General features: G+C 43.7%; 3 protein-coding genes across 8 annotated transcripts in view; all 3 read right to left on the reverse strand.

Moving 5' to 3' along the window:
• Positions 1 to 15,249, reverse strand: part of LOC118093696 (phospholipid scramblase 1) — a 26,743-nt gene extending 11,494 nt beyond the window's left edge. For 3 of the 4 annotated variants that reach the window (XM_060274493.2, XM_088669102.1, XM_060274494.2), the window contains exons 1-3: positions 15,154 to 15,249; positions 5,952 to 5,984; positions 2,351 to 2,461 (exon numbers count right to left, since the gene is read on the reverse strand). In XM_060274493.2, the coding sequence (XP_060130476.2) occupies positions 2,351 to 2,461; positions 5,952 to 5,964 (124 nt within the window). In that variant the 5' untranslated portion in view covers positions 5,965 to 5,984; positions 15,154 to 15,249. The remainder of the gene's footprint in view (positions 1 to 2,350; positions 2,462 to 5,951; positions 5,985 to 15,153) is intronic. The other variant, XM_088669103.1, reaches the window with a different exon arrangement.
• Positions 15,250 to 24,636: 9,387 nt separating this feature from the next.
• LOC118093799 (phospholipid scramblase 2) lies at positions 24,637 to 48,943 on the reverse strand. Of its 2 annotated transcripts, none has more exons than XM_035133519.3 (9): positions 48,851 to 48,943; positions 40,245 to 40,277; positions 38,165 to 38,308; positions 32,560 to 32,717; positions 31,265 to 31,307; positions 29,533 to 29,753; positions 28,137 to 28,298; positions 27,568 to 27,729; positions 24,637 to 26,580 (listed from the first exon to the last, which is right to left on the reverse strand). In XM_035133519.3, exons 2-9 carry the CDS (start codon positions 40,255 to 40,257, stop codon positions 26,521 to 26,523), a joined length of 963 nt encoding a protein of 320 aa, XP_034989410.3. In that variant the 5' UTR covers positions 40,258 to 40,277; positions 48,851 to 48,943; the 3' UTR covers positions 24,637 to 26,520. The 2 variants fall into 2 exon arrangements, with proteins under 2 accessions (XP_034989410.3, XP_034989407.3); XM_035133516.3 differs by having other exon boundaries at positions 38,165 to 38,311.
• A 17,049-nt stretch (positions 48,944 to 65,992) lies between these two features.
• LOC118093923 (phospholipid scramblase family member 5) lies at positions 65,993 to 81,372 on the reverse strand. Of its 2 annotated transcripts, none has more exons than XM_088669898.1 (8): positions 81,167 to 81,372; positions 77,283 to 77,434; positions 72,979 to 73,021; positions 72,390 to 72,610; positions 71,126 to 71,287; positions 69,846 to 70,007; positions 66,209 to 66,291; positions 65,993 to 66,120 (listed from the first exon to the last, which is right to left on the reverse strand). In XM_088669898.1, exons 1-7 carry the CDS (start codon positions 81,177 to 81,179, stop codon positions 66,253 to 66,255), a joined length of 792 nt encoding a protein of 263 aa, XP_088526024.1. In that variant the 5' UTR covers positions 81,180 to 81,372; the 3' UTR covers positions 65,993 to 66,120; positions 66,209 to 66,252. The 2 variants fall into 2 exon arrangements, with proteins under 2 accessions (XP_088526024.1, XP_088526025.1); XM_088669899.1 differs by lacking the exon at positions 81,167 to 81,372 and adding an exon at positions 79,371 to 79,534.
• Positions 81,373 to 144,179: the final 62,807 nt, after the last annotated feature.

Below are 144,179 nucleotides of genomic sequence, written 5' to 3' on the forward strand. Positions count from 1 at the left end.
TGATGGTGTTTCCTGCTTGGCAGGGGGTTGGACTGGATGGCCCTTGTGGTCTCTTCCAACTCTAGGATTCTATTATTCTAATAAGGTGGAAGGGTCACTTTCAGTTTCCATACTCTCTATGCCTTCAGACTACAGCCTTGCTGTATTTAATCATGGATTCATTTCATGGTGGCAAATCATTTTGGATAATTTCACAAATGTGATTTATACCTATTCAGTGTTAATTCTCCATTACGGTATGTTCCAATTAAATTCTGCAATAATCTCAATTAAGATTGCAAGCCTCTCCCCCTTTTTTCCTGAAGCCAGCTATGTTACAGGAAATAAAATACATTTCAAATGCAAGGTTTCACAAATGCAAGGTTTCATGAACTTTTCATCAATGGCTGAAAAATCCACTAGAGGGCGCACAGAGTATTCACCATACACACAGCAGTGTAAAATGAAAAATCAAAACACTGTACAGTGGTACCTCTACTTACGAATTTAATGCATTCCGAACGCACATTCGTAAGTCGAAAAAATGTGTAAGTCGAATCCCATAGGAATGCATTGGTAGAAAAAATTCGTAAGTAGAAGCAACCCTATCTAAAAATTCGTAAGTAGAAATAATCCTATCTAAACCACATCCAAGATGGCGGACGGAGCTCCATTCATAAGTAGAAACATTCGTAAGTAGAGTTATTTGTAAGTAGAGGTACCACTGTACTACTTTATACAAACACTTTCCACCACCTCATTGTTGATAGATGTGATGGAGGCCTGTAAGGCATATGGGGATGATGCGCTCTCCAGTTTCAATTCACCTGAATTCCAGTTCAAAACATAATTTAATTTCAAGCAAAAATCACACCTGTTTCTTTGCCGCCCACTTCTCCCTGCTCACGTTGGGAGGAAGCAAGCTATGATGTGTGCAAGCCAAGAACAAACTTTGGCTACAAATTGTTCTTTGTTAACGGCAAAACAAACCACAATCCCCTCCATGGACACAGCACTAAACCAAGGTTCATGGTCTGCTTCTCCCAGCGGTGACACTTCCATCATCCACAGTGGGTGTGATTTCACTCTCACACAGTAAACCAAGGTTTTGTGTTGTTGTTTTTTTGGCTTACTGTGTGATGTGTTGCTGCAACAACTCCAGTATGTTAACATTGTACTACAAAATTCTGAACAGATAACAGCAACTGAGTCGTGATTAAGGATAGCAAACAGACTTTCAAATCCCCAGGGAGCCAATCAGGGACATCTTTACCATTGGGCGTAGTGGCGCGGTGAGCCAGGGTGCCAAGCAGTGGAGGGCACCAGGCGGAGAGTCCGGCTAGGGGAGAGTGGGGAGGTAAGCAAAGTGGAGCGGGGGCTTGGTGCCAAGCTCTGTGCATAATAAACGTGACTCCACCACCGCTCCCCCTGTCCATTCTACCTCGAAGGATCCCCGCGCTCGAGGCTACACGCTGCAACTGCTGCCTCCAGCGCCCCTCCCTCCTTCCCCTGCTTCTCAACCACCTTGCACGGAGCCTGCCTCCTCCCACTGCCCCCACCACCTCTGCACTCTTTCACACAAACCGTGTTTCCTTCCCCTGCCCGATTCCCTCCCAGTCACGCTCTCTCCTCCCCCCCCTTTTCTCCCCAAGCAAGGACGGTGAGACTGCAGCTGAGTGAGCGCACTTCTCTGCTGTGGTGACGTGGACAGCCCAGCTTGCTTTGCCTGTTCCTGCCTGGACGAGACCCCTGCCTGCCTCCCGTGCCGCCCCCATTGTGCCCGGCTGCCCAGCCTCACACCATGATCCCGCCGTGGGAGCCGATGCCCGGCCACACATGAGCAGCACGGGGCAGCAGCGCAAGGGCGGGAGTAGCCTTTCCTAAAAAAGATCAACAACTTTGGAGCCCCCCCCTTAAATAAAGGTCAACTCTGGGAAATGCGGGGGGGGGATCTTTGCACCATGGCACCAGATATGCTGAAGACGGCACTGAAGCCAGTAAGCTCAAGTGATCACATCAGGCCAGTCACTTTTTCTTAGCCTAACTTATTGTTGTTTTTGGGGGGAGGAATATGGGAAGGAGGTGGATCTTGGATGAAAGGCAGGATATAAATGTAATAAATGAAGATTTAAATGAGTAGTCATACAGCCACATTCTGAATATTTTACCTATCTAAACCAGCGTTTCCCAACCTTGGGTCTCTAGCTGTTTTTGGACTACAACTCCCATCATCCCTAGCTAGCAACACCAGTGGTCAAGGATGGTGGGAAATGTAGTCCGAAAACAGCTAGAGACCAAAGGTTGGGAAACATTGATCTAAACATCATTTTGTAAGCAAAGTAAGAAAGCCTGCATAGACCCAGCTGCTTACCTGGGACAGCAGGTCCAGGTGCATTCTGAGGATATCCATATTGGGCTTGGCCAGGTGGATATCCTGGTCCTGAATATTGTGGAGGTGGTGGGGAAGGCTCAGGTTCCTTTGCTGGAAGAAGAGAAAGATAGTCAGGTATATGCTGCATTACACTTGTGCCCTGCATCTTCATTATCCATACCCACACCCTGTGCATGTGAAACATCTTGAAGCCTGTTAATGTTTTTTGGAGGTGGGTTATTGGTTTGTTTTTGTTTTAATTATGCATTTTGTGTTCTCTATTGTGTATTTTTTGTTATTGTTGTTGTGAAGTGCCCTGAGATCTGTGGAGGAAGGGCGGCACAAAAATTTCATGAAAATAAACACCCCTTCTCTACATAAGTGCCTGGAAACTTCCATTTCACTGTATCTGAAGAAGTGTGCATGCACACGAAAGCTCATACCAAAATAAAAACTTAGTTGGTCTTTAAGGTGCTACTGAAGGAATTTTTTTATTTAAATAAATACATGAGAGAGATGAGGACAAAAGATTATGGGTCAAAATTCATTTGCCAATCACTGGGGATTCTTAAACCCCTATTTTAGCCTTTTTAGAAATGCTAATTTGTTGCAATATTTATATTAAAATGTGTTAGGCTTACCATTTCTCAAAACATTTATAAATGTTTAAAAACATTTTATAAAATTATTTCTTAAAAATATTAATAAACACAGCTGGTTGGAGAGAGAGAGAGAGAGAGAGAGAGAGAAACATAGGCTGTGAGGTCAAGAGGGATGCAAAATGTCAAAAGTTGTCAATATGCAAATTCTGAGTTTCATTTCCTTTGAATGTTTTCATAATCTAGAGTGGTTGGCTGCTCAGGCCCCCTTGGATAGCCAGCCTGCATTTTATCAAGAAGCAATTCTTTTTGAGGGTTGTCATATCAATAAATCTAATTTTCAAAGTCTCTCTGGCTAAAGGCTTGCAATCAATCAGCCCTTTGGGTTGCACAGAGGGTCAGCTGCTAAGCCTGTGCATGCCAAACAGGCTATACTGTAAAGGGTAAAGGGACCCCTGACCATTCGGTCCAGTCGTGGGGTTGCAGTGCTCATCTCGCTTTACTGGCCGAGGGAGCCGCTGTTTGTCTGCAGACAGGTCATGTGGCCAGCATGACTAAGCCGCTTCTGGCGAACCAGAGCAGCGCATAGAAATGCCGTTTACCTTCCCACCGGAGTGGTACCTATTTATCTACTTGCACTGCAAGCTTTCGAACTGCTAGGTGGGCAGAAGCAGTGACCAAGCAATGGGAGCTCACCCCATCAAGGGGATTCGAACCGTCGACCACCTGACTGGCAAGACCTAGGCTCAGTAGTTTAACCCACAGCGCCACCCGCGTCCCTGCCATAGTAAAACTGTAGGGATGAGCAAATATATCATTTTTAGTTTCTCTCATTTGTTCGTGTTTTTTTTTAATCTCAGTTTGCACTTTTTTTTAAGTGCTGAGAAAAGAAAATCTCTACGAATTCCTCCTACTATACTATACACATTTCAGGTGCAATTTCCCCCAATGTTCCAAGACAATTTTAACTATTTGTTTATTTAAGCAAAATGCACACCACTTAAATATACTTGTGTCTTAAGTGGTTTACAAAGAAAACTGCTTTGAGGCTGGTTTTATTTGACCATCAAGTGGTGGATTAATTCTGTTAATAATTAAATAAATAATTAAATAAATAAATTTATATGTTACTGTTAAAACTGTAAAAAAACAACAACAACTTTCTGATGGAATAAAAGTCTTCAGTATGTGCTGGAAATTCAGTTAAGAGGGGAGCCTGCCTGAACTCAACTAGTTTATAAAATTAGGCCCACAATATTGAATGAACAGCTCCTGGTGGGTTAAGAGCTGGACAACGGAGCCATGAGAGACCAACCCCTAACAATGACTCCCCAAAGACCTCAGTGATCAGGCAGGATTAGAAGAGTTTAGGCAGCCCTTGAAGTATTCTGAGCCCAAATTGTCAAGTACTTTGCAAATTTATAAAACAACCATGAACCATGAGAGCTCTACCTCTGTTTCAAATCAGAACCAGTGAAGGTGGTGAAGGTTCTGTGTGAGTGTCTAGAAGTACTTAGAGGATGGATGGCGGCTAAGGGATTGAGGATGAATCCTGACAAGTCAGAAGTACTGTTTTGGGGGGACAGGGGGGGTGGGGGTGGGGGACTCCCTGGTCCTGAATGGGGTAACTATGCCCCTGAAGGACAAGGTGTGCAGTCTGGGAGTCTGCAAGGTGTGCAGTCTGGGAGTCATTTTTGACTCACCATGGAGGTGCAGGTCAATTCTGTGTCCAGGGCAGCTGTCCAACAGCTCCATCTGGTAAGCAGGCTGAGACCCTACCTGCCTGCAGACTGTCTTGCCAGTGTGGTGCATGCTCTGGTTATCTCCCACTTGGACTACTGCAACGCGCTCTACGTGGGGCTACCTTTGAAGATGACCCGGAAACTACAACTAATCCAGAATGCGGCAGCTAGACTAGTGACTGGGAGCGGCCGCCGAGACCACAAAACACCGGTCTTGAAAGACCTACATTGGCTCCCAGTACATCTCTGAGCACAAGTCAAAGTGTTGGTGCTCACCTTTAAAGCCCTAAACAGCCTCAGCCCAGTACACCTGAAGGAGCGTCTCCACCTCCATCGTTCAGCCCAGACTCGGAGGTCCAGCTCTGAGGGCCTTCTGGAGGTTCCCTCACTGTGAGAAGCAAAGTTACAGGGAACCAGGCAGAGGGCCTTCTTGCTAGTGGCGCTTGCCCTGTGGAACACCCTCCCATCAGATGTCAAAGAAATAAACAACTATCTGACTTTTAGAAGACATCTGAAGGCAGCCCTGTTTAGGGAAGTTTTTAACGACTGATGTTTTAATGTATTTTTAATCTTTTGTTGGAAGCTGCCCAGAGTGGCTAGGGAAGCCCAGCCAGATGGGTGGCATATAAATAATAATACATTACTATTATTATTATTATTATTATTATTATTATTATTATTATTATTATTACCACCAGGTTCATTAGTCAGTGCAGACTTTTCAGTACTGGATTTATGTGCTGGCAATACATAGACTGTCCCACCAACAGCCTAGCTGCAGCTTTTGCATCAGCTGCAGCCTCCTGTTTTCTTAATATAATGCATTTTTGTATGGTTTCCCCCCCCTTACTAATATACATATTTTAACCCACACTTTACTCTAGTTAATATACATATTTTACACATTACTCAGCTGGATAATTGTATTGCAAAATTCAGATAAGTGTGAATTTCAAACGTTTGCTGTATTTTGGTTTTAATGTTATTTCAGGAAGTGAGAATTCTGTAACTTTGCCTTCAAATGTAAACTGAATCAAATGTCTCTCCCAACTCTATCTAGCAGAAGAGATTCCTGCTTCTGTAGCATTTCCGTCTTGCTCTTAAATCGGAAACTTGAGCAACCTCCTACATCAGACTGGAAATAAGAGCAGAAGCAGAAGCAGAGAGGCATTCATGCAAGCAAAACCAAGGAATGTGCATATTCCAAGCTCGAAAGCAAATAAGTCACACACATGAACTGCTTTTTGTTGTTTTACTCACTTGGCATTTCCATGATTTTGCATACAATCCTGTCTGAAAAAAATAATATATTGATTTTACAGTATGATCATTTCTCTCCACTTCAGTTTGCTCTTTGGGGTGATTGACAAAAACAAATGTTACATCTGACCAGCTGTTATGAAAAGATAACCTAGTCCATGTTTGTTTTCAAGGCACCCTTGCGGAGACATGAAATATACAGCTATGGATGCTACAATCCTAAACACACTCACTATGAAGCAAGTCCCATTGAACTTGCTTCTCTGAATATATATGTACTGGATTGCACTGTACAAAACTGCAGGCAGAATTCCATTTTGGTTCCAGGTTTCTTGGTTCCAAATCATAGATTTCCACAGAAAAAAAACCTGCCTGTTCCTAGGTTTGTTTAGTTGTATTCGGAATCCTACAGCAGAACAGAAACTTCTTCTGTGCAACCACTGTTTGCAGTGTTAAAGTTCTTTTACACAATAGGCCACTCGGAAGGGTTATTCTTACACATACATAAGGTGTCCTATGTCTGGAGCAGGAATGAAGAATCTGTGGCCTCTGGATATTGTTGGACTCCAACTCTAATTGTCTATTGGCAATGTTGGCTGCAGGGTTTGGAACTACAAACAAGTAATTGAGATCCAATATTTCTGTGTGAGCCAGGCATAGGCAAACTCGGCCCTCCAGATGTTTTGGGACTACAACTCCCATCATCCCTAGCTAACAGGACCAGTGGTCAGGGATGGTGGGAATTGTAGTCCCCAAACATCTGGAGGGCCGAGTTTGCCTATGCCTGGCTGTGAGAAATAGGCACAAATATCTACACACTCCTTGTTTTCCAACCATATTCATCTGCTATTGTGACCAGACCCAGAAATAAAGAGGTGATGGGTTGAAATAGAGCCACATTTTATTAACCAAAACTTTGAGCAAGCTCAACCTTGCTCATTTCAAGTGGCATGACAAAGCCTGGGCCTTATGGCAAGTAGGGAGGCCTTTGTGCCCCACACCCTCCCAGGGCCCCACAATTCCAGGCAGGTGTGCAGGTGAGGCTCAAGAATGTTCCAGATCCAAGCTAAGGGCTCCACAACCTATATTAGCTGGCCTCCAGAAACACCCTTCACCTCTAAAGGTGCCTAAGGGTGTTCCCACTGTTCAACCTGCAACCTTGGTTTATGGAGGCATTTGGTGCCTAGCTTAAATGTTTGAGTTTCTAACACTGCCTGTTCCCTTATCTAACCTCAACCTTTCCCACAGCTTCCTGCTGATAATGTGACCCACATAAAGCATGCAACCAAATCAACCTGTTAGCTGCACCCGTAAATCACAACATCCCCTGAATACAGTATGGAATCGGGGGGGGGGGGGGAATCCCACCCAGCCGGCAAAAAAATCCCACCCAGCCGGCAAAAAAATCCCACCCAGCTTGGACAATTTGCAGCCAGACAAAAAAACCACAAAAACGCTAATTAAACAAGGCGCAGCTGGAAATCCCATACCGGAGCAGATCAGCTGGGACGGTGTGGGGAAAAGGCCAAAGGTACCAAAAAGAGGCACACAGCCAAGGACGGTAAAGTCTATGGCATGGGTGTGGTGCAGAAGTACACCGGGCAACCTTGTTTTGCAACTTTCTACGCTGCAATCTTTTATATGCCTGTTGTCTTTGTCCATGGAGTTTTCTTGGCAGGGATACTGAAGTGGCTTGCCAGTTCCTTGGAACCAGAGACCAAATAGCAAACATGCGCTGGATTATGGAGAAAGCTAGAGAGTTCCAGAAAAACGTCTACTTCTGCTTCATTGACTATGCAAAAGCCTTTGACTGTGTCGACCACAGCAAACTATGGCAAGAGATGGTTGGACAGTGTTCTCGAAGCTACGAACGTGAGTTTGACCAAACTGCGGGAGGCAGTGCAAGACAGGAGTGCCTGGCGTGCTATGGTCCATGGGGTCACGAAGAGTCAGACACGACTAAACGACTAAACAACAACAGCAAGATGCAATCTTACAAGGCTGGGTAATATAGACCACCTACCATTCACCCCCAGTGGGAAGTGCTTTTCAGGCAGTATATATTTCCTCCTGTTCCATCCACCCCACTTGTTTCATTCTGAGCATGGTCACAGTTATTTCTGCAGCTGCCCACACATGCCTTATATAACCAAGATGGCGACAGGAGTAGCAGCATGGGCGTACCCAGGATCAAAACTAGGGGAGGCAGGCAAGCCACAGGGCCCGACCACGCCCCTCAGCCACCCGATTGGCTGGCTGGCGATGACGTAGCCGGGATCCCCCAGGAGGCGTGGCCTACGTCCACGCCCCCCGGAGGGTGAGCATCCCGGCTGGGGCGGCGGAAGGCGGAGCCTCGACGGGGCGGCAGGGCCCACCGGAGCAAGCACAAGGAAGGCAGGACTAACCGCGGGACGCAGCTGGGGCCAGAGCCATCCACCTCCCAGGCCACAAACAGGTTCATGGGCAGCAGGCCTCCCGGCGGCGCCACACTGCCCGGGGGGCTGCCCGGATGCCCGCGCGCTTCGGCCACCATCGCTGGGTCCTGGTGGAGGGGACGGGGCGAGCTGCTCGCCTTCTCCGGCCGTGATGGCCCTTCAGCTCTTGCAGCCTCTCGGCACCGGCACAGCCGGCGCGGACCTTCACCCAGGACGCGCGTGACCGGCCGCGGGGGGAGGGGCGCTGGGAGGGTGACGCCACAAGAGAGGCCCCCCCGTGTCCTGCCCCTCCGAGACGGGAGGGAGGCGGATGGTGGCGCTTGTTCCGCCACAGTGCCAGAGGAGCAGCGGGACTGCTGCTGCTGTGTAAAAAAAACAGCAGCTGGGGTTTTTTTGTGCCAAGCTGTTTTACACCTCCCCCCCCTTTTTGGCTTCTAGGGGGGCAGCTGCCCCCTCCTGCCCCCCTGGCTACGCCCATGAGTAGCAGCCTCATTAGAGCTTCCCCGCACTAATCTATGTTTTTAACTAGCCTATAGGCATTCCCTGGATTTTAAGTCCGGTTTTTAGCCTATTAGTTTATTGTTTTATTACTCTTTTTATTACTCTCCTATTGTTTTAAGTTTGTTTTATGGCTTTTCATGGCTCAATTCAACCAGTGCAACGAGGAACACTAAGGGGGATAGATAACAGCCCTACTGATGAAGTACAGTTCTCATCTGTTGACAAAATAAACAGACTTCCCTCGACCGATAGTACTCTGCTAATTGCCAGAATGCCTGCCAGAAGGCGAAAACGAGGTACCAAGAACCAGAATACAGTGGTACCTCGGTTTACAACCACAACTGTAATTGTGTTCTGGAAGTCTGTTCATAAACTGAAGCGTACTTAAACTGAAGTGAACTTTCCCATTGAAAGCAATGGAAAGTGGATTAATCTGTTCCAGACGATGAAAAACACCCCTTAAAGCAGCAAGGCATTGGAGCGCTTCCATGGCTGCGTCCCAGTCGCGGATGCTCCGATGCCTCCGTGGACGCCTCCATAGGCCTCGGAAACCTCGGGTTACTTACTTCTGGGTTTCGATTGTTCGTAAACCGAAAGTTCGTAACCCGAGGTGTTCATAAACCGAGGTTCCATTGTAGTATAATTGGGACTCACAATTCCTCTAAAACAAGGAATCGGTGGAAAGCCAAGACCGTCTTCCTCAGCTCAGAAACAGAGCAAACTGAGCAAACCAAGGAAACTGAGAAAGCAGAACAAACAGTGAGTAACAATTCCCATCACCCCCCCCCACCCTCTGAATATACATAAGGGTCTGGTTACTTCTGTTTCAGTGTATCTGAAGAAGTGTGCATGCACACGAAAGTTCATACCAAAATAAAAACTTAGTTGGTCTTTAAGGTGCTACTGAAGGAATATTTTATTTTGTTTCGACTCAGACCAACACGACTACCTACCTGTAACTAAAATGCCCCTTAAGGAGGATGGAAACCATTTGACCCCTCTCCTCCCAGAAAAAGCTAATTCGCCCAGGAGAGCAAGAGCAGGAGCGGGAGGGGCCTCTCCCAGTCCTAACGCTAACCCACCCATGTCTTTAGAACAAGACATTAGAGGAGCCTGCTTTCATCTGATCCCTGATAGGCATCCCTATCAAGAGATTTGCATGATGTCTGCAGAAACTACCGTATGGTTCTGGTTCTCCTAAGACTGAATGAAATCCTCACCAAAACAGTTAACATCGATAAACAATTGGACACCAATTCTTCCCCTTTAAATGCCCAAAGGCTTAAAAGGAGGATAAGAAATGACTATGTTAACAACTCACCTACTCGAACTACAGTTGAAGTGAGGTCCTGTCTAGTCTTGCAAATGAACCAGTTAATGCTTGAGATTCACCAATACGACCATAGGTCGATGAACCACAAATTACTACATCCTTGTCTCAGCTCCTGAATTGCCATTATCGAAATGTAGATCTAGAAAATTTCCACTTCCTGCCTACCATGGGAAATATCACATGCCTATTTATGACCTTCAGATCATCAGCCCTCCCATCTCGACTCATGGAGATAAAGGATACTCTATGGTGGTCCTACTCTCTCTGCCCAGTGAGGGTATTTAAGGATGATACAAGGAGGCAACTGATCCCTTGCATAGAGTCAAAGCTAATGTGGACAAGGGAAGTTAAGTTTAATACTAAAAATATTAACTGCCCAAAGGAAGAAAAGAATTCTGTAAGTCCAGAACTACAAGACCTGAAGAAGAGACTATTGAGCATAAAGACTGAGATTTCTGCCCAAAATATAAGGACAGCAGAACCCTAAGGGGACAACCAAATCTAAACACAAATCTGATACATAGCTGTGAGGCATTTGAGAGCTTTTTTGCGGAGAAAGTCCTGCTGCTCCGCCGTGACCTTCCCAATTTGGATACAGTAATGGGACTGGAGGCCCCTCGACTGTCTTTAGGTCCAGTGATGGACCATTTTGACTGGATACTACCCGCTGATGTGGACAGATTCCTCCGAGCCAGTAGACCCACCACTTGCCTCCTCGACCCATGCCCGTCTTGGCTGATTAGAGTGTGTCCAGATGTTGAAATCATCAATTTGTCCCTTGGCACGGGGACATTCCCAGAGGAGCTGAAGGAAGCAGTGGTGTGTCTGCTTTTAAAGAAAACTTTATTAGATCCTTAAAGGTAAAAGGTAAAGGGACCCCTGACCATTAGGTCCAGTCGTGACCGACTCTGGGGTTGCGCGCTCATCTCGCATTATTGGCCGAGGGAGCCGGCGTATAGCTTCCAGGTCATGTGGCCAGCATGACAAAGCCGCTTCTGGCAAACCAGAGCAGCACATGGAAACGCCGTTTACCTTCCTGCTGTAGCGGTTCCTATTTATCTACTTGCATTTTGACATGCTTTCGAACTGCTAGGTTGGCAGGAGCTGGGACCAAGCAACAGGAGCTCACCCCGTCTCAGGGATTCGAACCGCCGACCTTCTGATCAGCAAGCCCTAGGCTCAGTGGTTTAACCACAGCGCCACCTGGGTCCCTTAGATCTATCTAATATCCTTAGATCTATCTAATTACCACCCAGTTTTGAATCTTCCTTTTCTGGGTAAGGTAATTGAGAGAGCAGTTGCTAATAGCTTGGTAGGTTTCTGGAGGAAACATCGGCTCTAGATCCATTTCAGTCCGATTTCCGTCCTGGTTTCGGGACCGAGACTGCTCTGGTTGCCCTACAGATGATTTCCAAAGACAACTGGACTGAGGCGGGTCGGGACTGCTGATTCTTTTAGATCTGTCAGCAGCCTTTGACATGGTTGATTATGATCTGTTGGCCTTGCCGACGTGGGGAGTCAGGGCACAGCCCGACAATGGCTGCACTCCTTCATCTCTGGCCGGGGACAGAGGGTGGCGCTAGGGAGGGAGATGTCATTGTGTCTCTCCTTGGTGTGTGGAGTGCCGCAGGGCACAATTCTTTCCCCGATGCTTTTCAACAACTTTATGTGCCCCCTCGCCCAGATTGTTTGGAGATTTGGGCTGGGTTGTCACCAATATACTGATGACACTCTATCTGTTGATGCACAGCCACCCCGACTCGGCCCCAGACACGCTGACCAGATGCTTGGAGGCTGTGGCTAGATGGCTTCGAGGGAGCCGACTGAAATTACATCCTTTGAAGACAGAGGTCCTCTGGCTGGGTCGGGATGGTATAGGATTGGGGGACCAACTCCCTTCTCTTGCGGGGGCTCAATTAGTGCCAGTGCCTTCTGTTAAGAGTTTGGGTGTAATCCTTGACGCCTCCCTTTCCATGGAGGCGAAGGTTGCAGCAACAGTCAAGGTGACATTTTTCCATCTTCGCCGTATCAAGAAGTTGGTCCCCTATCTTTCCTGCCCCAACCTGGCCACAGTGATCCATGTGACGGTCACCTCCAGGCTTGACTACTGTAACTCGCTCTATGCGGGGCTGCCTTTGAAATGTCCCAGAAACTCCAGCGGGTGCAGAATGCTGCAGCGAGACTCCTCACGGGGACCTTGCCATGAGAGCATATTCATCCAGTGCTTTACCAGCTGCACAGGCTCCTGGTGGAGTATCGGGTCAGGTTTAAGGTGCTGGTTTTGACCTTTAAAGCCCTATGTGGCCTAGAACACTCGTACTTACGGGACCGCCTCTCCTGGTATGTCCCGCAGAGGACCCTAAGGTCCAAGAATTATAACAGCTTAAGGGTCCCGGGCCCTAAAGAAGCCAGATTATCCTCCACCAGGGCCAGGGCCGTTTCAGTGATGGCACCGACCTGGTGGAATGCTCTGTCCCATGAAACTAGGGCCCTGTAGGACTTGATCTCCTTCCGCAGGGCCTGTAAGACAGAGTTATTCCGCCTGGCCTTCAATTTAGCCCGATCCTTCATTCCTTTTTCCCTTCCCTTTTTCTATGAAGAAACCCTTCTGGGTCTCCACATTTAAATTCTTCCCTGGTCTCCTTGCTGGCCTTAGCAGGACTAACTTTCCCAGTTAGCCCTGGCGATGCTATACTTATGTTGTATTTTATGCTGTTTTTAAGTCGTTTTTAATCAATGTTTTATATTTGTTGTTAGCCGCCCTGAGCCCAGTTTCTAAACCAGGAAGGGCAGGGTATAAAACTTTATTTATTTATTTATTTATTTATTTATTTATTTATTTATTATTATTATTATTAATTATCAAAATGGCTGGGAACATTTGGGTTTTTTGCAAGTTTTTTTTAAAAAAGTTGATATACAGGTTTTCCAATATACCAACTTCCATAAAACTGCATATAAAACAAAACAAAAACCATGTGTGTGCTGCACCTAGGCCCACCAGCAGTTGACTAAGGAGCACCTCACCAATGGAAGCAGAGGGTGTGGCAACAGATGGCACCCTGAGAAATGTCATCCCACACAGGAGGGTTGGGGTAGTGGCACACAAGCACTCCAGTATGTCCACAGTTGGGAAAATACATCCCCCCCCCTTAATGCATTAACCACGGATTGGGAAAATCTTGATTAAATGTGGGGGGAAAGTGCAGGACATTTGGATGAGGACAATGTCACATTGCCGGCACACACGCAAAACCCCCACATAGATATGGGATGTATCAAATCCGCTTTAAATTGTCATGTGTACACCACCTGGGAGAAAAGCAATAGCTGGGGCTTTTTGAGCAAAGGGCTGGGAATGGAAAAGTTAAATAGCCCTCTCCTCCCTACAATTTGCAGTGGCTTCACCTGATCACAGCACAGGGAGAATCAAAGGGGCAGAACATCAGGTATAGTTTCAGGAAATCTCTGCCTTCCCTGAAGTTGATGTGTTGCTTCCAGGCAACTTGTTCATGGAGTTTTCTTTTTGATCTTGTTTTCACAGAGAGACCAGTTAATTATAGTGTATTTTAATATGGGGGGGGGGAGAGGATGGGAGATGATGTTGCATCAAGCAAATGTCATCCCACCACTTTCAGAGCATTTCCCCATCACTTACCACAAACAAAATGAAACATTATTTTAAGAGTTTGTGCTTTTTTTTTTTTTTTTTTTGCAAAAGAGCTCCAAATCAGCACCAGTTGTGTAGCTTAATTTGCTAGCACGGCTACAGGAACATAGAAGTTGCCTTGCAATGAGTCAGTGCGTTGGTCTATATACGGTAGCACAGTACTGTCTACATCAGTGGTGGCCAAACTTGGGCACCCAGCTGTTTTGGGACGGGACTACATTTCCCATCATCCCTGACCACTAGTCCTGTTAGCTAGGGATGATGGGAGTTGTAGTCCCAAAACAGCTGGAGGCTCTCCAAGGTTCCAGGCAGGGTTCTCTCCCAGCTGTACCTGGAGATGCTGGAGATTGAACCTGAGAACTTCTGCATGCAGTGCAGGTGCTCTGCAACTGAGCATCAGTTCCTCCCACATGGAATCCCTAACTGGACCGAATCCCATTCAGAAATAATAATTATCTGGATGCATTCTTGGATTCCCCACTAGGGAGCTGCTTTTGTCAGCATGCCATGGAAAAACAGGAACTGGATTCCAGGGTCGGGAAACTTTGGCTCTGCAAGGGGTTGTTGACATCCAACTCCTATCATGATTAGCCAAGCTGAGTGAGGCTGATGGGAGTTGTAGTTCAACAACATCTGGAGAGTCAAGGGTTATGAGTATGTAATCCACCAATTCACATTAGTTAGTAAACGTTTAACGTTCTAATTAACTGTATGATTTTTTAAAAAACAAAAACACCACCACAGCGTTATAATTCAGAATTCACACCTTGTTGGAGACAGCCAGGATTGATATCTAGGAAGGCTGGATAAGCACAGAATCGTGGAGCTGGAACCCAACGGGTCATCTAGTCCAACCCCCTGCAATGCTGGAGTCAACATCTAATATTCAACAGCTTCGTTTTTCCTGGCATGGATATACAATACTAATGGGGAAGTTTCACCGATGGTGTTGGTCCTGTCTCTGGCAATTGCCATCTATTGGAAACCTATTTCGCGTTTTCTGTTTACATCCCCTCAGCCTGCCCTTACTTAACGGGGCGTCGAAGGAAAGAGGTTGATGCCCCGCACTCCGCGCCGCCTAACCGGGGCCCCGGGCGGAGACCTCTTAACGCGCCTAGTGTGCAAGTTTGAAAACTCCAAACAAACTCACGAGGAGCTACTAATTCGAAGTAAACACCCTTAGGGGTTGCTTTGCAAAAGTCTTCACTCGCCCTCTCCTCCGGTGCCCATATTTGCTTTCTACCCCGAAGTGAAAGTGAATACCTTGGCGGTGGGTCTCTATTCGTTGCTTCTCCACGCGCAGCAGGCTCAGAATACCCACCGCCGAGGGACGTCTCTTTAGAGACCCGCCCTTGCAATGCAGTGCAGGGGGACGAAGGAGGGGCTGGGAAGGAGAGAGAATAGAGCCTGCAGAGGGAGGGGTGTGCAAGAGTCAAAACAAAAGTGGGCTGGAGGCGGAGCTGGACGCAGCAAGCGGAAGCCAAGGCTGACGTTTGTTGGCTGAGACTGCCCTCTTTATAACGCTCCCTCGACAAAGCGCATTTACATCCAGTTGTAGGAGCGGTGCAGTCCGCCTCCATATTAGAGGGTCAGGAGATTAGCGTTGCCAGGACGTCCAAAAGCTGGCTGTCGCGGCTCGGGGGGAAAGAACTCTGCGCGCGCACAGGAGTCTGTCCATTTTTATTACTCCTCACCATGTTCAAGGGCTGATCCTTAGGATCGAAAGCGGGTGCTTCGGAGCTGTGCGCCTGCAACCTTTGCCCTACTAAGCGAAGAGCGTCACGCTGCCAAAGTGGCAGAGGAAAACAGATGGGCTTCTTCCAAAGTAGCAAATGTGTTTATACGGATAAGCGAAGCAAAACGTCGGAATACCTTTTTTCTACAACCCTGACTGCAGAACTTTGAAATTAGTACTATTACTACTTTTTGTGCGTGCGTCAACAGTTGTCACCTCCAGTGCATTTTGGCGCTTACGTTTACTGGGTTTCCCAGTGTATTCTGGTGCTGGAATGCGGAGTTTGAAATAATGGCAACTAGACAGAATCCCCAGCTCCAGAGGCACCTGAATATTTTTTGCTAGAAAGCCAAGTGGAAGAGACATATTGGGTTCATGCCCTTAGGCTTGCCTAAAGAAACAGGATGTTGGATTCTGTCTGGTCCAGCAGAACTCTTCTTGATGTTGCAACAAAACAGTGTGTGATAATGTCTAAAGTGATCACTAGCCTACTTGCCTGCTCTTTAATTTTTCTTCTTATCCTGAACTGCTTGTTCTGCAACCCACAGGAGTCTGTACAATATGGCATCTGGGACCGCTCAGTCAGTAGAGCAGGAGACACTTAATCTCATAGCCACAGGTTCGAGTCCCACGGTGGGCAAAAAAGCCCCACCATTGCAGGAGGTGGGTCACTTCCAATTCTACAAGTCTGTCATCTATGATCTGTTGCAGTTGTGACCATCATTCTCTCTCTTTTATATATAAATTATTTTTGATCCACTACGTACCATCGTACCATCTTGTTTTATCTCTTTGGCTTAACTGAGCCTAACGACTTCCCTCCCTCCCGTCCAGGGCCGTCCAGGGCCGTCTTAAGCATATCTGGTGCCTTGGCGCCATGGTGCAACGATCCCTCCGACGCCCCCCCCCTGTTTCTGTCTGGCGGGCGCTGCGTGCAGCGCGGCACCCCCTAGAAGCCCAGCGCCCTGCGCCACCCAGCCTGGCCATAGGGCCGGCCCTGCTCCCGTCTGATGGTTTACAAAATTAAACTTTACATCTTTACATTTCACTTTGTTTCCTATCCTTGTTATATCATTACCTAAAATATTCTATTACTCAACCTGAATAGGTAGCAATTTCATCTTACAAATCTTCAAATAACCCTGCTAATGATGTTAATTGCTTACAGTTGTCTTTCAAATATAATATAAATTTGTTCCAGTCCTTTTGGAATGCTTGGTCTTGCTGGTTTCTGATTCTTCCCATCAGTTTCGCCAGTTCTGCAAAGTCTATCAGCTTCATCTGCCACTCTTCTTTTGTTGGTAGCTCCTGTTGTTTCCATCTTTGGGCTAACAAAATTCTTACTGGTTACAGGTAGGTAGCCGTGTTGGTCTGGGTCGAAGTAAAATAAAAAAATTCCTTTAGTAGCACCTTAAAGACCAACTAAGTTTTTATTTTGGTATAAGCTTTCGTGTGCATGCACACTTCTTCAGATACGCTGAAATAGGAGTAGGAGAACACTTCAATCTCCCAGGACATTCTATACAAGATCTCAAAGTAGCTGTCTTACTACAAAAGAATTTCAGAAATAGACTGGAAAGAGAAGTTGCTGAATTACAACTTATCACCAAGCTCAAAACCATGGAGGGACCTGGTTTGAACAGAGACACTGGATTCTTATCTCATTATACATGATAAAGCGATCTTCAGCCATCTCATTGTCTCAACCCTTGCTTTTTCATGCAAAACCATTTGCAGTCGTTTTCGGTCATCAACAGTTATCAGTCAGTCAATCACCCACTTCAACCACCCTTCTGAGTGATACCCCCTCCCCTCCCCACCCCCTCCCCACCCCTTCTCAACATAAGCGCCTGGGGACTCCTATTTCAGTGTATCTGAAGAAGTGTGCATGCACACGAAAGCTCATACCAAAATAAAAACTTAGTTGGTCTTTAAGGTGCTACTGAAGGAATTTTTTTAAAATTCTTACTGCATTTGTTGCATATTAAAACATATATATATATAAGATCTTATCAAGCCCCCATGAGAGGCATGTACATATCAATGCCTGGAACTGTCAATGACAGTAGGATTAAAGGAATATATCCATGGATTTCCACATTAAGCTGCAAACATAACAGCAAAATTTACAAATTATTTTACTAGGATTAAAATGTTATTGTTATTCAGTACTGAGAATTTTTACATCTGAATTCTGAAATTAATTGTTAACTTTTTTGTATTTCAATTAAATTAGGTTTGTATTCATATGTTCACAAAGTGTTCAACTGACTGAGCAAACTACCAGTTTGATTTTGAAACATTCAAAGCAGTAAGATTTTTTGATATACATTCCTTTATCATGGAATTTTAAGAGGCAGGATTTTTAAAATTACAGCTTTAAGAACTTGTATCAAATAGGTTTTTTTGTTTGATTCATTGATTACCATTTTAATTGTAATACTGTTACAGGTTTTGTTTAGAGTGAGCTGCCCAGGATCATAGATAGACAGCCTAGTTTATCAAGAAGGTAGTTATTTTACATAACATTAAATTGGTACAGAACAGATAAATACTTGCAGCTTGCTAGGAAGAAAGCAAATTGGTTCAATTTCACAATATCCCAAATAATAGATGGTGCACAGATTTTCAAAAGCTCCATAAGAGAAATAATAAGCCAATCTAAAAAACCTCTAATAAAACGTTTATTGTTCCATTTAGCAACAGATGAAAAGATGGTTAACAAAATAAAGAATTTCAATAATCTGCTTTATGGAAGGAAGCAAGAAGCAACAGAGAATAAGAGCAGTTTAGAAATAGCTACTGCAAAGTAGACCAGAACTCCTTTAGGCAAACTTGAGTATACAGCTAGCAACTGAGGTCAAAGCACAGTGACCCACAAACCCTAGACATTACATATTTCCTTCTGCTAGGAAAGAGTTACTTACAGCTCCAGGACATAAGAGTTATTAGGCAGCTAATTTGCTTGCTTGTTATGATGCATCTAAGTCAGGCATCCCCAAACTTCGGCCCTCCAGATGTTTTGGGACTACAACTCCCATCATCCCTAGCTAAGAGGACCAGTGGTAAGGGATGATGGGAATTGTAGTCTCAAAACATCTGGAGGGCCGAGTTTGCCTATGCCCATTCTACCATGACCAAACCACAATGAGAGTGTATGTACTTAAAGCTCAATTAATTGATGGCAATTACCGAACTGGATGTGGGCCCATCAACTGAAGCTACATCCAGACAAGACAGAAATGTTGGTGGGTGACTCATCTGGCTGCATTAGTGGTGTTTACTCTGTATTGAACTGGGTTGCAGTCCCCTTGATGGAACATACATACCACCTCAGGGGTGCTCCTTAATCCATCTTTGTTTCCTACTAGTTTAGTAGCTGTGACCCTGGCCTGGATGTAGCCTGAGTTGTCCTGCCAAATAAGCTATGCTAATATGTTATATGCTGGACTTCTTCTGAAGATTGTTCATAAACCAACAATACAGCTGCTAGAATACCAACTGATCACATTGCATCAGTGTTTTGTAAATTGCATGGGATCCTGGTCTGTTTCTGGGCTAAATTAAATTTGCTGGTCCACATGCCAAGATTTCAACAGAGGCTCTTCCTTGTCCTGCCATTGGAGGCCCAGCAGACAAGCTACCAGATATCAAGGGGATGGAGCAACTCCCCTATGAAAAAAGCTTGCAGTGTTTAAGAATATTTAGTTTAGAGAAAAGGCAAGTAAGAGGCAAGTTAATAAAGGTTTTTAAAAAACTATGTATAGCATGGAGAAAGTGGATAGAGAAAAGTTTTTCTTTCTCTCTCTCATAGCACTACATCCGCTGCCTGCCTCCTCCAGCCCTGCCAGCCCTGCCGGCAGCGCCATCCAAAAAGGTGGACAACTCTGGGAAATTGGGGGGGGGGCGCCGCCGGAGGGAGCTTTGCACCATGGCGCTGGATATGCTTAAGACTGGTGGAAGCTTTTCTAAAGGAGGAATGAGGTGTGGCAGCTGCTCAAGGATGCCAAAGGTGAACAAGTTCCCCACCCCACAGCACTAATGCACCCAAGTGTTTGTAAGATTCAGACAGTGCAGCAGTTCTTATTAGTGCATGGCAAGCTGCTCCATCTAAAATACACGGTTTAATATAAAGGTAGCAACACTTGTACCACCTTGCTCCATGTTAAGAGGTTTTATTGACCAATGGTTTAAATATCTTTGCTAGCTAAGAGGTCTACTCTGAGACATCAGTACTGTACTGAAGTCCTCATCCAGAGCCACGGGAAAAAACATAAGGGCCCCAGTCCTCTTCAAAAAGTCTGCAACCCTAAACTAAGGATTTATCATCATCAATTCAATTGTTTGCATACTCACCTGTCACCTTAGTGTCCCAGAGTGGGTTAAAGCAATTTAAAACTCAGTATTAAAATCAGTTTAAAACATGTTAAAGCCACAGGGATAGGGTGGGTTGGGGGGGGGGTCAGATGACAAAGGCCAGGGTAAAGGTGGAAAAACCTGTAGTTTTCCATGTGCTGTTGCTCCCAACTCTGGTCAGCTGCAGCCAGCATGACCAATGGGCAGGGATGATGGAGTTTGTAGTGCAGAAACGTTTGGTGGATGTGGATCCCCAATGCAGATCTTACTGAGCTGGAAGGACCAAGGCAGCTTTTGTGTTCAGTTCAATCCCAACTCTCATAGAGAGAAATGTTCCCATTCCAAAATTGTCCCCTACCCACAAATGATGCTATCAGCCCTCTGAGAAAAAAATATTAAGTACAGTCGTAGCTTGGTTGACGAACGGCTTAGTTGCCGAACGTTTTGGCTCCCGGACGATCAAAAACCAGAAGTGAGTATTCCAGTTTTCGAAGGATTTTTGTTTTGTTTTGTTTTGTTTTTTTAAAAAATAAAGTTTATTATTGATTTGTACATGTACAACAATTAAGTAAAAAACCCAACTAAACAGAACAGGCACCGAAACAAAATCGAAGGATTTTTGGAAGCCAAACATCCAGCAAGGCTTCCACAGCTTCCGATTGGCTGCAGGAAGGTCCTGCAGCCAATCGGAAGCCACGCCTTGGTTTTCGAACGGTTCCGGGAGTCGTTTCCGGAACGCATTCTCTTCATCAACCAAGGTACAACTGTACTATATTGTTCCTGTATTTCTCTACAACCAGCTATACATTTTTCCAATTTGTATCAGGAAAAACCCTAGGAATTAGAGTCCAGCAGCATATAGAGAAGGTGGATCTTTTACACACACACACACACACTCACACACACTGTACTTAGGTTTGAACCACCCAAATGAGCCCTACATCTGAGCTAACATTAAATATATATATAATTTTAATATTTTTATTACATCTGGGCTGCTTCCAGCACTCTCTCTCTCTCTCTCTCTCTCCCCACACAAACACAAAATTTCCATTCTACCTACCCTTCCTCTAAAAGAAGGATCAGTCTGCACACATCCCATGGAAAGGTTTTATTGGGACTCTGCCATAGATTCCAGGGATTTGTGTGTGTTTAATCCTTTCCTTCTCAGCTTTTCTGTTCAAAGCCAACGCCCTTGGAGGAAACAAAGTAGACTGCCTTGTTTTGTTCTGCTATACAGCAGGCATGTCCACCTTTCAAGAGACTGAGATCTACTCCCACTATAAAATAACTGCCGGTGATCTACCAAAGTTGTGGAGCTTTCCCCCCCTTCTTCTTCAAAATTTTGGGGTGGGGGGATTCTGCGATCTACCACAATCTACCACGTACCCCCCACAATCTACCAGTAGATCACAATCTACCTGTTAGACGTTCCTGCTGTACAGTATCTCTCGAAGAAAAACAACTGGCTTGGATCCTGATATAACTCACCTCAAGGAAGTTCATGGATGGGAAGCTTCCCCTCCGCTCCCTGAAGCACCTCTCTTGGACCTCCCAGAAGTCTCTGGGGCGGGTTGGGGGCCCTCCTAAGCAACTGGGATAGGACACCGGGGTGGGATGGGGGTCACTGTTATTTTATTACTATTAATATCTATTTATTTGTGGCGCTATATATCAAAGTGTCTCAAAGCGTAATAAGGGGGGGGGGGAGACCTACCAAAAAGCATGTAAAACTAAATACAAAAACCAGCAAGGGCAGGAGGAGGAGGAAAGGAGAACTTTCCTTCTGCGAGCTTCCTGACTGAGGTGAGTTTACCTCAGGAGCCAAGCCAATGTTGTCGTCGTTTTTTTTTACCATTATGAAAGAAACCAGAACTATGGTGGTCCTTCTGAGCTGCCATTTCCACCCCGTCCTCGAGACAGGAGAGCTGAGCTTTTACAGCGAACGTCTCGATAGCATCCAGTAAAGTTTTGTCAAAAATGTATAAGTTATTATTAGAATGGCATACAAAGGATGGAGAAGTTAAGTAGGTTATGATTGAATGGGCTCAAGATCTTGGTGATAATACTGTATTGAATCTGATAAGTGGGAAAGATTATGGACAAAAACAACCAAGTTAACTGCACGTACGGCACTTAAGGAAAATTGAATTAAGATGATGTATAGATGGTATTTGACGTCGACTAAACTTGCTAAAATGTATAGAACTCAAGATAAGGCATGTTGGAAATGCAAGGAGAAGGAAGGGAATTTCTTCCATATGTGGTGGCCATGCAGTAAACTTAAAGCCTACTGGGTTATGATATACAATGAAATGAAAAAGATTTTCAAAAATACATTTATTAAAAAACTGGAGGCTTTCTTATTGGGTATTATAGGAGAAGCAATTCCAAAAGCAGATATAAACATATTTATGTGTGCCACTATGGCTGCAAGGACACTTTTAGCCCAGAAATGGAAGCAGCATGTAGAATGGCAGACAAAAATTATTGAAAATGCAGAACTGGCAAAGCTGATAGGGAAAATCGGAAACCAGTGCAATCAACTGTTTGAGAAGGACTGGAGTAAATTTATACAATACATGGAATAACATTGTAAACATTTGAAAATGTTTGCAGGTTTGACTTAATATTTTGCAATGTTAATTTTTGAAACTGGTTTACAAATACTAAAGTAAAATTTAAAAAATATAAAAAGAAGGTAAATAGGGTGATATAGAAATGCTAAGATGGTTGTGATTACTTAAGAAAGCCAGGGAGGGGGGGGGGGAGTCGAGGCTTGGTACAGTATGAGCAAAGTTGTATGTGAGGATATGATTCGATATGAATGTGACAAAGGATAAAAATGAAAATTATATATATACACACACAGAGAGAGCGGATCGGCCCCCTCCCCCCCCCTGCATGACTGGCAAGCAAAACGAGAGAGCCAACTGACGAAGCTCTCCTGTTTCCTTGCATGGTGGGAAAAACTTTACTGGATGCTATGATATATACAGGTGAAACTCGGAAAATTAGAATATCGCCGAAAAGTGCATTCATTTCAGTAATGCAACTTAAAAGGTGAAACCAATATATGAGATAGATGCATGACATGCAAAGCAAGCTACGTCAAGCCTTTATTTGTTGTAATTGTAATTATTTGTCGTTAGGCGGGTCAATTATAAATGGAATGTAATTAATGAAATGTAATAGCGATGTTTCTTTTTGTATTATTGTAACTATTTGTTTTATTACTGTGGAATTTCCAAAAGAAAGCATTTGTAAAAATTAAAAGAAAAATAAAAAAATAAGAAGTGTGCATGCACAAGAAAGCTCATACCAAAATAAAAACTTAAGTTAGTCTTTAAGGTGCTGCTGAAGGAATTTCTTTAAAAAATAAAAAGTTGCATTACTAAAATAAATGCACTTTTCGATGATATTCTAATTTTTCGAGTTTCACCTGTATGGCCCGAGTGAGGCGCCCTCCTCGTTTTGCTTGCCAGTCATGCAAGGGGGGTGGGGGGAAGGGGGCCGATCCGCTCTCTGTGTAATACTAAGAGGTTCCTGCTTTCCACCCAGTGCCTCCTCCCAACTTTCTGGGAGGAGCGAACTTGCAGCTGGCAGCCAGAAAAGATGCCCGCCAGCGAGTTAAAATCCACGAAGAGCCCCGTCGCACCGCCTTGCCCGCTTCTGCGTGTTTCCCCTTCTTGGGCGCGGAATCCACTGGAGTTTCGCAGGCTGGAAAGACAATCGGGGGAAGTTGTGTAGAGAGCCGCCCTTGCTCTGCACGGCATGGGAAGGGGAGGAAAGGAGCGGATCGTGAAGGACGGCAGCCAGAAGTACAATAGCCGGATGAAAAAACAACAGCGAGAGATAAAACACAGCCAAGCCCGGGGCAGCACGGCCGAAGCAAGGAATGGCCGCCCCTGCGCCCTCTGCTGGCTCGATTTGTCCCCTTGCCTCTCCTCCAGTTTACACCATTTCCAGATGCATCTTAAAAATCGGTCGTCAGGCGTCTAAATTTAGGACACCGGGGATTTGGGGCCCGCTGATGAGGGAAGCGATGAGGGAAGTGATGAGGGAAGTGATGAGGGAAGCGACCTCTCTCGCTTGCTCAAGGGCACGTCGCTGTTGTCAGGGCCGATGGCCAAGAGGCGCTTGCCTGAGCAATTGCAGAAATTAATCCCTTCTGCACACAGGCTGCGACAGGAACAACTCACATGCACGCACACACCCAAGTATTTGCTTACACTTCAACTGCAGACCATGACAAACTATTCAGGGAGAGTTATGGGAAGTTGTTGCACATTTTTCCAGTGGCTTCCTGGAAGCATCTCAATGGTTAACCCCTGAGAATTTGAGAAAGACCTGCTGCATCCAGCCAAAAGCTCATCTAGACCAGCATCTTGTTCTCGCGGTGGCCAGCCTATGGGAAGCCCACAAACAGGACATGACTCCCGGGAAACAGGGTACTAGACTTGTTGGAATGTTGGCATGATGGTGCCAATTGGGGCTTCCTTAGAAGTCTGCACTTAACGTGTAAAGATGCCCAAAGTGATCAGCAGTAAAGTACTGGTCCATCTGCAAAAGCCTAGCAAAGACCTGCAGAAATGCTTGATGTGTGCAGTGATTACTTTTAAAAAAATAAATATAACAAAGTACAAACAGCCAGATTCTTTTTTATGTGCCTTTATAGTTTACTTTTTCACACATACATATAAAGGCATACACATATATTTTTTATCTTCGAAATTCAGTCAAAAATACAACAGCATCATCTACTTCTGTGTGAGGTACAATTTACAACCAATTGTTGCAGTGCGGAGTGTTTTGCCTCTTACCCCAATACAGGCACTTGGCATTTTCGGACTATGGAGCATAGTGCTTTTTTAAACAAACAAACAAACAAACAGACGGGGCGGGGTTTGTTCTCTTAAGGTATTCCGCCCCCCTCGTGATTTTTCCCCCCTCCTAGATCTGCAAACCTTTAATATCTCCCTCTCTTCTTTCGTAGCCCCCTTTGGCTATATAGGCACCATAACATAGCAAGAGTTTGCTTCTGGAAGGAGCTATTTGCTACCCCCAAAACATTGGACCACTTAATAGTTTCTTACATACATTCTGAGTGATATTCAACCAGTGTCATAACATAAGGTCAATGATTTTGTTGGGTCTGTTCCAAGTGTGACTTGGTTAAATAGCACTCTCTAATTGGTGAATGCATCTTTCTTTCATGTCCCCATTTCCCTCAGCAACTCATGTTGGCAGCACTATGTGTTAGGATTGCTGAGTGAATGCTCTGGTGTTTTCTACAGCAAATACACAAGTTGTGGAAGCAAGGCATGTGTTTAAGTTCCAGGCACTGGTTTGTGGGTTGTTGTTGTTGTTTAGTCGTTTAGTTGTGTCCGACTCTTCGTGACCCCATGGACCATAGCACGCCAGGCACTCCTGTCTTCCACTGCCTCCCGCAGTTTGGTTAAACTCATGTTCGTAGCTTCGAGAACACTGTCCAACCGTCTCGTCCTCTGTCGTCCCCTTCTCCTAGTGCCCTCCATCTTTCCGAACATCAAGGTCTTTTCCAAGGATTCTTCTCTTCTCATGAGGTGGCCGAAGTATTGGAGCCTCAGCTTCACGATCTGTCCTTCCAGTGAGCAATCAGGGCTGATTTCCTTAAGAATGGATAGGTTTGATCTTCTTGCAGTCTGTGGGACTCTCAAGAGTCTCCTCCAGCACCATAATTCAAAAGCACTATTTTTAAATACCATTTTTAAAAATGTGCATCAGCAGCCTTTACAATAAACATTCTGATTAAAGGACAAATATGGATAATTCAAAAGGATCAATTCTTCGGCGATCAGCCTTTGTGGGTACTGCATCTAAATTTCCAGATGCAGGTTCGTGAGTCCCGATGTTGGACTGGGGATTGTAGAAGCAATACATAATTTATTTACATTTGCACTGGGAACACAGAACAGCAGCAGGGAAAACCCCAGGCACTTGGGAAGTATGGCATCAGCTCTTTAGTTACTAGGGAAGGGATTGAGACTCTTCAGATGTTGTGGATTCTCAACTCCCAACAGCACCAGTCAGCATGACCAATGGTCAGGGATGATGGGAGTTGCAGTCCAATATTATTGGCTCAAAACAAAACAAACGTTTAGCGGTATATTAGCTCTGCATACAAAGAACAGATAGGAATCCCTGCCTTAAAAGCCACAAGTTACAGAAACTGCCCCTTTTCTCACACAAAATGCAGTTTACTCTCTGCGCACTGGCACATGCACAAGGAAGCATCTCGTGCCAAAAGTATACTATACTATATATATATATATCAAAAACTAAAAAAATAAAATCAGTACATATTTCAAGAATTGAGCAGCTTCTAATAAATGGGACTATTCCAACACAGATGTGAAAGCTGAAATCACAATACAAAAATAAGTAGTTTTAATGTGTGGGGGAATCCTTCAAAGCAGGCTTGACACTGATAGCGAGGCAAGACTAGAAGTGACACGAGGGCTTTCTCAGGTGTATTTATAATCCAGAAGTCAGCTCTGCTACCAGACCCCAGCTCGCTGCTGCCGATTTTGTCCGGTGTGTTCAAAAAACATGTAATCCTACAAAGGAGGTGGAACGGGGTGGGGAGAAAGACCAAACAAAACAGACAGAAGTTAGACAACTACAAAACAATATGCAGATACTTTCCTACTTACTCCATTTTACAGAAGTTATTTGAAAATCAATGCCATTTTAGTGGGGAAAGCCATTAGAAGGAATGGTTACTAATCAAGATAGATCTTTATTACTTCCAGAATCAAAGAGATCCCAAATAATAGCCACTGGGGAATATAAATGGGAGATAATGCTATTGCACTCATGTGCTGCTTGTGGGTTTCACATAGGTGAGAACATAAACCTGGACAAGTTAGACCTTTGGTCTGATCCAGTTGGGCTCTTTTTATGTTCATCATGTTCTTGCTTCCATGTTTGTAAAAATTGGCACTGTGTCATTAAGCTGCAATTTAGGTTGCTTCCAGACCACATGTCTGTTTGGCATTCATCCTGATTTGTTCACAGGGAGACAAAATAATAATAATAATAATAATAATAATAATAATAATAATTTGGGGGGGGCAGGTTTGTTGTGCAATAATTCCAAATCTACTTTAATTGCACAACCCAAATCTGCCAATATGTGACTGAATCCCACCTGAAAAAAGCAACAACCTGGAAGTGACCTGAGTAGATTGAACCATCTGGTAGATTCCATCACCTTAAATATTAAATTTGATTCAGCATGGCTTTCCTTCCTCCATCTACCTCCTGGATGCATGCCACTCAATGGTGCAGCATTGAAAGCAACGGCTTGCGCCAAAGCTAAAATTGGCGACCATCAGTCCAAGAAGTGCCAGCAAATCTCTGCAGCTCTTTAATTAACATAAGGCACTTGGGAAGTTTACATGACCATCCTTATCAGCCAAAAGGAAGCAGAAAGTCCTACAGGGCTCAAAGTGCCCTGTAAGGAGCATACCTATGTATATAAAGGCCATTACACTAGACTCCAAAATTCCCAATGGCACAACATTTGAGACTATCAGACTCACTATGAGGAAGCAAGCCCCAATCATGACGGCTTTCATTTTAACATCGAGGTCTTGTGGGAACTGGACTCCAAAGTTGTCTGCATCTGTAAAGGCCTCCCTCACAAAGCCAGTCCACTGCTTGGAAATTCTTCCGACAATGTTTTTCTCATCTCTTGACTTGACCTAGTTGTTGTTTTTAAAAAAGAGATTATTATAATTGGAAATTTAAGACATTTTAAATCTTCACATTTGCAAAGCATTTAAAAGGCATGAGGCTAATGTCAGCATTTTATATAACTTGTTGAAGGGAGGCAGAGTGTGCGTAGCCTCCCAGTCTTGTTGTTTTTTGGTCTCCTGGCCAATGGTGGAGGCCAGACCTCACCTCTCTACAGCCTCAGGGTAAAGAATACAGAAAACAAGTTAACACAATAGGCGGCTGCTTCTCCCTGAACTGGAAACACCAGATTACAGATTACTAGAAGATTTCTCCCAATGCTAAACAACAAGTAGACAGGATGGCTTGTGGCATGATAAAGGGCCCTGGCCAACGTGATAAAATTTCACAGGACACGGTCCTACTGTTAACTTGCCTCAAAGTTAATATCTTCACAGCAGCTGCATACTATGCAGGGCCCGACGACTCTCAGTATTTCTTCTTGGGCTTCATTTTGGATAGCAAATTTAGGTAGACAGGGATCCCAGAGCTGTTTAATATAACCAATCAGTGTGCCTGGTGGGGCATGAACCTCCAGCTAAAAAAAAACAATGAACAAACAGAGCTGAGTTAGAAGGAGGGGCTTCAGGTTTTTTAAGCCAAGTTGCAAAAGCTGTGAAAAAGACATGTTCAAGGAAAGCAAGTGCACTGGCTACCAATTAATGTCTCAGCTCTGTTCAAAGAGCCAGTTTTTAACATACAAAGGCTTATGTTGCTCAGGAAGCCCAGTACCTCAAGGAACCCCTCTCCCCTTAAAAACCACCCCAAACCCTGCAGCCTTCATTACAGTCCCTTCTCTCTGTGTGTCACCCAAGGGTGACTATAGGAGCCTGGCCTTTTTCAGTAGCGACTCCTCCCACCCCCACCCCCACCCCCCAAACCCTGCCATATGTGGAATCCTCTCCCCAGGACAATATATCTGGCCCCATAGTTTTATGGTGCCAGGCAAAGACATTTTTTATTAACCCAAGTTTTTAGTGGTTAAGTTAGCCTCAAAGGTACACTACTTTTAAATTTTCTGGGAACAAATTTCATCTGTTCATTTTATATTTGTTGAGTTACTTCCATGCATTGGTGGGGGTTTTTTTGTACAAAGCAACTAACAAATGCAACTACAGTGGTGCCTCGCTAGACGAATTTAATTCGTTCCACAGGTCTTTTCTTATAACGGAAAATTCGTCTAGCGAATCCCATAGGAATGCATTGAATTTTTTTGAATTTTTTTTTGCCCATAGGAACGCATTAATTGAATTTCAATGCATTCCTATGGGAAACCGCGATTCGCTAGACGAATTTTTCGTAAAACGCATTCGTCTAGCGAGGCAACCTCCACTAGAAAAAACCTTTCGTTAAGCGGAAATTTCGTTAAGCAGGGCTTTCGTTAAGCGAGGCACCACTGTAATAGTAAGGGTGAGAACTTAGAAGTACTTCCTTCTCACAGTGTGTTTCTAACTGCCAACTTTGAAGACATTAAAAGAGGACTAGACAAATTCATGGAGGATAAGGGCTATCAGCGGCTACTAGCGACCATGGGCACCTGGCTGGCCACTGTAAGAGCAGGATGCTGGACTGGATGGGCCACTGGCCTGATCCAGCAGGGATCTTCTTCTTATCTGAGGAAGCTAGAGCTGGACGGGAAGCCAGTGTAAGAATTTAAGGAGGAGCATCTCACACGGTCAGAGAAATGAGAAAGCACCCCAAGTAAATAGCCACATCTTGGTGGTTTTAGAATTAGACGAGCCAAAGGACTCAAGGAGCAACAAGACATTTACCTCTTGCAAACAGCAAGGATAGCAACAACTGGAGCACCTGAGAGGTCGCCTGAGCTCGATGACTTCCTGACCCACGTTGTCAAGGATTTTCATTGTAAATGGCCGGGAGGGTCCGCAGCAGTTCAGCGTACAGCAGTCATTTTCTTCGGCTGCAAAGTACACCCTTTGCCCCATTGCGTTTTTTATTTCATATTTGTTGGCTGTTTCAAAGCCCGTGAGTACTGAAAGAGAAGGAACAGGAGTCCAGTTCTTTTGGTCCAAATGCATTCCCCCACCGAGCTACGCAATCCAGTGATGTTGTGGGGCAGGAAAAACCTGAAGAACTTCATGACGTCACAACATTAGGCAAGTTCTACCAGAAATGACAAAGGAAGATACCAGTTCCACCGGATACAAAGCAGCCATGTGTGATGACAGCTGCATGTCACCACTTTGGCCCTCAAGAAGATCCTGTGATTTTCCCACCCCTGAAGACACAAAAGCTCAGTTTACAAGACTTATTCTGATTCAGTGAATGCGGTACCGGGAAGAGGGAAAAGAGGTGCACCCACTGGCCCTGGCTAAACAGTATAGTCAGCCAGACCTGTGTAAACAGCTTCTCTAAGTGTAGCAGGATGCCACCCAGAGCCACAGAGGTTCCCTGGGCGCTCCCCACTGCTCAATCTCCTATGTGGTAACTTCCTCATTCTTGTAATGCCTGAGGAGAGCTTAAAACAATGAAAATTGTGTCCATTTGAACAAATCAAGTGTGAAACGTGTATTGGTGTGGACTTGGCCTTTAACAGAAAGGGACTGACATTAAAGCAACAGTTATTCCCACCCCCACCCCACTCCAAAAAACACCACACTGTTGGCTATTTCTGTGTAGCATAAGCCAGGGATGGGGAACCTAGGGCTCTGTAGATGTTGCTGGACTGCAAGTCCCATAACTTACTGACTCCTGGTCATGCTGGGTCTGATGGGAATTGGAATCCAACAACATCTTGCAGGAAGGGCACAGATTAGCCACCCCTGCAGTAAAACTGTTCCCCATCAGAACTATACCTTGATACATATAACCACCAAAGCAACCAGGGATTCATTAGCTGTGATTCCTGCATTAGACTAGATGAACCTTGGGATCCCTTTTAACTCTACAATTCTATGAATCCTAATTGGCTATAAATCACATCCTCTTTTATATACATGTATGTGTGGTTAAACCACTGAGCCTAGGGCTTGCTGATCAGAAGGTCAGCGATTCGAATCCCTGTGACGGGGTGAGCTCCCGTTGCTTGGTCCCAGCTCCTGCCAACCTAGCAGTTCGAAAGCACGTCAAAATGCAAGTAGATAAATAGGAACCGCTACAGCGGGAAGGTAAACGGCGTTTCCGTGTGCTGCTCTGGTTCGCTAGAAGTGGCTTTGTCATGCTGGCCACATGACCTGGAAGCTGTACGCCGGCTCCCTCGGCCAATAATGCGAGATGAGTGCGCAACCCCAGAGTCGGTCACGACTGGACCTAATGGTCAGGGGTCCCTTTACCTTTACCTTTATGTTTGGTTAATGACAAATTGAATTTCAGAAGTCACATGCTTTTAAAAACAGGCGTTTCTCCAGCAACACCGTAAAATAAAGTCCAACCATCCAATGCTCACTCTGTAATAAACACACTGAACATCAACTTCAGTTGAGGCATAATTATCTGAAATATCTTTCAATGCACGAACAATATTAAGCAGCGTAAGATACGTACTTTCCAGGAGCTCAATCTGCTGATGAATTAATATCTGATCAATCTATTACAGGGATTAAAAAAGCACATGTTAAAACTGGCATATAATAATAAAATTACTTACTTATATAATAATTATCTTACAACCTGTTTACATTATTCACAAAACCCGAGGGACTGCTCTTTTAGGCATTCCTCGCATTTTGAAACACATAAATTTAGAAGCCTCTTTAATGAAGAAAAGCAAAAACCAATCAATATAATTTGCTTCCTGGTAAATGTGTCAAAATTTGTATGTGGAGAGTAACTATAGTTGCTTAAAGTTAGAGAGCAAATATAATGCTGCTAAGAAATTTCAGAAATCAGCAAATGGAATTCTGAGCCAATTCACACATAAGCCCCTTCATGTGGCCAGGTAACCCTCTATATGGTGAAAAGACTCTAAATCAGGGCTGGTGGCCCTTGTATTTTGGGGGACTTAATTTCTGAATGACTCATTTTTGTGGGTTTTTGTTGTTGTTTGTTTTGAAAGGGGTTCCTTCACCCATGGAGGGGCTTTTCTGAATCTGTGGGAGTTGGTCAACCATGCTCCATGTGTGTGCAATGTAGAAAAATGCATATGGGCAGAGAGGAAGGGGCAGAGGGAGAGATACACATGGGAAGAGAAGAACGGAGTACGTGTGTGAGAGAGGGGAGTTTTGCATGTGTGTGTGGTCTGTGAGAGAGAGAAATGTGGTGTGTACATGAAAGGGAGAGGTGCCTTTTGACTCTTAAGTTTCGTTTCTGCAAACTGCTGATTCGGGTGACGAGCGATGGCAGTGGCAATTACCACCACCACCAGTTAGAAAAAATGCCCCTTTGTACTGCTTTGAATATATATTTCAACATCAAGGAGCCATTTCAATGGTTATTAAATGGATCCCGAATGCTTTCGCATCTCCCCTACGTGCGATTGGATATATGGGGGAGAAAAAACCCTGTAGCGTGACAGAAGTATTACATACTTGTATGCTTTCCTTTCGTGAAGCTGAGGCTCCAATACTTTGGCCACCTCATGAGAAGAGAAGAATCCTTGGAAAAGACCCTGGTGTTGGGAAAGATTGAGGGCACTAGGAGAAGGGGACGACAGAGGACGAGATGGTTGGACAGTGTTCTCGAAGCTACCAACATGAGTTTGACCAAACTGCGGGAGGCAGTGGAAGACAGGAGTGCCTGGCGTGCTATGGTCCATGGGGTCACAAAGAGTCGGACACGACTAAACAACTAAACAACAACAACAATGCTTTCCTGAAGAAGCGGAACATAAAGAGAAGTACCTGGCTTAAATATTCCAATCCAGGAGGGCAATTGGGAACGGAAGGTGGTGCTGGCATCCACATAGCACCAGGAGGTCCATTAGGTTGGCCTACAGCTTGGGGGACACCATAAGCTTGCTGAACAGGCTGGAATGCGTAGGGTTGCTGTCCTGGAGCACCTTGGGGGGGGGAATGCAAAATGACAAATTTTACCTTTTGTATTATAAAAGACTTTTTAAAAAACCCAACTCCCTACACCAGGCATAGGCCAACTCGGCCCTCCAGCTGTTTGGGGACTACAACTCCCATCATCCCTGACCGCTGGTCCTGTTAGCTAAGGATGATGGGAGTTGTAGTCCCCAAACAGCTGGAGGACCAAGTTGGGCCATGCCTGCCCTACACTAACAGATTTGGTGCAATAACTTTCAATGAAATTTACATTAAATTCCAACTATGGCATTTTTTAAACGAAAACGTAGGGTGTGAATATAACAAACAAGTAAAAGAAAATACTCTCCCTCTGCAGCACTACACAGAAATTAGAAAATGTGTGCATGCGATTGCACCATTGGAAATGCAATGCATTTTTCCCCCCCTGGCAAGAGCCACATGTTGGGGCATACTGAACTCTCACAGTTCTGTGAGTACCAGTAGGTGTCTACTCAGAAGCAAGACCCGTAAGCAGTCTGGGAGCAGGCAGTCTTGCAATGCTCTGGTCCCGCCATTTGTTGTTGAAGGCACATTTGCGGTATCTTATATTCTTGTAACAGCTCTTTTGCACAGAACTGCATTCACACGAACCAGCTGTGTTTTATTATTTAAAAATTTAAATACAATTGGCCCTTGCTGGTACTGGAGATGGGATGGAAAATAAAAGAGAGGGAAGGAAGCAGCAGCCTTTCATGCAAGTTACTCCAAAATTTCAGGGGTCAGCAAACTTTTTCAGCAGGAGGCCGGTCCACTGTCCCTCAGACCTCGCGGGGGGCCGGACTATATGTATTTTGAAAAAGAAAAAGAACAAATTCCTATGCCCCACAAATAACCCAGAGATGCATCGTAAATAAAAGGACACATTCTACTCATGTAAAAACACGCAGATTCCCAGACCGTCTGTGGACCGGATTGAGAAGGCAATTGGGCTGGATCTGGCCCCTGGGCCTTAGTTTGCCTACCCATGCCTCAAAATCCTTGCTGGACTTGGAGTGATACAGCTTTTTAAGAAACAACCAAGCCCTGCACTTTTCTGCAAGTCTGGTCTATAAAAAGAAAGTTGTATTTCATACACACACAGAGGGAGAGAGGGAGGGAGAGTAAACAGATACCTTCCTGCATGCCCCCAATGGATCTCAGGTTTCGGGAACATATGCTGGGCAGGAAGGTGTTAATGGAAGGGAAGGAACAGCAACACAGGCAGCAAATACATCCCATGAAGCCCCCCCCCCCCCTACTAGTGTGGATGGGAAACACAGAGGCATATGTATTGCAATATTAATGTACCACTAAATAATAAAAGTATATCAACATGGTTTACAACATTTAAAAGATAAGAACCACATAATAAAAGCACAAAACAGGGTGGATAAAAATAAATGACTTTAAAAAAAAATTTTTATTTAAATTATTATTAATTTTATTTAAATCGGATTGTTTTGATTTAAATTGGATTTTTAAAATAACATGCTTTGGGAGGAAAAATCTTCCTAAAGATAGTTTTCTATTTAGGCTACATTATAATCCAAAAGTTATTAATCAGGAAATAAGGATTTAAGTTTGTCATGTGTGCTAAAACTCTGTCTAAGTTATTTTAAAAAAAAAAGTTTAACCGCATCATTTAACTATAATGTTATTGCTTTAGTTAAATAAATTGTTTAAATTGTTATTAAGAAAATGATTATTTTTCTCCTTCCAATAAAGTACAGTGCTACCTTGGGTTATCAACACCTTGGGTTACCAACACTTTGGGTTACAGGCTCCGCTAACCCAGAAGTAGTACCTCGGGTTAAGAACTTTGCCTCAGGATGAGAACAGAAATCATGCAGCGGCGGCGATGTGGCGGCAGTGGGAGGCCCCATTAGCTAAAGTGGTACCTCAGGTTAAGAATGGTTTCAGATTAAGAACGGACCTCTGGACGAATTAAGTTCGTAACCAGAGGTACCACTGTACAGCAGAAAAGTTGTCCAAATATAAACAGTTAACTTATTAAACCTTACAGTAATTTAATAATTATCTGTCTATGTATTTCTAATAGTACAGTGGTACCTCAACTTACGAAGGCGAGCTGTTCTGTGGCGCTCTTCGTAAGTCAAAACCTTCAGATGCCGAAGCATCCATTTTGCGCATGCGTGGAGAGCGATTTTGCGCATGCGCTGACCGCGCACGCCGCTTCTGCGCAGGTGCAGAACGCACGCGCAGCGGAAATACTTCCGGGTTTGCCAACTTCATAAGTCGAAACCTTCGGAAGTCGAGGCATTCGGAAGTCAAGGTACCACTGTATAACCAAAACTCTAATTGTTGATATACCGTAACTGTAAAAACTACTTTCAAAATTTATTATTCCAAAAATGAAACCTTCATCTGGTTGTAAATACCAGCAAGAATGAGTTTTTCTGTAAAAAATTTTAAGTTAAATTAAGTCTTACTGACTAGTGATTCAAATCAAGTCTTACTGACTAGTGATTTAAATCGATTTGATTTAAATCAAATCCACCCTGGCACAAAACCTTAAAATGAAAAACAATCTAAAAGCAAAAAGTGCCTTGACTATGGACGACTTTGTACAAGCAAAACATGCAACTGATGGCTGAACTATGGCCCTTACAACCCTGCCTGATCAGCAGTCTTTGCCTCATCCCACGCCCAAGATACCCCGCCCCACCAAGCATCACCCTTCGGTTTGCACAAGGTGACCTTTCTGCAACTGCAATCAGGGAAGCAATTGTGTCTTGCCTTCCCAGCATGGCTTTTAAAGTTCAAATGATAAAACGGATGCGTAAGCTGGATGCATGCATGTTCCAAGGGATAAACACATCCCTTTCGTTGTTTTAATTTAAAGGGCTGCATCAGAAGGGAACATCATTCACATTAACGTCATCTTGCATTACGCACTGTGCCAGCGGAATTAATGGGATTCGGAAGAGCTATGTAAGAGGCAAAAGAGTACCTCTCCCATTGCTATCATTGCTGTTCTTATTTAAACAGCACTGCTGCACAGGGCCTGAACTCTGCAACTTAGCCATGTGAACGCACCTGAAATATTCTGATGGAGGGCAGTATATAAATCAAATCATGCAAGCAAAAAAACAAATAAGAAATATGTTCAGACAGCACTGAATGGATTAAAGCAGCTTTAGATTTATTAAATTAGGTTAGCAAACATAAAGTCCATGCAGTTGAGGGGAATAGTCATAATCAATTAGTCAGAAGATGAATAAAAAATAGCCAGCCATGGTGTATGGACAGATTGAAAGACTTCAGGTGATAACATTGCAACTCTATATGCCCAAGAACTGATTTTCTTATATGCTCCTGATTTTCCACTCCCTCTGTATTGGCAGATTATCTGAGAAACCATGAAGTTCTACCATTCATTTGTCTTCTCCTTTGTGGGTATTTTCGTAAGCAAGAAATGGACACAGGCTACAGCATTGAAAGAGATGTCCTTAAATTCAACTGTAGTTTCAAATTTAAAGACAAAAGTCTCTTCTCTGACAATATAGAACATCTAGAACAATCAGCAACACCCCATCCCATTTGCTTTGATGAGACTTATGTAAAAGAACTACAGAACCATACAGATTGTGTCCTATATTAATAAGTGCAATTTGTATTTTCAGCTTCAACCACTAAAATGTTGAATGGGTAAATTCAATGGGAATAGTTATCAAGTGTGTCCACAGATTTTAGGATTAGCTTGAACACAAGGAAGCTAATGATCTACTACTAGAGCCTGTACAGAGCATTTGCAGGGCACATGCAAACTGGGAAAATAGATGAACAATCTCTTTCCTTCTTTACAAAAAGCACCTGCTGTTGCTTTGTATAAATGGCAAACACAAACCAACATAGCCATCACCAGTTTCCATTCAAAAGCGTAATGATCCCATAATTTAGATTCATTTCATTACAGGAACATTTTGCTTCTGAGAGGAGGCTTCTTACAAATACAGGACTTTGGGCAGAATATATTTTCTGCTGGTGGAGAAATGCTTTCTGTTTCATTTTATGCAAAAGCAGTAACACTGGATGGAGACCCATCCTGAACTGTGATCAAAACATGAAGCTGAACAGAATATGGACATTCCCACAAATGGTCTACATTTCTATGGTCAAGCTTAGCTTCTCCATTACATCTGCAAACGAGGCAGTGGATGTGCTGGATCATTGTTTTGCCTCAGTAATGACTTGCTGAGAGGTAAAGGTAAAAAGGTAAAGGACCCCTGGATAGTTAAGTCCAGTCAAAGGCGACTGTGGGGTTGTGGCGCTCATCTCGCTTTCAGGCCAAGGGAGCCGGTGTTTGTCCACAGACAGCTTTCCACATCATGTGCCTAGCATGACTAAACTGCTTCTGGCGCAACGGGACACCGTGACGGAAGCCCGAGTGCATGGAAATGTCGTTTACCTTCCCGTCGCAGGGGTACCTATTTATCTACTTGCACTTTGATGTGCTTCCGAACTGCTAGGTTGGCAGGAGCTGGGACAGAGCAACAGGAGCTCACCCCGTTGCAGAGATTCGAACCGCTGACCTTCTGATCGGCGAGGCTCATGAGGCACTGTTGGTGGGTGGTTCCCTTAACCAAATGGATGGAAGGTGGCCTGCTCCTGATAGGGTTATACTCCCTCTGAAAGAGCAGGTACATAGCTTGCAGGTACTTCTGGATCCACTGCTGTCGCCTAACGCTCAGGTGGCCTCGGTGTTGCGGAGTGCTTCCCATCAGCTTTGGCTGGTGGTCCAGCTGTGCCCTTATCTGGACAGGGATAGCCTAACACCTGCTGTCTATATTGTGGTCACCTCTAGATTAGATTTCTGCAATACATTATACAAGGGGCTGCCTCTGAAGATGGTTCAGAAACCTCAGCTAGTGCAGAATTCAGTTGCTCTCTGGGGCAAGACGGTTTGAGCACATAACACCTAAACGGCCTCGGTCCAGTATACCTGAAGGAGCGTCTCCACCCCCATCGTTCTGCCCGGACACTGAGGTCCAGTCCCGAGGGCCGTCTGGCAGTTCCCTCGCTGCGAGAAGCCAAGTTACAGGGAACCAGGCAGAGGGCCTTCTCGGTAGTGGCACCCGCCCTGTGGAATGCCCTCCCACCAGATGTCAAAGAGAATAACAGCTACCAGACTTTTAGAGGACATCTGAAGGCAGCCCTGTTTAAGGAAGCTTTTAATGTTTAATAAATTATTGTATTTTAATATTTCTGTTGTAAGCCGCCCAGAGTGGCTGGGGAAACCCAGCCAGATGGGCGGGGTATAAATAATAAATTATTGATGATGATGATGATGATGATGATGATGATGATGATGATGATGATGATGTATAGAATTTACATGCAGCGCATCACTGCAAGTGATGTTGAGATGTGTCACAACAATGTAAAATACAAGTTTATGTGCATAACAACTGCTTACCTGGAAAACCAGGGGGATATTGGCCAGGCCCTGGGGCATACTGACCAGGCCCAGGGGGGTACTGAGGGTATCCATAAGGCGGCTGTGCTGCAGGGTATGCGGAACCAGGGTACCCAGGAGGTGGTGGGAGAGGTGCAGATTTATCTGCTGGAAGAATGGAAAGACATTTCATAGCTTCACTTCTTGAACACTCACAGATATATATATTACATTTACATTTACATTTATGCAGAGAGCAGAAAACATAAAGGCAAAACACAGCATTATACTGCTTGAGTTTTACTCCTTCTTTAGGGATCAATCCTGTTTGCACGATCTTCCAGGATTTAGTGGGGTTAGGATTCAGAGGAACTCTGGCTGAGATGGGAGGTTCCTGGCACTGTCGGGCTAAGATGGCTTAGCTACTTATATGCAGCTCAGCCAGATCCCAAGTCAATTCAGCTTGACCACATGACCTGGAAACCTGGCAAAAGCTTTTTCAAAGGTTTGTTTCCACCTTGCCAGGCTTAGACCGACTCAACCGGCAGTTGCCCTGCTTCAGAATGAAGTTTGGATCTGGGGAAATTTATGCCAGCTTAATTTATGCCAGGCTTGCTCTACGCCACTTGCTAGTATATATAGGATTTGCCCCTTAATTCAGCTTTACTTTTAGGTAAAGACAAAACAAAACTGGCAACCACCAGATAATTTTACAAAAGGGTGGTACCACAATTCTAATAGCAGCCAATGTATCGGGGTGCAGCCACCCTCCAGATGTTGCAGCATTGTGCAGGGTGGTAAAAGGGCCATCAATGCATCAAGCCAATGTACCTGCCAGGTGAGCTGCAGTATTCTTACACCAACATTTCCATAAACCCAATGAATCCAATCTTACTCTTTTGATAAAAATTCTCAAGTGGAGAGTTTATCAAATTCCTGATTGCGATATGTATCTCTTGAAAAGTATAGCATTTGCAGAAAGAGACTAGAATATCTACTTGTATAAAATATGTGCGAACAGATTGGGCTAGGGAAGGCCCCTGTCTGAAATCAAGGAGATCTGCCAGCAGTCAATGCTTAGGTAGACCAAATAGCACCCTTTGGAGTGCTATCTTCACTTGCTAGGGATGGTGTTTTTTTTCTCCTGCCAGAGGCTGTGTGCTTTTGACACATGGGCGGGGAACCTGTAACTCCCATAATCCCTGAGCATTGGCCTCCAGAGTCCAAAAGCAGCTGGAGAGTCATAGGTTCCACACCCTTCAACAGCTGAAATGCATGGAGGGGAAAACCTCTATCACCACAGCGATACAGTGAGGGCAAAAGTCCACCTGTTGAATTTCTGCCTGTCTTTCAGTTTCTACAGCCATGGAACTCTGGCAGGAAATATCTTTAAAAGCTTGGAATCCTGCATACACCTTATTGTTCAACAAGAACTAACATAATTTCAACACAATCCTTAAATGTATTTGGAATTTACATATTCTTTTGTGGCTCTATAGGGCTATCCTATGGAGAAAGAGAGGCGCAGAACAAAATATGGCTGGAAGTACTAAATCACTTATGGTGGGTTGTGGGAAAGGTGGAGGGATGTTGAAAATATGATAAGAAAGGGGGGGAAGTGATTGTTCTGTGTTGTCTTGTTTTGTTTAGTGTTATTTCTTTTGTTAGTATTCATATGTTTTGTGTAATTTATATAATTTATTTTATATATGTATTTTGCATATATGATTTCTCCTTATATTAATTTTGAATTTTGAATCTTGTGTGATTTGTATCATTTGCATTTATTGATCAATGTTTAAAAAATTATTTATTTATTAACTTTTTTGATCTTTTTCTTTTTTTCTTTTTGCGTTTGTATGATTTGTAATGCTGAAATAGAAAATAAAGTTTTTATATTATTAAAAAAGAAAAGAAAAGAAAATAACATACCAGCCACAAGATTCCTGTTTCTGCAAGTACCCTATTTTACCACCTCCGGTGTCCAACAAGAGCAGCCAAAACAGGCACACAGTAGGCAAATAGGCAAACAACGCTTTATTGACGGCCCGTGTCAAAAGTGAACATTCGCAGAATTAAAGCAGAAAAAGATATTACTCACCCTGGGGTTCCATGGATCTTTGTATATTGGTTTCTGAAAAAAACAAAATAGGATGTTCGTTTGTTTTTCAAATAAAAAGCAACATTGCCACATCCTCCTCCCTCCCTCCCTCCTAATTTTGTATTATTCACTATGGCATTTCCAAAGTTATAAAACCCAGCTCCTCCCCATTCATGACTGGAGCCTGGCTCCTTAGCAAATATATTATAAATGTACTGACTTTGCCTCAATGTGTCCACTTGTAAGAACGGTCACAGTAACCATTTCATTTTTTGCCTGAACTAAAAGGCTCAAAAGGATTTCACCAGTCCTGGTAGGAAGATGGTCTGACCTCACGCTGGATCAGACCAGTGGCCCATCGAGTCCAGTATCCTGTTCTCACAGTGGCCCATCAGATGTCTGAGGAAGCTCAAATGCAGGGTCTGTTTGCTCTTTTCTGCATTACAAAATGCTTTTTGAGCAGCGAAGGCAAGACTACATATCATGATCAAAATGCAGCTGTGCCATAGATTTAGATGAAGGCAATACCATATTTATATCAAGGCATTACACTTTTAGAAAATGAAATGGATTTTTCCTAACAATTCCTAGCATGGAATTTGCCTTTTACATCATCACCACACATGTCCATTGAGCTATTTTTCATGGTCTCTTTTCTGGCGACTCACAACCTAGCAAACATAGTGTCACGGACGCCGGAGAAGGCTACTTCAGAGTAACGACTCTACACAGCTCTGCCTTTCATCTTTTATTGGTGCAGAGTATTTACAGTGCTAATTGCAGTGCTATTTACAAAGACACATCTGTTCAGCTTGAATCAGAACCTCCAAGTGGCTTTTGGCGCGTTTTGCGCCAGCATAATAACTTGGGGAGACCCATCCTCTTCCCCCGACGCCTTTTGCGAAGTTCCGGAGTTGGGGGGACTGGCCTGCCCCCCTTCCTTTCCCCTTCCTGTCCCACCTGGGACGATGGCTCTCTTTCCCTGCCAGAGCCTCGGAACCCACTTCCTGTTTCCCCACTTGAGCTGGAGCTTTCCTTCTTTTCAGCCTCGCTCGGGTCTGGGCTGGAACTCAGGAGGGGAGGGGCTTTGCGATATCCCTTGCCCCTCACATCCATCTCCCTCCCAGGCCCCCCTTCTCCCCTCCCTAGAGGCTGCTCGGGTGTCAGTGGTGACTGAAAACCTAGAAACTCCGTGCTGTCCGATCCGGTTGGTGTGAACACCTCCCCCCAGTCCCTCTGTCCCCCTCCTTCCTCCTGTGAAGAGGGAAATCCCAAAAAGTCCGTGGCCTCAGAACTGGTGGGGGTGAAAATCTGCTGCCAGTCCACCTCGTCCTCTGACTGAGTGGACCTCGGAAATGCCCATATCTCCTCCTCAGTGTCCTCAAACTCTGCTTCCCATCTCCATGGTGAACTGCTTTCCCCCTCCTGTGCTTCCTCCTCCTCCCACTCCCGTTCCATGTGCCAGGGCTTGGGCCTGTGCGGGAAGAGGGCGTGGAATTCTTCCACTAAGAATTCCTCCTGTATCTGAGTGGCTGGGACCCACTCATTTTGGGATGGCGGGGCGTCCTCCCATGCCATGAGGTACTCCAGGCCCCCCACCCCCCTTCGTGAATCAAGGATGGCCGTTGCTTCATTGAGTGGCTCCCTGCCTCCACCCTCCCCCCCTCCCTCGGGGGTCTGTGCGCTGTCTCGGAACCTGCTACTTTCCCTGTACGGAGACAGCAGCGATCTATGAAACACAGGGTGCACTCTCATGTCCTCTGGCAGTGCCAGCCTGAATGCCACCGGGTTTACCTGCTGCGTGACCGTGAAGGGGCCCAACCTTCTGGGTGCCAGCTTTTTGCACCTCCCTCTGGTGGGCAGTCCCTCCGAGGACAACCAAACCTTGTCCCCCACCCTGATGACCTCCCCCGGTCGCCTGTGGCGATCTGACCCCTTCTTGTACGCTTCTTTGGCCCTCTCCAAGTGTTCTCTGAGCTGCTGGTGCACCGTCTCCAGGTCCTCTGCCCAATCCTCTGCCTGTGGGCCCTCCTCCTCCTCCTCCCCCTCCCTCTCCGGGAAAGATCTGAGGTCGCGCCCGTAGTTGGCCTTAAAGGGCGACACCCCTGTGGAGACGTGCACCGCATTGTTGTAGGCAAATTCTGCCAGTGGCAGGCGATCCACCCAGTCCGTTTGCCTCTGGCTGACGTAACATCTCAGGTACTGCTGCAGAATGGCGTTGACCCGCTCCGCCTGTCCATTGGTCTGCGGGTGCCGAGCCGTCGACAAGCTGACCTCCACCTGCAGGAGGTTCATGAGCCGCCGCCAGAACCTGGAAACAAATTGGCGGCCACAATCCGAAATAACTCTTAATGGTAATCCATGTAGTCTGAATACGTGGTCAACAAACAGTTTGGCTGTCTCTTCTGCAGAGACCGCCCTGGCACACGGTATAAAATGGCACATTTTGGACATGAGGTCCACCACCACCAACACTGCTGTCTTGCCCCTGGACGACGGCAGGTCTGTAATTTCCGCAATTCCTGTGCTGTGGTTTCGGCTTCCAGCCTCCACTGCTCAGCTTCTTGCGCACTCATCGCTGCCGCTCCAAAGTAGCCAGAAAGACTTGGAGGTTGCTGTCACGGATGCCGGAGAAGGCTACTTCAGAGTAACGACTCTACACAGCTCTGCCTTTCATCTTTTATTGGTGCAGAGTATTTACAGTGCTAATTGCAGTGCTATTTACAAAGACACATCTGTTCAGCTTGAATCAGAACCTCCAAGTGGCTTTTGGCGCGTTTTGCGCCAGCATAATAACTTGTGGAGAGCCATCCTCTTCCCCCGACGCCTTTTGCGAAGTTCCGGGGTTGGGGGGACTGGCCTGCCCCCCTTCCTTTCCCCTTCCTGTCCCACCTGGGACGATGGCTCTCTTTCCCTGCCAGAGCCTCGGAACCCACTTCCTGTTTCCCCACTTGAGCTGGAGCTTTCCTTCTTTTCAGCCTCGCTCGGGTCTGGGCTGGAACTCAGGAGGGGAGGGGCTTCGCGATATCCCTTGCCCCTCACACATAGGCTCCCCCTTAGGACTTTTGTCTTTGAGGTGGGGAGGATGGAGACACCAGGGACTGCCCCCCTTGGAACTGGAGGCAGACTCTACACACTCTTTGAATATATGAAGGGGGTCCTGTCAAAAACCTTTCCAGAAACAGTTAAAACTTTGGATCCAAAGTTTCTGTGGGTAGAGCTCTATTCACCGGGAACTGCTACTGGAGAACAGGGAAGGGATTTCAGCCCTTTTCCTGAATGGCAGGAGTTCTTCTGCAAATGGAAGGGCAAGTCTGGATCCAATCAAATATTTACTAAGCCTTCAGACCGCAATACCACTCCTCTCCTCATAGGAACCGACCCAGACCCTGAAATCATAAGCCCTTCTTCTGGTGCCTACCTCACAAGAGATTTAGGGGGCGTCAACACACGAACAGACCTTTTCTGTGGACGCTTCTGGTTTGAGGAGTACTCTCCCCCAAAGAGGCTCGCCTGTTCCTTCATTACATATGTATAGGTGCCAGGCGAAAATGTTTCTCTTCAACCAGGTGTTTGGCTGATTAACATTCTATGGCCTTTTAAATGTTTCTGTTGGATGAGAGTTATTGGGTTGTTTTGCTTTATTATGTATTTTGTGTTTTCATTTTGTGTTTTTATGTTGTGAACTGCCCTGTGATTTTTAGATGAAGGGTTGCATACAAACTGATTAAAAGAAGAAGAAATAAACCAAGCACATGAATAGGATTGATTACATTCTCAAGACCTCCAGAAGGTTGGCAAAGAAGGACTTCCCTTTGCAGAAACCACATGGATACTTCCTTGTTATTTTTTGTAAGTCTGTCTTTAACAATGCTTTACACCAGTCTATCCAAAACAGATACTGGGCTATCTGGGCTCTAGTATCGTACAAGCCCCTATTAAAAAAACAACCTGTATCATGTTGGCTTTAAGTCTCCATTAAGGAAGCTGATTTTAGTGATAGGTTATATATTTTTGTTAGATCAGCATTTGATATTGGAGGTACAGTATTTAAAGATCTACAGATGTGTGGACTTCAGTAGCTTATGAAACTTAAATTTGTTGATCAGCCCTAGAACTTCATATACTGCCCACTATGTGACTTCAACCTTTTCAAAAAAACACAAATCCACTTTAACCCTCCAAGAAATCACCACAGGAATCTTTATATTTTCTTTATTTTAAAGCACAGGTGCTTTAAAATAAACTCAGCCACTTCATCATTCTGGACCCCACCAGTTTCAAAGTCCTAACTACCCCAGGTCTTTCCAGTACGGTATCAAAAATGTTGCAAAAAGGCTGAAGGTGCAAATGCATGAATTCAAATGAAAACCAAATACAAGAAAGAGCAAATTCAGATGTCAAAGGGGAAAATCAATGACAACAAAATTGCTCCTCCCTCTGGAGGAGAGAAACAGAGAGAACTTGGACCCCAGGAAGTGATATATGATATTAGTTCTATTGAATATTTGCACTGATTCTTTTACAGTGCAACCCTATGCGTGCCTACACAGAAGCGAGTCCCATCTTGTTCAATGGGTTTTACTCATTGTATCGGGTGATATAGGTTTACAACCAAACACAAACCTACCAGGTCATTTTTCTCTTAATCTAAAGCTGCAGTGCAACAGCTGCCCACAGAAACTTTTATTTACTTTGGGAGGCGCTTTTTGTAGTCCAGAGATTACCATCAATCTTCCTGCTTTTGTGTTTGTTCAAGGCGAAGTTCTATATTGGCAAACTTTCCATCAAGATTTACTGTGGTTCCGTGAAAACTGACTTCCAAGTGAATTCCATGCTATGGCAGTTTTTCCTCTTAGCCCACAAAGAAATGTCCTTTTTCAAAACCTGCATGGAACTCCCAAATCCACAATTGGGTCATACCTTTAATTTCACAAAACAGTTATGGAGAACACAAATTTTGTTACATTTCGATCGGCCCTAATAAACGTTTGGACCAACTTTGAAGTGTTTTCTTATGGACAAACAAGGCTACCTTTGCTTTTTATGTATGAGATTATGTTCCGCAGCAATTCTGAAAGAAGTAGAATTGCAGTCTTCATACTCCTTAACATGTAGTTTCACCAAATGGTCTGCCATGAAATTATTGTGTTTCGTAAATTCAAGTACAGTACAGTTTATTCAGACAATAATTGCAAACTGAATTTACTTGATACAATTTTTAAATCTTTTGTTACAAATGGAGGTACAAGCTGCTGAACTGGGAGGAAGGATAGATGTCGTTTGGCGGGTGTATGACCGAGGTACCTAGAGAGCCTTTGCAATACAGGGATAAACTGCACACACACACACCCCAGAAAAAGCCCACGCAACGCAAAAAATGGTGGCTGGTAGCATTAGGACTGTAGGGCAGAAGGCAAGGAGACAAGCAATAGATTGAGGCAGGGTCAGTGACGGGCAAACCTTACTGGTTGCAAGCAAGATGGTAGGCAGGTGAAGGCTTGCTTGAAGGCAGACTGAGGTGGGTGTGGCAGTGCCCCTATTTGCCCTAATGGACCAGCCTCCACTGCCCAATACACCTGCCAGCTTTTCCTGCCCCATAGGCAGAATGGCAGGCAGGAAAGCTTGTATGCTGTGGCTGGAAGATGCACATCCAAGCACCAATGCTCCATCCCGTCACTCAACCTGATGCTGCTGCAGGGCTGTGTTGATGGTCACTGATGGAAGGTGCTAGCAGCACCCAAGACAAAACGTGGTCCCCAGGGCAGAGAGCCTGGCCAGGGGAGGAGGGATTTGAGAATGCTGATGACTAACAAGTTTCGGCAAAGTATTCCGCAAAGAGGTGTCACCTACTCACAGAAACAGGCTGAAAAGCAAAAGCAGGCATAGGCAAACTCGGCCCTCCAGATGTTTTGGGATTACAATTCCCATCATCCCTGACCACTGAACCCGTCAGCTAGGGATCATGGGAGTTGTAGTGCCAAAACATCTGGAGGGCCGAGTTGGCCTATGCCTGAGCAAAAGTCACAAATTTGTAGACCCTAAACTGCTACAGCTTCCTCATTCAACAAAATGCCAAAACAAATCCTAACAGGATCCACCTTAAAAAAAAATACCGTAAGCTCCATGGATTCCAGTGGGGAAGGGTTAAGAATGTGCTTGGCATTCCTACTGCTTTCCCTAGCACTTGAAATGTGCTTGCATTTACTTGAGTCCTGCCCCCTCTGGGGAATTGCTGGCAGGATTGCAGTTACCCAATGTCCATGGGGAGATCTAAATGATGCAATATTAATTAGCACTGAATCGATTTGTAAACCCAGGACTGGATCAGTTCTTGTTTGTTACCATATTCTACATTTCTTTGTTACTATGATGAACTCATTTGTTGTTGTTGTTGTTTATTTGTTGGCTGCCTTGTGTGCTCTGATTTTTAGCATAATCCCAAGTAAGTTTATTACAGTGATCTTTTAAAATGTTGGAAAACACACAAGTCTGCTATCCTGAGCCTGCTCTTACTGATTAAGCACCATTGGAGTTAATGGGACTTTGCAATCTGATATCCAAAACCATACATTTGTGGGGGGTTTTTCCTGGCAGGGCTGGGCAGAGGCACCAAAGGGGGTTTGGAGTGCAGTCTTTGTTTTGAGCTTTCTTGAAAACAGAAGTTCCCACTTGCACATGGATGCCTAGAACTGACTTCCAACTTTTCTCGAGGCTACATTTATTGATCATGCAATCTAAGATTATATATCAGTGAAGGGGGGGGGAATCTGCCTAATTTGTTCCGTTTTACTCTAGAAAACCAAAACAGAGCAAAAGTGTGTTTCACACTAACATGACCCAGATTATAGGAAGTTTAGAAATTGCATCACCTTTTTCTTTGTACAATGTAGGAAATACTTTCTGGTAGTTTTCCTTCCTTTTACTTAAAGTGACAGAAAGTATTTCCTACATTGTACAATGAACCAAGGAATACTGATGCAAGATATAGGTCAAAAGGTGAAAGGGAGTATTTTTCCAGTTCTTTTTTGAACTCTTCAGCCTTCCCCACGCTTTCCAGACATCAGTTCCTGGCACTAATTACGTCAGTGCTACTAAGGCAACTCTCATCTAGACCACATTTAGGGAGGGAGGAGACTTCAAACACAGCAACAAGGCTGACCACATCAGCCTGATTCTACAAACACAAGCTATCATGATGCTGATTTTGCTGTAGAGCTGTTGCAATTACAAAATCTGCAATATTCACCAACTAGAAAAACCCTACAACTGTGGTAAGAAAATCAGCAAGTAGGTGACTTAGATCCTAAGATTAGTTAACTTTGGGAAGTTCATAGCAGAAAAGTTTCCTACTTTCCCAATTCCCTGTGCCCTGAAAGATACTTGTTCCTATCTGCACACAGGTGTATGTGTCAAAGCTTCTCCAAAGAGCCCCCATGCAGGTTAGGAGTGGGGTTGGTGTGTATTACATGCGTCGTCATCGCCCACAGTTTGGGTGAACAGGTCAAGGGCAGAGCAGGATCGTACCCACTGCCCCGCCTCCTGATCTCGGCAATTTCAGCAGAAGTTCTGGAAGCAGTTTCAATGCATTTGAAGGTATAGAGCAGGGATGAGGAACCTGTAGCACTCCAGTTGTTGATGGACTGCAACTCCCATTGGCCCCAACCAGCATGACCAATGGTGAGGGATAACACAAAAGTGGTGGCTAGACTCCAGACTTGGGTTCAAATCCACACAGCCATGAAGCTCCCTGGGTTACCTTGGGCCAATCACCTTGCAAGGTTGTTGCTAGGGCTCTATTATTATTAGCCAGAACTAAGTTCCAACACCTCTCAGGTGGGCGCCATTGTCATTTTAAGAGAGCAAGGGAGGTGTTCATACTGAGTACTGACACCTCTTTTTCTAGAAAAATAGCACTGGTTGGTGTGATGATAAAATGGAGGGTGGAAGAACCATTGGCAGGGCCAAGAGATCTTTGGAGGAAAGGTGAAGGAATATGTACATAAATACAGCTGCAGTTCAGAGGGCCACGGGTCACAGGTGGAGACTTGCAAAGGAAGCCAAAATGAAAGATGGTGGGGGAGTGTTACGTGGAATCATAGCATTGTAGTGTTGGACGGGACCCCGGGAGTCATCTACCCCAACCCCTTGTCCAATATGAGGCTCGAACCCTCGACGCTGAAATTAAGATCCTCATAGCGGTGCTATCAGGGCAGAACGCACCCTCACCCCGATCAAAAACAGCACTCCCTAGCCGCACAGGAACAAACATATTTACCAAGGGAAGGGAAGAAGTGCACATCCCCGTCGAACGAGAGGAGCATTTGAAGCGGGAAGAAACAAGGACGACAGAAAGAGGACCATTAAGACCAGAGCTCCAGTCCGAAACGATCTGCCCCCCCCCCAACCCGCCACCCTCCGCGAAGAACACGGAGAGCAACCCCGTCGGAAACGAAAGCGAAACCACAGTTTTCCCCTCGAACAATTCCCCGGGTTTAGCCGCAGCCGCACATCTTGTAATTAAGCAGCCGTAATTCTCTCTCCCTACCCCGCACTTATGTCTTTATTCAGCCCCGCGTCTCTAGCGCAGGAAGAGCCTAACTTACCTTGATTAGCAGCCCCGCGTGCCGGACGCGTCCCTTCGCAGGTGATCGCCTCGCGCTGTTCCCTAACAAATCGTCTCCCAGCCGCTTTGGACTAGCAGGGCGGACCTGGGGGTGGGGATAAAAGCGAGAGCGGGGCTCCGGGAAGGGGCGGGGGTCGGCTGGGAGCGGTGACGTCAGCAACGGCGAGAGCAAAGTGAGGAGCCCCTGGCGAGGAGGAAGTGGAACCGCAACTCCGGCCGACGCCCACAAGTGGAGGAAATTGTACCTGGGAGCGCTTCAGCTCAGAACATCTTCACTTGCCCGCCCGCCTCCGGGGGCTAAGCGGGGTACTCCAAACTAGATTGTGCCTTGGAAAGACTATGACTGCAGCCCTGGAGAAGGAGCCAAGTGCCATGAGGTCTGGTGGCTTGGCTTTTTATTTTCCATGCTAGATACACGCCTTCGGCATGGAGATTTCCTCCAGCCACTATGTCTGCAAATAAAGTGATTTGTGCACGTAGTTCGCTCCTACTTTTTTGGGGGTGGGGTGGGGTGGGGTATTTTTAAGTGATCTTCAGATGAAGAGCAGCAGTATGTAAGTGAAAAGTGAAGTAAACAAGAGAGGACCGTAGGGAGAGAGAAACCAAAAACAAAACCGTTCTTTTTCAACAGAAAAGCTGCTGTAAAATCATTTCCAGAATAATACTTGTACAGTTGCAACACCAATACAAAGACATAATGAAACACAGACGTCAACAAACAAATAATGTGGCATCCGACCATAATATATACTTGTACAGATGTTAATTTAAACGGTTGGATCATCCATAACAATAAACTGTTTTCAAAAATGTATATCTATGTCTGTCTATTGTGGGCTCAGTTTTTATCCAGAGTGCTCAATATGTGGCTTGCTGCCTTCAGCTCTAACTGTTAAGTTCCATCAGTACATAGCTTATTTCCTTATTACCTGTGTAGTCCGTTGAAACCTGAATATTCATTCATGCCCACACAGGTGTGGGTTATAGGATACATTTATTAAATAGTTAGTTAGATTCCTGGAAGGGTTTTTCACACAGACCTGCAGAAGGCTTTCTTCTCATTTATGGGAAGAAAGGAAGGCGGGGAACCTAAAGACAAGGTGTCCAGTTCTGTACTGACAAAGACAGGCATAGGCAAATGTTGGGTTTCTTGAATAATCAAAGTGCTTTTGAGCCGGTCTAATGTCAATACTATCTAAGAAAAACAGGTGCCGGTAATTTTAATTGCTCACAGGCGTGGGCTCTACTCCCATGTATATAAGGCTCTGTTGGTAAGCATTTTGTGTGGTAGTTGTGTGGGAGTATGGTGGGAGGTTTGAAGGGTTGGAATGTGGGTATGTAAAGTTGCTGGGAGAGAGAGTGTTTATCTTTAGTTTAAAGACTCTTCCGAATCAGTTTGTTTTTCTGTTAAAGAAAGCCAACCTCTTGTTTTTCTTCTGTATACTTTAAACGGTATACTGCTAGTCAGGGGTTTCATGCTAGGTTGGGAAAAATCTTTAAACTCTTGGTGGTATATTTTAGCCAAGTCAACTTCTGTTTGCATATTTTATTTTTCTATAATCTCTGCGTGAAGCGTACTTTGAAGGGCCACTGGGAAACGGGGGTATATGATTTATGTTAGCACTCTTAATACCCAGTTTCCCCCAATATTATTTTGCGATAGCAAACTCTGCCCTCCAGGTGTTTTGAGACTACAATTCCCATCATCCCTGACCACTGGTCCTGTTAGCTAGGGATGATGGGAGTTGTAGTCCCAAAACATCTGGAGGACCGAGTTTTCCTATGTCTGGACAAAGAGAAGAAATACATCACAAAAAATAGGGCAAAGATGACACCATTTTGCATAAAAATAATATGTGCTACTTTATATGTATAGCTAATGTACTGTATATTGGATAGATAGTGTTGCCAGCAATCATAAATTGACAAAAATGGCATGGGTGCCATCACAAAGTGGCGGCCATGGGTGGCAAAAGAAGAGGTGTCAGTACTCCATACCAGCAAGTACTGCAATAACCCCCTCTCTCCCCTCTCATTCTCTTTCTCTCTCTCTTTCTCCCCACAGCAAGGAAGGACCGTAACCAAGTGACCTTTGGGAGCTGCTCAGAGCAATATTCAACTAAAGGAGTTGTGCTAGCTCAGCAAATCTGTTTGACTTCCCCACCTTCTCCTCTCCCCAATCTGCTCTGGAGGGTTAGGGGAACAGACAGAGCAGATTTCAGGGACAGGTGGTGAGAGGAGACATCAGGAAAGTTACATTGTCCAGCTAAAGCGTTGCACTAGTGTAACTTTAGTTGAATACTGCCCTCAGTTTGCTGCCCCGATGCAAATGGCTGATGGGCATTTTCAGGTCCCCTGAATTCCCTTCTTAGGGTGCTTCATCTTTAATGTGGACTGGAACCAAGGCAGTCCTTCAAAAAGAGGACTCTCCTCTGTAAAGTAGGACATGTGGTCATCCTGTCTCAAGACTCAGCTTCTCTCGAGAGGGACAAGCCACACCTCATTCACTCTTCCAGAACACAACAAAGTCTTGTGAAGAAGAGCCTTAATGATAAGACTTCTGAGCTGCCAAGCTTAGTGGTAACAAGGATGATGAATGGAATGGAATGAAAATGAAAAGGCACAGATACGTAGGCAGTCTTTTGAACCTTCATTCAGCAAGGCATTCAGTGAATGGATACATGAATGCAGATGCCTGTTTTCAGATTTTGGAGCTGCATCAGTGGGGCACAGGAACATCAAGGACAAGGCAGTCCTGTTTCTGTCTCTACACCTTTGCTCTGAATGGAGGGGGATATTGGAATAAGGTTTTGTCTTTGTTCTGCTATCTGCTCAAGGAAGATGCATACATCATTTTTATTCCTCAGTGAGAGTATGTAAAAAGGAATTGGAAATCTGAAGATCTACCTATGGTGGACGACTGGCAGATGAAGCTGATAGAATTTATGGAACTGTCTGAACTGACTGCAAGAGTCCGAGTTTGGGGAGAAGAGACGGTGGAAGAAGATTGGAAGAAATTTAAGATTTATTTAGAGAAATATAAGGTTAAAAATGGACAATAAGGGAAGTGGATATTCAAAGATACTGAAGAAGCATTAAGATTTTGTGAGAGGGAAATAAGTTTTAAATGTAAATTATTGAAAATATCTATTATAGGTATATTAGAAGAAGAAATAGATTAAGAAGTAGAGAGTGTTGCAATAGACATGAATAGAAACGTGGAAGGGGGGGAGGAGGAAGTCGGCAGGGTAAGATGTATATTGGATTAAATGTTAAAGAATTGTTTTTCTGTTTTTTCTTGGTTTTTGTTTTTTTAATTTTGTCTTTTTTTCTTTTAAGTTTTTTGTATTTTTGTATTTTTTGTATCTTGTTCTTTTTCTATTTGTTACAAAATTAATAAAACACACACACACACACACACACACACATATGTGTGTGTGTGTGTGTGTGTGTGTGTATGTGTGTGTGTAAAAAGGTCAGAGGCTATCCTGGTTGTTTCCAGTAACTAATGTCGGGAAAATCTGGCTGATGTGAGGTAACCTTGAAGTAAAATGTTTTCATTTCCCCTTGCATGCACTGCACACTGATGTTGTCAACTGACCAGAAATGCAACAAAACCAGCCTGCTCTCCTCCCCCTCTGGCTTTAACAGTTTGCTATGCAAAACAAATAAACCAAACCAGTAGGAGAGGCTTTGCATACATGGAAATAGGAAGCATAGTTTTCTACAAAGAAAGTATTATGATTTGCTGTTTAAAAGCACAGGCGGAGCATTAAAAGAGTGATCTGCAATAGAGATCTACCTACCAATACAGATTAGAGGCCACATCCATGTTTACATAGAGAAAACCACACCACCTATACACGAGAGAGGGAGATCAGCTGACTCGGGTACACAAAATCTGAAGGGGGGAAATAAATGCTAAGGGGTCCCATAAGTACAGGAAGTGCCCCACTTCAGGAATTTTCCCCATAATTTTGGATAGCGGACAGAATAGAGATGACGGGCACAGCTGGCTCACCCCTGAACACACCCATGCAATGTTCACACAAATATTGAATGCCTGAATAGTACTGGAGAGGACAGCTCGGTAGGATAGAGGAATTGAGCATATTTGTTGTAGCAGAACAACAGCTAAATACTTATAAAGGTGGAGAAATAGGCATCTCATTGCCTCCGTAGGTGACTTCCTGGTTTCACAACATGGGTGTTCACACATAGCATTTAACAGTCCATATACATATAGCTGTATATTCATAGTTATTCACATGTAAAGTTCAACAAGTGTACATCTGTGCACAATAGTTGTATAAATGAAGATGTGCCACATTCTTTTGCGCCAACACTTGTAGTTGTGTACCCTGTTTTCCCGAAAATAAGACATACCCATAAAATAAGCCGTAGCAGGATTTCTAAGCATTTGCACAATATAAGTATCTGAAAATAAGACATAGTGATAGGCGCAGTCCTGGAGGGGACCAAGGAAGAGGCAAGGCTGGACACATAATAAAAAATAAGACACCCCCTGAAAATAAGCCATAGTGCGTCTTCTTGAGGAAAAATAAATACCAGTATAAGACAGTGTCTTATTTTCGGGGAAACACAGTAGAGATAGTTTGTACCTGTATCCATGTCTGAAGAGCTACAGAGTATGTATTTTTCAGTATACTCGGAGATGGAAGAAACAGCTGCCCATATACATCACTGGAGAAATTAAAGCATTTAATGTAGCTGTGGCTGAGCCCAGGTTTATCTCCCTTCCCATTCCCAAAAACTCAAAAGTGAAAACAAAACAAAACAAAAATAGGTGAATGGGGACAGAATGCTGTTGTTTGGTGCATGAGGTGGTGGGTGGAGAGGGTGAATGGAATGGAATCCTGAACAAATAGTAGTTTCATATTCAAATAGCAATCTCAGTTCTTCTGGCTGGTTGTTGTCACTAGAGCCAGTCATGGACAAGAGGGAGCTATCAACAGGGCTTGGGGGGGGGAGTCCACCATTAAAAGACCACGAGTAACCCCCCCCCCAAATAGACTAATGAAGACTGAGTGTGCTCTGCGGTGCAGGAATACTATCTGCTGGGTGGGGGTGGGGGGTTGGGCATAGAAAATTGCAAACTGGGAAGAGAGAATGAAAGATGTGGCTGGATTCCTGAACTTCACATGGTAACATTTTGTTGCAAGTTCCACCTGCCTGTATTTCTGATTTCAGTTGCCATTTCCCTCTCCCGCCTTCCCCATTTTTTCTCGTGTTGGTTGCTGGATCAAACTCTTGGGCTGAAAAACACAAGGCTATTGCCAACTTCTGTTTGCATCAGTGTTGCTGTAACGCAGGACCACAACCACAATATTCTCAGAAAGTGGATCCTCCCCCCTTCTTTTCATGAAGTTTTCACCTGCTTGCATCGCACCTGCTGACACTCAGCTCTATTTCACCTTGATGTCTGAACCAGGTGTGGCAGTGGAAGCGCTGAACAGGTGCCAGGAAGCTGCAACGGGCTGGGTAAAGGTGAACCAACTAAAGTTCAAACAGGAATGCTGTTGAAAGCTGTTTCAAGAGAACAGCGACAGTAAACAACACCCTGCTCTGGACTGGGTTGTATTCTCCCTTAAAGAGTGGTTAGATTGGGGTCTTACATTAGATACTCAGGTCAGGGTAGTAACTGCAGCACAAGGTACTGGTGTACCAGTTGAAGCCTCCCCCGCCCCCCCATACAGAAATAGGGCAGGATTTTAGGGCAGAGATCCAGAGCCCCACTCAGCAGGATATGTAAGAGGGCCTGAAAATGCTTTGCCACATTTTGAAGTAAGTGAAGTAATGCACATTAAACATCATAAGCAGTAGTGAAGCAGCATGCTCTGGCTCCAGGGGCAGAGAGCATGTGGGTGTGTGGCTGGCACGCATCCCGGGGGCATGGCACACGTCCTGGGGGCATTGCATGTTGCCCTACGGGACCGTCTCTCCTGGTATGCCCCGCGGAGAACCTTAAGGTCTACAAACAACAATATTCTGGAGATCCCGAGCCATAAGGTGGCTAGATTGGCCTCAACTAGGGCCAGGGCCTTTTCAGTGTTGGCCCCAACTTGGTGGAATGCTCTTTCACAGGAGACCAGGGCCCTGCGGGATTTGTCATCTGTTCCGCCTGGCCTTCGGGTTGGATGCCGCCCATGAGGGCGTGGTGTGTATCCTGGGGGGCATGGCGCCCGGCGCGGTGGAGGGTGCACGGTGCGTGTCCGGGGGGCGATCGCAATGGTACCCCCCTCCCTGATGGTGCCGGGGGGCAGTGCACTCCCCCTGCCCCCTTGTTCCTCCGCCAGTGATCATAAGACCACAAGCATAGCCCTGCCGGATCAGGCCATCCTGTTCCTATAGGGGACAACCAGGTGCCCATGGGAAGCCTGCAAGGACCTTAGTGCAGCAGGATTCTCCCTTCCTGCCATTTCTAGCCACTTGTCTATCCAGCAGCATCTAAAGATGATGTTCTCATTCAAATAAGACTCAGGATACAGCAGCGGCCAGAGTTTTGATAGGTCTATGCCATTTTGTCTCACAAGTTCAAAGAGATCTGCATTCTGCACTGGTTAACAGTTTGCTTCATGCAAACGACACCTGATGCAGCTCCCACTTTGACTACACAACCATTACAAGTTCAGGAGCCCTGCCCTCTCTTTCACCTAGCCACCCTAGCTCCAGATCTAGTCAAGCATTCATTCTTAAATCCAAGTTAGTCCATTAAAGCTGCATCCCTATTCACAACTACTAGAGGGTAAGTCCCAGTGGGGCTTACTTCTGAGGACAAATGCTTAGTTATGCCATGAAGCTGACTCACAGGATGTAATGGCAGTGTGTTCATTTATGATTAGTTAAATACCCAAGCCTGTAGAAGGAGGAAGATAAAATAAGAAACTTAATTTGCATCATTGTGACTGGAAGTCAAGAACCTCTTAAAAAAACAGGATATTGCTAAAATTGAGCAATTGAAAACTTACGAAAGTCACTCTAGGTATTCTGTGTCTTATTTTTTTTAAAAAGGCTGACATTGAACCAGTGTAGCTATTATGTGTATAGGTGTTTTTCATGCAGGCTTTGGGTAGGAGAAAACACCACCTGATATATTAATCACTACTAAAAGCAGGTAGACTCTGGAAAGGAAAAGAATAGGCAGCAACTTTATTAAAAAGATAGGGGGGAGAACACATTGCAGGAAGCTAGAGAGTGTTTTGCCACAGAAGTGGGTCATGATGAACTAGAATGGAAGAAGCCACAGGGAGAAGTTTGTGATTTTCCATGGTTTCAGATGCCTGGACAGAACCTAAGTGCTTCATCGAATGAAATTTAAATCATTGTGCTGCTGTTTTCCAGCAGACTTGTATCCTCTAAAGCTGCCCCCCCCTTCAGCTATAGAATTCATTATCCCAAGAAGTAAGGTAAAGGTAAAGGGACCCCTGACCATTAGGTCCAGTCGTGACCGACTCTGGGGTTGCACGCTCATCTCGCATTATTGGCCGAGGGAGCCGGCGTATAGCTTCCAGGTCATGTGGCCAGCATGACAAAGCCGCTTCTGGCAAACCAGAGCAGCACATGGAAACGCCGTTTACCTTCCCGCTATAGCGGTTCCTATTTATCTACTTGCATTTTGATGTGCTTTCGAACTGCTAGGTTGGCAGGAATTCCAAGAAGTACTAATGGCTTAAACAATGGATTTTAGGAAAATTCATGGACAAGAAATATATATTTGGCCATGCTACCCAAATATGGAGGGCACCAGGTTGGGTTTTTGCTTGGTTTCTGCTCTTTTTTTACCTGCATCATTCCTGTGAATAGTACACAGTGTTCCCTTTCTAAGCCTTCTATGTGGTTTTGTTCTGATTTCACATTGGTTCTTCTTTTTGACCAGCCAAAATGACAACATTCCATTGCCTCACAGAAGGTAAATTGCAAACTGTTAAGTTCCCAGGGAAAAGGATCATTCTAGGTACAAGCACAGTAGACTGCAGAAAGAAAACTGGGCTTTTAGTGAGGGGAAGATACAGAGTAAGCCCAAACATTGAACAGGCATAATTATTCATATGCTTTGGTATTTTCCATTTTTGTCACAGCTTCCTCTTTCATGCACTTTTATAATCTACTTGCCTCTCCAGAATGAAGCAACAAATTATGTGACAGCAGTGATAAAGCTGTGTGTCCTTGACATTGTGAGGCAATGCCGTGTTTGCATTCTTACCAGGAAATGTGCTCTTCAACTTGGTGAGACACACATTCAAGTAACAGCACTTAGGGCTGAGCTATAGATTTGTACCTGCTTTGTTATAGAAGGATCGTGTTCAGTCTGTTTCACTTTGCTTCTGCAGTGCAGTGTACACAGTATCTTATTAGTCCAGCTCCTGCCACCATCCCTGATCATCTCCTCCAGCATCCTGTTCTCACAGAGGCCAACCTGTTGCCTTTGAGAAACTCCAAGCACAAAGGCACTTACCCCTCCTGAGGTTTCCAGACACTGCTCTTCAGATACATTATTGCCTCTGACCTTGCTTTCATAGGTCTCACTTCCTTTCTGCAGTCAGTGTAAACAGAACCTTATTTGTTCAGCTCCCACCACTGCCCCATTCAAGCAAGTTTCTCAAGCTTTGTAAGCAATAGAAATGAGACTGTAAGACCTTATTGCAAGAGGCCAAAGAGAGGTGAACATGCAACCCACAAGTAACAACGCCTCTTTCAAAGGGCCTTTAGCTCTCTGTACGATTTACTGTGGCTCTAGTCTGCTCCCACTGCTGGTGTTTGAAGCTGTGTACACATGATGTTAGCCACAATCCATATTGTTCCTGTAGGTCAGGCGTCCCCAAACTTCGGTCCTCCAGATGTTTTGGACTACAATCCCCATCATCCCTGACCACTGGTCCTGTTGCTAGGGATCATGGGAGTTGTAGGCCAAAACATCTGGAGGGCCACAGTTTGGGGATGCCTGCTGTAGGTTCTTGAGAAATACCACTGTTTGATGCACGTTCCCTCAAATCAGCTTCTATCTGAAATTGAAATTGTAAGCTATATTCACTTTGCAGTTAAGCTGAGGTGTGTACGTTTAAGAAAGCCATTGCACGTGTGCAGATAGTGAATGTGCAGACAACAGCTTCATGAATAGGAGTTTGGGGAGTTGCAGGCTTGGGGAAACCAAGCAGGTAATGTATATTGGGTGAAGGCATCCATGCCCCCTTTCTGGAGTGGACAGGGACAGCATGGGCCTCTTCCATTTAGAATCATAGAGTTGGAAGAGACCACAAGGGCCATCCAGTCCAACCCCCTGCCTAGCAGGAAACACCATCAAAGCATTCTTGACATATGGCTGTCAAGCCTCCACTTAAAGACCTCCAAAGAAGGAGACGCCACCACACTCCTTGGCAGCAAATTCCACTGTTGAACAGCTCTTACTGTCAGGAAGTTCTTCCTAATGTTTAGGTGGAATCTTCTTTCTTGTAGTTTGAATCCATTGCTCTGTGTCCGCTTCTCTGGAGCAGCAGAAAACAACCTTTCACCCTCCTCTATATGACATCCTTTTATATATTTGAACATGGCTATCATATCACCCCTTAACCTTCTCTTCTCCAGGCTAAACATACCCAGCTCCCTAAGCCGTTCCTCATAAGTCATCGTTTCCAGGCCTTTGACCATTTTGCCCTCTTCTGGACACGTTCCAGCTTGTCAGGATCCTTCTTGAACTGTGGTGCCCAGAACTGGACACAGTACTCCAGGTGAGGTCTGACCAGAGCAGAGTACAGTGGTACTATCACTTCCCTTGATCAAGATGCTATGCTCCTATACTCCCATTTCAACCTACCTGCAGAAAAGCAGCTTGTCAGCTGTGCTCAAGGGCTCTAGCGTGGAACCACGCCCTCAGCTGTCCCTGGAACATACAGCTCTCTTATCTTACAAGGTACAACAAAAACATGCAAAGAAATGAGAGGAAAATGTGAAGTCAGCACCATCACGTTGAGCTTTTATAGTGGCTATCAACCTATATTAACCTATGTCAATATTATAGTGGCTATTAACGTGGGTGGTGCTGGGGGTTAATCACAATTAAAGTTGACTTGCCGCTCTTGTGCAAGAAACCTACTTCCCCTGCAAAAATCAGACATTTCAGGGGTTCTCGCCCAGATAGTTTTTGTTGAATTTTAAATTATAAAGAGAGAACAGAACTTACGGGGTGGGGGAAAGAGGGGGGGAATCATATACAGCCCTGATTGTTGGGAGAGAGACAGGATGTGTGACCCTGCAGATTATCCTCAGTCTCTCCGAGGCTTTTGACCCCCTTGATCATGTCTGGAATAACTCAAGAGCAGGCATCCCCAAACTTCGGCCCTCCAGATGTTTTGGACTACACTCCCCATCATCCCTGACCACTGGTCCTGTTGCTAGGGATCATGGGAGTTGTAGGCCAAAACATCTGGAGGGCCACAGTTTGGGGATGCCTGCTCAAGAGGGATGGGAGCTGGAGGCATGTCATTACAGTGGTTCCACTCCTAATGGGAGGGTTGTCATCAGAAAGTAGTAGATTGTTGCTGGGCCCGGTGGGTTTTAAGTTGTCGGGGCTATTCTATCTCCTATCCCATTCAACATGACATGTTTATCTGAGCATTTATCCAGATTTGCTTGCCCAAAGCTTATGTGAAAGCTGTATGGTCTCCATTCTTTAGTGAGCCTTCATTCTGATCTGTTTGTGGGGATGTGATACAACCAAGAGCCTTCATCCGGATTTGCCTGTGCAGAGGTTGTACATATTTCTGCCGTTCAATTTTTTATCCCATACTTTTTTCGGCCTGGGAAGTTCATGCCCTGCTGGGCAGGTTATGGGTGAGACAGGAGCACAACACCATACATGGAAGCCTGACTGCGAAGAGATTGCCAACTCGGCTTTGCCAGAGACCCTTCCATTAAAGTGCCAGGATCCAAAACCAGCAAAGATACACAGATTATAAATTTCCCCACCTTCCCTATTTCTGTTCTTTATGCTGCAAATCAGGTTAGAAAAACAGCATATATTGTACAGGACAACTAGTGGAAGTTCCAAGAAAATTACCACCAGATTCCAAAAGGATCTACCATCAATTACCATCAGTACTGTATCAGTATTATACTAAAAGCAACCATTACAGAAAAACATAGTGCCCTGTAGACCAGGCATAGGCAAGCTCCAGCCCTCCAGATGTTTCAGACTACAATTCCCATCATCCCTGACCACTTGTCCTGTTAGCTAGGGATGATGGGAATTGTAGTCCAAAACATTTGGGGGCCCGGAGTTTGCCTATGCCTGCTCTAGACTAAACTTTGCCTGCTCCCCCACCGCCACTTCTGGCAAAGAGCAAGGAAACAGAAGGCAAAAGTTGTGTCTTCTCAATAGTCTTTTGCAAAAGGCTCCATGACTGCCCCAAACACTTTTGGGGTGGGGGTGGGGTTTGAGCAGCAGAGGAGCCCCACTTGCAAGGAAAGACTCCAACACAACCCAGGTTGAGTGGTACACTCCAGGGAGAGTATTGAGGAATGAGAAGGAGGGAGGGAGAGAGATGGGGAAGTAGGAAGGGAAAAGATGAAGAAAGGAATGAGGGTAAAGCGCGCGCACACAGGAAGGAGGAATGGAGAGTGGCTATAGCTGGAAGCAAACAAAACTTGCAAAATGCAGTCATATAGCATTTCAACTGCTTCTCTGGTGGAAATTTTTGGAGCCATGTCTCTGCCATTCCCAGTGGAGAGAGGTTCTTCCATATCCTGGCTATTAAACCTGGTGATGGGGTTTCCCCCTTCTTTTCTCTGCCCCCCCCATCATGGGACTTTGCTCCCATGATTAGTCATCTGTTTGCTCTACAAACCACTTTCCCTTAAAGCATGGAAGAGGAACCTGTGGTCTCCCATAGGTTTCTGGATTACAACTCCTGTCATCTATGACCATTGCCTGGGGTGAGAGGAAGTAGTGTCCAATAAGATCTATGCTGGGCTCCCTCCTTCAAATAATACCACCCACTACTGGGTATATAATAAGTCTCCTTTCCAAGTTTTAATCTGGCAATCCAAGAGGACACTGCAATAATGGGAATTGGTTTCATGAGACACAACCTCAGTAAACAAATATGCAGAAAGAATTGTTTGCAGTCTGGGTAAATGAAGTCCCCAGGATTCCTTGCAAGCAAAGCAAGCAGCATTGCTATCATGTAGCTGAGTGAAAATACACAAACAACGCAAACCAATATAATATAAGGAGGCTCAAAAGTAGCACAGTGAAGACCCTTTTAAATAGAAGGCAAAGGTATGGAAAGTTGGGGGGGGGAGTTTCCTTAACTTTAACATTATACAGGTAGGTAGCCGTGTTGGTCTGACATAGTCAAAACAAAACAAAATAAAATAAAATAAAAATTCCTTCCAGTAGCACCTTAGTTTGTCATAGGTATGAGCTTTCGTGTGCATGCACACTTCTTCAGAAGTGCATTATTATTTTGTTTTAACATTATATTTAAAGCTCGGTGTGACGCAGGAGAATGAGCTAAAACACGGTGTCTTTTTCACAGCCTATTCAAACTTCAAGAACATACACAACAAATTATGCAAATCTTACAGCCCAATGACAGCCCACCCCATCCTCTTCTCAACTGCTGGGTGAATCTGGTATCCACAATTTGTTGGAAATGTGTGGAAGTATTCCTATTTAATACTCTCACACTGCCACCTCGTGGTGCCTTTAAGCTATTTCTCATGGTTTACATTCCTTTGGCACTTTAAAGCTTTTCTTCAAGGCCACTTACAGTGCAGTCCTACACACATAACTCAAAAGGTAAAGCCCCAGTGAGTTAAATGATGCATACTCCCAGGTAAGTGGAATGCATAGGATTGCAGCCTCGCTTGTTTTGTAACACAGCCTTGGGCAGTTCCAGACTGTCTGTCATTTTTCGAGTGGGATTCATTCAGATACCAGCAAATTCAGGTCCCACATTGATAGTGAATTGGGAGGGCTTGTGCAGCAGACCCACTTCCTTCCAAAAGACTGAGCTTTGCATGGTAATGGAAGTAAGGGGGGGGAAATGAATGACTGGAAATTGTGGGGTGACACTTGCTTCGATACGACATCATCTAACTCCCCTCCAAACAATTCAAAGTGGATGTGCATGAAACAGCCCAAACCATCTACCTGAAAACAAATTAGGATGAATGCTCAGTGAGCAGGTCACCTAGACATTTCCCTTTGACAACCAGCCCCAGCTGGTCAGATCAAACACTTTATTCTGTACTATAGGGATACTATAGAAACTGCAGGGCCTCCAGTTACCCACCCAGTCCATATTTCCATAGTGTCCATGGAGGGGTGAAAAAGAAATGAATTGTTTAGCCATCTTCAGAGGAGAAGCAGCTACAGTACATACCATGTCTGTCCACACACTTAGTGCACTTAGTGGCTGAGCTGGGAGGCTACGCTGGCATTACTATTAGGAATAACTGGGTACTGAAACAAGGTGCAAAAGAACAACTCACACCCCAGTTTCCAGTGGCCCATGAAAGTATGCTTCCTGCAGAGGCAAAAGAAAAATGCGCAACAAAAACTGACTTGCCTGAAGCAGGTCACCAGGAGACAAAGGGCTTTTCTAACCTAGACACGGGTGGCGCTGTGGGTTAAACCACAGAGCCTAGGGCTTGCCGATCAGAAGGTCGGCAGTTCAAATCCCCGCGATGGGGTGAGCTCCTGTTGCTCGGTCCCAGCTCCTGCCAATCTAGCAGTTTGAAAGCACGTCAAAGTACAAGTAGATAAATAGGTACCACTACAGCGGGAAGGTAAACGGTGTTTCCGTGTGCTGCTCTGGTTTGCCAGAAGCGGCTTTGTCATGCTGGCCACATGACCTGGAAGCTGTACGCTGGCTCCCTCAGCCAGTAACGCGAGATGAGCGCCACAACCCCAGAGTCAGTCACGACTGGACCGAATGGTCAGGGGTCCCTTTACCTTTTAACCTAGACTTTAATTTTAAGCAAACAAGCTCAGAACTCTCTGTTATCAACTAACCTTCCCCCTGAGACTTTAAAAACTAATTCCAAACATGCTTTATCAGTAGACTCACGCTCCCACGCTCCCACACTCCCAACACTCCCAAAATCCCAACAAGAAACTGCTTCCCAACAGAGCCTTATATACACAGAGTAACACCCACACTTAGGAGCAATTAAGAACAATACACCGGCACCTGTTTCTTAAACTGACAGTACTGACATCAGACTGGCTCAGGTGCAAATTGATTACTCAAAAAACCCAACAATAACTCCCCTCATTCTGCATCTCCAGCTCCTCTCGCCCCAACCCTTGGCCATGCTGCCTGAGGCTGGTGGGAATTGCAGTCCAACAACATCTAGAGGGCCACAGGTTTCCCCATCCCTGAGCTAGAGCAGCCATAAACTATCACAGCTCTATTTCTTCGTTTATTGCTTTCGCTACCTTTCTGTCCTGCTCTTTCTCTTCTTTGTGACTGTTGCTGCGTTGCAGAAGTACATGCAACTAGTTGGCTCTGGAGAAGGACTTGCATCACCTATCGTAGCAAATGTGTATCTGTGTCTAAGCACTGCCTTAGAAAAAGACTAGGGTCACTTGGCTAACTGTTGGCTGGATCTCCTCTTCCTCAGCAAACAGAGGAATTGCGCAAAGTCAGGTATACACAATGATAACTGATGAACAAGGAAGAGCTTTTCAGACACTCCAAAACCTGTGCCAAAATTTTGACATAAAGCAGCGACAAAACAGTTTCACATTTTCCCGCCAGCTTTGTATGAATTTGGGACCCCATATTAATAAGAACCTAATTTAGGTTGACAGTGGGTTTTTGCTGCTGTTTCTTAACGCTGCTAGCAGAGATCCAAGAGTACAGACATAGACAATATTGAAGGTTAGCTGCCACCTGGTGGTCATGCTCAGAAATGCACACCACACTGTTAGATAAACATATGGTTATACTGTAGCTTTGAACCTTTGGGTTGTTTCTGTGTGTTTATTTTCAAGGACAATTCTCCATCATGTTTTCAGAAGTCATTGTTAAATAAATAAATGCCTTGACTATTTTAAGGCTTTCCCCCTAAATTTTGTTGAAAATGCCAGTCATACTGTTTCTAGCTGCATTTTAATTTTTGAGGTGATGGGACAGGAATTACTTGGCATGCAAACCATGTCCGATATTTTTATACATAGTTAAAATCTTCTGAGGCCTATATCTGGGTAGTCTCTTTATCAGCAGTCTGCTAATTAGTCTAGGGCTGGGGGAGAAATTTGGTGTGGTTCACATTTCTGAAACAAAATGGGAAGTGAATTTCAGCCTTTGAAATTCGTACAGATGTGAATTTTGTAGTGCAGTTCTTCAGTCAAGTAATGTGTCCCAAATAGCATATATATACAAAAGTATACATAAAAATGCATATACCATTGAAAATACCATACAAAATACATTACATCAGAGATGTGCAAAAATGTGTGTATTAGGGAAGTTCCCTGCCAATATATATGTATCTGTGGATATATGTCATACGAGGATAAATTTTCACTGAAATGATTTTCAGGAGCACTTTTTTAAAAAAAACTGATGCAGAAATGTGCAGAACTGAACAAGATTGGAAAAATGAGAGACTGAGGGGAACCATAATTGACCAATTTGCCCATCCCTAATTCAATCACAAGGGAGAGGGGTTTTTTTTATTTAAAAAAAGTACTCAAGCCTTATATATAGAATACCTCTCATAAAGCAGAACACCTACAGTTCAGTCTTCCTGGAGCCAGGCATTTTTTTTTCTTACCCAGGCATTTTTGTTTCCATTTTAAACTCTGCTTGTATTTTCAGAAAGGAAATAATACCCGCAGGGAGCCCACAATAAGGATGTGAAAGCAAAATCCCTCTCCCACCACCACTGTCCATTGACTGGTAATTCAGAGGTCTGCTGTCTACATAATACGGTTTAGAATTTGGTCACTTGTTATCACTATGTATCTCTGTTCTTCAAACTACCTTTGTGGGGAGATTCAGGCCTGGGGATCTAGCCTGCATCTTCCACAATGGAAGGAATTTACCCAGTCAGATGGGCGGGGTATAAATAGATGATAATAAATTATTATCATCACCAGTGCTTTTTTCTAGGGGGATGCAGGGGTACGCATACACCTAAACATTTTGTAACTTTAACAGGAGAAGAAACGAAAAAAAAAATCTTCTCTAGCACAGTGAATTGTCAGTTCCATTGCTACCCCTCATTTCCTGTCACTGTGTTTCCTGAGTTTCAGATGGAAGCGAGCGTTTAATGAGAGTACCCTAAACATTTTTTAAAAAGAAAAAAAACACTGATTGTTATTGTTATATTATTATTTCTCAGCTTTTCTGCAATCTCTTTATTCTCCTTGAGCAAAACTCTAATGCCTTTGCCATAGTCACTGGAAGAAAATCTGTATGGTGAAGCCCAGCTAGCCATAAACCATAGCTAATCTCTTTCATAATGAGGGAAGAGATGCTTCCCCTAACTTCAGAGGGCCTAATCCAGCTCTAAATATCACATGCAGGTAGCCCGTGAATGCAAGTGGAAGCTTATTTCAGACTCCCAGCTTTAAAATCAATCATGGCCGTATGCATTTCAAAGGATTTGGTTTGGTATGTTCTGATACATCACCTGTCGCAGGAAACAGACAATTGCCATCAGTGAGCCCATAAATTTTAACTATGTTGTTTAAGTACCTCTTAAATCTGAACAATTAACACCATCACCCACAAGCCTCCCTTCAGACACCTCTCTTTAGCTTTCCCGGTGGATGGTGTCTCTGTTAGTTACTGTTAATAACTCTAAATCTGAAGGCTTCTTGGGATATAATAATAAACCTCGTTCTTTTGCTTTTTGCTTTCCAGCTAATAGCCGGGGCCAGCATTTCCCAAACTTCAAAGGGCTCTGTAAGTAAAGACTTTTCATCAGTGGCACTTCAAGTCTTAGTTCTAATCTTTCATGCTTTCTGACGCAAAGACATCAAACGAGTCCAAAGAGAACTGCAATACTCCAAAGCAATACTCTTTTTCCTCTCTGTAAACTGTATATTTAGCAATCATCTACACAATAAAAATGAGAAAATACTTATTTACGCAACTTATAGTTTAATAAACATTGGTCATGGTCTCTCCCACTTTTTTCTTCTTACAAAAAACTCCCAAAAACAAAACATAGGATTGTACAGTTCAAAAGTAATATCCAGAGCTCAAGGGACTGCTGGAAGAAAATGAAAAAGAATTAGAAAGTGTCTTATGTATAAGTCTTCAAAGCAAAGGCGACCAATTTATGTTTCATTCTTACTTACTGAACTGTAGTTTGCATATTTTATTGTTCCTATCATCTTCCTTGTTACAATCCATCCAAGGAGTTCTCAAAGAACATTAAGTCCTACAAATAAATAAACTGTGAATGATGAGGAAGATACAAAAAGGCAACAATTAATATCAAAAGGATGACTTGTAGGGTTTCATTAAAGCCTTTTTAAAATAGTTCTTCTGAGGAAAGACAGTTTTGAATCAGAAGAAATCAGACGGCTTTAAAGTATGAAGATAATTTTATTCCTTGCCTTGTTGGACTAAAGGGTTTGGCTAACAACAGAATCATTAGGCACCTTTACAATTTTTATAACATGCTAGTTAGCTTTTACCTTTAAACCACTGAATGGTTTGGTACCATCCGCACTCATATGGTCCTCCCTGTAGCTTAAGATCTAGTTCAGGGGGCTTGTTTCAGGAGCGGTCAGTGAAAGCAATTGGACAAACCACTGAGCCTCTTGGGCTTCCCGATCAGAAGGTTGGCAGTTCGAATCCCCACGATGGGGTGAGCGCCTGTTGCTCTGTTCTAGCTCGTGCCAACCTAGCAGTTTAAAAGCAAGCCAGTGCAGGTAGATAAATAGATACCACTGTGGTGGGAAGGTAAACAGCATTTCCATGCCCTCTGGCTTCCTTCACGGTGTTCTGTTGCACCAGAAGCAGTTTGGTCATGCTGGCCACATGACCCAGAAAGATGTCTGTGGACAAACGCCTGCTCCCTTGGCCTGAAAAGCGAGATGAGCACCACAACCCCATAGTCGCCTTTGACTGGACTTAACCGTCCAGGGGTCCTTTACCATTTTTTAAAAAAGCAATATTTTAAAAAACATGTATTTTATCTAAAGCTTTTAATGTTTCATGGAGTATACATGAGGGTAGTTAGCTGGCCTATATCTACATTTTATATAACTTGCTTAGAGATTTATTTATTATACTTGAATATGAGCCTACTTTTTCAGCACCAAAATGTGCTGAAAAAGCAGCCCTTGGCTTATATTCGAGTGAGGTGGGCGGCAGCAGAGAAAGGCACAGGACCTGGGTTCGGAGAAGTGTTGTGCTGCGACTCTCCGAACCCCAGTCCTATGCCTGCTCTGTGCGAGGCGGCGGGGAGGGAGAAGCGGTGAGGAAGGGATCTCTCCTGGCCACTTCTCCCCCTTCCCCACCGCCGACAGCTAGGAAAGACATAGGACGGTATTTATTTTTATTTTTGAAATTTACCAGTAGCTGCTGCAATTCCCACCCTCGGCTTATACTCGAGTCAATAAGTTTTCCCAGTTTTTTTGAGGTAAAATTAGGTGCCTCGGCTTATATTCAGGTTGGCTTATACTCGAGTATATACGGTATTTATTAAGCAGTCTACAAATTTTGTCAAATAAATTGGGTGAACTTCAACTACATTTCAGTTGAATTTTCAGACACATGCCCCCAAATTGTCTCCATATCTGTTCTAGAAGGTTGGGGGAATCACCCCAAAACAGAATCAAAGGGTGTGCAAGGGAAGAAGAGGAGGAGATTGTTTCCGTTGCGCAAGGAGGAATTTTCGTGCTGATGCAACTATCCGGTTATCACTGTGTTGAATCCAACATCCATGGTTTCATGCTGGTTTTGAGATTAATGCGTGGTTTATATTGCTAGTGCTTTTGATAACATTGGATGTGTTTATACCCTTCCCTTCCTGCCAAACTGGAGCACATTGATGGTATTGAGGTGGATGTCCACAAAGGGGAAGAGCCTTCCTGTAGATACAGGAAGATTCCCCCTTTGCAGATGTTCGTGTCAATACATGGAAATGGAAGTTGGGGCAGCATGGTGTGGAACATGGAGGCATGGCTAACTGGTGTGGTCCCACTGCCAGCTCAAGCACTGATTGGGCACTTGTGAGTTCATGTATGAAGGTGTGGCGAACCTATTTAGGAAGAAGGTTGAGCAAGTAAGGGGTTAAGTTTGGAACCTTAGAACCCTGAGGGGCAGGTGCTGGCAGGGTATAAAAAACCCTTCCCAGTGGCAGTTAGGGCAGTTGAGTGGAGTTGCAGTTGGGGTTGGAGTTGGAGGTGGGGGAATTGTGGAAGAGAGGTGGAGGTGTCAGTGAGAGTCAGAGAACTAGGTGGGTTATTGGGGGAAAGGAACACACAGGATAGGAGGTTGAGGTGAAACTGGTGGCGTGGTTTAATTAGAGGTATAGGCCGGTAATTAATTTAGCAGGTATAGGCAGGTATAGGGTAATAGTTATAAGTTTATGTATGACTTTATGCTTTCAGTAACCACACGCTTCTGTACCAACAAATAAAACACACTTGTTATTTAAAACCTATCCTGGTCTGTGTTATCTGAATAAAGTGCAAGCATCCAGCTGGCAGCCTGAGGGAAACTGCAGCTGCGGATACAAAGTGTCATTGGTGCAGCATCAATCGATCGTAAGACATCCAGTGGTGCTGTACAGGTCCATGCAGGACCGTGACAGAAGGGTTCGCATTTAGGGCAAAACTGTCCATATACATTCATGTCAGAACCAACTCCAATTGACTGCAAGTTCTCATCAGAAGTGGCCTAATATATGGGCTTGGAGCCACTATGTTAGCTTCTAAGCAGGTGGGCTGCGGTTGCTTATCGGAAGGAAGAGCAAAGGCAATGGGGAGGTTGGTGCAGTGCAAATACTGCTCTGCCTCCCTCAACAAGCTGCTTCTGCCTCATACGATTCTTTAGATCAAAGGATACTATGCTATCCAGAATGAGGTAAAGTCTGCATTTAAGAAAATGAAAATCCTTGGCAAATTATATGACATACTAAGATCAGGTGAGTGTCGCCTTAGGCTTTCAGTAGGTTCCGGGTGTGTGTTGGTGCCACCAGTGGGAACTACCCAGAGAGCATTGACTCATGACAAGGCCTTTTTGGTGGTGGCTCCCCATTTATGAAATGCCCTCCTTGGTGAGGTGTCTCTGTCTCCATTATTAGCATTCAGGGGGAATTTAAGAGCATTCCTGTTCAACCAGGCTTTGATAGCAAACAGATACTGTTCCCAGCAACCTTGAAATGATTAGCTATGAGGATATTTGACTGGTTTTCAATGTTTTCAATGTATTTAGTATCTAAATAAATGTGTTGCATTTTGCTGCTCTGGGCTCTGAGAGCCGGTGTGGTGTAGTGGTTAAGAGCAGTAGACTTGTAATCTGGGGAACCGGGTCCGCGTCTCCGCTCCTCCACATGCAGCTGCTGGGTGACCTTGGGCTAGTCATACTTCTTTGAAGTCTCTCAGCCCCACCCACCTCACAGAGTGTTTGTTGTGGGGGAGGAAGGGAAAGGAGATTGTTAGCCACTTTGAGACTCCTTAGGGTACTGATAAAGTGGGATATCAAATCCAAACTGTAGCCGGTGGGCTACAGGATTAAAATAATTGTTTTTCAATGAGTTGCGTGCCATACACAGAATTGCCTGTGTGGTTAGAGAATATGATGGATCATAAAGAAATGTGGCATGGTGCAGAGAGTGTTGGGTTTAGGTGCAGGAGTCCCAGTTTCAAGTATCCATTCAGCCCAGTCTCACAGGACTGCTTCTAAAATGTAGGCATGAGCATAAGGAAAGAAGGATTGGACTGAGGAAAGAGATGACTTTGCCTTTGCTGGTATACTTACTAGGAGGAAACAAGCACCAATCATTACAGCCTTGATTTTTACGTCAAGGTCTACAGGAACCTGAATACCAAAGTTGGCTGTATTGGTAAAGATGTTATTGACAAATCCAGACCAATACTTGGAAATCTTGCCAATAGTTGACATTCCGTTTAGAGATTTTACCTGCAGGAAAGGAAAAGAACATATGAGAACTGAAAGGAATGCATGGAGAACAATCCTCAAATATTTGGAAGCGTGGGTGAATGGGATTAAGTGGTGGTTAACTATGACATTTGGGCTATTTAAGAGAGCAAATGAATTTCAGAAATGAGAAGCTGCGTATAACTGAACATCAGTTAAATGTTTAGTGCATAATTGCCAGCTGGCTTAAATTCAATATAGGTATTTTATCTCCAACGAAACCTTATCAAGTAATACAAACCACATTTTAATCTGGGCTGAAACTGTCAGAGCCATTTAATACAATAAATACATTGATTCGAGAGAGAGAGAGAGAGAGAGAGAGAGAGAGAGAGAGAGAGAGAGAGAGAGAGAGAAAGAACTTTCTTCTATCTGCTTTCTTCAAATCGATGCACAAAATTCTTTTTTATTGACAGAGCTGATGGCACTGATCATGTAATGCATTTGTGGTGTGAATACCATGGAACCTTGATGCAGTTGCCACCACTAACCCCCTGCCCCCATACATCCCCTCCTGCAAGAGCCACTTATGCAAGCAGTAGAAAACAAGGGAGTGAAGCACAAGCCAATAATTTAAGTGACATTCAAAGGCTGCAAACCGCAGTCAGCTTTTTAAAAATATTTTGAAAATGTGAACTTTTTAAAATTAAAATAACTCATAGATAGCTTTAAAGCAGAATTTAAACACGTTTTTGTTCTGCTTGGCACTTGATTTATAGCTTTCATGATTTTAATTGCTGCTACTTTAGTTCTTAATTTACTGGTCTTGTTTTCAATGCTTTTTTGAAATATGTGTCATACAGCACGTTCAGAGTTCAGTGGGGCTTCCTCCCAGGCATAGGACCGAAGTTTTACTGACTTTTGTTAGCTGCTTTTATATTCCTAAAAGGTGGACTAGAAAATCATTAAATAAATAAATTGCATTATTTATCCCTCTGAAATTTCCCCCTCCCTCTGAAAATGCAGCACATAAGATGAATAAATTGGTTTAGTGAGGGCTGTCATTATGATTCATTCCACCTCTCCCCATATTTTGCAAACTGAAAACACACACACACACACACACACACACACACACATCACAATGCTATCAAAAGTACCTCAAAGTCAACATCTCCAAAACAACCACATGTTGCACAAGGGCCAATTATCTTCAACACATCTTCATTGCTTTCATTCCTGATAGTGAACTTGGGCAGGAGAGGGTCCCATTTCTGCACCACATAGCCAACTGTAGTCCCAGGAGGAGACTGAACTTCTAACTATTGGACAATGAAAATAAGAAGTTAATCTAACCAGTGGCTTTTGAAGATAATTGCTGAAGGATTTAATAAAATGACATCTGATGGGTTAGCGCAGGGGCAACCAATATGCCCTATAGATGTTGTTGGACTACAACTCCCATAAGCTTCTGCCAGCATGGCCAATACTCAGGGATTTGGGGAGCTTAGTCCAACAATATCTGGCTATCCCAGGGATGGCTACCCCTGGGTTAGCTCTCCCAGCCCCCTGCTCTGGTCCCATTGCAAATCACCCCTCTCCATGCCCATAATTAAAGGAAGGAATAAATGTTGGTGTGCTTCGTAGCTATGCAATTGAAGTGGTTCCTAGTTTGGACCTGAATCCAGTCACCAACACTAAAGCATACCTTTAGTGGGATCAGCAGCAGCGCGGCACCGGAAGTTGCGTAGTAGCAACTTCTGGGGCCGCTCTTCCCATGTGTGGGCACCGGAAATTGGGCACAGCGGCACTGGAAGTCGCTTCTACGCATGCCCGGTGGCCATCTTGGTGGTGGCCGCATGGCGGCGGCCATCTTGGCCACTGGGCATGGCCACCGGGCATGCGTAGAAGCGACTTCTAGTGCCGCTCTGCCTGATTTCCGGTGCCCACCCATGGGAAGAGCGGCACCCAAAATGGAGGCTCCCTTGCAGGTAGGAAATCTGGGGGATTTCTGGGATTTTTCTCCATTCGGGAGAACAGCGGGAAACGGATTAAAATCCGGGGGTTTTCAGTGAAAAATGGGATACTTGGCAGCTAAGCGCTAAAGGAACCCGGAAACTGCAAGTGAGGCTGCCCCTTCTCAGTCTGAAAGACCATGGGAGGAAGAAAAAAGCACACTCAGTAAAAGTACAATCTCATGCACCCATTCCCTGTGCAATATCCCCCTTCTGCAAGATTCCTTTAAAGAAGGGCAAATGCAATATAAAGGGAATAAATGGGATGCTTATTCTGAAGCACATTCTATCTTTCAGATGAATGCACACTCAGGGGCAGTTCTAAATCGTCGACATCAGAATGCGCGTACTACAGATGTACAGGAAATGTGCAAACTGATAAAATGGGTTGCTACTAGGATTAACTAACCTCTTGCAGGTAACATGGGAAACAGCAGCTATTACACCTTAAAGGTCTGTTCACTGTGATCACCTCTTGACCTGTGTTGTCTGTAATCCTTATGGTAAAAGACCTCAGTGGCGAGCAGAAGTTACGATCAAAGCAACCATTTTCTTCCACTGCAAAGTAAACTCTTTGTCCCAGGTGGTTTTTAATCTCATACTTGCTGCAGGTCTCAGTCCCAAGAATAACTAAATAAAGCCAAACAGGTAGAAATGCATTTAGCCTAAAGAGAGAGAGATATTTTTGATGACTGTTTTGATTCAACAGCGTTACATTTGAATTTGATCCAAGGCTAATTCCTTCCGGATTAGATTTTTATTTTTATTTTTTTAAAATAAAACAACAGAAAATATGTTTTATAAGGTGTGCTATTTTGAGAGAGAATGTCTTCAAAAATATTGTTACATGCGATTTTTTATAGAGGTAGAAATAGACATTGCATCTTAGTGCAAAAATGAGGGACCACCTGAATGGGTCAACACAAGCAAAAGTGATGTGGGTTAGAAGGAATTGGATCTGGCATCTCTAACAATGGCTGAGCTGGAATGTGCATTACCTTGGAGAAGCTCCACTTGCTGGTGAATAATGATCTGGTCCAACTGTTTAGAAATGAAAATAAATAAGAAAATGTGAGATAAATAAGAAAATCTGGAGATTTTCATACTGAACAGCATCAAACACTAATAAATAATAGTGCATTGCATAAAATACTAGATGCAGTATAGTATAGTATTTATTTGTATCTGGCATTTATATAGCACCCAATTAAACTACAGTACGGAATGTACGTCCTCTGGGCTGTTAATACCTTTATGTATTTAATTTTTAAAAAAACCCAACAAAATTCAAAGACAAGCAAAACTTAAAACAGTTACTACAAAAACAAACAAGTATAACCAGTACATACATCAGCAGTGTAAAACCATAGTAAAATCTACATATGGCAGCAGTGTCGCTTAACTCAGTCTCCCTCATGCTGGAGTTCTGCTTTTAATTTTGGGGTGAAAGTGCTTGTAGGGTAATATTACAGTTTGCTCAAGCGGGGTGGAGAATAGCAGGGTGTGTGTGTATGTGTAAACAAGATAAAAAAATTCCTTCCAGTAGCACCTTAGACACCAACTAAGTTTGTTATTGGTATGAGCTTTCGTGTGCATGCACATTTCTTCAGAAAGCTCATACCAATGACAAACTTAGTTGGTCTCTAAGGTGCTACTGTGTGTGTAAAAACTGGCCCACTGTACATAAGTTTTTTTTTAAAATAATAATAATACCAAAATGATCAAGGAAATGGAATAACTCCCCTACCAGGATTTTCTTAGTTTAGACAAAAGGAGAGTAAGAGGGGGCATGATAGAAGTTTATAATATTATATATGGGATGGAGAATACACCAGAGCTATGGAGCACAGAGGCGCTGCAACTGGAGCGAACTGGCCTGTTCACGTGGAAGCAGGGCATCCTATGCATCTCATGGAGATAGTGGGTAGAGTTTTTCTCCTTCCCTCATAACACTAGAACTTGTGGGCATCCCATGAAGCTGAATGTTGGAAGATTCCGGACAGATAACAAAGCACTTAGAATCATAGAATCATAGAGTTGGAAGAGACCACAAGGGCCATCCAGTCCAACCCCCTGCCAAGCAGGAAACACCATCAAAGCATTCCTGACAGATGCCTGTCAAGCCTCCGCTTAAAGACCTCCAAAGAAGGAGACTCCACCACACTCCTTGGCAGCAAATTCCACTGTCGAACAGCTCTTACTGTCAGGAAGTTCTTCCTAATGTTTAGGTGGAATCTTCTTTCTTGTAGCTTGAATCCATTGCTCTGTGTCCACTTCTCTGGAGCAGCAGAAAACAACCTTTCTCCCTCCTCTACATGGCATTCTTTTATATATTTGAACATGGCTATCATATCACCCCTTAACCTTCTCTTCTCCAGGCTAAACATACCCAGCTCCCTAAGCTGTTCCTCATAAGGCATCATTTCCAGGCCTTTGACCATTTTGGTTGCCCTCTTCTGGACACATTCCAGCTTGTCAGTATCCTTCTTGAACTGTGGTGCCCAGAACTGGACACAGTACTCCAGGTGAGGTCTGACCAGAGCAGAATAGAGTGGTACTATTACTTCCCTTGATCTAGATGCTATACTCCTATTGATGCAGCCCAGAATTGCATTGGCTTTTTTAGCTGCTGCATCGCACTGTTGACTCATGTCAAGTTTGTGGTCTACCAAGACTCCCAGATCCTTTTCACATGTACTGCTCTCAAGCCAGGTGTCTCCCATCCTGTATTTGTGCCTTTCATTTTTTTTGCCCAAGTGTAGTACTTTACATTTCTCCTTGTTAAAATCCATCCTGTTTGCTTTGGCCCAGTTGTCTAATCTGTTAAGGTCATTTTGAAGTGTGATCCTGTCCTCTGGGGTATTAGCCACCCCTCCCAATTTGGTGTCATCTGCAAACTTGCTCAGGATGCCCTTAAGCCCATCATCACTTCTTCATGCACAATGGAATTTGCTCCCCAAAAGAGGCAGTGATGGCCACCAACTTGAATGGCTTTTTAAAAAGGATTATATAAATTCAGGAAGGAGAAGGCTATTGTCCATGATGCCTAGGTTCTGCCTCCTCTGCCAGAGGCAGTTTACCTCTGGATGCCGGCTGCTGGGAATTGCAGGTGGGCAGAGTGCTCTTCCACTTATGCATATTTTCCAAGTCTCCTGGGGAAAAATGAGGCATCCCAGGATCTCAGCGGCTGTCTTGGGTGCCACAATTTCATGCGCTCTTACGAGACACTCTCACCGTTTAAAAAGTGCTTTGTCGGAACCACGATCTTGTGTGGTGCCCAAAACACAAATGTGCATTTGTGGCTGCTGTGCAAGATCTTGCCCCCCTCCAAAAAAAGCAGGGTTTTTTGGGGCAGGAGTGAGGCGCAGGTCTACATGATTCGCCCTGGAGATCGTCCCAGAAGACGCAATTCCTGGTTTCGCATTGGAAAAAGTTGGAACGTATGCTTTTGTCCTGCTTGCGGGCTTTCCACAGGAATCTGGCTGGTCATTGCAAGAGTAGGGTGTTGGATTAGATGGGCCACTGGTCTGATCCAGCAAGCTGTTCTTTTAAAAGGTGCTTTGAAAATTTACATTCCTTGTCTAATTAAAATATACTTTTGCCTCTCTCCCCGCCCACCATTGGCACTTGACTCCAGTAATGTTGCCCAGAAGGGAATGTGGCCTTCAGGCTGCAGCATGTTCCCCACTCCTGCCTTAAGACCTGACGTTATTCCTCAATACAGTCTGAGAAGCAGGGAACTGAATTCTATCCCATTCTAACCACATATGGGACATATGAGCATTGGGAAAAAAAACACCACAGAAATAAGGAATTTGATGTATGTCCACATCAGAACCACATCAGAACCAAATCACATGGTCACAAAGAACAGCAATTCCTTTTCCAGTAATGCCCTTGGCACAAGCGCTTTTGACAAGATGCAAGTTTGTGCCTTTTGTTGTCTCCAGGTTCACCCCCTGTTTCATGATACAGAAAAGGCAGGAGAAAAATTGGGGCAACCTCCAATTGCAATTCTAAAAAATTGCTCTCTGAAGCAGCTCTCGCCCTTGTTGTCGAACAGGCTTTCTATTAACAATTTTCATGGAGTATTTGGAAGTGTTTGATCACATATGATATTTCCAGGCAAGAAGCCTCAGATCTAAGTACAGTGGTGGTGTGACAGGAGTTCTAAGGCTCCGTAATTTAGATTTGATTTCACCAGAGTTAGGGTCCAGCTAGAAATCAAAAGTTTTGCTTTTCAGAAAACCTCAAAGCTGACTTCTTTCATTCTACAAATCTGAGCCTGCAGCAGAATATCAGATGGAATAAGTGGGTCCTTTGCAAGACTAGCTAGACAATAGCAAAATACCTAAGAAAGATGGTTCCCTAAACGTTTGCTCAACTCAAAACATCAAGCAAAAAGACTCAAATATAGGTAGCAATGTAGGTAGAGTTCTTCATCAGACTAGCTGTTCAGCAAAATTGGGGAGAGAGAAAAACCAGGGCACAATCTATACCTCAAAAGTCTGCAGGTGGATTGCAGAAGGCTTGCAGACAAGTTTCAAGAGCAATCCAGATCTTGGGGTGTTTGTGAGGCAGGGAGAGGGAGAGGGAATCTGTGCCCCTCCAGACATTGATGGACATTTCCCATCAGTTCTTATTTCCCATCATATCTGACCATTGGCTGTGCTGGCTTCAGCAGAGGGGAATCTGGAGAGCCACAGTTCCTCTTTCCCTGGTTTGGCAACTCGTATGTTTCTAGAAAAAGTCGTATTTCAGAAAAGAAATAAAACAAAAAATTTGCATGCATCTGCTCAACCTACCTATGACACTTCATCATACCAAGAAATGAGAGCGAGTGTTTAGTTACCTACTGTAGATGAAAGGTCAAGCAGAGGGTGGAATTGTCCAATAGCAAAACCACCACTCCATCCCCAGTGGAGGAAGCAACACCGGCCAACACAGTGTTCATGCTGTGTTGATGTGTGGCATCCCTGAGGCACTTGCAAAGGTAATTCATAACTACCCCAAAGGGGGTGGGGTGGGGATGAACCATCTGGAATTGCTATGCTTCTGAGGAGAGAGAGGGAAAATATTTTGAGCAGATCTGGAATGAAATGTGGAGTAAATTCAAGGGAAGATAGATCATCTCAGGGAATCCCAAAGTGAAAATTATTATAATCTGTTGCTGCATTTTACGGAAGCACAAAAAGATAAAGGCACCACACATCATTTTGGCAAGGTGGAAGTAAATCTAAAAGGGGGCCCTTCAAACACATCTAATATATAATCTTAAAGTTAGTTGGAAGTGGAACAGGACCTGGCTGAGGTATTCCAGACCAGGAGGCAAACCGGCAGGAGGCTGGGCTTGTTTCCAGACAACGGTACTTTCTGAAGTCTTTGTTTGAGCTGGAGGCTCCGGAGAACTGGGAAGAGGATCTTGCATTGGTTTCTGAATTTGGCCTGAAATAGCTGCATGAAAACATTACAAAAGTTTTTTTAAAATGAAAATAGGTCCTAGTTTGGTCAATAACAACAGCCTGATTCAGACATTCCACCTCCATTATGTGAGACTCACATCCACTGGTCACACACCCTCTGTGACATCTTCAATGCCCTTCTGTTCAGTTCACCTCACGCCACATTGTAGCTTTGTTGCTGAAAAGTCTAAAGCAGGGAGCATGGTCAATAGTGCAGGCTGGTCCTTTAGGGCGAAAGGGGCACTGCTCCGCAAACCTCAGCCAAACCCCAACTGCCTGCCTTCTTACTTACACCCACTCCAGGATGTACTAGTCCAGCAGTCAACTTCCTTCTCCTTAGTTTCACTGTTGCCCTTGTTGAATTTAGCAAGTTGGATGGGGACAAAACCAAAAATTATTTGACTCTGCCTGTCGTTTGCTCTTGCTCCATCTGCCTTTGGCCTCTCTGCCTTCTCTGTCAAAGACAGGCAAAGAATCCTGGGAATCCCAGTGTTCCCTGGGAAAAGGCATTGCATACCCTTCAACATTTCTCCGATGAAAATAAAGGTAAAGGTAAAGGGACCCCTGACCATTAGGTCCAGTCGCGGACGACTCGGGGGTTGTGGCGCTCATCTCACTTTACTGGCCGAGGGAGCCGGCGTACAGCTTCCGAGTCATGTGGGCAGCATGACTAAGCCGCTTCTGGCAAAACCAGAGCAGCGCACGGAAATGTCGTTTACCTTCCCGCTTACCTATTTATCGACTTGCACTTTAACGTGCTTTCGAACTGCTAGGTTGGCAGGAGCAGGGACCGAGCAACGGGAGATCACCCTGTTGCGGGGATTCGAACTGCCGACCTTTTGATCGGCAAGCCCTAGGCTCTGTGGTTTAACCCACAGCGCCACCTGCGTCCTGATGAAAATAGGGATGTCCTATTCCACCACCACCATCACCATTCTATTTATACTCCACCCATCTGACTGGGTTGCCCCACCCACTCTGGGCAGCTTCCAACATATATAAAAAACATAACAAAGCATTGAACATTTTAAAATTTCCCTATACAGGGCTGCCTTCAATAGTGGCGTGGGAAGGGGTGTGCGGTGGGTGCGGACCACCCTGGGTGTAATCACTGAGGGGGGGGGGGTGACAAAATGCCAAAAATATGTGTTTTTGAAGAAAAATACGCATTGCTGCCTCCAACTTTTTTTCAAAAAATTTGCAGGCAGAGCACAGCCTTTATGGCTAGTAGCCTTCGACAGCCCTCCCCTCCATGAATCTGCCTAATCCAGAGGCATAGCTAGGTGAGGTGGGGGGGGGCACTGGGCAACACACCATTGGGCATGCAGCATGCCTGAGCCATGCGTCTCTCCTGAGGGGGAGGCGGTCGGCGGACTGCCTGCTTGCAAGCTCTGTGCTGCTTTTTCAAGCAGTGCATGGCTTGTGTCTGCCCACCGCCTCAGCCACCCTACAGCTGAGGGGGAGGCTGCAGAAAGGCTCCAGGCAGCACACCCTGCCTTGGCTTGCCCCACCCCCATGGGCAACTCGCTCCACCCCCGGCTTCAGGGCGTGCGCACTGCCCTGGGCACCCAAGCATCTAGCCACGCCACTGCCTTCAATGGCTCTAGGGCCAGATAACTCCATAGCCTCCAACAGTTCTCCCATGAAAGTAGGGATGTCTTAAGGAAAAGCGGGACATTCTGGGGTCAAATCAGAAACACGGATAGCTTCTTTAAACCCATGTAAAATAGGGACACTTGGTGGGTCTGGCGTTGACTGTTAAACCACTATCAGGATTGTAGCTCTTTGAGGGAAATGGGGGTTTCCTAACAACTCACAGCACCCTGAACAAGCTACAGTTCCCAGAATTCTTTGGGGGGGGACCATCAAAGTGGTATGATACTGCTTTAATTGTATAGTGCAGATGGGGCCTAATACAACCTGCATACCCTGTAAAGGATCTTTTTCTTTGCCAGTCCTGCTTCATTCTGTTTTCATGGCTTGACCAACTGTCTTCTATCTGCTTTCATGTCAGAGGAAGCTTCATCTCTGCCTTCTCTGATCATGCTCAGCTCGCTTTTTAGAGACGGAAGGTAGCCCCATCTGAAGAAACCTTGTGTGACAATGATGTGTCTTTTACAATTTGGACATAAACCACCAAGTTACAGTTTTCGGCTGTTGTGGGTTTAGAAGAGGCCCGTTTGCGTTATTTTCCATTGTGAACATGCCTGTTTCGTCGTGTAATTGTGTTTTGATCTTAATTTATCATTGCAGCCACAGCTTTCCTTCAAAAGCTCGAGACCCCAGGAAGGAGGAGGAGGAATCCCTTTGAATTTCTATCTGGCTTTTAAAAAATGCATAACCGGGCCATAAATATTTCATATGCTCTCCTGCATCATTTTACCTCACAGAATCCTGTCGTTGGCCAAACTTGTGTTTCCTGAAATGCCGTGAAGTTTTATTGGCCAAGTACAGGTGTCATTTTTTAAAGAAGGGGCTGGTGGGGGGAAAGTGAAGTCTGCCCTGTCACTCAGACTTAAGCTAGAGAAAATGAAGCAGCAGGTGCACTAAATATTCATGAAAATCTACGACAATTTGAGGAGTGGTATACATTATTTTATGCATCTGCAAAGGTGGTACATGAAGGGATCCCTATTCCAGTAGTTTTCCACACACTTAAAAATATACTGTGCTGTAGATAAAGCATATAAATTGCAATATTTTAAACCACAGGCTGCTGATTAGATGTAGATTTATGCTTTATGTTCCTTTTCTTTTGGGATACTTTGCTCCAAATGATTTTGCTAACTCCACTAAACCCCATTCTACTCCTTATTTAAACAGAACATTGCATTTTGCGCAGTGTTTTCCACTTGTCTTCACAATAACAATGCACCCCCCCCATTTTACAGATGGGACAACTGACTTTTTCTACTGCATCAGAAAGTACCTACATTCACACACCCCAGGTTTACAACCTACTTAATTGCACATGGCAAGAAGTGCCATGAAAATTACCCAGAAATTTAAACTAACCATATTAAAATAGCATTTCATGTATAATTTTTTGGCGAGTGATCTTGTTAGTACTTCCAGAGACCCTCGTGCCAGATTTTTAACACCTGTGCTATTTGAAGTGAGATGTGAGAGAAGAATTTGACTTCATTTTTAAGTATAACATTTCATTTTTACTCTTTTTAAAGGGAAACGGTTTGAAAGGATTTCCAGTTGCTGGCAATTTTCACCTTTAATGAGGAGTTAGCTGTCTCAAACTAAAGAGAAGACATGGCACGAACTACCCCCTTCAGTCTGATTGCACTCAATTGTCCTTCAGACGCTTGTTAGTGGGGATTTTGTCAACCATGTTCCAAATGATCAGCACTTGCTGAAGCAATAATTCTCCGGTGAAGTGTGCTTGAAGGATGTGAAACTTTCAACGGAAGCATGACCTTTCCATGTTTCCTATTGTTTAATAAATAGCATGTATGCAAAAGCAGACAGGTGCACCAACATCGCACATCCGTGAAGAAATGTACGCTGAAGTTTATATATTATATCTGACATTCTATTTTCTTCTGCCTCTGTTGCAGCATAGTCAGAGCAGAAATTACCACTCCTTGGAGTTGTCACTTTCCCATTTAATCAGATGGCTGATTGCTATATACCATTAGGGGTGGGTTTCTTTTTTATTTCCCCCCCCCTTTTTTAGTAAACATCCCTTTATGGGTTATATATAATCACTTACCTTGAGAGGCCATGAAGCTGCCTGATTCACTTCTTCAAAGGAAGCCAGGTTAAAAGAAAAGGCTTTTCTTGTTGCAGCAAGGGAGGGGGAAAAGCACAGCATGCACAAACTTCAGAAGGTGTCTGTCTACTTCATGTCAGGTTACAAAAGAACGGCAAAGAAACACATCGCCTTTCTCGTATTTCTGATCACTGCATTTTATGGGTATGGACAACAGGGGGAGACGATGCTTGCAATCAAGATACACAACACACACACACACACACACACACACAGGAGCAAGAAAAAAAAAACAGAGCACATAAAGAAATTAAATTGGCCGATTCTGTGCCTGCATTCGCCTGGAATTCAAACCAACCTTTTGATTCTATGTGTTGTTTGTTTTTAGATCTCAGTAGTCTACCTCCAGAAGGAGCATCAGCAAAAGAAGCATGGTTGGTGACTTGATGTCTACCCAAAGCTAAACACAATGTTTTCAATAGTACAGAAGCATGTGGCACATATGTGCAAGACGGGAGGTTTCATCCTCCTGTCATCCTTTATGGAATGAAATTGTTTTCCAAGCTAAAATGCCCTGCGCAGTGGAATTCAAGAAACTGCTATGGAAATGGGATTTAAGTATGGAGATCTGGCTTCACAATAGAGACCAAATCAAAAAAAGCTAATGGTAGCTCTAAAAGCATTGGGAGAGAGTAACCTTGAGTTGTGCCAGCTCGTAATTCTAACTCAAGTGACCAAGTTGCCATGGAGATTGTATCGTATCTATGTGTGAATCACACAGGCATGATTCACAACTGTTAAGTGACCACAAAAAGGGCAATGCAGGAAAAGGCTGTCATGCAATACCTGGCAGACTGAAAGCCACAGTAATTATCATTCATAGTTATCTACCCTCATATCTTTTTTGTACCTTTAGCTCCCTCTCAAGGTCATTGTATCTAAACGGAAGTCCCATTGCAGATGATACGGCAAGCTCATGTTGCTCTCCCCTCTTCCCACTTATTCATAAAATAGTATGGAATTCATATTTCTCCCATTTGCACTCAAAAGTCCAATGCATAATTTATTTAACCTACTGAACACATTGGCACAAGATGCCCGCTAGCTTAGGATAACAGGATGGCATATTCCTTTTTATTTATTTATTCACCATTCTAAGAAACCAACAAATAAACGAAATCAGTCCAGTTTTGAAAAGTTCATGCTACCATCGTGATTCAAAATGGCACCCAGTTGTGCCCCAGTATTGCTCCTTGATCTCAGGGAATACTGTGCAAAACATGGTTACGATATCTTTAGAGGTTTGCACAGCAAACAGACAAAAAGCTTTCCAAAATATCCAGCATTTCTGAATGGCCTCCATGTGATAAAAATAATGTGTAGACCAGGCATACCCAAACTGCGGCCCTCCAGATGTTTTGGCCTACAACTCCCATGATCCCTAGCTAACAGGACCAGTGATCAGGGAAGATGGGAATTGTAGTCCAAAACATCTGGAGGGCCGAAGTTTGGGTATGCCTGGTGTAGACCAACCTGCAGTTGCCCTCCAGACAGTAGCAGCTGGTGGGGTGGTATGGGCGGGGGGGGGGAGAGGTAAAGGTCCTCTGGATGGTTAAGACCAATCAAAGGCAACTATGGGGTTGTAGCACTCATCTTGCTCTCAGGTCAAGGGAGCCAGCGTTTATCCACAGACAGCTTTCTGGGTCATGTGGCCAGCATGACTAAATTGCTTCTGGCGGAACGGAACACTGTGACGGAAACCAGAGCGCACAGAAATGCCATTTACCTTTCCACCACAGTGGTACCTATTTATCTACTTCCACTAGCGTGCTTTCGAACTGCTAGGTTGGCAGGAGCTGGGACAGAGCAACTGGAACATACCCTGTCATGGGGATTCGAGGACTCTGTTGCTGACCCACACCAACCCATTCCAAGATGTTTCAATAGCATTTAATTGAAGCCTTAGTATAATAATAATAATAATAATAATAATAATAATAAATTTTTATTTTTACCCCGCCCTCCCCAGTCAAAACCGGGCTCAGGGCGGCTCACACCAATAAAATTGCAATATAACATAAAAAGCAATTAGGGACCCAGGTGGCACTGTGGTTAAACCACTGAGCCTAGGGCTTGCTGATCAGAAGGTCAGCGGTTTGAATCCCTGTGACGGGGTGAGCTCCCGTTGCTTGGTCCCAGCTCCTGCCAACCTAGCAGTTCGAAAGCACGTCAAAAATGCAAGTAGATAAATAGGAACCGCTACAGCGGGAAGGTAAACGGCGTTTCCATGTGCTGCTCTGGTTTGCCAGAAGCGGCTTTGTCATGCTGGCCACATGACCTGGAAGATATACGCCGGCTCCCTCGGCCAATAATGCGAGATGAGCGCGCAACCCCAGAGTCGGTCACGACTGGCCCTAATGGTCAGGGGTCCCTTTACCTTTACCTTTATAAAAAGCAATTAATTAAAATACAGATTAAAATACAGTATTAAAATTTAAATGCAGCCTCATTTTAAGTAGTCCATAAATCCAAGCCATGAGGGAGGAAAACACAGGGGTCAGACTAAGTCCAATCCTAAATCCAACCCTAGTAACAGAAAATTAGCTAGAAACAGCCTTTCATTTGCTGATGGATTGCAACCTCCATCACCCTTGGCCATGCTGGCTGAGACAGAGCCGTTCAACCATGGAGCAGTCTCCCTCGGTAAGTGGTGAACTCTCATTTGAGGCTTTTATCAGATGGCCATCTGTCGGGGATTCTTTAGTTACGATTCCTACATTGCAAGGGGCTGGACTAGATGACCCTTGGGGTCCCTTCCAGCTCTACAATTCTATGATTTACTGGAGTCAGAGAGCTAGAATGTATACTGCAGATTAGGAAGGATATTGGCATATCTAAGACGGTGTCATTGTAGTTACGCAGCTGAGTTAAGGAAGTTGTATAAAACAAGAGTTCTTTTTTTTTTATAAAAAAAATGGAATTTCTTTATGAAGAAAATTCTCAAATGAGGAAAATGCCCCAGAACTTCACTTCCTGCACAACACAATGACACCCATGGAATACACTCACAGTGACTTTGATAAAGTGGCCTCATCAAACAAGAAGTTGTATATGAACTTGTACAGGCTTCACAAAAACACCCAGTTCAAAATCTGACCTTAGTTTTATTATTATAATTCAAGGAACATCAGTTAGTTTGGTAAGCTTTGTTGCTAAGGCCTTTCAGCTACCAAGCCATTCAGCACTGACACAGAATACTTATATCTACATGATTTGCAGTTCAAACATGTTTTACTAATGGAGTGATTTGCTCTTGAAGTGTCAATATGATTTGTTATCATTCGTGACTAATGTTCATTTGATTGTTTGGAAACTTGGTTTCTTGTTTCTTTTTCCCCCAGCAAAAAAATAAATAAATGTAAAAATGAAAGCCAGCATGGAAATGAGTAATAAGAATTTAGCTTTTGCATATTTTTGCATTGTTTCAGTAAGCAAAATTTGAAGCACCGGGTGCTCCATTCTTTCCTACAAAATGTGCTTGTTTTCTTCCTTAAGAAAGGAAGAAACCAGCATACCATGCTTGATCCTGAAAAAGAAAGAGAGGACGCAGAAGAGTTCTCTGATGTAAAAGCATGATGCCCACAAGCCAAGCATGTATGCTAATATCCAAGTGGCAGATTTCAATGCATTTGTGACTGATCACTGTGGGAGTGATCCTGGGGTTGATGTCGGCAAGCCACATCAAGCCTGGCAAGTAGAGCTGTCAAATGTAAAAGGTTGTTATCGCGTGCAATGCTGGCAAGCCACATTGTACGTCAGTATAGGCACATACGTATCTGTAAGTTGAGTCATTGGGGCAGAGCAGGGCAGCAGGTCACCACAGGACTGGACAGAGGTGGGGAAAACAGGATGGAACTGGTTTGGGCAAGTTGTGTCAGGGGAAGCAGGTCCAAGCCAGAAAGGTTGAACCCAGGTCGGGAAGAAAACAATGGATTAGGAGAGGAGGTTTAGAAAACTACCAGTAGTCGCAGGATTAAGAGGAGGGGGATGTGTAAAGAGTGCACATGTGACAAGGAGGTGTCTGAGGGATACGTGAGGATCAGGCACTTCCCTTATGGAGGTAAATTTGGGTGTTGGCAGGATGTGACACGTAAGGAAGTACCACCATTTCTGGGATGTCCTGGCTGTCATTGGAGGAAGACTGCACTGTTGGTTAATTATTTACTTTGTAACAAAATCTCAATAAAAGGGGGCTCCTGCTTCTGTTCTGGGTCTCCCCCTGGAATTTACTACCTTGTGTTGCGTCTTGTTTGCCACTCAACAGATCACTATGTTCTACCTCTGTGCTCATGGTTGTATTGATAGGAAAGGATTCCAGGTCCCATCACGGGACTCTGTTAACGATCAAGCATGTTGTTTGTCATGTGAGCAAGAGCACAGGAAGTACAGTGGGAAGAATCTCTGCTTTGCATGTAGGTGCGACATCACGGGAGGGATGTTTCAACTACCCCACCCTTTGCCCTTGGAAGCCTTATAAGAAGCTGCTGCAGGCGGGGAACTGGGAGCAACATTGTTGGAGGGGTGTTTCTAGGATTAAGGTGAAACTGTGAAGCTCCCTTGCAATTTTTGTTATTGGATGATACATGTTGTTTAACTAATCTTAGAATCATAGAATCATAGAGTTGGAAGAGACCACAAGGGCCATCCAGTCCAACCCCCTGCCAAGCAGGAAACACCATCAAAGCATTCCTGACATATGCCTGTCAAGCCTCTGCTTAAAGACCTCCAAAGAAGGAGACTCCACCACACTCCTTGGTAGCAAATTCCACTGCCGAACAGCTCTTACTGTCAGGAAGTTCTTCCTAATGTTTAGGTGGAATCTTCTTTCTTGTAGTTTGAATCCATTGCTCCGTGTCCGCTTCTCTGGAGCAGCAGAAAACAATCTTTCTCCCTCCTCCATATGACATCCTTTCATATATTTGAACATGGCTATCATATCACCCCTTAACCTTCTCTTCTCCAGGCTAAACATACCCAGCTCCCTAAGCCGTTCCTCATAAGGCATAGTTTCCAGGCCTTTGACCATTTTGGTTGCCCTCTTCTGGACACGTCCCAGCTTGTCAGTATCCTTCTTGAACTGTGGTGCCCAGAACTGGACACAGTACTCCAGGTGAGGTCTGACCAGAGCAGAATACAGTGGTATACTTGTGGTATACAGTGGTTATACTTAAAGTATTGAAATGTGGGCTTTATGCTATTATGTTTTGGTTTTGCTGCTATTTGCATAGTGTTTCTTTGAAATGCATCTGTGTTTCTTGGTTATAAGCCACTTTGAACATGATTTTCTTTTGGTGGGAAAGTTACATACAAATAAAATGAATGAATGAATGAATGAACGAAGTGACCATTGCTCAGTTGGAGAGCATGCAGAAGGTCCCATATTTAATCCCTGGCATCTTCAGGTAGAGCCAGAGATTGTAGGTTCAGCTTTGTGGGTTCAAAACCCACAATGGGCAAAAGATTCCTGCATTGCAGGAGGCTGGACTAGATGATCCTTGTGGTCCCTTCCAACTCTACAGTTCTATTATTCTATGATTCAAGTAGCAGGTGATGGAAAAGATACCTGACTGAAGTCCTAGAGAGCTGCTGTCAGTCAGAGAAGGGCTGGGTGAACAAATTATCTGACTAGCTACAAGGCAGTTTACTGGGTATGTTCCCACATAGTTCTTCACAGAATATACAGTTCATTTATGGAATTCACTAGGGGGGAGTGTTATTATGGTTATGAGATTAATATCTTTTTTAAACACAAGAGTAGCCGGCATCACAGAGGACAGAGGAGACAAGTGCTATCTGGCATGATAGTTAAATGGAATGGCTGTGTTCAAAGAAAGACAAGAAAGGGCTATTGCTATCATGCCTTGCTTCTGGACTTTCCAGAGCAATCTGGATTGGTAGCATTGGAGACAAAATACTTGGCTAAATAGGACTTTTTTTTTGAATCAGATAGGCCTATGGATTAACCAGGCTGGAAATCCTTGGCTGCCCTGTGTAAGAACCTTTTCCTTTTTCCTCAGGTCTTTCTCATGGTCATCAAAGAATGCCACATGGCTTTTCATCTCCCGCTGGTTTCCCTCCATGCTCTTTATAAACAGTAGAAACAGCATGAAATTAATACATAGCACATAGTCCTCCATATTGGAACAATGTGCACAGGATGTTTATCTGCAAAAACAAATTCTGTTCTTAAGGGCAGTTTGGTCAATTTGTACTTGCACACACAAAATAATGTAACTAATTTCTATATACTTTGTTACCCTAGTGGCTAATTGCATTGATTTTGATGAATGACAAGCCAAACATTGCTGGTGTGTGTTGCAGTTGTTTATTATTATTATTATTATTATTATTATTATTATTATTATTATATACTGTCAATTATATACTTGATAATTATTAACAATAATAAACAGGGGGAAATGCTTTAAATCATAATATTCTGCAAGAAAATATGACTTGGTATAAAATTACAATATTTCTTCTATTTAAAAAGCCCCCTTCAAAACCTACTTGAATTTTCTTTTGTGGAAGATAATTATTTAATTGACAATAATGTCAGTTTCCCCAGAATTTACTTTTATAGTGATGCCAAATATTATCATATTTAGTAAGCTAGAACTAGTGGCAATGACTTGCCATTGTTCATGGAACTGATTACAGACTGATCAGTTATTTTTTTTTATTTGATTAAATGGTCTGGATCATTCAAAGAAGAGAGTCCCTCTGAAAACTGTGCGATGTAACAGAACAATGCACTTAGTTATTTTATAAATCATGAAGATGAGATGCTGGGGAAAATACCTAAGGCAAAAACAATCCAAGAAGCTCTGTGATGATGATGATGATGATGATGATGATGATGATGATGATGATGCAGCTTTCAAGGGCAACAGCTACCTCTAGAGAGAGGGCAGGTCAAAAATGACACAAACTTCACAGATGGGAACAATGCCTTAGACCTTAGTGAACATGACTGATGGAGGACTTTGCTCCTGGTGCCTGGGATGCAGGGCTTCTGGATGAACATGCATGAATGTTGACAAGAGGAAATGCTGTTGGCCTGGACCATGGATGGGGAACCTCTGGTCCACAGGCTAAACTTGGCCTGCCAGGCCTCCCAAGCTGGCCCACGAGGCCATTTTGGGGAAGCCACACCACCCATCCACCTAATGGAAGTTCTTTTAAACCACCATTTCTGGTTTGTAAGAATCATAGGGCCAGATTCAGCTAACACATGGGGTTAGTGCAAGGACTCTTGCTAGTGCAGTGGTGTTTTGTCTCCTCATGTTCCCCGTTCACCCCCACAGTTCTGCTCTGGTGGGTTGGGAGAACTCCAGAATGGCATGCATAGGGAGGTTATTCCATCAGGCAAGCAGAAATGCTTGCATTGATGGGACAGCTGTATTAACCAGACATTTCATTCCACCCATAGTTTGTTGTCATGTCCAAACTTGGCAAACTGTGGTTTGTTCAGACCAGTTAACAAAGCTTTGCTGTCAGTTCACAATTTGCTTTGCCAATGCCAAAGGAAAAACTGAAAACAGAGAGGAGGATCTGTTTAGAGAATGTATAATCTTGTGCTTGGGAGAGGGCCTCCCCAGTTCTTCCTTCCCCCTAACAACTCTGCTTTAGAGTGCTGTCCATTCCTAAGTCATATCATCAGGAATTGCTCCAATCCCCAGCTTCCACTCAGATTGATCTGCACGCCTAGCAACCAACACACCACTTTCCCTACTTCACAAGGCCTGATCATGAATGTTTGGGGCATGCAGATGTGAACATCAGTGAGCCCAACCACTATATGGAAACAAAACTCCTTGTTGGGGAAAGCGTGTTCTCCAATTAAAGGAGAGCGCGGGTTGCGGAAGGGTTAAAAGACATCTCCTGGGTTGGGTGGTGGTATAGGTGTGTGTGAGTGAGAGAGAGATTGGTCCACTGACTGCTGCTGGGGTAAAAAAGCATGTAACAGTATTTGATTGACAGGGAGGGTCCTTAAAACCTTGGTTTCACTTTTGCAAAGTGCTTCGGATCTCCCTCCCGCCCACCTCTTTTTTCAGTGGTTTAATGTTAGCCTGACATTGCTTTGCCTGTCATGGGGTCGCCTGCTTGGCAGGGGCCCAGTAGGAATTTTGCCATTTGGCTGATTGGCTGTTGCCATTTGGTTTTTACCTACTGCTTAGCAAATCGTCACAACTTGTTAGGTTGGCGGTTAGGCATTGGTTAATTAATTAATTAGGTTGGTGGAGGGGTATGGAAAGGCTGGGCCTACCCCTCATTAAAATGCTGCTGCTCATAGAAGTATTCCGTTAAAGGAATCCTGTGGCTCGATGGGCTCTGTCCATACACCCCCGCAAGGGGCTGGGGCCTTACAAAAGCACGACCCTCAGGGAACATTTCCGGTTGATGGGATATAGTGGTAAGTATCCCCGCCTGTCATGCGTGATTGGCTGAAGACATACTGCAAAGGGGCTGAGTTTTGCTGTTTGGAAATGTATTTATACTCTGCACATGCACATGTGGGCATGCAGATAGAGAAGCATTATTCTCCAGCATCATCATATTGCTCCTGTCTGACAGAAACAATAAACTTGTTCTTAGAATTTTGCAACTTTTGCTGCCTGAGGTTTTTTCATCTGGTCCTAAACACAGTGCAACAGGGAGAGTGCCTGTACACAGCTACCTCCTCTCCCAGGGGTGTTTACTTGACTTCCCTAGATGGCTAAGTCAGAGCGGATCTGTCCCAGGTGGGGGACAGATGGTTTAACCAATGCCTAAGCCAACACTCATGTTTAATTGTATTTAAATAAAGTTGTGGCCAAAATTAATGCCAAAAACCCAAACAAATTTTTTGTGTCTGCTGTGAGTTATTAGGGGGGGGGGTGTCTGGTGACCTCGACACGCAAGAAGCAATGCATCCACTAATATATGAGTCAAGCAAATAAAGATCTAAGATCAGCTCAAGAGGCATCACCTATTCGCATGCCACATTATAGGCACCTCATTGTAAAGGCATCTCTGCTGCTGAAAATGCAGAATACGAACTGAATCTAAGAATCAACATGCAAGTTGGAAGCTTCTTTCTTTTATTCCTAGAGATCTTAAACAACCTCCCCTCCCTCTGCATCTAATCCTCGCCTTTCTGTCAAAAACATCAATGTACCAAAAACGTGACATTTTGCTTTTGTGACTCACCTTGAATTTTGGTTTGTCTGATGTGTCTTGCTACAGCTGGTACCCACAGTAGCTCCACTGATGTGAGCCTGTTTGCAGAGATACTGCGGTTAGCCCAGTAATAGCTAAAGATGCGGCACCACTATGCTGACTCTCCTTCAGCTGCATTTCAACTACACAAGTCACTCTCTCACACACTGCTTGTGCAGCAAGTCCTGGGTAGTTCATCACGGGGAGAAAAAGTCTGCCTTGCTCTTCTTTGGCACTGAAATCAGGAGTTTTTTGCAAAACATAAAGCAGAAAATCTTTAAAATAACAATTAACAGTTTATTGCAAATTTTCTCAGTAGCTAATTCACTATTTATGTTAGCAATTAACTGAAATGAAGAACTAGGTCATGACGATAATTTAACCATAGATTCCAAATGGCAAGGCAGGAAAAAGAGAGAGCGAGAGCAAATGTTTAAATCCTATATCCTATAGTAATGAGTTTTAGATAAGGGGAACTTTTTGCAAGCTTTGTTTTCATCTTCTGTAATGGCCTGGAATGGTTGCAATCTAGAAATGGCTTTGTCAGAGCTTCTAGAGTTTCCAGGGCAATTTATCAATTGTCCATTTACTTTTATTCCACACAGAATACCCAGCAAATCAGACCTGACGCCAGGGGTTGGAATCATAGCTGCCAAGTTTTCCCTTTTCTCACGAGGAAGCCTATTCAGCATAAGGGAAAATCCCTTAAAAAAAGGGATAACTTGGCAGCTATGGTTGGAATGATCAGGCTATTGCCAATGACTCAAGCCCTGAGTGAGGTCACAAGCCTAGGTCACCTGAGCTTCTCAGCAATACTTTCCCTGGAGGCTGGGCAGCTGTGAACACAAGAAGGCCAAAGACCCATCTTCTCCAGAATCCTGTTCTTACAGTGGCAAACCTATGGGATGCCTGCAAACAAGATCTGAGTGCAATAATACTCTCCTCACTTGTGATTCCCAGCAACTTGCATTCAGAGAGATGCCACCTCTGATGGTAGGGCATAGTCGCCGTGGCTAGTAACCACTGATAGACTTTTCCTCCATGTGGTGGTGTGGTTGATACACACTTTCTTACTTTCCTTTGGGGCCCTAAACTAGTGTCACTCCAGAGTGACTCCATAGGCATTGTGGGGGTATTAAAATAGTGGGTGACATGGGTAGCACTGGTTGTCTAGACGAGCCTTTTTTGCTGCTGCTGCTGTGCATGCCTGAGGATGGTAAGGTAAGGGAAGGGGGGCACTCTGATGGGGTCCCTGCCAAACCAGGTGCCCACATTGCATCCAATTCTTCCAGAAGTGAAAAGGGCCTTCCCCCCTTCATCCAGCTAAACGCCAGCACTATTCTACCAGCACAGCAAAGAAGCACTGACCACAAGAAAGCCTTCGGTTGTGTTGTAGCAACTTATCCTTTATATTCAGAATCCACTAAGTTGCCGATTGAGGACAAACTAAGAGGAAGAAGTGAGCCACAAGTCAGGGATGACGAGCAAGAGTCAGGACCACATGACAAACCAGGAAGCAGAATTAAGGAGCAAGCTGGAAGCCAGAACCAAAGGTGCCTGCCAGATCTCAGGAAGGTCTTATTGCCTCAAGCAAGTCTTAATTGGAAGACGACATCCACTTGCATTCTGTGCTGTCTAGGGGGGAGCCAATGGCCAGCCTTGGTGGTTGAAGACATTCCAGGAGCCTAAGAGACCTAGATATCATAAGAACATAAGAAAAACCTGCTGGGTCAGGACAAGGGTCCATCTAGTCCAGCATCCTTTACTCACGGGGACCACCCAAATACAGGACCTGAGCACAAATGCACTCTCCCCTCCTGCACTTTCCAGCAACTAGTCCTCATATTCTCATATAACCACTGTTTTTTGTTTTTTTAAAAACTGCACTGGTTGCCAGTTCATTTCCAGGCCCAGTCCAAGGCGCTCACATTAGAGCAGGGGTCGCCAACCTAAGGCCCATGGGCCACAAGCAGCCCACAAGGGTCGTTTAACCCGCCCATGAGCTGCCCGCGAACCGAGCCGCCCACTTGGTGAGTCCCCGCACGCTGTGCTAAACTGGTGCGGCGCAGCGCGGGTACTTGTTCCGTGGCGCTGGAAATTGCTTCTGTGCAGACACCATAAATTGCAGGTGTGCGCGCAATCCAGCCCACAGAGTGATCTCCACTGAAGTGAACCGGCCTAGGAGAGGTAATCCTTGCCGACCCCTGCATTAGAGCCTTAAAAAATTCAGGCCAAAACTATCTGAAATACTGTTTCCTTTCCTGCAGACCCTCTTGGGTGCTGAGATAGGCAGAGAGCCCCCCCCGATAGTTCCTCCCCCCTCAAAGGCTTGGGGTTGGCAGCCCAGGAGAGGGCATTCTCTGTGACTGCCCCTACACTTTGGAAATCCCTCTCCACAGCTTCTGGTGAATGCTGAAGATGCACCTCTTTGCTGCGGCTTTGGATACCTGGAGTGTATGTTATTAGGTACCGCCTTGCTTTTTTGTGATTGCAAGTTGTTTTAAGCAGTTTTTAATATTGTGGCACCACCTGACAGATTCTGGAGAGCTGCTGCTAGTCAAAGTAGACTTTACTGGGCTAGTGGGGAAATAGTCTGGCAAATGGTGGGCAAAAAGCCTGACAGCTTTCCATGAGCTGTTTCTGCCTCAAGACCTGCCAGAACCGTTATATCCAGGGTGGTTTCGTTTTTAAGCCGGAACTCACCAGAACTCATTTCCAGCACCTCTCAGGTGGGCACCATTGCCATTCTTAGAGAACAAGTGAGCCATTCATGGTGAGTTCTGCCATCCCTTTTTCTAGAAAAATGTTGTTTAGTCGTTTAGTCGTGTCTGACTCTTCGTGACCCCATGGACCAGAGCACGCCAGGCACTCCTGTCTTCCACTGCCTCCCACAATTTGCTCAGTCTCATGTTCGTAGCTTCAAGAACACTGTCCAACCATCTCATCCTCTGCAGTCCCCTTTTCCTAGTTCCCTCAATCTTTCCCAACATCAGGGTCTTTTCCAGGGAATCTTCTCTTCTCATGAGGTGGCCAAAGTATTGGAGCCTCAGCTTCAGGATCTGTCCTTCCAGTGAGTACTCAGGGCTGATTTCCTTAAGAATGGATAGGTTTGATCTTCTTGCATCCCATGGGACTCTCAAGAGTCTCCTCCAGCACCATAATTCAAAAGCATCAATTCTTCGGCGATCAGCCTTCTTTATGGTCCAGCTCTCACTTCCATACATCACTACTGGGAAAACCATAGCTTTAACTATACGGACCTTTGTTGACAAGGTGATGTCTCTGCTTTTTAAGATGCTGTCTAGGTTTGCCATTGCTTTTCTCCCAAGAAGCAGGCGTCTATTAATTTCGTGACTGCTGTTTCTAGAGAAATAGCATTGATTATATCTATCCAAACAGTACCAATGAGTGGGAAAGCTCCTTAAAACATGGCACTATACGGAGCATGGAAAGGAAACAACAATGGGACAAGAATCTGCCAAGAGTGGATTATGATCCCTGAATTATCCAGATTTCTTTTCTTGCAGTTCTCCTGACTCATCACATTTGCACAGATTGCAATGGTGTCATTCCACAAATCTATTACAAATGCAAACTAAATAAAAACATTTACTCTCTCTTTTTTTAAAAAGAAAAAGAAAGAAACAACAACCCACAAACATAAAGTATTGGGGAAGATTTAATCACATAATGGTAGCTCTATTAGGACATCAAAATTAATTTCAGTTTCCCTGAGGTATCGTATTTTAATTAAGAAATCCATGCTTTTATTCTATTAATTAGCATACTGAAAGAATAATAAGTTTCAGATGAGTTTAATTGTAATAAAGCATTTCATCTCCTAAAAAATAATAATGAAAGGAAGTAAGGGTCTCAATTCAATTTATTTTCTACATTTAATAGCAATGCTTAGAGACGCTATTCAGTATAGCTGCCGAGTAATCTTTTTTTAAATTCATATAAGTTTTTGTGTGTGCTTAATTCCTTTTGAATATCTTGCTCATGGATGCAGACATCATTCTGTCCCTCCCAGCAGTCGTTATATCTGCTAGGCATCAAATCGGTTCATTCTTCATATTGTTTTCCTTGCTATTAACATAGATAACCAAAAAGAAGGTTGTTTTTTAAAAAACCTTTTGCACTGATCAACTCAAGTGGCTGTTTCCCATTAACATTCCATTAGAATGAATAGCAGGTTTGGATGAAGCAGATGTATTCCCCGCACAGCATGTTCTCTACGTCTGATGATACCTGGTAAATTCAGTGGTCAGTAAGCAATTGATAAATTACCGGACAAACCCCAGAACATTTTTTGTTTAAATGCACAGAGCAGGCTTGCCCATTAAATACTGTGCAATGCACAAGAGGCAAGCCCATCTCCCTTAATTTATCTTTGAATGAATCCAGTTTTTCTTCCCCCCATGAGTAACCCACAGGGAATACTTGCTGCACTCAGCGATATTTTCAAATGCGATCGGTAATTTTTGAACATCCAAGCTGAAACACAACAGCTTCTCCTATGATTCTGTCCTTGATTTCATCAGCCTTTACCACCAAAGTCTCAGCTGAGTGCAAGGAAAACACCTTCCCAGATTGGTGGGCTGTCAATGGGGCTGCCGAAGGTGGGAGGTGTTTTCAGCACAAAATTCATCCAAGTGCTATTGATAGGCAGGGCAGACCAAGAGCATAATCTCCACAGAAAGAAATCTCCACTGGAAATTGTGTCCTCCCTAAAAGAGGGCACGTGTTGCGGTGAGACCTGGAGACCGTCCTTTGTTGTGGGTGGGTAAGATTGGTCTCCCTGCTTATTTAACTTATATACAGAATTCATCAAGCGAAAGGCTAGACCAGATGAATCCCAAACCAGAATTAAGATTGCTGGAAGAAATATCAAGAACCTCAGATATGCAGATGACACAACCTTGATGGCAGAAAGTGAGGAGGAATTAAAGAACCTTTTAATGAGGGTGAAAGAGGAGAGCGCAAAATATGGTCTGAAGCTCAACATCAAAAAAACCAAGATCGTGGCCACTGGTCCAATCACCTCCTGGCAAATAGAAGGGGAAGAAATGGAGGCAGTGATAGATTTTACTTTCTTGGGCTCCTTGATCACTGCAGATGGTGACAGCAGTCATGAAATTAAAAGACGCCTGCTTCTTGGGAGAAAAGCAATGACAAACCTAGACAGCATCTTAAAAAGCAGAGACATCACCTTGCCTACAAAGGTCTGTATAGTTAAAGCTATGGTTTTCCCAGTAGTGATGTATGGAAGTGAGAGCTGGACCATAAAGAAGGCTGATCGCCAAAGAATTGATGCTTTTGAATTATGGTGCTGGAGGAGACTCTTGAGAGTCCCATGGACTGCAAGAAGATCTGCTGTCAACCTGGAGTGAGGTCCAGCAGAGGATTCTTCCGGTGGAAGTGGGAAAGGCAATTTATTGCTGATTATTCTTTCTCCCTGCAGGCATCTCTGCTCTCTCTCATGCTGTTCTCTCATGGGAGCAGAAGTCTGTTTAGTGGAAGCTCTCACTAGCAGAAGTCTAGATAGGTCAAAACCTGTCTATCTATTCCAGGAGCGGCTAATCTGTGACCCTGCAATGTTGTTAGTTCCAACTCCCATCTGCCTCTGAAACCATGACCAATGATCAGAGATGATGTGAGCTGGAGTCAATCCAGAGAGCCAGAGCTTAGCAAAACCAATCTAGTCCCTCAATCCAGCTACAAGCTTTTCATGCAGAAGGTTCTACGTTCCAGCCCTGTCATCTCCAGTGAGGGCTGAGCTGGGACCATAGGCGTCAACTTCTGGATAGGAAAATAAGGGAAAATAAGGGATCAGCGGCGGCGCAGCACCGGAAGTCGCTTCTGCACATGTCCAGACATGCGTAGAAGTGACTTCCGGTGCCGGCTCTGCCCGATTTCCGGTCCCCAGACATGGGCAGAGCGGCACCAGAAATCAGTTCTGCGCATGTCCAGACATGTACAGAAGCAACTTCTGGTGCCGGGCTGCCTGTGTCCACATGTCTGGGCACTAGAAATCACCTCTGTGCATGCTCGGGCGATTTCCAAAGCCAAGTGAACGAGCAGCCAGCCTGGAGCTGGGGGATTTACGGGATATTTTTCAATTCGGGAGACCAGCGGGAAATGGATTTAAATCCAGGGGTTTCCCGTGAAAAACGGGAGACTTGACAGCTATGGCTGGGACTCCTGCCTGAAACCCCAGAGAACTACTGCCAGTCAGTGTAGACAAGTACTGAGCTGGACAGACCAAGGCCTAACTCAGTATAAGGCAGCTTCCTATGTTCCTATATGGAATATGTGGCTGCAGCATCTGTGCTGCCAGTGGTATTAAGTTGCAGAGGATGGAAAGCAAACCCTGAGGAAAAGAATTGCCTTTGTGCACCATGGCACCTGCAGAATACTTTCTCCCTCGCCTTCATCTGGCGTGTTGTATTTCTCACAGCAGCGCTCAGTGGAATTCTACACTGCCCATCTGCTAACAATACCATCAATTATAAGTGAGCCAAAAGCACCATCCAAGGCTGGCCTCACCCGGCCTCTGTGCCCCGTTTCCATCCTCCACACTTAATCGTGATCAAATGTTATATTCATCATTGAGAGAAAAACCCTTCACATGCTGCCATGTCACACTAGTGACACAAGGCTGCATTCGCATGACAGTTTATTCCATTGCCATGATTTCCCCCCTAACTGTTAACATAATGACTGAGCTGGTGTAAAAGCCTTTTCTGGAACTATAATGGAATATAATGTCGTAGAATTCTACTCAGTATTGATCCAGAGCAGATTCCAATGTATAGTTAGCAGAATAAAAATGGAAACATGTTGCAGGATTCCCAAAAAATAGACCAGAGGCAATTAATATTTCACCCAGCAGAGCTTTACTGCTACTGAAGGCAAATGAGAATAATGGTCATAAATCCAATACATTCAGGAATGGCACTGTCCATAAGAAATCCAGTTGCAGCAGACTTAACTTAAACTTACAATGACTTATAATAATTCTAAACCTTAACACTAAGCATATTATGTACAGAACACCACACCAGAAGGAAAAGAGATAGAAAGATAAAGTGAAACCCAGGCTCCTTCTGGCCTTACTTACACTTAACCCAAATAACACAAACATTCTGCTTGTTTCTTTCACACAGAGAAGTTTCCAGAACCCTCTTGAATTAATTAGAATAGGAAAGATCTCTACACACCAGATCAATACTTTCTGTACTAAGAAATGCAAACGGAGATATATTACAAATTTAGGGTTCATTTCCATGCTCCTTGCTTCCAGAATAAAGCCATTTCCAAATAATATGGGAAATGAGTGCTGCCAGTGGGAGCTTCTAGACTTTTGCTATTTTGGGGTGGGATTCAATCACATACCGTACCTGAAAATGCGGGTGACGCAACTGCCGTTGATTGGCGCTCCTGTGCAACAAACTCAGTTCTCCCAAAAGACCGGGCTATTTGCAATAGGGAAAGTGATGGGGACATGCACTGGAAAGCATGGGATAGCACTAACGTCCCCGCAAACAAATATTTAAAAAGGTAAAGGACCTCTGACAGTTAAGTCCAGTCACGAACAAATATTAATGTTCATTAAATAGTTAATGCCATTTCAAGAGTTCAGGATGAACATCAGTGATAGCTTGTGCCTATTGGAAGGCAGGCAGAGCAACAGTAGGTGGTGCCAGAGCCAACTAATTCTTGTTTTGTCCCCACCTTCCTCCTCCCTTCTGAATTCTACAAGATGCAACACAGAGACTAGCAGGCAGGGCCACCTCCTGGACTTGCTTGTAAGTAAGAAGGCAGGCAGATGGGGGCTAGCGGAGGACAACTAAGGTTGGTGAGGCAGTGCCCCATTTTCTGTATGAACCAGCCTCCACTGATGCATGCTCAATAAACAGGGTTGCCTGGGAGTGTGCAATGAGTGAGATTTCTTCACTGGCTTCCAAGCAACACAGGTGTCCTTCTCACTGCATCCTCCCTTAATAGCCAGTCATGATCAGTCTCTTTTCTGCCTCATCCTCAGGACATCCCCCCCCACAGGGAAAACATGGTGTGAAATTGATGACACCTTTAGTAGTATCTTAAGCAATGCAGAAAATATCAGGTGGTTGAGTGTAGCCATGACGTCAAAGTCTTCTCTAACACCTTCCTTTTTGTGAAAATTTGAATTCCATGTGTGGTTATTTATTTATTTTTAAAAGAAAGAAATACACTTCTGCATACCTTAGGGTTCCCTTGGATATGCAGAAATCTCTTTCTTGTTTCTCAATGAGCTCCTGTTGCATCCAAAGCAGTTGGCAGAGGACTGCTAACTTTTAGAGGGCATGATCAGAAATCAGAGCAGCTCCCATTTTTACCAAAGAATGGCCAGAATTCTACTGTCATTCAATCCAGTTCAAAAGCAGTCATAACGTTTGGATTTACTTGGATGATTCAGACATATAGTGTCCTCCCTCAAAGAGGGCATGTGTTGCGGTGCAACCTGGCACCCGAACCCTGTGTTGTGGGTGGGTATGATTGGATAACCACAACACCCTATTGGTAGGTCCCTGTTTCTGGGTTGAATCAGGCCAATGGGACGCTAGCCAAACCGATCAAGGGACCTATATATGCCCATGCACGTGACACAGAGCTTCCTCTTTTGGTCACCTGCCCACCTCACCCTGCTTTTAGGGCTTGCACGCTTGACCTTGCTATGCTGTCGTGTGTCATCTGTCATTGGGACAGGGGCATGGCAGGAATTTTCCCACTTGGCCGATTGGCTGGTGCCACTTGGGTTTCGCCTGCCACGTAGCAAATCATCACAACTTGTAAGGTTGAGGATAGGCACTGGTTTAGGTGATAGGGATGGGAGAACACTCTTATCATCCCTATTTGAAGGGTATTCCATTAAAGGAATCCAGGGACTCTATGGTTAGGTCAACCCTGTGAGGGGGTTGTGCCCGTACCTGAGTCCAGGGGGACATCTGGGTGGTGGACATAGCATGTCCCTGGCTTTCCGCCATTCCAGGTGTTCACCCTAGGTTGACCTATGCTGGTGCCCTGGGTCAGCACTGCCTGCAATGGTGCAAGGAGTTAGTCAAACCGGAGCCAGGGCCGGCTCTAGGGGAAGGCTGGGTGGTGCAGGGCGCCAGGGTGTTGGGCTGCCAGGGGGCGCTACGCGCTGCGCCCGCCCACCAGCTGCGGCAAGAAATGGGGCGGGGGAACCGGAGCGATCTCCGCACCATGGCGCCCGGGCGCCCGACATGCTTAAGATGGCCCTGACCGGAGCCTATGCAACCACACACCTGATGTAATCAATAAAGTTGTGGCCTAAATTCTGCCAAGAACCAAACCAAGATTCGAGTCTTGGCTAAATTTATTTAAGGGGGGAGGTTTAAAGGTCTAAACACGCAAAAATATATATTCCAAAGAACAATAGATTGTATAGGCTCTAGCATTTGGTGAATGGTTATTAAATCTAGGCATTTACAAAAGCATTAGGGAAACATCCTTGGTATTTATGTGCCATTCTATTTCCTTCTAAGTGAAATGCTGAATCCATACAGTTTTACAATGAAGAGGATTATGGCTACTAGACAAGGAGGCCTCCTGGGAAACGAAAATATCAATAGCATGTTTAACTACATGAACTTTTTTTACATTATTAGCTCTGCTGTGCAATACCCTCAGAAAGCTAATGGCATGATTTTGAAGAAGCTTTCTAGATTATGGAAAAGTAAATAAGCTCCAGGGCTCCCATTGACCACGCAACTCATCTCAGATCTCTGGCATTATAGCTATGGAAACGGTTTTTGTTTTTTGTTTTTTTTTGCAACGTTGAAATCCTAGGTGGTATGCAAATATTTAATATGACATCTTCCTCCTCAGATCTGGAGCTCCGTAGGCACTCTAAGATTACAATTCCCATCATCTCTGATCACTGGTCCTGTTAGCTAGTGATGATGGAAGTTGTTGTCCCAAAACATCTGGAGGGCCGAGTTTGCCTATGCCTGCTCTAAGGGGTCTATGGCAGACCAATAGGATGGTATTGGTCTCTCCATTGATGTAAAAGGAGAATGAAAGGCAGCACAGTTTTGTGTTTGCATTTTGAGGCTCCTGCATCTATCTACAAGGATGTGATGGCTTATTTGATTTAATTTAGTTCATACACTTACATATCAGCTAGTTTTTGTTCCCTCAGTTTCTCATTTTTCCATTCTTAAATTCAGTTCTCCATCTTTTGCAGTAATTATTTCTTCTTCTTTCTTAGTGAATTTTCCCCCAAATTAACACATTTCTATATGCAGTTTTGACCAATGTACACATTTTTGTGTGTAACCTTCCCCAACAGTATGCATTTTTGTGTTATTTTGAAGGATGGTTGTGTTTTTGCATATTGTTCTGGAAAGTGCAAATTTGATAAATTTGGCTTCACATTTCTCCCCCATCCTTATACGTCACCAATATCAAACAAGATATCAAGGCGGTTTACAATCTCTGCAGCAACCACTTAAAATATTGTGATATTTTGTGAGAGGAAGAGAATCATTATGCACAGTGCTATTTTCTAGAAAAGGAGGGGCCAGAACTCACTATGAACAGTATCCTGTTCTGGAATGCCCTGAGATACAGATATGCCTGGGCCTGAATTTTTATTTTTTTATTTTTATGTAACCATGTTGAGCAGACTATGCTAGTCCTTTGGTTCAAGCCCAGAAATCATATACAGTAGCCAGAGATCAACTGGAACAATGGAGCATTTTAACTTAACAATGCTAAGGTAGACAAGATGCTAGGGGCCAGCAGCTTTGCAGGACATATAAATTTGATTGACTTAGTAGAGTCAAAGCACGACACATTAAAAAAATATACTGCGGTTGCCAGATCTCATTGTATATATGCCATCTTAAACCATATGGGGCATTAAGAGGCCATAATCCACTTCTCTCACACACACACATTGTAGTGACTGAATCTTATTTTCAAGACCCAATCCACTGTTGCCCATCTCTATGAATGTTTCCTTGTCTGTCTGCCCTTTGCGTGTTTGCTAACACCTTCTCATTAGTTAATTCCACTCCTTCTGTTGCAGTACAAAATGGGAATGCATGTAGGTATTTGCTTACCTGCTCACACACATCTTTCTTAATTTTTCTGCCCAATACCAGCCTTCTATTTTATTAATCCCCCTTGAGCATGCACGAGTGGCTATTTTTCTCTGTGTGCTTGAATTGTAAAGAAATTTCCTGCTTCAGATTAGTGCTAAAGTACGTATCTGCTCATAGATCATCCTGAACCTATACCCCATGCTATTTTCAATCAACAGTAATCTTTGGTATGGACAAGCTCTTGGTCTTCTCCCAGATGATCTCTGCACGAACACAGAGTACAGGGAATAGTAAAGTTTCTATTGTGTTGCTAGTGAATATGCTTACTGGTATCTTCCATGTTAGCTTCAATTCACGTTCATCAATTGCCTAGGAGCTACCTTTCTACTGCTCAGGAGCCTTATATACCCTTTGAGCCTATTTATTCCCACCAACAGAAGTTGGGTGAGTTTGCATGGCTCTTTTGGGCAAGAAAATGTCAGCACAAGACATAGCTGCCAAGTCTCCCATTTTTCGCGGGAAACCCCCGGATATTTCTCCGTTTCCTGCTGTTCTCCCGAATAGAAAAAAAATCCCAGAAATCCCCCGGATTTCCTACCTGCCAGGGAGGCCCCATTTCAGGTGCTGCTCTGCCCATGTCTGGGCACCAGAAATCGGGCAGAGCGGCACCGGAAGTTGCTTCTACGCATGTCCAGAAGCGACTTCCGGTGCCGCGCCGCTGCTGATCCCGCATTTTTCAGCGGGAGACTTGGCAGCTATGGCACAAGATGATAGTTCACTGTTATTCTTCTGTGGTTATTCATACTTGTGCCTGTCCCCTCTGTGATAAAGTTGAAAATTGGCCGTCTAGAATGCAGTTTATGATAATTCCATTTCTTGAATCTTGACTATACCAGACTCAAAAACTAACCATGGAACAGTCAGTTTGTAGCCTAGCTTTCAATGGAAAACATATATTATATTATATTATATTAATTATATTATATTAATTATATTATATTATATTATATTATATTATATTTATTATATTTTATTATATTATATTATATTAAACAAGCAGCTTGTGGGGAGGGGCAAAAAGTAAGGGGCTGTCTTTGTTGGACTCTATTATCTGCACCCTAGAATGAACATAAAAGATGTTCAAAGCAATGAATTAGTAAGGGAATGCAGTTCTCTAATTTGTTGTTTGACATTGGTAAAGGCGGAGTGAACACCCTCCCCTCCCCTCATCAAGTAGCCTTTTTGTCGGCAGTGGTAGGACCCACAAGACACTGGGTGTATTCCCCTAATCCATAAGTGAGTGAACAAGTAGATAGTTCAGTGCTCTTGACACCTACGAAAACATTATCAACTGAAAGAAAGAGAGATGGGGCCATCTAATTGTATAATATTGGAAGAATACATGCATAATTATAGAGTTGCCGTGACAGCTGCTTACAATGTCCGCTATCATGCGCTGTGGGTGGTAATTTATCTTTGGGTTTCCCATTCATTTGTATAGGGAGCAGCAGGGGGTGGTCTCCTGGCATCCCATATAATGGCAGACATTTTAAGCAAGTACTATTGTAGATGCTCCTGTTTTAGACAGATTTCACACGTGCCACTTAAAACACTTTTGAGCCTCTCTCCTGCTGCTGGTGTGCATGTGTGAAAGAAAGAAATGCAATTTTAAATGCACTTTCAGTTGATGGAAAGGGTACGCTTGCAATCACATTTTAACTTTCCTGAGCACTGCGTGTGTTTGTGTGCATGCTTATGAACACATGTGCACATTTATTCCACTCCCCCCCCTATGGAGTTGTATATATTTCTCCCCACAACAATGCCTACAGTATTTGTGCATCACCTTCCAACTTTAATGGTGCTCATTGTCCTTTGCCAATGACTAGAGAAGTCAAAATGCCTTAGATCCTCTACAGTCCCTCTGAACTCAATGCAATTTACTTTTGAGAAGACATGTGTAGGATTGCACTGTTTAACTTGCCATCCCTAGGGAAGGGTGAGTAGGCACTTGTCAGGGTCCTTAAGAGAGGGAATTCTATGGACATGGATCCATTGCGGAGGAAACCAAGTTTCAAGCAGCTGCTGAAGATACATCTATATATATATAAAATGTAGGCATTGCATGTGCAGAAGTCACAGCCTTTCTCCGTAACCTCTGAACTGTAATGTAACAAATTTGGCCACAACGTTCCATGCCCATCAGTGAGGGATCTGGCATAAATTTTTCCCCCCAAAAGCAAACCTTTCATACCTGAAATAATGATTAAACACGAAAAAGTGGCGCCCAAATTACACGTCACCAGCAGAAGCTCTGAAGGCTCCAGCAGCATCCAATAGAAAGGCAGATTGCCCACTGCTGCCTCGAAAGCCGCGCAAGCAGATGACATCACAAAATTCCACAGCAACCAACTGAAAACAGGCCTTTTGCAGCAACAAGGCCCAACCAACTGAAAACAGCCCTTTCCCCTTCTGCGCCCCTGCTGGGCGAAGCTGCGCAGCTCCTCTACTTGTTGGGGTGCCTCTGAGCGCCCCCAGTGCCCTGGCGCATTGCACCAGTAAACCCAAAGGGAAAGATGGCTCTGGGTGGGGTGGGGGGCTGAATACGGGGCAGGGATAGGTAATGGGTCAGAACAGGCTGGGGGGAGACACAGGGATGAAACTTGCCCTCTCCACAGTATCTCGCCTCGGCTTTGCAGACTAGGCTGAGTGGATTTAGGGGCCTGCCAGGGGGGGGGGAATGGGGGCGAATAGGCCACAGCATAGAATCATCAACTGAATATCGGCCTTTTACAGGGCCGTGCCTTGGGGAAGAATAAATGTTATTTCACATAACACACGTGGGTAGGGGAGTCAGGGTTGGGACAGGGCAAAATTTTACAGAACGCATGCATTGGGGGAATGATTGTGTGCAAAATGAACGGGTCACAGGGATAACCGGGGGGGGGGGGTTGGTTGGATAGAGGAGAGGAGGGAAATCACAGGGGTAAGTGGGGGAGTTAGGGGGAGGAGAGGGGGGAAAATCACAGGGATAAGCCAGGGGGGGAAGAGGGGACATAATAGGTCATGGATCAGGACAGAGTTGGGGGATTCACAGGGATGAGGGAGGGGGATGAGGGAGGAATCACAGGGATAAGCCGGGGGGATGAGGGGAGGAGTGGGGGAATCACAGGGATACATCATGGATCGGCACAGGGTAGGGGAAATCACACAAATAACCCACAGCAACGCGTGGCAGGGCCAGCTAGTCAGATATAAACCATGAACACTGGATGGCTTTAAAGGAGGATAAGACAATAAGGAAATCTGGCTACTAGTCACAATGGTTATATAGTTCTTTTGATATCGGAGGCAGTATGCCTCAGAATACCAGTTGTTGGGTATCATGAGAGGGCAATGGTTCTTCTTCTTATGTTCTGCTTGTGGCTTCCAGTTGCATCTGGCTGGTCGCTATGATAACTGAATGCTGAAGTTGATTGAAGGCAGCCCTGTATCAGGAAGTCTTTAATGCCTGATGTTTTACTGTGCCTTTATTATGCCCAGAGCGGCTGGGGCAACCCATTCAGATTGGGGGGAGGGGAGGAATAAGTAATATATGATGATGTTGTTGATAAGGATGATGATGTCTGGTCTAGCAGTGTTCTTCGTAAGTCCTTATGTAGTATCTCAAGCTAGCAACACCCTTTAGATGCGTGCAGAAAATTTTTCATAGAAAGCAATTCCCTGTCACTCTCAAGTAGCATCACAAAGTGCTTTGGGAACTCCCCCGCCCCACCCCAGGCTCTGTTCACAGATGGTTCTGGAATGAGGCTATGTGCAGATCAAAAGCTGTCTAAAACAGCATATTTGCTGAACACGCTGTCACAAAGAGCTATTCCAATGGAAAACCTCATTTTTGAATCAATGATCAATACATTAATGAGCCACCCTGAGCAATTAATTCATCAGACCGTTTAAAATTCAAACAACAACGTTGTTTGAGTGTGCAGACCACCTGTTTGTACTAGTTTGACTTTAAAATAAATTCTTCTCCCCAATTCACGTATATATTTTTTTCCCTTCTCTCAATTAAGACTCTTCTACAAATATAACTTCGTACGCCAGAGCATGTGTCAGAGTGTCTCCTTTTGCTTCCTTAATACATAGGGGTATACAAAATGAACCACAGGGTAGGCAAACAAATAGTGATTATAGCTTCAGAAATGACATCTCCTATATAATGCCTCATGGTGCCTCACAATATATACTCTTTATCTCTTCAATTTCCATCCACTTCTTTGTTAATGAGCACTGAGCACAAAGCAGAACAAAGCCTTAACCCTAGAATTATTCTGAGCCTACTGTGGGCTGCTCTCACTCATTCAACCTTTACTGTCGCAGTAGCAGCGTCTACAGGGTCAAGTATTGTTTCAAGCCCTATCCACTCTCATTTTAAGTTGCTGGGTGTCAGTACATTGAGTGTTCTTTCTTTCTTAAAAATAAATCTATATTTTCCTCTAGATTTGTTCATTTGTGGCGCTTTAAATAAAAGTCCCTGTTCTATCTGTACTACAGAGACGTGTGTGTGTGTGTGTGTGTTTGGTGCTTCAGTGAAACAAATGATATTTTTAAAAAAAACATTTTGGTATGTTTTATATACGGCAGAATCTAATCAAAATAAACCATTTTACCAAAATAAACGAATTTATCTGTGTATCTGATGAAGTGTGCATGCACATGAAAGCTCATACCAAAATAAAAACTTAGTTGGTCTTTAAGGTGCTACTGAAGGAATTTTTTTTATTTAATTTATCAAGAGTCCTTCTATTAATTTGTAAACCTTTGCAAGGAACTAGGAGACTGGCTTTTGTCAATTTATTTATTTATTATTCATTTATTTAGCATCTGGGACAACATTGGTGTTTTTTGTTTTTGCTGTATTCCCCCCCCCCCCAAAAAAATCTGAAAACTCAATGCTTTAATTGTAGAGATGGTGCAATTCTCTATTGTATAGTACATAAAGTTAATGAAATGCTCATGAACAGACAGATCATGATGTTCAGGCTGATTCATTATAAACTGCATGCCTCATTTACATGGGTTTCAGTCTATTTTTCTGAGAGATGGAGAAGCGTGGGTCTCTTCTGCAATCAGATGCACTCGTTCCTCTTGCATGCAACTAATCATTTGCATGATGCCAGCAGAAGAATTAGATAAAAGAAAGCTTCAAGATGGATGGAGTAAAGCATAAATGAATAAAATGAATAGGCAGCGCTTCCTAAGTGTGGTTCATATTTTCTGATCAAACTGGAGCAGAACGGGGGGAAATGATGCTTTTCAAGACAAGACTCTGGTTCCCACCTTTGCTCATGTGTGCTTACCTTCTGCGTACATAACATGGCTTCCCTTCCAGAAGACCATGTGAGGACCTGGAACTTTGGAATGAGCAGACATCCTCAATGAATGAGAGCTACTGGTTGTGATGTCTAGAGCATCTCCAGTCTCAGAGACAGTATGCCTCTGAATACCAGTTGTTGGGGATCATGAGCAGTGGGCTTCCCATAGGCATCCAGTTGGATACTGGTGAGAATGGAATTAGATTCAGGTAGGTAGCCGTGTTGGTCTGACGCAGTCGAAATAAAAATAAAATAAAAAATAGTCTAGTAGCACCTTATTGACCAACTAACTAAGTTTGTTCTGGTATAAGCTTTCATGTGCATGCACACTTCTTCAGATACACTGAAGCAGAAGTCACCAGACCCTTATATATAGTGGGAGGGTGGGGTGGGGTATTTCTCTGAAGCGTAGTAGGAGATGGGTGATTGGCTCAATGGGTATGGTAAACCTGTTGACTGCTGTTCAAAAAGCAAGGCCTTTGATCTGATCCAGGAGGGCTTTTCTTAAAACTCTGTGCGCACATCACCTGCTGCATATGGAGCTGCTATCCTATTGAAGACAATGCAAATATCCTTGTAGGTAGGGGAGTTCGAGATGTGCGGCAGAGCTCTCCCATCTGGGGAGACAGAAAACAATCTCTGTGAGTGGTTGGGTATGAGCAATGAAAGGTTTTTAGTCTGTTTAAGCACCTGAATTTTGTTAACCATAGTTTCAGCGCAGATTCTGCAGCTAGCATTATCAGAAATTCCACAAAATTGGTATCACTTTTATAAAACTCCTAAAGCTCTCTTACCATTGCTAGTAACAGAAGTACTGCATAAGTACACAATTAACAGTGCACACATCGCTGGCGTTTCCCTCTCTTGGCATATAACATTTATTTGAAGAGATATTAAGATAGAAAATGCACACCTGAAAGTTCAAAGCTAGGGGAAAGTTAATGGAGTAGCACATACTTTTCATTATCCATGTAGTTAAAGACATTTTTGATTTTATGGTTTAATAGCATTTTTATTTCCCGTTTCTGGAAATGGTGAAAATGTAAATGAATAAAACAACAACAATGTTAGAAAACTTTTAAGCTTACACAGTTTAGAATATAAAGAATCTTCTTTGAAGGAGGGGGCATTTTCTCACCGTCCTTCGAAACCATGTGCTTTTCTTAGTCCACATTCTTTTTATCAATCCAGCTGAACATTCCTTTTCAGCCCAGAACATATTTCTTAACTTTTACCTGATATAACCCTAAGGGAATTGCATGTGTGAGCCCCAGACCTGGCCATTTCAGAAACAGGAATAAATCTCCTAGGCTCCCTCCCCATTTGGTTTTGATCCCTGGGGCCAAAAGCTGAGCTATTTGGAGACTCCAATCTTTTTCTTTTGTTTCATTTTTGCCTTTTCCCAGAGGGCTGTTAGACAGTAAGGTCAATATTTAGGCAAGGAACTAAAATGTATTACCATCTGTGCATAATGGCATATTTATAAGTTGTATAGGTCCTCAGTTTTCTTCCATCTATGTTTTTCTGGAGGACTGTGTACCAATAAGGACCAGCTCTTTGTGTGTTCAGACCTTTAAACCTCCCCCTTAAACAAATTCACACAAGACTCATAATTTTGGTATGGTTTTCGGCAGAATTTAGGCCACAACTTTATCGATTACAGAAAGTGAGTGGTTGAATAGGCTCTGGTTTGATTAGCTCCCTGCCATACAGGTAATGCTGACCCAGGGTTCCAGCATAGGTCAGCCAAGGGTGAACACCCGGATAGGCAGAAAGCCAAGGACATGCTATGTCCACCACCCAGATGTCCCCCTGGACTCAGGCATGGGCACAACCCGTCACAGGGTTGACCAAACCATTGAGTCCCTGGATTCCTTTAGCAGAATACCCTCCACATTGGGATGGAGAGAGCATTCCACCATCCCTATCACCTGAACCAGAGCCTATCTGCCACATGGCTTGCCACCAACCACTCACATATGTAACCAATCCCTTAACCCCGCTGAGACGGAGGTCAGCCATAAATCATTCCCAGTCACAGACAGATGGACCCCCTCAAGCATGTAAAGGGACGCATCGCGGAAGGTAATGCCCAGGTGATGGATCACTGTCCCGCCCAAGGCCAAAACCTTCTTGGCCACTGCGCTCTGGACATGCCTCCTGGCCCTCTCGGTGGCAGCTGGGCAATGACTTCCTCTCCATTTATGTCGTGGCAGCAGTTGCAACCAGAATAATTTGAGTCCAGGAAGAGCTGCTTTCAACTCTTCCAAGTACTCCGGCATGTGGGTCCGCAGGCGTAAGCCGGGAGCTTCTGCCAGGTCGTTCTCACCCAGCTGTACCACCATCACCGCAGGTGTGCCTTCCACAGACACCTTCACCTGTACCGTTGGAAGAAGCTCCTCCCAATGCATTCCTCATCTGGACATGGTCGGGGAGCCTGAGCCTGCGTCCGAATCCAGACTCCGCCACCCTCTTGCTGGCCCAGTGGACAATGCTGTGCCCGACTATCCAGATATAGAAAGACGGTGGACCAAGGAATGAACAAAACAACATTAGTTGGTGGGTCAGGGGAATGCTGTGGGCATAGTGTATTTTGATTTCAGAAAGGCTTTTGACAAAGTCATGATATTCTTCTGGAGAAGCTGGTAAAATGTGGGTTGGATGAGATAACTGTTAGGTGGATTTGTAGCTGGTTGACCGACTGAACCCAAATAGCGCTCACTAACGGTTCCTTGTTATCCTAGGAAGAAGTGGCAAGTGGGGTGCCACAGGGTTCTGTCCTGGGTCCATTGTTGTTCAACATCTTTATAAACAAATTGAATGAAGGTATTGAGGAGGTGCTCATCAAATTTGCAGATGACACCAAACTGGGAGGGGTAGCCAATGCAACTGAAGACAGTATTAGGATTCATGATGACCTTAACAAGTTGGAGAACTGGGCCCAAACTAACAAAATGAATTTAATTAGAGACAAATGTAAGGTTCTGCACTTGGGCAGTAATAATCACCTGCACCAATAAAAGATGGGAGAACCTGGCTTGCCAGTAGTAAATATGGAAACAATCTGGGGGTCTTAGTAGACCACAAGCTTAACATGAGTCACCAGTGTGATGCAGCAGCCAAAGAAAGCTAACACTATTCTAGGATGCATTAAGTGTCCAGATCAAGGGAACCAATAATACCACTCAATTCTGCCTTGGTCAGTCCGCACCTGGAGGTATATTGACAGGTTTGAGCACGTGCAGAGGAGGGCGACCAGTATCAGGGGTCTGGAAACCAAGTCTTATGAAGAACAGTTGCAGGAATTGGGTATGTTTTTCAGCTTATCAGGTATTCTCCAGTGAGAAGACCAATCACCATGGATGAACTTCTTTGAATAAAGGCTTTCCCGTTATGACCAACCATCACTGAAGGTGTTTTGTGTCTTCTTTAGGTTTCCCTCTCAGTTTGCACAGGACAATTTGAAGCTCCATAAACTTGGCCAGCTCCCTGTGTGAGCTGAATACACAAACTTCCAGACTCATGCCTAGAAGACAAATCAGTCATGTAGGAAATGACCACTGTAGTTGGGAAGTTTGAAAACCACTTGCTTAGACAAATATTACCTGCCAATTTTAAAGCACAGGATTCATTTCCAAGTACATGTACTTGGTACCAAATCCCTAGTCAAAACCTATCTGTTTATTTCAGGGGTCAGCAAACTTTTTCAGCAGGGGGCAGGTCCACTGTCCCTCAGACCTTGTGGGGGGCCAGACTATATTTTTTGGGAAAATGATTGAATTCCTATGCCCCACAAATAACCCACAGATACATTTTAAATAAAAACACACATTCTACTCATGTAAAAACACCAGGCAGGCCCCACAAATAACCCAGAGATGCATTTTAAACAAAGGGACACATTCTACTCATGTAAAAACACGCTGATTCCCGGACCATCCGCGGGCCAGATTTAGAAGGCGTTTGGGCTGGATCTGGCCCTCGGGCCTTAGTTTGCCTACCCATAGTTTATATATACATCTCAGAATCACTTGAATCATAGTTTCATGCAAATACGATAAGAAAGGTCAGGGGCTTCTTTCGCTTTAAGGCAAGGTGACCCACAGAGGCTGAGGGTTCCAGTGACTAGCGTTATTTGGCAAACACATATGCATGCATTGCCAATGATGTTATCCAAAAAAATTTCTCCCGTCTTTAAGACAAAATGCCATCTCTGAAGAATCGGGTGTCAGCACATCCTTACTTCTACTGATCAATTACAGCTGTAGACTAGCAGCAAATTTACAAAGATTTTTTTTTTATTCCTCAATAGTGTGATGTCTCTGTGGCTGCAAAGTAAGGGGAGAGGCAAGTGGTTGCATGAGAAATTAAAATAAGCAGAAGAAAAGAATAAACAATGAAAACTATCTTTTCCATCTTCAGAAAGAATTGAAAGCAAGAAGATCAAAGCAGACCTGCTTGTTTTAGTAGTTGTCCAGCCATTCAGTTCCATTTTCCTGCAACAACTGTATAAACACATATCCCTCCAAATGAATGCTTTGTAGAACCACCTGCACTCAACTCAACACTGAACCTCGTGACATTTCAAACATTCTCATGAGAAGTCTCTGTCTTTCTCATAAAACAGGATATAGTGTTGCTCAACAGACTAATAGAACACTATTTTCCTACTGGGTTATTGCAGTTCAAGCTACATATTTTTACAAGCCATGTTTTCGGAGTTTCTTAAAGACCCATCTACATGTCAGACCAACTCATGTAGTTTAAAAGGAAAAGAAACTTTAGGGGTGTCCCCCCCCCCCGCTTTCATGGTGTCTTCTCGCCATGAGTAGCATAGTGCAAAGAAAATGTATTGCACACACTGTTGATGCACACATTCACACTGTGAAGATTTCAATGGCTCCAGCTTCTCCAAAATATCCCACTGCGGTTCTGAAAATGTACAAAATACTTCGCCATGTACTCCTATGCCTTAGAATGGGGACTGCGTGGAGAAACTAGCTTTTTTTTTATGTTGAATCAATCTGTAAAGCATGTGTTGTACCACTGGATCTTTCCCCATTGTCAATAAACTTGTGTTCAAGTGGAACCATCACTCAATCCACAATTTTGTCATGTTTGGGATGACCTACAAATGATGACTTTGACATGGAGGTGGCTAAATGAATTCCACATCACATTTTCTTCATGAAGGGGCACATCATGTTTCTTCACTTTTACTATGCAAAAGTGTCTGTGTAAATGCATGTATTAATGAAAAAACATACAAAATGTCATAAGAAGGAAAAGCACTTTGCAAAAATATGTATATTGGGCAAAGTTGCATAGAACATTGTGAAGACTGGGAGAAATTCACCCTAAAATGCAGATGAATTTTCATGAGGACTTTTTTTATATATATAACTAATTAGAAACTGGTGTGGAACTGAACTTAAGAATGGGAAAAAAATTATTCTGTGAACCGCTCTGAGACCTCTAGATATAGGGTGGTATATAAATTCAATAAATAATAAAATAATAAAAATTAAAAAATGGGAAGCTCAAATTGTCAGGTTCTTATATCCCTACGACAACAGTATCATTGGATTCTGGGAATGATCATTTCTCAATGGGCTGTGCTTAGCGTGTTCCCTGATTTTAGATTTTTTAATCAAAATTATATTTGTACTTCTGCAAACCATGGCGTTTCCCCCGAGCTTACTGATTCCTCTTTCTTGTGTAGTGGTGGTACTGTTTTGTCTGCATAAGTATCCACACTCCTATATGTACCTTGTAAATAAAGGGGATGATAAATACTTCCTATGTGGTATCTTGGAACCAGTGGGGTTCTTTCCTCACAGGGCTATGATTTCAGAATTCCATCTTGCTGGCAGTTTAATAGCCATTCGTTTTTATCTCCGAAATCTTCTTTAACTATAACAACTCCCAACACAGAGATACAACCTCTTCTGGTGAGCTATTGAATGTATTAAGTTAAGGGTACAACACTATGCACACTTACTTGGAACTAAGTCACATTAAACACAGTGGGACTTGCTTCTGAGTAAGCTTCAGTAAGATTGCATCGTCAAGATGCCTTTTGTTGACACAGTTAGAACGCTTGCTTGTCTGCCTATATTTTTTATAGCTGTTGAGTCCCCTTTGTTGCTTCCATCATTTTAATCAACTTTCTCCTTTGCTTTTTCCGAAATGAAAAGCCCTTCTGGGTTTGGTTTTTGCACATGAGTTACACACACGCACACACACGCACACACACACAAAAATATTGTATAAGGATTGGGTATGCAAAACTTCTAGATCCTAAATGCATTGATTCTCTCTTCCTTCTCAGCAGCTGCACCTCACCAGTCCACCCATACAGTAGTCTATATTTCTGACAACAATTCTCTGGAAGCTAGATGGTGTGGAAAGGATTCCCTGAAACAGAGAAAAAACACAAACTATGGATACAGTACAGAGTAATTACTATCACAGTAGACAAGAAACAGACATTAATCCAATGTGTTTAGCATCAGGAAAAATTAGAGAACAGTGAATGTAAATCCAAATACACTACCTCTTCCGTTTGTGATGTTTTTCTTTTTTGCCTGTTCCATTTTATTTTATGCTTTTGCATAGTCTCCAGTTTCACTTTTGGTTTCCCATTTTTGTTGTACAGTACATGAGAATGAAGCTGAACTGATGGATTGGCCAACATTTTGTTGCATTTATGGTGAAAGACATTAATCCTGATATATTTCTCTTTTTCCCTCTGCAGAAGGGGAAAAATGCATACTGTCAAGATGCACTTTGAAAGTAGAGAGCAATTCTCAGTATTTAATGCATTTTTTTAAACTATCAGGAGAAAAAGCTAAGGATTGCTGCTTGGAAGATTACATATTTCTGGACAAAATCAATGATCATATCCCAAATACATGTTTTAAGCATCTTTCTCCTTCAATCACCTTGCCTGACAAGCTTCATGTATTTTATTTGTATGCAAGTGAAAGGCATTTTATTGTGTCTCAGAGGATATGGTATTAATGATCATTTGCTTCCTGCTGTGTGGCCTGTCATAATTTTGCAGAAGTAAGACTGACAGGAATAACAGCCAATCAGTATGTTAATACACCATTTGACAGTGGATAGTCAAGTCCGTTTTATGCAAGGTTATCCCACTAAACCCTTAATGTAATTTTCATTGGGAATGGGGTGGGGGGAATCCGCTTTTGAGAAGATCTGCAAATTGCTAGCTAGAAGTCATATATGGCAGTCAGATGTGTCTCTCAGCAGGTGTCTTCTGGGATTGGGGTAGTGATGAGGAAAGGCGTGGGGTTTTTTTTTCCCCTCACTGAAAGCCCAACAATCAATCTTTTTTTAAATAAAAAAATCTCCCAGCAATTTGTTATATCAATATCTTAACATGGAAAAACTCCTTGCAGAACCTAAGAATTAAACCCACTCACTGACAAGTAAATAGAAGGCAGAATCTTTAAAAATGATGGTGGAAAAGTCAAATGTCAAAAACCCCTACAGATTTCTCCAATGGGATGCCATTCATTCCCTCTTCAGCACTTCATTGTCTGCATCATTTTGCTCTGAGCTGGCGGAAGGGAGGAGGAAAAAACAAAAACCTAGCTAAAGACAGTTGTTACCAGCTCTGACATATAAATAGCCTAACATTTCGTTAGTCATTTTGTATCATGCAGCCCTTTGCTATACGTGCTCCGAGCCATACAAAGTGGGTTGTGAAAATTATTTCTGAGTGTTTGCACAGCACGCCAAGGCATGATTACAGAGAGGATTAGCGGATTTAGGTACTGATGGTCAGCTGCTGTCAGACAGCATGCAAAACATGCTGGAATTCTCTCCATAAAACCATGTTGTTGTTGTTGTTGTTTAAAAAAAGACTTCTTTTCCAACCAGAGAAATTATGCAGAGCCCCAATATTCCTGGTACAGATTTGGTAAACAAAAACCTTTGGTAGCTCAAGTTATCCACTTGAAGAAATAAATAAATAAACAAGTGAAGAGGAAGCAGAAGACGTCTGTTTAATGTCCGGAATCTGACAAGTAGGCCTGGACAAAATTGTTTTTGTTGGGCAAGCCATGGGTGTTGCACTGTAGCTGAGAAAATTGCTGATCAATGATGTGTGGTATCTGCAGAATGGCACAATGTCCCAACAAGCCGTAACTCTGCATTGAACCAGACTTTTCCTTACTGCTGTTCCTAGAGTAATGGAACATCTCAGGGCTACCACCCAGTTGAAATGCACAGATCCCCCCCCCCAATGCAGTCTTATTGCCTTCCCATCACTCTCAGCTTTCTTCTGGCAGTGCTCTCCTGCCAATGGCTGGCCAAGCAGTTCAGGGACACAGAGGCAGACAGGCATCTGAAACGTTGTTATAGCCTCCTACAGTACAGAAGCACTACTTTCATGATTTGGATGACAATTCACCTGTGTGTCAACACAGGCCTCTAGCTAGGGATGAAGAATCAGTTGTAAATGGTTTTATATACACAATTTGGTGGTTTTCACCTGACTGAGCTTTGTCTCTTGCATTGAGGGCCTGTTTGTGGTTGAGCTGTTTGTGCATTTTTTAAAAAAAATGTTCAGTTGTATACAAAATTATGCACAAGTCCTGCACAGTACTGTATTTCTGCAGAATATATATCAATTATACATTGTTGCATGTATCTGCTTATGTGCTGGGGTGTATATGCATAAAATATTATATGTATGGTAATGAATACTATGACAAATATAACATGTGAAAATTGTTTGTTTTTGTAGCAAGCCTGGTAAAAAAGAGCAAATTTTTCATCAAGATCAGGAGATGGGAATTAGAAAATAAAACTATGCTGATAGAATCAAAAGCAAGATTTTTCAGAAAATTCCATCAGTTCTTGTACCAAAAGTCATAGGGAATGGATGCTTGGGGCCAGTTATCCAATATCAGTGATATTCCAACTTCTATAAAAAAAGAAGATATGCTTTAGATTCTTGTTGGATGCCTGGAGCTCGGTAGTACAGCACATGTTTGTACATGGAAAAGGTCCCATCTCCATGTAGGACTGAGAAAGGTTTCTCTTGCCAGGAAACACTGGGCTAGATGAGTCAATGGTCTGAACAAGTTCCTATGTATTTCCATCATCCTGGATGTCTTTAGTGTTGTACTGTACCTGGTTATGCCTGATTATGCCCACACCCAAGTTCAAAAAACAACAACACCATTATTAATAAAGTTTCTATACAATGAAATGATGCTACTAAAGCATTTCCGATATGTATAGTTTTGGGTTCTCTCCTGGAGAAGAAAAGAGAAGAGTAGTTTGAAAAAGTGAAGCTGCAATCCTAAACACATCTCCTGCAATCCAACCCCCATAGAACATTGTGGGACTTCTGTCATGGCCTGAGCATGAATAGGACTGGGATGCACATCAACATTGTTGTGCAACAGAATTCATGATCCTATTTATTTCTTAGCACCCTGCTAAGCAATCCAGTGTGATATGCAAAGGTATGAACCAGTCATTGCCAACTCTCAGAAATGGGACAAAGGTTTCAAATACGGTTAGTGCAATGATTAAAAAGTCCACAAGGCCTGTGCAAATGAGACAATTTTCTAAATAGCACTATAATGGTGCACTCTTAACTAAGATGAGAAATTGGGGCTACCAGGGTAAAAAGAAAAAAGGTTTAAAAATACAAAGAGAACTTCAAACTTTAACACCCCCCCTTTCTAATACCATGATACAAATGCATTAAAAGCATATAATTTGAAAGTGTGCTGTTCCACTTTACCTTTTTCTCACATGATTGTCTTCAAACAACAATCTGAAAGGAAGAGGCGAAAAATTGAACTGAACTTTATATTCCATTTCATTATAGATATCAGTGATTTTACTCCCAAACTGCGCTGATATCAACAGAGAACAGAACTTGATCCTTTATTTATGGCAACATCTGAAAGATTGTGATATATCACAAGTTGAAGATAAAAACTGCCAGAACACAATATATTGCCAGATGGATGGGGTGTAAATGAAATAATAATTATTTTATTATTAAAAATAAAAATAAAAGTATTATTACTGAATAAATGCAAAAAAAAACCCCAACATTGCAGAATTAGGTTACATTTCGAGTTTTTTTGTCATACAATCGTCACCACTGGAAAACAACTAAGAAAGCTGGAGGGGGGGGGAGAGAATACTATTTTTAAATGTCACGTGCTGTACTCATTTCTGGAAAGGGGGGCAGGGAATCCAAATAGACATTCAGCCGAACCCCTTCTCTGGGTGATTTCCTGAACACAGGAAGCCAGCTTGACTTGTATTTTAAGCTGTAGCCCTGTAGATGTTTCGTTACAATTCTCATCAGCCTCAGGCAGTATGGCCATTGTTCAGGGATGGTAGGATTTGTATTCCAACAGAGTCTGGAGGGCTACAGCTTCCTCATCCCTGCTCTACAAGATAACCGCCAATTTTTAAAGGCAAAATGAGGGGCGGTCTTGTGTCATCTAATTCTCCTTTAGTCTGCCACAAGAAATCTCTGCTGAAAATTCCACCCCTCCACTATCACATATTGCTAGAGGTTCTTCTCTCCCTGCTGTGTTGTTGTGATGACACAGGGTATATGACCTTGAGTGAAAGAGCAGGCTGGTTAACCAGCTAACTTATATCCCTGTTTGTTTTCATCTCCTGCGACCTTCACCTCGCCCCTGCCATCAAGTGAGCATCTTCACTCTTATCCGTTGCTTCAACTAAAACAGCCTTTGATCCTCTCTCATTTTGTCACTGTCCCAACCAACGCACTGCACCGGGGACGGCAGTAGTGCAGTGAGGCATGGAGTGAAAACTAAGGGCTTATCCAAACTTCCTTTTGCCCTGCTACTTCCCTCTCCCGTGGAGAAAATCACTCTTTAGCATTTAATCAGAGCAAATGTGGATTGCTGTTTGTTCTGATTTATCAACAAAGAGCGAATTTTCAAGGGGAATCTGCTCAGGCCCATGCCTAAAAAGTATGAAACAAATGGAAGTTGGACGAGCCCTAAGGCATCAGCACAAGATTAAACCAGCAACAAATGTTGTTTTTTACTAATGGTTTAACAAAGCAGAAAACACTACTGTAATGATATTGTTGTGAGAGGGGAAAGGAGATGTTAAACCACTTTTAGCAGTTAACCATAAGAGCTAGTAGGATATAAAAACAACATGGGAAACACATCTACCTGAATCTTGTCTATACTTCTCAGTTGTGGCACCCACCCTGTGGAATGCCCTCCCATCAGATGTCAAGGAAATAAACAATTATCTGAATTCTAGAAGACATCTGTAGGCAGCCCTGTTTAGGGAAGTTTTAAATGTTTGATGTTTTATCATGTTTTTAATATTCTGTTGGGAGCTGCCAAGAGTGGCTGGGGAAACCCAGCCAGATGGACGGGGTATAAGTAACAAATTATTATTATTATTATTATTATTATTATTATTATTATTATTATTTTACAAACCTTGCAACAAAACCAATTTCATCTCACCAACGGCTCTATCAGCAATGGTGTGGGGTCCTAATTCCATTAGGAAAGGAATTGAAAATAAAACTTCCAATATAATAACGTTGTTGTACAAATTTATGGCGTGACCTTGCTTTTAATACTGTATTGTTCTTGTTGCTTCACCTCAAAAAGAATATTATGAAGTTGGAAAGTGTTCAGAAAAAGGGCAACCAGAATGATCAAGAGAATGGAAAACCTCCCCTAGGAGGGAAGGTCGCAGCACTTGAGGACTTTTTAGTTCAGATAAAAGATGACTAAGAGGAAACATGATAGAAGAGTATAAAACTATGCATGTCATGGATGAAGTGAATAGAGAATAGTCTTTCTCCTCTTATAGCACTAAAACTCATTTTTATCCAATGAAGCTAAATGTTTGAAGATTCAGGGCAGGCAAAAAAGAAAGGCTTTCTTTACACAGTGCACAGTTAAACTATGGAATTTGCTTTAACAAGAGGCAGTGACGGCCACCAACTTGGGCAGCTTTAAAAAAGGATTAGCTAAATTCATGGAAGATAAGTTGATCAATGGCTATGTTCTACCTCCACTCAACACTAGTTCCTGGAAACCACAGGAGGGGAAATTGCTGTTGCACCAGGAGAAGACTTCAGTACAGTGGTACCTCGGTTTAAGTACACAATTGGTTCTGGAAGTCTGTACTTAACCTGAAGTGAACTTTCCCATTGAAAGTAATGGAAAGTGGATTAATCCGTTCCAGATGGGTCCACGGAGTACTTAAACTGAAAGTACTCAAACCGAAGCGTACTTAAACCGAGGCATGACTGTAATTTTTTGCAATACGGCACCATTGTGAGGCCTAAATTTGGCACTTCCAAATGGATTTTCTCAATTATGGAGCTTTGCAATTTTGTGCCCCCTCTGCTCAGTGCCCTGTGGGGAGGAACGACATGCACCACCCTAAATCCAGTGCTGGTTGCGCCCAGGTCCTGCTTGCAGGCATCCCCTGGGCATCTGGTTGGCCACTGGGAGAACAGGATGATGGACTAGATGGGCTATCGGCCTGATCCAGCACTAGCTCTCTAAATAATAAATAATAATAATAATAATACCCCGCCCATCTGGCTGGGTTTCCCCAGTGGACCTCAGTGTCTGGGCAGAATGATGGGGGTAGAGACGCTCCTTCAGGTATCCTGGACCGAGGCCATTTAGGGCTTTAAAGGTCAGCACCAACACTTTGAATTGTGCTTGGAAACGTACTGGGAGCCAAAGTAGGTCTTTCAGGACTGGTGTTATATGATCTCGGCAGCCGCTCCCAGTCACCAGTCTATCTACCGCATTCTGGATTAGTTGTAGTTTCTGGGTCACCTTCAATGGTAGCCCCACATAGAATGCATTGCAGTAGTCCAAGCGGGAGATAACCAGAGCATGTACCACTTTGGCGAGACAGTCCATGGGCAGATAGGGTCTCAGCCTGTGTACCAGATGGAGCTGGTAAACTTTTCCAGACCTCTAACCTTTGATCTTTTTAACTGGGTTAGAATCATAGAATCTTACTTCAGTTGTTTCCATTTGTTAAATTGAAACAGTCAAAAACTCTATTTCTGAGCTCCATGGATGAGGTTTTAAGGCTGTTATTCCATTTGATACAGTTTTCAAGTGGGAAGGGGGAGCCCGATCAATAGCCTGTTAAAAGTAAACAGAAAGCCCTGTGCTATACAGTTGTATTAAATTTGTACCATGTAATAGAATGTGATGCATCATCATCAGAGGGAAAGATCACATTAGTCATTTGGGTTACAAGATTTCATAAAAGCATGAAACACTTAAAACATAGCACCACACCTTTTTACAAACTTCTCAAATATGCTAGGAAGCAAACCAATTCAGGCAGCTACTTTGAAGTTGACATTAAACCAACAATGAAGGACTTCCACATCTGTGAATTATAAATCACAGATTTCTATAACAATACATGTATTTTCATTTCTAGATTAATTCAATTAAGAGTAAATTTGTCCCTTTTTTGCCAAATAAATTGGATTTAACATATTAACTTGGGAAGACATGAGAACAAATTTACTAGGTTCATTAAGCTTAGTAAATTAAATTACAGAAAATTGTGCTTCCCAGTAATAGATTTAAGCTGTAATATTTAGCAAGTCTGCCAAAGGCAGCCATAATTCTCATGCAAATAGGTATTATAGTCTAAGGACAGCCACCTTGTATTTCGTAGCAATACAATTAGTCACCTCCGCTTTGCAAAACGTTCCCATTTTAAACAATTCCTCAGTGTCGAACCTCTTAGTGGAATGATGACTGGAAAGAGATTGACAAACATGCACATGAAACTGGTGCTTCAGTATTTAAATATTGACATTAAATATGCTTTTAAAAAGCACTTTGGGCTGTATTCAAAGTAGACATAGAAAAGAGCCATTGGGGGGGGGGGGAACTGGACTTCAGGTAGTCATGGAATTGGCACAGTGATCACGGCTGACTGGATCCTTCTGCCATGATGGGATGGCAGTGAGTCCAGCTTGGGAGCCAACAGATCCCAGGCCAGCCTATCTGCACAAGCCGGATGACATCACCTTCTTCCCATCCACACATTTGTTGGGCAGAAGGGGGAACTTCAGTGGAATGACAGTGGCATTGGTCATCAGGTGGCGGCCAATGGGAGGCCAACAGAGGAAGACAGGGCTGGTGGGGGGACACCTCTACTCAATCCATCCTGTCCCTTCCCGCTCAGTGTAGAAGCAGTCTGGGTTGCTTTGCCGGTCAGACGCAACCCTTTAAACTTAGAAAAAATAAGCAACTCACTCAGGTCACCAGCTAAGGGCCAAACTAGGTGTGACAAGATTGAAACTGATGTCTTTAGATTTTAAAACCTAAGTAGCAGCTACCTAGACCAGAACATAAGAGGAGAAATTTTAACCTTTCCTCTCAACACCAGTGGAAACCTCCTTTTGGGACAAATAACAGCTTCAGGGGGGTGCAGTGGCGTAGCAAGGCACCGCGACACCTGGGGCGGCAAATTGCCATGCACCTGGGGGGGCGTTGTCGCTATGTAACGATGCATGCATCGTTACGTGGCTGGGTATTGCTGCCCCCCCCCCCCGGCGTGGTGCACTGAGCAGACTTTTCACTGGGAGGCTGGAGGCTCGGCTTGGGAGTCAGGGGGTGGGGGCGCCAAGTGGCATCCCCCCAAGTGGAACCTGGGGCGGCCCACCCCCATCGCCCCCCATTGTGACACCCCTGGGGGGTGATTTTCTTACATCCTCCAGCTTGCAGGTGGTGGGATTCAAAAACCTTCCTGGCATTCCAAAGTCCTTACAGCTGCTATCTAAATGTTACAAACTAGGCATACTGACTGCAATTACTTAATTAACATCATGCCTAGGGTAACTCTAATGCTGCCAGGTTGCAACTTGAATAATCACGCTGTAGCTTTAAATTTCTCAGGGAAAAAGGAAATGAAGGCTCTGCCATTTATCCTGCTCCACACACACACACACACACACACACACACACACCCTCTCTCTCACGCACCTCCAGTAAGAATGATGAATCCAGGAGAACTCACAGACTACATAACTCCTTCTTCAGAGGGAGGGCAACCCCACCCAGAATGGGCACCATGCCTGATTCCCAGACCTGGAACCACTCACCCGTAAGACCTCCATCTAACTAGGTTTCATTTTCAGTTTGCCCTCATCCTGCCCAATACTGTATCCAAGAACCAGTTTAGGACCTGCACAGCTTCATCGGACTTATATGTTACAGTGAAATAGAATTGAGTGCCCTCATCTTATTGGTGACATCTCACTCCCAATGGCTTCATATGGGTGAATTGGAGACAATTTGGAACTCTGTGGCACTCCGTGGCATACCTGTAAGGCAGTCTCCAGGGGCCAGTTTCTTGAATCAGTCTTGTAAGAAGGAGCCAAACCACAGTGCCTCCCACTCCCAATCATCAGAACCGATCCAGCAAGCTACCATAGTAGATGGTATCAAAAGTTGCAGAGAGTTCAACACTGTTTCTTCAGGGTTGCACCCCAATCCTCCGTCCTTCTTGAAATAAAGCTTATAAATCCGAATGGGGAAATTTGATTTGGTACCAAAATCAGGCCTCAAACCAGGCAGGAATGAGCCAAAATAATCAGTTTCCTCCAAGAGAGACAGCCACCACCCTCTTCAGCAACTTCTACCAAAAGATATTTGTGACTGGGCAGTAGTTCTTCTTGCACATCTCCAGATCCAGAAGAGTGTGGTTTTTAAAAGGAAACTAGAAGTTATTTAAAGGCATTTGGCATTTGAATTTGTTGTACCCTGGGATTGATGAATAAGTCACTTTTGATGTCTCTCAATTTTTCTTTTCTGCCAATCTTTATTAATTACATTTCCTCACCAGCTTGTGGGACTCTCCCCACCCCACCCCAAAAGTACTGGAAATTCACCAGCATTTTAATGCAAATGTACTCTTGTATATACATTATTGTACACATTGCTTGGCTGCAGAACTGCATTGCAAAAATTGGATTAGGTGTGAATTTTGAAGGATAGCTGTGTTTCAGTTCCCATATTGTTTCAGAAAGTGTGAATTAGGTAAGATTGCCTTTGAATACCAAGTGAATGAAATTTCTCCCCCAACCTTACTCTGAAACCCACCAAGTCAATGCCTCTGATTCACTCAAATTAGCCATAACATGCAACGGTCAAGAGGACTGGTAGTTGATGAGGCCCTCACAAGCACCTTGCCCACATCCTTAGTCTACGGAAGCTGGAAACCCAGCCAGATGGGCGGGGTATAAATAATAAATTATTATTATTATTCTAAACTGATACCATAGCATCAGACTGGGTGGCACATTAGAAATGTCCATTGGACCTGGCTGAGCCATGGCATCCAAATCTGCATGGAGCCAAGTCACTTTATTTTCAAAGTGCATTGCAAATTTGTCACAACACATCTATGCCCCATTGAGCTTTTGGGTGGAAGCACAGGATACAATGCAATGATTCATACCTACGTTTCAGATCCTGGGACTCTCCAGTTATTGAATCCCATCTGTAAGCCTCTTGAGAATTTATTTACAACCAGCTTTCAAATGCATCTTAAAAGTTCATTTCTGAAGGCCATTTCACACACGCCATATTTCCTCTATGGAGACTATCTCTGTATAGGAGGAATAAAATGTATACCATCATGTGTGATATATAGAACAACCATCCATTTATTTTGCCCAAAGTATATGCGCCAGGTAGCAAGTTATTAAAATGTCATGTGTTAAGACATCCTGAGTTCCTGTGAATTTCCAGGAATCTTCTGATCAACACCAAAATCTACAGCAACTTCCATTGAGGAGTAGAATGTGACCACCTGCATTACTTAGAGATGAGATCAACTGAGAGATTGTACACAACTTAATTGAGATACTTGGGAAACAGATTTTGCATTTCTCTCCTCCACCCACCCACCCACAAAATACAGTATGAAAAGGCACACACGCAAATGGGTTTTGGCAATGACCATGAATCTTATTAAGGGTTTGAGAGAAAGTAGTTTAGCTCCAGTTCATATAAAATATTAACTCTCCCAGGACATACTCTTTGCTTGTGCAGCTGGGGCCCTGACTTCTCTCCTGCAGATGGGACAGATGAGTTAGCATATATTTTCTGGATCAATCAAAGAAAAAACACAGTTTCATGCTTTTTCTATTTGTTGAGTCAAGAAGTGAGAAAGGAAGGGGGGGGAAGCAACATTGAAAAGGATGGTAAGATTCCAATTTATTGAGTTTTCAGTAGCCAATGATGGAATTTGCTTTATACTTTTTCTAGCAAAACTATTTTTCATGCTGCATATCAAGCTCACAGACACACACCTCAAAAGCACCATCTGGAAATGATTGGACTTCCCAGGAATTAGGAATAGCAATCAAGAGTACTGGAGTATACAAATGCAGACCCTCCAAGTGTATCTATTTTCCAGGAGCGTCCCTGATTTAGAGAAGCCATCCCAATTTCTGATTTGATCCTGGAATGCCCCAGTTTTCCTTAGGATGTCCCCATTTTCATTGGAGAAATGTTGGAGGGTATGGAGTTATCCAACCCCCGAGCCGCCTGAACGCAATCCTGTATAGGGAAGCTTTTTAATGTTTTCTTTTAAATGTTTTTATATATGTTGGAAGCTGCCCAGAGTGGCTGGGGCAACCCAGTAAGATGTGTTGGGTAAAAACAGTGAAATTATCTTTATGGAATGGGACATCCCTTTTTTTCATCGGAGAAATGTTGGAGGGTATGCAAATGGGCTCCTCATATAGCTCCCACAAGGCAATTACATTGTGAAGGGACAAGAAGTTGACATTTTGCTGTGGTGGCTAGTGTTATGAATATAGTTATCTATGTTTATACTCCCGTTTCTTCCAATTCTTTATCAAAATATAAATCAACCACCACTACTGTTGCTTGCTTGCGCTCTTCCTCTGGACCAGAGTGAGCAGCAGATGAACATTGCAATCTGCAGTGGTAGTGTAGGTCCAGGGGTCCCTTTCCACTGAGAACTTGCTCAGGTGTGGGGCCTTGGTATATGCTTGACCACCTTGATGCCAGTGAGAGCTGGACCATCAAGAAGGCTGATCGCCGAAGAATTGATGCTTTTGAATTATGGTGCTGGAGGAGACTCTTGAGAGTCCCATGGACTGCAAGAAGATCAAACCTATCCATTCTTAAGGAAATCAGCCCTGAGTGCTCCCTGGAAGGACAGATCCTGAAGCTGAGGCTCCAATACTTTGGCCACCTCATGAGAAGAGAAGAATCCTTGGAAAAGACCCTGATGTTGGGAAAGATTGAGGGCACTAGGAGAAGGGGACGACAGAGGACGAGATGGTTGGACAGTGTTCTCGAAGCTACGAACATGAGTTTGACCAAACTGCGGGAGGCAGTGCAAGACAGGAGTGCCTGGCGTGCTATGGTCAATGGGGTCACGAAGAGTCGGACACGACTAAACGACTAAACAACAACACCTTGATGCCAACCCTGCATCCATAGTTCCCAAATGGTCAATCAGAGCACCGTGTCACATGTCTTCAGGTCATTATCTGGGTCCAAGGCTGGGTCTTTCATACAGGAAAACAACACAAGGGGAGTAGGTAAACGCTGGAGGGGGCATCTCTATGTCGCAGGGAGAATTTTCAAAGCACTGGTCCTATCATTTTGGGGTGGGTGGAAACACACCATTTGGTCCTCTGCTTCAGGCAGCAAAATGTCTTGGTGCAACACTGTCTGTGTCTGTTTATATTATGCTTATGGCATACTCTTCTAGAAGGCTCCAGATCTAACATGAAGCTCCCATCGAAGCATTGCCAAGATCCACCTTACTTGGCTTCAGCAATGTAACAACACCGATGACTCCTCAACCACTCATTGGGACCATTTTTTTTGTCATCCTTGCAACACCCGGGGGGGGGGGGAAGAGTTGAAATCTGTCATTAGCATTTGGAAAGTGTTATGCTATAATGAGAGAGCTTTAATGATTTCTCCCCACCCCCACCCCAAATTATTTTAGGCCTATAAGGCTTTTCTCATTAAAATAATAACTATCTGGTTCCTATAGTCTGATGCCAGCACAATCATTAAAATAATATGTGTCATGAATGCCTTATTAAAGGGATACATCCTATATCGACGTTTCCATCACAAATTCAGCACCAACCATTTCCAAAGTGATTTCCTTGTGTAAACAAAGGGGAAGAAGAAATAATCTCTTGAATGAAGTGGATTATAATAACAAACACATTTGTACCAGCACTGAAATCTAAATTAAGATCTCCCACACTTAGTTAATATACTACAATAATTTTAAAGCGACTTGCACAAAATGAAAGCAATTAACTGTACATCTAAAACCATGTTAGACAATTATTTTTATCCTGATTTTTAACATTTTATTTTATTCTAAACCTTGGAAAATTTCCTTACACTTTGAAGAAAGACTTAGATTCTGCGCACACACACACACACACACACACACACAGAGAGAGAGAGAGAGAGAGAGAGAGAGAGAGAGAGAGAGAGAGAGAGCCTCCGCTTAAAGAATTATTACAAGGTTCTGTAAATTTTTAACATTGCCCTTTATAAATGTTGCAGGGGCTATAGAAACGAGGAGAAGGCTATAAGAAGTTTAATGGGTCCCAGTTTAGCCATTTGTAATGGGGATTTAACAGCTTTGTTTGTGAGCCTCAGCCAAGAAAACAGATTACCTTCATCAAGTGCTAATACTCCAGAGTCAATCTAAAACTCTGTTCAGCTATGGAAAGCCATCTTGGGATATCAATAAGTGCTATAAACACTAATCCAGCAAACCTGTCAGCTGCTATATACAAAGATTATTTCTATATCATAGCTCCAAGTTTAGTGCTTTTCTTCCTCACGTAAGAGGTATGTATTTAAGAAGTAACACTGGGGATTAATTGTAATATCACAAAGAGCTTACAAATCCAATTTTTGGAACAAGACTCATGGGTGGGATTCACCTAATCAATTCTATGAGTGGAAGCCTTGCACAAGAACTTCTACTTATGCAATTGGGTTTCATCTTGCATGTTCTCCCCATGTTGGCTGGGGGGGGGGGAATCAATCAGGGGAACCCCCAATATGTTTAGGGGGAGGACAGGAGACAACTTTCATGTGGCAAGCTTTCACAGACAGAACAACTGGAACATAGCTGCCAAGTTATCCCTTTTTTAAAGGGAAATTCCCTTACGCTGAATAGGCTTCCTCGCGAGAAAAGGGAAAACTTGGCAGCTATGAACTGGAAGAGTGAGGATTTAATCTGCAGAGTGATATCTGTCACTGGATTCTCAGATGACCTCTGTGACAAGGAGCTTAGGTTATCATTCTAGGTTTGTCTTAGCCACTGTGATATATGCATCAACCGGACTTCTGAAATATGCTCTATAAGCAGCTCCCTGATGATTGGTCTGGAAACTGCCACTGGTACAGAAACCTGGCCAGGCTTTGAGTGGAACACCTGGCCAGGTGTATATTACCGGTACACCTGTGCTGAGAGAATCATACCAGCTGCCAATCAGCTACCAGAACATGTTCATGGCCTTCTTGTCTCTCTCTATAAAAATGTAGGCATTGCGTGTGTGGAGGTCACAGCCTTTCTCCGTAACCGCTGAACTGTAATGTAACAAATTTGGCCACAACGTTCCATGCCCATCAGTGAGGGATCTGGCATTAAAAAATTCCAAAAAAGCAAACCTTTCTGTCAGAGGGTCGTCGTGGCTACTCTGGAGTAACTCCACCTGAGTCCAGTTTGTCTTCAAAGACGTTTATTGTGCTCTTTATTTACAGTGTAGAGACAGCTTAAAACATGACCTCTCATCCCGAATCAGAATCTGGCAATGCGTATGCCTGTTCTACGCCAGCAACGTAGTCTGGGCACCCCAAAATGCCGCCCCCTTGACCTGTGTTGCGGCGCTCTCCTTACTTCTGGCGCCGGAAGGAGTGATGCCCTTTCAGCTTCCTCCCTCAGCAGTCGGTTCCCTGGCTCTGCAGCATCCCTAAGCGTCTGCCTGCATCCCTCCGCCCCCGAGCTTTCCCATTGTTCCTCACTCTGATTTCTCTCCCCCTCCGAGTCTCTTCCTCCCCCTCTGGCTGCTTCAGAACCACTGGTGCTCTCTGTACTTGAGGATGATGGGGGCTGGCTCCCTGTAGGGAGTCACCCTTACACTTTCATACCTATAATAATGATTAAACACAAAAAAGTGGTGCCCAAATTAGACGTCACCAGCAGAAGCTCTGAGGACTCCAGTAGCATCCAATAGAAAGGCAGATCACCCACTGCTGCCTCCAAAGCCGCGCCACCAGATGACATCACAAAATTCCACAGCAACCAACTGAAAACAGGCCTTTTGCAGCAACAAGGCCCAACCAACTGAAAACCCCATTTAATTCCAAATGACTCACTTCTCAGTATTGGATTGTGCTACAACTCACCGATACCACATCAGTTCCGTGTAAATAACCTGGGCAGTGCTGTTTGCTTTCTTCCTAAAGCTTTGCTTATGAAATGCATCTTCCTTGTATGAGACATTATACTAAAAAAGTATGCATGGTGGGCATACATAGACAAATATAAACAGAGTGTTATTTACTTCTGAGACCATTGGGGGGTGGGAATCCCACATCTTTTATGCATATTCTACAAATGCTTCCTTAAATATTTTCCTCCAAACTAAGCAATTCAATTTTCTTTTTAAATGTTATTCTCTGTGGCTTAAAAACTTAATTAGCTTCCTAAGCTTCACATTAATTTCCATTTGAGCTAAACGTAATCTCTTGTCTGTAACTTTTAAAAATCAAAATGTGGACTCAAAAGGTGCAAGCATGATCAGCGGAGCAGATAAGCCAGCAATAATCATAGCAGTAAGACATTAATTGGTGTCTGGGTGATTCTATTCATAGCAACAATAGGCCATAATAACACCTAGTGTCCTCTGCTACTCAATAGCGTTTTACCACGGCATTTATCATAATGACAGCTATATTGTATTTGAATTTCCTGCCTTCTTCTTTAACAACAGACAAGTACATCAGATGAGCCAAGCACCTGTGTGACTTCATACGGCCAACTGTTTGCTGCTGCTTACCCAAAGAGCCCTGCTTCTAGGAACTGACAAAAGAGAAACCAGTTTAATAGACAAGGTTTCATTCTAGACAGCTTACTCATATAAAATGGAGGCAGGGGGACCATTTTGGTATTACGCCTCCCTGCCTTGAAGGTCTGGGATACATCAAATACAGGATATCGAGAGAGAAATTAAAGGCAGCAATTAAAGGATCCCACCCTCGCCCTTTCCACACCACAAGAAGCTTGTCAAGAAAGAGATGCCTGCTGGATTCTCCTTCTGGTGGCAAAGGCCCACTGATAGAGAGATGGTCACATTCCGGATCCATGAGAAGATCTTTGGTGTGGTACGTTAGCTAAACCTTTTTGAAAATCTAAGTATCCAGTGTTACCTGGATCACCTCTGTCTATTGTCAGCAATTCACTCTCACATTGCTGGGTATGTGATTGTTACATCACATGCTTGTGTTTCCTTTCCAGGCTTGGAAAGTGTGAGAACGGAAGTCAGTATTATCTCTTCCGCTATATTGTACTTTTGTACTTACTTTCTCTCTCTCGGAGAAGATGTGAGAGGATGCCATGATTGCTTTGTCCTGTATATATTGCTTAATAAATTACTTAGAATGCACAAAGCTAAGCTCCGCTGTGGTCTAAACCACAGAGCCTAGGGCTTGCTGATCAGAAGGTCAACTGTTCAGATCCCCACAATGGGGTGAGCTCCTGTTGTTTGGTCCCAGCTCCTGCCCACCTAGCAATTCAAAAGCACGTCAAAGTGCAAGTAGATAAATACATACCGCTCCGGTGGGAAGGTAAACGGTGTTTCTGTGCACTGCTCTGGTTCGCCAGAAGCAGCTTTGTCATGCTGGCCACATGACCAGGAAGCTGTCTGCGGACAAACGCCGGTTCCCTCGGCCTATAGAGTGAGATGAGTGCCGCAACCCCAGAATCATCCGCAACTGGACATAACAGTCAGGGGTACCTTTACCTTTACCTTTTTAAGCTCCACTTTGTTTCTGCTATACTCTGCTGATTGAGCATGCACATATCTTTAGATATGTGTCGCTAGTGCATGCCGGGAATGAAGATTTATGGACGCCCGGAGATGTTTGTCTCATTCCAGGGGCTGCGTGTGCCCCCCAGGCATGTTCCGACATCTATATGCTTGTTACACTCTCAAAGAGCTCCAGAGGGTTATGGGATGATCAGCCAGCCAGCCAGCCAGCATTTAAAACTATCATAGAGATTGTTGTCCAGAGCAGCCTGAAGGAGTCATAGATACCGTAAGAAGAGCTGAGACCTGGAAAATGACTCTGTTCAGGGAGATGCCAAAGAGAAAGTAACACTTTGGGTGATCCTTTGGGGGAATCTGAGTCCCAGAAACTGCTTTGCTGGAGATATCATGAAGAGCAATATTTGGAACCTACTATTGTTATTGATGTTATTTTCACTGTAAGCCACTTTAAATGTCATTTTGGCTCCACCTGAAGCTATGTGTGCAACCCTAGAATTTTTCCAGTCTTCCTCTCTGTAATTCATGATTTGAAAACTTCCCTAGTCTATTTGACTGAAGCTAGATTGGACGACATTGCCTAATAAAAGGTATATCACCAGGTCTTTCTTTTATTACTAGTGTAAAAAGAGAGAGAAAGTAATGATAAGTGATGTTGCCATTTGCCTTCTATATCATAGTCAGCTTTACTGTGTGTGTGTTAACATCAAAGGGGGAAAATGTTCCTTAGGATAGTAATTGATTTTAAGGAGCTGAGAAATTGGAGATGCCTGTTGGATATGTAGCTGGCAAATGTCCACTTTCCTAAGTATTGCAGCTTTAAGTAGAAACAGATCTTGCCAACATAGGTGACCTTAGACTAAGGATGGACAAACTTGTCGGATTCTCAATTTTCCAACCATAAGTTCAGTTCTACACATTTCCACTTAACCCCCTCTCTAGTGGAATGGCTTCTTAGGAAAATTCTGCTAGATCTATATATAATATATCATAAAGTTAATTATGTGCTTTGATGAACTGGAACATGTAGAGAGCAGTCTCCTTCTCCCAGCTTTCCACTCATAGAGAAAATGTGGTGTCGTGGTTAAAGTGTTGGACTAGGACCTGAGAGACCAGGCTTCAAATGCCAGTCAGCCACAGAAGGTCACTGGGTGCTTCATTTACATATTTTTGCAATGCAAAATTTCCCCAAGTATAACACATTTGTGTGTGTGTGTGTGTGTGTGTGTGTGTGTGTCCATTTTTGCTCACATTACTTCAGAAGGGATTGCTATCGCAAAATTCTGAGAAGTCAATTTGGAAAGCATGACTTTGTTTCAGATTGTGTACTGTTTTGGAAAATGTGGTTTAGGTAGTGTCACAGTGGCCGGATCAGGCTACTTCAGAGTAACGACGCTACGCAGCTCTGCATTTTATTCTTTTATTGGTGCTGCGTATTTACAGTGAGGAATTCATTGCTATTTACACAGAGTGATGTTGTCAGTCGCTTTCAGAACCTCCGAATGACTTTTGGCGCGTCTTTCCCCAACACAAAAGCTTTGGAAGCCCCATCCTCTTTCCCCTCCTCTTCCTGCGTAATTCTGGAGTTGGGGGGATGGGTCTCCCCTCCTTCTTGGCCCCTTCCTGTTCCACCTGGGACCCTGGCTCCGCTACCTTGCCTGAGCCTCGGACCCGACTTCCTGCTTCCCCGCTGGAATCGGAGCTTCCTCTGCTTTCCCCTGTGCTCGGGGCTGGGCTTGAACTCAGGAGGGGAGGGACTTCGCGATATCCCCTGTCCCTCACAGGTAGGTTCACCTTTAAATGAAAACTGAATTATTTTTTTCCTCCATCCCTATCTCAGGCATAAATGTTTTGCTTGATGCATTGGCATATTTTAAGCACTCAGGACATCGGACAATTTACTATAATTCTGGTTTTGACAGGTACAAATCTACGATAAATTAAACATGGTTGCAGAAAAGCAAATTTTCTATGTGCATCAAGTTGGCACATTATGTTCTTTGCATTATAATTCTTCACAGGAACGTCTGACAACTTTATCATAACACACTGAGGGCCGCTCCATACACTGCATCTAGGAAGTATATATATAGGGTTGTGCCACCTCCCTTCAGCCATTCTGCCACTAAACTTCAAAGTGCCTCCTAGAACATCTTACCATTTCATTTTCCACTTTCTAGTCCCGAGGATCCCTATCAGGCTGCATAATTTCCTTCTTTTAAAGCAGTACAATTTCCCCAGCAGTAGATGTTGCACTGCCATCACAAAATCTATTGACGCATTTCCCCAAGCTTTCACTGAAGACCATCAAGGAAAGGCATTCCAATCTGTTCCACTGATGTACGGCTCTGACAGGGAGGACAATAAGCCTAGATCTTCAGGTGTTTATGGCAGGTAGGTATACATTCCATTTGCTAGATCCATAAAGCTGAACACAACCAAATCTCTTTCACAGAACCCTAAGAATGAAACAAGGTGATGGTTTATGATGGCTTCCCTTACATCACAAGCATATGACAGGAATAAACCAAAAACTATGTGAACGTGCGTTGATCTAGACGGTATGTGAGATGAAACTTGATGGGACAATGCAGAAAAGATGATGAATGACCACACCAATGCTATGGCAGAGTGCTCATCTAGGCCACTGAATCCTTCCAAAAGCTGGCGAATGCAAGCAAAAGGAGGAATTTCCATCCAAGACGGTCCTGCTATTTCGTTATACTTTACGGTAGGAACATAGGAAGCTGCCATATATTGTCTACAGCAGTGTTCTTCAACCTTAGGTTAGCGTGTTAGCGTGACTCTGACTATTAGTTAAGCTGTTTGGGCATGATGGAAATTGTAGTTCCGCAACATCTGGGGACCTAAGGTAGAAGAACACTGGTCCAGTGATTGACGGTGGCTGTCCAGCATTTCAGAGAGGGGCCTCTCCCAGGCCTACCTGGAGATGCTGAAGATTGACCCAGGGACCTTCTGCATGCAAAACAGATGCCCTGCCACTGAGCTATGACCCTTCGGTCTTCTGCTCTTGTTTGTGTTGCCCCATCCAGCTGGATGATGCAGTGCTTTGTTCTCTGATGCAAATCGGGACGGCACCCCACAGTCCACCTATCCCTCCAGTTGCAACACTACTTCTTATGCAATGATTGGCTATCCTATCCAATTGCTGATGCTGGATCAGATCAAGCACAAATTCCCTGCCATGAGAATCTGGAAGAGTGTTTAAATACCTGATGGTAAGTCCCTTACACTGTTTCCTCAAGAGACTATGCCAAAAAGATCTATATTCTACTGTTTAGGGAAGTTTTTTATGTTTGATGCTGTATTGTTTTTAATATTCGGTTGGAAGCCGCCCGGGGAACCCAGCCAGATGGGCAGGGTATAGATAATAATAATAATAATAATAATAATAATAATAATAATAATACCTAATTTAAAAAGGAAACAAAAAGATGACATAAAGGATAGCATATATTCAGGAGCAAGCTAAGATCACCTGTCCCCCTGCCTCTTCTTCTTCTTCTTCTTCTTCTTCTTCTTCTTCTTCTTCTTCTTCTTCTTCTTCTTCTTCTTCTTCTTCTTCTTCTCCTCCTCCTCCTCCTCCTCCTCCTCCTCCTCCTCCTCCTCCTCCTCTCTCTCTCTCTCTCTCTCTCTCTCTCTCTCTCTCTCTCTCTCTCTCTCTGTGTGTGTGTATCTCTGTGTGTGTATGTGTGATGGAACACAGCTTTCCTAACACTATCCAGATCATTATTATTTAGAAATTAATTGAATTAATTGAGGCATTACTTTGGCATCTTTTACTGCTTTGCCTTGAGCTTGGAGTTATTAAGCATTCTGCCGCGCAATCTTTTATGTATTTACTTTGGCAGTAAATCCGACCAGATTCACTGAGACTTGCTTCCAAGTAAATATGCAGCCTTGGGTGTATTTTTTTTATTGTTTGGTTTTTGTTACCCCCACCCTCCCATTTAGAGCTGTCTGTGTCTAAAATGAGCTATTTAATCCCTTGTCATCACATAGCCATAAAAATTGCAGGCAGGCAGAAGTTAGCAATGACTGCTTCACAGGCCCCACAGCAATGCATGGTAACAGATTTTCAAAGCAGTTCAAAGAGTCCAGTTTCCATCTGTGTTTGGTGAAGGGTGCAAAAAGAAAAAAAAACCGGGAGGGAAAACCTTGGGGCCATCTGAAAACTCTGCTTCATCTCTAACACTTGGAATAACAAAGGTGTTATTTTTCAAAGCTCCATTCTCCCCTCCTGGGGTGGCTCTGCAGATATAGTTCAGGGAAGGTGGGAAACTTCAGAGTAGATATTCCCCTTCTAGACTTTGCCTCCTCCAGGGAGTTCTTTTGAGGATGTCACAATGGTGGCCTATATAACATGGGTTACTGCCAGCAGAGGCCAACTGTTAATGAACCCTATAGACAAATTCTTTCTTCTGGCTTCTGTGAAAAAAATCTGCAGAGAAACAGCATCCAGGTCCGCGCCCCCCCCCCCCGCAATTCTTCTTCTTCTTCGCCTCAAGCCTTGGTGTGTTATTTGATCAAAAGAAAGTAGAGGGTGCTATGCATCCATATTACAATACAAAATGAACACATGCATACTGCAGAGCTCTCTCGGATTCAGCCATATAAGCATCTCAAATGCAATGGCATTGTTGAGTTATTTTTTTTGGTAACTAAGGTCCACTTTACCTGCTCTTGGGAATTCCTCTCTCCCCCCCAAAGGCATATGTGATAATCAGCCAAAATGAAACAGATTGACTATAAAAACCAGGACAGACAAAAACAATCAGTATTTGGCACAATGCAGAATTACATTTTTTTGGAATTCGCTGGCCCGTGGTATGGTGACAGCTGCTATCTAAGGTGGCTGTCACCATACCTTTCATTAAACACATTCATGGGTGGAAAGGTTATCAATGGCTGTTAGTCACAGTCATAGCTGCCAGGTTATCCCTTTTTTACAGGGATTTTCCCTTATGCTGAATAGGCTTCCTCGCGAGAAAAGCGAAAACTTGGCAGCTATGGTCACAGTGTATGGAACATCCATGTTCACAGGCAGTATGAGACTTAATTATGAGGTGCGACAGAGAGAAGGGGAGCTGTTGCCTTCATGGCTTTCCCAGAAATATCAGATAGCGTGGAAAAGGGGCTATGTAGCCTATCTGATCTAACTCCAGAGCTACAGCATTTCCAACAGATTGATGTCCAGCCTCTGCTTATTGTCCTCAGCTCTAACTATTAAGTTTCTCCTTAAGGTAAAGGTAAACGGGACCCCTGACCATTAGGTCCAGTTGTGACCGACTCTGGGGTTGCGTGCTCATCTCGCATTATTGGCCGAGGGAGCCGGCGTACAGCTTCCAGGTCATGTGGCCAGCATGACAAAGCCGCTTCTGGCGAACCAGAGCAGCACATGGAAACGCCGTTTACCTTCCCGCTGTAGCGGTTCCTATTTATCTACTTGCACTTTGACGTGCTTTCGAACTGCTAGGTTGGCAGGAGCTGGGACCGAGCAACGGGAGCTCACCCCGTCGCAGGGATTCGAACCACTGACCTTCTGATCAGCAAGCCCTAGGCTCTGTGGTTTAACCCACAGCGCCACCTTAAGTTTAACCAAAAACTATTCCCATGCAACTCACGTGTATTAGACCTAGTTCTGCTCTCTGGGACGGCAGAGAAAAAGTATTTGCCCCCATCCAACCTGCAGAACACTACCTCTGCCCTACTGCCATTTTATCCGCAGTACAACCCATGAGGTTGGCTAGGCTACAAGAGATCACTCACTTATTTTTGTTGTTTAGTTGATTAGTCATGTCCGACTCTCTTCGTGACCCCATGGACCAGAGCACGCCGGCACTCCTGTCTTCCACTGCCTCCCGCAGTTTGGTCAGACTCATGTTGGTGGCTTCGAGAACACTGTCCATCCATCTCGTCCTCACTTATACCCTCCAACACTTATACCCTCCAACATTTCTCTGATGAAAAAAGGGATGTCCTATTCCATTATTATCATTTTTTTTACTATTTATACTCCACCCGTCTGACCGGGTTGTCCCACTCACTCTGGGTGGCTTCCAACATATAAAAACATAACAAAACATTAAATATTTTTTTAAAAAATTCCTATACAGGACTGCCTTCAGATGGCTCGGGGATCGGATAATGCTATATCCTCCAACATTTCTCTAGTAGGGACATCCTAAGGAAAAGTGGGACATTCCTGGATCAAATCAGAAACCAGGATGGTTTCTCTTAATCAGGGACATGCCTGGAAAATAGGGACACTTGGAGGGTGTGCCCACTGTGTTTCAGGCCTAAGTGAGGATTTGAAATCACCAATATCCAACACTTTGGCCACCACACCACACTGACCTTAAAAAAAAATAAAGTTTCCAGACTACCTGATTCCATGCTAGGAAGATGGTATATATTTTTAAATCTAATGTTCATGTAAACGTTCAACCAGCACGTCCTAGATTTGTATCAGCTTTTGGATATTGCACTCTATGTCTACACTGAAAACCATCCCTTATCAATATTCTGGGCTGTGAAAAAATCTGTGGAGGCTTTCAAGGTTATCGGTGGTAAATGTACAGTAATTAAATAGACATGGAAAGATTTTCCACAGTACAGAACGAGATACAAAGTGGTTAGATAACTGTACTCATACTGTATTAGAAGACATCTGAAGGGAGCCCTGTTTAGGGAAGCTTTTAATCTTTAATAGACTATTGTATTTTAATATTTTGTTGGAAGCTGTCCAGAGTGGCTGGGGAAACCCAGCCAGATGTGCGGGGTATATTATTATTATTATTATTATTATTATTATTATTATTATTATTATTATGTTTAATCACAGCCAATCAGGAAGTAACCCGGATGCCTGGATGAGGCTATAATTCCATGGAGTTCTCTTCTATGCTCCTTCTGAGGGTTGGAGAAGACCAGTGGCTGGTTAGTAACAACTGTGTTGTAAAATATTTAATGTCTTTCAGGAGCTGCTTGCTGGTGAGTGCCTTTATTTCAAAGCCACCACTGCTGGCTACATTTCAGACTCTCACCTGTCTGACTTCAAACAAAAGGTACATTAGCTAATCAATGGTTAAATAAGATGCCAGGAGCAAGATAAATAATGTAACCAGCAAGTCAATACAAAAAAAGGTCAAAAGTGATATAAACAGCCAAAAGTTATACTTTACAAAAGAGAATATGAGTGGACTTTTGTGCTTATCACAGTTATGCCAGCCTAGATGCTATTGAAATTTGTGGGCTCTGTCTATACCAATAACTATACACAGGCACTCTGAATTATTGGAGGGCTATCGTGCTTTGAAGTCCTCTTCCCCAAAGAGCCACATGTGAAATCATGGCATCAGCCAATAAGCCTTCATGCATCATAGATATATTTTAAAAGAAACGTGGAAATCAGCATCTAAGGGTTGTTGTTGTTTTTAAAAAAGGTAAGAATAATCCCCTCTCCCACATCGCACCATCAATCCTATGATGGATTGGTGTGCAATTCTTATTAGCTTTAACACAGAGGTGGCAAAACCTTTTTGACCTGAGGGCCAGATTCACCCTTGGCCAACCCTTGGTGGTGGTGGGGTGAGGTGGGAGGATGCTAGCAGTGGGTGTGGCCACAAGTGGGTGTGGCTATCTTATGCTGTCATGCACACACAAAGAACACACACAGCTACACAGCTTCCCTCCTCACTTGATGTCTGTAAAGCCAGCTAAGGGGGTGGTTTTTGTTCCCTCTTCACTCATCCAATAATTGATCTGATAACTGGGGAGAAATGATTTGCATTCCCATTTTGGTGCTGGGCTCTGGCTACCTCAGTGCCATCCCTTTTTGCTGCTGCTGCCAAAATCGGTGCATTCTTGCTGGTGGAGGAGCATTTGCTTCGGGACTGGATTAGGCACCCCTGCCTTAAGAGTTAATTTTTATGGCTCCTACTTACAATGCATTTGGATACCTCTTATGATAGTGTAACCACCTTGTAACCCAAATCCCTGATGGTTCCTGGGATTCAGGAGTAGGTTCTTGTCTGTTTTTGATACAATTGGATGCTACCCCCATTTTAAATCAAGAGCGTGAACTTTTGAAAAATGCACTGATTTCAACCACTGATATCAAAACTGCACTGGGTGTTTGGGTGTGTGTGTGTTTTGGTTTCTTAGAATTCTGAGCAATGCCGGGTACAAGGCTGCTAGTGATATATAAGTCCAATATTTGTCCGTCAGACACATTTGCGTAACATACAATGCAATAGTTTAGGGTATTAGGCCAGGGTATGCAGTGCTAGCCTTATGTTGTTGTTTAGTTGTTTAGTCATGTCCAACTCTTCATGACCCCATGGACCAGAGCATGTCAGGCACTCCTGTCTTCCACTGCCTCCCGCAGTTTGGTCAGACTCATGTTCATAGCTTCAAGAACACTGTCCAACCATCTTGTCCTCTGTTGTCCCCTTCTCCTAGTGCCCTCCATCTTTCCCAACATCAGGGTCTTTTCCAGGGAGTCTTCTCTTCTCATGAGGTGGCCAAAGTTTTGGATCTGTCCTTCCAGTGAGCACTCAGGGCTGATTTCCTTCAGAATGGATAGGTTTGATCTTCTTGCAGTCCATGGGACTCTCAAGAGTCTCCTCCAGCACCATAATTCAAAAGCATCAATTCTTCGGCGATCAGCCTTCTTTATGGTCCAGCTCTCACTTCCATACATCACTACTGGGAAAACCATAGCGTTAACTATACGGACTTTTGTCAGCAAGGTGATGTCTCTGCTTTTTAAGATGCTGTCTAGATTTGTCATTGCTTTTCTCCCAAAAGTAATGAAATTAGCCTTATACGAATGCTAATTTCCTATGAACCATATAGTATAAAGTACTGGCATTGTATATCCTCTCATTTTCTATAAAGTCTACATGCATCACTGCTTGAACAAAACACACATGAACCCTGACAATGATCTCTCCAGATAAGTTTATATAATGCAGTGAGTGCTGGGGCTTTAATATTATCTTGCAGGTTTTGATGCTGGTCTTCAGGGTATCTTTACATCTAAGAAGAACCATCTTCTTATTGTGCCCCAATAGTGTGCGCCCAACCATACTTCATCAAACAAACTTTTTGCCAATATTTTAAAATGAATTAACAGAGGCAGGTAAAAGAAACCTTTTATGTCCTTTTTACAATGCATTGTATCAAAGTAATCACACTTCTCGGGGAAGATATTATGCCTTATACAATATATATAATTTACTAAATATATACACAAATGCTCCTTATGCTGCCGAATACAATATGAAATAAAATTCCACCCCCATGGTAAGTCTTTAGCTTTTTTTTTTGAACAATGTTATAACATAACATTAATTAATTTGAGTGCCTTTTTCTGAGAGGCTGATATATCTGGGACTTAGAAATACTGCTAGAATTAGTCTTCTGTTTGCTAGAATCCTAGCCCTCAGAAAGGTTTCATAACTTCAGAGCTTGCAGTCCAAACAGGTTCAGAGTTGCCCAGCTAGGAATGAACAGATCTGTCCATTTTTTTGTTCTTTCTGTTTCTCTTTGCCCCCCAGCTTCAAATTCAATACTCCAAATTCTGCAGCAATTCACACATTTTTTAAAAAAATCCTCTTGCAAATTTGTCGGCACCTTAGTGTGAATTTCAGCAAATAAACACACATTCGTATTCAATTTTGAGTAATGTACATTTTTTTGCAAGCATTTCTCCATTATGCAATGCATTTTTGGATGCTATCTTCATATAATCATCTCTGCCTAATATGTGCTTCCTTGTAAACACTATTGGGTTGGAGAACTGCATTGAAAAGTTTAGAGAAGTGTGAATTTCAAGATATAGTTGTGTATTGGTTAACATGTTTTGGTCAGGGACATTGGGAGTAGTAGCAGCATGCATGGTTCCATGGCTCCTACATGGACACAACAGATCAAGTGATCCATACGTCTGACATCAAAATTGGTCTGTAAATATACTAGTACCTCTAGGGATGGAGAATGGCTAAGAAAACAAGGCATCCCCGATAATCTGATATGCATATTCTAGATGTCAAAGGTTACTGAATGCAAAGGTGTTGTTTCCATTTGATGTGGCATGGTGATGAGGACGATGAGGGGTCCCCCTCATGAAACAGTAAATATCCCTTCACTGAGGTAGCAGAATGGAAAGTCAACTTAGATTATATTTATAGATGGAAATTCACCTACAAAAGGTTTTGAAGTCTGAATTCTCTGACCATTTGTGCCAATAAAATCTGACCAGTAGTGTCTGTGATTCAGGTCCAGGAAACTTCCCATGAACAGCCAACTGGAAAAAGAAGAGCAGCAGAAAGCCAGGCTACCTGCTAGCTCTGGGTATGTTTGGGTATTATTTAGAGTGGAGATGGTTTCCCCCTTACTCTGTTGCTGTGTGAAACGTGCAGGATAGGAGGAACATCTGTTGCTTCACTGGGGCCTGATTCACGAGAAAGTGAAATGCCAGTAGGAGGTGTTCTTTTAATAGCAGTAGCTATGTGGAACAGGAGGACCCCATCACTGCCGCTGGCATGCCAACTCTTCTGATCACATCATTTCCAGTAATACCCTTTTCTGCAGAGCAGCTGGATAGGGAGCCCGGCAGGGTAAGGGCTGCACAATGTGAATCTTAGGCTTGGTGGCCAAGGAGGGAGGGGTTGGATAGTATGTGTCAGGAAAAGTTCCTCATTTTATCTTAGAATAATAACTCGCTTGGGGAGACTTTAGTGTTTCAGCCTCTTAGAAGCCCCTAGAAAAAGGAAGCAGGAAGGGGCTGCCAGCAATTTCTTCTGAGAGTTCCTAGGCTATAATGTCTTTAAAATCATTTACTCATTCTTCTTTGACTCTCAGAATCTTTGTGTATCTAACCCACTTTGGCACCGGAAGGAAGACTCAACCATGAGGTCATGGAGGCATCCACAAACTCCCCAAGCCAATAAAATAAGATTGGGGTATAGCCCCAAATACGGAGTGATCAGTGACGAATCCTGACATTTTTTGTCTTCTGCCTTTTATCATTGGCTCTCCCTGTTTGTTTAAGAAGTCCTTTGTGGTCATCTGATGAAGTATTTTCTTTTTAGAGTTTCACATGAATGGACTCCTCAATCAACTTCAGTTTGGAGAAGGAATCCATTTTGTTGTTTTTTTGCTTTTCCTCTACTTATCTGCAATGAAGTTCATACAATTCCACAGCTCACATTATAGTAATTTATCTATGGCTGTGTACACACTATACATTTAAAGCATACTCAAAGCACATCTTTCCTTCAAAGAACTCTGGGCACTGTAGTTTTTTAAGTGTTGCAGGGTATTCTAACTCTTTGAGGGGTATTCTTTGAGCAAAATAATGTGCTTCAGAGGTATAGCGTGTACATGGCCCAAGTCTCTTATTAAGAAAAGAGAAGCAATTACTGCAAAGTCAGCTAAGAGCTCCAATGAATTATTTTGTTTATTGGCAATATAATGGATGCCTTATTCATTTTGAAATTGCAAGTGTTCTCCACCAAAGCAGAATAATTTATGCAGTGGTTTTTGTGTGGTAAGAAAGTTGTGAATCAGCAGTAGACAAATCTGCAATGTACCTTTATCACATTAGTCCTTCTTAATTAAAAAGAAAGCATTTTAGAAATGTCACCAATTGCACATACAGGTAAATTAGATAAACTTATGAAAGGGAATAAGGTAAAATGCCCAATTTCCCTCCCGACTCCTTTGAGCTCAAAACACAGAGTTATACATGACAGGAAATACATGACAAGACCATGGCAAGATGGTTACACCTTTTTCAATAACCATAAATCAAAAGATATTTTCTGGGTCTAGTGAAGTAACAGAGAGGCCTTATTCACCTCAAAGAAATCCATCTTTTTTGGCTTGATCTATTTTACGTGTCGCTCTTTGGTAGCATAGTGTTGCCATATTTCAAACAGTGAAAATCCAGACAGAAAAGTTGTTGAGCTTTTTTGGCAAATTCGCAAAAGAAGAATTTCTGGACACATGGCAACCCTATGTAGCATCCATTTATTAGATTTAACTGAAGAACCCAACCAAACAATAGGCCAAATCTTCATTACCCACTGAGCCTTTTGCATGTTGAACAGAAGACAATATAAAATCAAATCTGAGTGGTGGAATGGAGAGTGAAAGGTGTCTTCATTATCTGAAGGACTGTACTTCCGTAAATTTGAGTTCTTCTCCCATACATATAGCCTGCATGAATCTGCTGTGATTCTGTATGCAGGTATCTGCCCACCAACATTCTAAATTTAATGTAGCAAAATTTACTTATACAGTTCTATCTCTCCATTGTCATTTTGAAGCAGTCTCCAATACAGTATATGCATTGCTCTAACGAGAATTGCCCTTGTATTTTCAGTTTTTATAAAGTCATTTGAGGTAGACTGTGAAAGTGGGGTGGGAGTGGGGAAGTCTATCACATTCATTTTTGGCAAAGTTTCTGCAAGCATGTTTATGGCAGTCTTTCAACAAAGCAATCATGACTGATTTTCACAGAAGCCATCACGAACAGTGATTAGCATACAAAAGCTGAGGGCTATTTACACCTAACTGCTCTAATACATTGTTTTAACTGGCTCAGTGTTGCTGACATCAGCAAAGCATGCTCATGCAAAATGTTTTGAATGCTCTTATTAAGTGGTTCGATGGTTGTACACTTAGCATATTAGCTTCTGCCTTTTGTTCAATTCCTTCAGAACGTACTAACGCTGCCTGCTCTACCTTTAATTTCTCAGGAGTGTTTTACAACCTAGGTTGTGTTGAACTGGCATCCCAATGTAGCTGTGTGGCAAGTCACCCTTCAGCTCAGACAATACCTTAATCTTCATTTTTGTGACACATTTTAGTGGCAAAGCAGCAACGGTCAGCTTGTGAATGAGCAGAGGTGTATGTGGGGAGCAGCTGCTCAACAGTTTCCCCTCTTGTTATTTTGTGGCTCAGCATTTCCTCCCTCCCATCTGCTTTTTCATCTTGTGGAAAATAAATAGTGGCCATCTATCCTAGCCTACCACAGACGAGGGTGGCACTGTGGGTTGGTCCATGCTCTTGCCAACCTAGCAGCTTGAAAGCATGTCAAAGTGCAAGTAGATAAATAGGTACCACTCCGGCGGGAAGGCAAAAGGCGTTTCCGTGCGCTGCTCTGCTGACCACATGACCCGGAAGCTGTACACTGGCTCCCCCGGCCAATAAAGCAAGATGAGCGCCGCAACCCCAAAGTCGTCCACGACTGGACCTAATGGTCAGGGGTCCCTTTACCTAGCCTACCCCTGGAAAAAAAGAGAAAACAAAGTTGCATCTATCTAGGCTATATTCCACTCAGGGATTTACTACACGTTGAGTTAATTATGTGGTTTGCAGGCTTCATGGTGGCAGGGATTTGATACAGTTCATATTTAAAGGTGAACCCTGGTCCCATCTGCACTATATATTTAAAGCAGTATCATACCAATTCAAATGGTAATGGTGTCTCCCAAATTCTTGTGAGGGCTGTAGTTTGTTAGGAGGACCCCCCCCCCAATGTCTATTCACAGAGCTACGATTCCCAGAGTTTCCTGGGAAGAGTGCTTGCCTGTTAAGCCACTCTGCCCTGTGCTGTTTGGGTTTTAAAAACACACGGAAAGGCTTGTGGAATTCTGTGTAATGTGTAGTTTGAGCTCTATTTCCATCTTATAGGTAAGAAACGAAGCAACTATATTATCTATTCAAGTTCCTAAAATTAGTCCCCGATGGAAATGATAGCTGAGTCCAGATCACTCACTTCCACGTCCACCTTTCAAGAATCTAGATCTAACTGGCTTTTCGCAAATTCTACTAAACTTTGTTACATGGACTCTTTCATCTGTTCCTGTTTCTTGCCTGTTCCATGTCAATAAAATTATCAAGTTGTTCCATGCACTGCAATGAGAAGAGATTTAACTAATTAGGAAAGCTACCCATCTGTTTGCAAGGCTTCCTGCATGCGTGTATCCTACATATAACTGAAGCTCAAAGGAAGAGCTTCAGTTGGCTGGTTTGCAAAAGGAGCACACTTTAGTCATTAGCAGCTTGACTACACAGCGCGCTCTTGTTAT

Source organism: Zootoca vivipara, chromosome 5 (genome assembly GCF_965207765.1).
Source record: "Zootoca vivipara chromosome 5, rZooViv2.hap1.1, whole genome shotgun sequence".
Lineage (NCBI taxonomy): Eukaryota > Metazoa > Chordata > Lepidosauria > Squamata > Lacertidae > Zootoca > Zootoca vivipara.

What these genes read in the sequence shown, in the direction of transcription:
- LOC118093799 (XM_035133516.3), bottom strand. An exon ending in GATTGGAATATTTAAGCCAG is followed by an intron (nt 31,308 to 32,559) that starts GTACTTCTCTTT and finishes TCCCTGTAATAG; the next exon opens with ATTGATCAGATATTAATTCA. An exon ending in GCAGATTGAGCTCCTGGAAA is followed by an intron (nt 29,754 to 31,264) that starts GTACGTATCTTA and finishes CTTCTCTTTCAG; the next exon opens with TACTCACGGGCTTTGAAACA.
- LOC118093923 (XM_088669898.1), bottom strand. An exon ending in GCAAGTGGAGCTTCTCCAAG is followed by an intron (nt 72,611 to 72,978) that starts GTAATGCACATT and finishes GGCTTTATTTAG; the next exon opens with TTATTCTTGGGACTGAGACC. An exon ending in TCCCATGTTACCTGCAAGAG is followed by an intron (nt 71,288 to 72,389) that starts GTTAGTTAATCC and finishes ATTGTCCAATAG; the next exon opens with TTAGAAGTTCAGTCTCCTCC.